Below are 144,179 nucleotides of genomic sequence, written 5' to 3'. Positions count from 1 at the left end.
TTGATGATATACTAATCTACAGCAAGTCTTGGAAGGATCATGTTGAACATGTTGACAGGGTGCTACAACTATTGGAGGAGAAACAATTATATGCAAAAAGATCCAAATGTTTCTTTGGAGTCCAGGAGGTGGAATATTTGGGTCATATTGTATCTCATGAAGGAGTTAAGGTAGACCCTAGCAAAATTAAAGCCATTAAGGAATGGAAAATCCCCACATCCATAAAGCATCTGCGAGGATTTCTTGGGTTGACAGGGTATTATCGCAAGTTTGTTAAGAATTATGGGAGAATAGCAGCACCTCTAACAACATTATTGAAGAAAGATTCATTTTCATGGACTCCGGAAGCAACAAAGGCCTTTGAACATCTTAAAGAGGCAATGTGCCAAGCACCGGTCTTAGCTACACCGGACTTCACAAAAACCTTTATTGTGGAATGTGATGCTTCAGGAAATGGAATTGGTGCTGTTCTAATGCAAGATGAAAGACCCATTGCTTTTGAAAGTCGTCCAATCAAGGGAAAGTTTTTAAGCAAAGCTATTTATGAGAAGGAAATGTTGGCAATACTCCATGCACTTAAGAAATGGCGACCCTACCTAATGGGAAGACACTTCAAGGTAAAAACGGATCATGATAGCCTTAAATACTTTTTAGAACAAAGATTATCCTCTGAAGAGCAACAAAAGTGGGTCACAAAGATGTTGGGTTATGACTTTGAAATCATCTACAAAAAAGGGAAGCAAAATGTGGTGGCAGATGCACTCTCAAGAAAGGATGAGGATGTGGAAGCATTGTTGTGTGCCATTTCTATTATCCAACCAGATTGGATAAACGAAGCAAGGGAGGAATGGAAGAATGACGAAGAAGTGTGGGCACTTATTCGAAAGCTACAACAAGATTCCAGTACTTCTGATACATTTAGCTGGCAAAATGATTCGTTATGGTACAAAGATCGCTTATACCTCTGTAAGAATTCCCAGCTAAAACAAAAGATTCTTATGGAATTGCACACTTCTCCCTTAGGAGGGCACTCAGGATTTTTAAAAACTTACCACAGGGTTAAGAAGGAATTTTTTTGGGATGGCCTTAAATCAGATATTCAAAAGTTTGTGGCGGAATGTTTGGTTTGCCAGCAAAATAAAGTTGAAACAATTAAGACACCGGGTCTATTACAACCTTTATCCATTCCAAGCCAACGTTGGGAGGAGGTTTCAATGGATTTTATCACAGGTTTACCCAAGTCTGAGGGAAAGAGTGTCATCATGGTGGTAGTTGACAGACTTACCAAGTATGCACACTTTTGTGCATTATCACATCCATTTAAAGCCAGTACAGTTTCTACTGCATTTATGGAAACAGTTCAAAAGCTACATGGAAACCCAAAGATTATTGTAAGTGACAGAGATCCCATTTTCACTGGAAATTTTTGGACAGAATTATTTTCTTGTCTTGGTACTCAGTTAGCTCATAGCTCATCTTATCATCCTCAATCTGATGGGCAAACTGAGATAGTAAACAAATGTTTGGAAGGATATCTTCGTTGCTTTGTATCTGATAAACAGACACAATGGGTCAAATGGTTGCCTCTGGCTGAATGGTGGTATAACACTTCCTTCCATACAGCAACAAAAATGACCCCATTTATGGCACTTTATGGGTATCAACCACCATCCATCACATCATATTTAAGAGAAAATTCTAAGGTTCAGGCAGTGGAACATCACATCGAACATCAACAACAAGTCCTCCAACTCTTAAAGGATAACCTCGTGTTGGCACAAAATAGAATGAAACAACAGGCAGATCAACATCGCAGTGAAAGAAGTTTTGATGTAGGTGATTGGGTATTCCTACAGCTACAACCATATAAGCAAATGTCCCTAAAGCAAGCTAAGAAGGATAATAAATTATCACCAAAGTATTATGGTCCGTACAAGGTGTTGCAAAAGATTGGTACTATGGCATACAAATTGGAGCTTCCTGCAGCTTCTCGATTGCACCCAGTTTTCCATGTTTCATGTTTAAAGAAGGTTATAGGTGACAAGCTCCCAATTCAAACAATATTGCCAGAACTTGACGAGGAAGGAAAAATTATATTGGAACCGGAAGCAGTCACAGAAACAAGAACTCGACAGCTACGAAATCGATCAATTTCAGAGTATCTTATCAAGTGGAAGAACTTATCCGCTGAAGATTCCACATGGGAGGATGAGAATTTTATGCAGAAGTATCCAGAACTACTCAAGCGTTGAGGACAACACTTTTTTGAAGGAGAGGGGCATGTTGGGTCCCTATAATACTAGTGATTACCCCATTACTATTGTAGTTATACCCCTTATTTATATTGTTGTGCCCCTATTACCCCCATATTGTTATTTATGTGCCCCATAGAATCCCTCTATTGTTATTTTTGTGGCTTTATATTATTATTGTTAGGTCGGCTGGATTATATTGTGACTCCTTAGACTCCTATATATAGAAAGGAGGTTTTGTCATTTGTATCATCCAAGAATTTTTCATTTATGTAATGTAAAGGAGGTTGCCCCCTCGAAGAGGCTGAATTCTAAGGCATTGATCTATCTTTTCTATCTTTTCTTGAGCTGGTTTCATAACAACATCCCAAAAATCATTGCAATGGAACGTATCAACATTTAAATAAATTTCCAAACCATGCAATGCCATATAATGTACAATGGGCAATCAATCAAACTCACAAAATTTTTAACACCATCATATATATAAATACAACCCTTAATAAATCAATATTGTTACAAGACAAAAAGCCAATTAAAATTCACAAAACCAACTGAAATGCAACATGATCAATATGAATATATTTACACAAACCAAAATTTAGACTTTCATAATCGAGATTGGCTGGTTATTAAAATGTGTAACCACATATGATAATATAAGAACATAGGTTACATTGTTGCTACAAAATCAAGATAAATAACCAAAATCAACATTTGAAAAAGAAGCATCGAATTTTGGTTAAGGTAATGTGCCAATCACAAATAAAAGGTCTTATTAAAGTCTAGATTAGGATCCATGCTTCAAACATTAATTATAAAAATTGAAAGAAAAATGCAAATAAAAAGAGAGGGGCCCATATCATTTTGAAAATGAGAGGGGAGTCGGTTGGGTTGCCAAGACTCCTATGCTCTGATTTGGCCTTGTATGACCTCTCTATCTTCTTCAAGGTTAGTTTTCCTAACCTCTTCTTCTAGGGTTTTAATTTAATGTAGCTCTTTCTTCCATGGTGGTTATATTCCAAGCATGGCAATGGATTTCTCCCTTTCCTCAACATCTCCTCTAGTTTGACCAATTCTTACTTGGAAGCTTGTCTCCGTGACTTTGGGAAGTCTAGGAGAGAAAATTTGCACATATCTTGTTCTTCAATTACCAATATGGCCAAATATTGTAGATATGGTGAGGCTTCCTCCTAATGGTGATATGGGTAAATCTTTTTCCAATGATATTTTGAAGAATGTTCTTCATTCTCCTTGTCTCCTCATTCAACAAGCCCCCACAATCACTATTTTGATAGTGGAAGATGTTTTTTTCCAAGAGGCCTTCTATTGCTCAATTGGGTTTGTTTTATGTTTCAATTACCTTTGGCCTGGTTTAGTTGATGCGCCTAAATGGATTTCAATCTCTTGGAAACCTCAGTTAAAAGAAGATCCCTTTATTTACCCCTGTGCAAGGTTACTTCATTGTTGAGTTTGATCTTGTTGAGGACAAGGATTTGGTTTTAAACTCCAGTCCTTGTTTTTTGGGGAAATCTAGTTTATATACGAAACTTTGGACTCCTTCGTTCCACCCTCTAATTGATTCTATCTCCTCACCTCCCATGTGGGTTATACTTCCAAATCTACTTATGCATTTTGAGGGTTTTGCCTCTCTTCGAGCCATTGACAAAGATCTTGGGAGATATTACAACAGAAGTACCAAATAAAATAGATGGCACAACACTACATATGCTCACATATGTGTTGATATGGACTTCAACAAAGGGTTTCTACTAGAAATATTTTTTCTTGGTGAGAACTACTCTTGGATCTAAAAAATGGATAATTATGAACATGTCTCTTTTTGTTATAGATCATGCTTTGAAATAGGGGACCTAGCAGCAAAGTTCCCAAAAGGGACAAGGAAAACTAAAAATCAACAATGAATGCCAACTTGATGGGTTGGAGTCAAGGAAGAGAATCAATTAATTTCCAAGGAAGATCCCCCCTAAACTAGGCCTCCTATAGAAGAAACAAAACCAGATTCAAATGAAATTAGGGATATCTCAGTGGAGATCGAGAAATTAAGGAATATTCCCTCAAATGAAGACCCTTCATCTCAACAAGAATCAATACAACAAGGCTTAATGAAGTCTCAGAATGCAGAACCTCTTAAGGCAATTTGGGTAGACTAGTCTGAAGAAGTTGAGATACAAGCAGATGGGAAAGCTAGTGTTGATGAGGCCATTTTTGTCGGCCTAGTTTAGGGGATCTTCCTTGGAAATCAGTTGATGCTCTTCCTTGACTCCAACCGATCAAGTTGACATTCATTGTTGATTCTTATTTTTCCTTGTCCCTTTTGGGAAATTTGCTACTAGGTTCCCTATTTGAAAGCATGATCTATAACAAAACGAAACATGTCCATAATTATCCATTTTTTGGATCCAAGAGTAGTTCTCACCAAGAAAAAATATTTCTATTGGAAACCCTTTGTTGAAGTCCATATCAACACATATGTGAGCATATTATCAAAGACATCATCAAAAGGAAAATAAATTTGGACAACAATGGTAAAGAAAAAAAATACCATTTCAATGGTAAAACCAATGGTGACAAAAAGTCAAGCCCATAATCCAACTTAGTTGTGCAATTATTTTTGTTATTTATTATGTCAACAATATAATTTTTCGAATTTACTCTTGTAAGAAATATAGGGATGAAGTTTTTTTGCTCATAAGTATTTTAAGGTTTTGGCAAATGAGGAATTAAGATTTTTTCTTGAAACTCAAGGCAAGTGATTTTTGTAATGTCACTTGTTGCATGCTCTTGCCACATATTTTTTATTAATACAACTATGTGTTAGTTACTAGTTGAAAATAAGAAGATGATATTCAAGGTAAAATGGTCAGTTATAATTTTTTCAACTTAACTTAGCGAGGACATCAATATCCACAAAGAAAACCACTAGCTTGGAGATTTGACTTAGTAACCTCCTATAGACTTTCCCATTAACATCTTATTTATAATTTAGAATAAATTTGTTGAGCACAATCTACATAGTAATTATATTAATATTATAAAAGTTCCAAATTATGACCATATCTAATAAATCATGTGTCTACTAATAAAAGTCATCAAAGACTTAGCCAAAATCCAAGATCCATGCACATGGGATATGTGGTCATCAAGGCTAAAATTTGGCGTTGCAATGTTTTTTGGTTTTTTAAATGTATTTGACGGTGAAGAAAAAATTTGAAACGTCATCACTGACAGTTAAAAAAAATCAAAATGTAAATTTGATGTCCAAGTATTTAAATTACTCCATATAAATTATAATGAGTGGTTTATAGATAGATGTTGAATTAGATAATTTATCTTTTGCTTAGTTGCAACACCCATTTCTTGTCACCATTTCTTTGTTGATCCATTTGAAATGGGATTCGTACAGATGTAAACGGTAACATAAAGAAATATTGCTGTAGTGCCATTCTCTAATTGCACATTGCTAGCATATCTTTCATAAACCATTTACTTTGTCTTCAATGGCTATAAAATCTTGAAAGTGTTCCCTATTCCTCCTTGTCAAAAGTAGGAGTTTATTGCTTATGTGTATGTTTAGTAACAATGGTTGACACCCTTCCATCCAGCTCCCTCATAAGAGCCTTAACCATTCATAAGTGAAACTTTCACTCATGAAATTAATTATTGTCACACTTTTTGGCTTGCAATCTAACTTGGATACTTTGCTTAATCGTTGTATAGCATACAAGGTGCAATGTTGGGAATGTCAACTTATCCTTTATGTTTATATATTATCTTAAGGCATTTCAACTCTATTAGATTTATGGGAGTTACCAGTCTACGGTTAAAATGAACCGAGATAAGATCTTACCATTATAAATTAGATAGGGGGTTCTGTGTTTCCCCATAAAGCATTATTGCATTCAGAAGGGATTTGTATGTTTCCTCATTAAATATGATTGTATGGAAAATATTATTTCATTCTTTCCCAATCAACACAATCATAGAACACTACCTAGGAGGTTATTTACATAACACATAAACAACTTAAACATATATTGTCAAACTCCATCATTAGGTAAAAAAAATGTGTTTGTATTGTTTTCTACTTTGTTAATTAAATGAATGAGTTTTTTTAACATAATTTCATTTCTTTGTATATGATTGAAAGAGGCATGACTGAATTTGAGGTTTAGAAAGGGTGGTTCTCATATATGTGTAGGTGAAATAAACAATTATAAATAACCAAGCATACCGTAGATCACATGCAAGGATAAAAAGAAGAAAGCTCAGTACTTACATATTTTTTAAGATGTTTTTTTAATGAAATAGGTACTTGAAATTTGTATGAAAAATATGGATTACAAGGCTAGAACATTTACACAATCCAATCTTCCTTGTGGGTTTGATATTGAGGAGGAAGGCTCAATCCAAACCCTCAAATGAGTTCCCCATGACACAAAAACTTCAGTCCCTTTCCAACTAAATATTTTCCAAAAAACCCCCAAAATACAGACACATTTACATTCAATTTTTCATTGTAATTTTATTTTGAACTAGTTTGACTTCTTGTTTTTATTGGACAAAAACTTTTTCCTTTCTTCCCAAATTGAATCCAACCCACATTTTCTGCAACTTCCAGTGGATCGTTCTTCGGTGAATGCACAATATTAATCTTGAGATCTTCCTCATTCACTTGATCTACCCAATAAGATTGCTTTTCATTGAGATTCCTTATGGTTTCCTGAGGGAATTCATTTTCCACAAGGGTTTGCTGCTTTTCCACTAATGTTGCATTTGGGGAATCTGCGCTAGCAATTAGAGGATCCACATTAGGAAATGATTTTTCCTTTAGATTCTATTGCCGCAACTATAGTTTCTTCGACTGAATTTGCATCCTTCTTGTCTTCTCGTTCTTTCTTATCCAGAAGCTCTTATTCTTTGAATACTAGGGTTTTTTCCAATCTTTGCTATTTTGAGAACACTTGGGGCAATTTTTAATTACATGCATTGTTTCATAACATGCTCTACACTAAAATGAGATATTCTCGTAGTTGATCTTTTGGACCCAAATATAGTTTGGAGTCATCAAATTAATCTTCGTGGCAAAACCATTATTGAATTCCATCTCCACACATATGTGGGCATAAGTAGTCTTAGAATTTTTTATTTTTATTTTTTTTCATTCATTTATTTTATTTTTTATTTATTTTATTATATATATATATATATATATATATATATATATATCTATTTTTAGGACAACTACGATGGAATTTTCCTAGCGCATTCCAAATAGAGGAAAGTGAATGATATTATTCCAAAAATGCAAGGGAAGGTTTGGAAGCCTTACCCAAACTAGGGCTATAGAAATTGATGCCCTTACTACACCAAAAATGGGAGTCGAGGGCTGCATGAAGAGGGAACACTCCCTAAAACCACGACCCAACTTCGTAGACAACCTTCTTATCCTCAATCTTATAAAAAACCACAATGGAGAAACCCCATTCCATAGGGTAAATATTCAACTCGTCCGTAAAAAGGGGCTTCGATATCTCAGAGATCCATTTATGTAGATTGGTCAGATGTAGCCAATACCCATTAAAATTGCAAACCAAACCTTTCTCTGAAAATTATTTTTCATAACAAAAAGCTTCTTCATCCACAAGAACATTAAGGGAAGAAATTTCTTGAACAACTAAAATACCAAAACAAAAGTTCAACATAGAGTTGTACGAAACCGAAGAACTAGCTTGACCGATAGCCATACCTGCAAACGAAACAAATTTATTTTCCAAATCACTAGGAAACACCATTGAACGATCTGCAAAAAAGATTTATAGAAAATCCATGGAAACAGAGCAAATATTGAGCAGCTAGGGTTTACGCAAGTGTTTCCAGAGCTCCTTCCATCTCTCTAGTTTTTATTTTTTAAGATATTGATGCTTGATAGTTTAGCGTTTTTATAATTTGTTGGAAATACTGAGGGGGGGGGTTGAATCAGTATTTCTTTTCAATTGTTCTTTTTATCACCAAAAAAACATTTATATATGGAACACAGAAATAGATAGCTGGAATAAATGCTTTTATTAATATAATATGTGCAATGAAATAGATACAATATATAAATGGTTGCAATCAGTTGCCAAGCACCAACTTGGACTTTTGTGAGGCTCCAACCTCCAGAGCACCAACTTTGTTTTGCCAAGGCAACAGTCCTAGACTTAGGAGCACCAACTCCCAAGGACTCCAATCCTTTCAGTTCTGAGGCTCCAACCCCGCGGGCTCCAACCCTTTATTATAAACTGTTATAATCTGTGTTGTTGTAGTTCTCTGCTCCCAAGCCTGCTGAGCTTATGCTTCACTCCTGTTCTCCTGCTTCTCCTGCCTCTGCCTAAACTTCGACTTCCTCTAACTCTGATTATTCACACACACACTACTTTCCTTGTTTTTCCTATTTTATGTATTCCTGATGCCTCTGACTATTGGTTTCCACTTTCCGCTGGCTCTTTGGTTTCCTCAACGCTCGCTTCAGCTTCCTCTGCGCTTGCTTGCCTCTTCGGCTTCCCGATTCTTCATGTCGCTTTGGCTTCCTCTGTGCTGGCTTGTCCTTCGGCTTCCCGATTCTTCATGTCACTTTGGCTTCCTCTGTGCTAGCTTGTCCTTCGGCTTCCCGGCTTTTCAGCTTCCTCTGTCTCTTCGAGTTCACCAACACTCCAGGGACATGTTAATTCAACAGCGAGGACCGAAATACACAAAGAAAACTGTTGCATATTAAAAACTGTAACAGAGGCCCTTTTTCAATAATAATATGCATACACAGGACTTTATTGTTTACGGAGAGATTTCATTGGAGAGACAGTACCAACAAGGAGGCCCCACCTGCCACGTCACCATCGCAATCGCAATTGGCATCGTTCAGGCCTACTGAACTATCAGAACCATTATTATAAGCTTTTGGCCTAAAAAACCCCGGGCAATACAAATATTGAAATACACAGGAATATATGAAAAAAACCGACCGAAACGCTTAAGGGCGGACTTCAAAATCATTACACCTGCATCTATAACTGCATCGCGTTTTCTGTAAAAATTTTGAATAATTTGACACTTATTCACAGAGATTATCCCGATTATACACTATTGCGGAATACATGCACAATACATAACCTCCTCTATGTTGATCATCAATTTAGCAACATTAAAAACAATGAAACATAAATCGCATGCACACATTAACACAGTATGTAACCCGGGGAAAGCATACAGCTGAAAACCCCACACTATCTATATATTATAATGATAGAGAACATGTAACAATACATAGTAAAATACTCCTCACAAGTACTCAGTACTATCTCCACCTGTTACACACAAACTAGCTCAGATCTGATGCCTCAAATCTTCTCCACTGTTTGCTTGCCTCCACTGCGCAATCCTGCAAGAGAATCAATCACTTTTTGAAATCAAATTCCTTTGGTTATACTACGCAAGCCTCATGGGCAATCTCCATCCATGGATGTGCAAATCTCATGCACAACTATAGTCACAACTGATAGCAATCTCAACCTCTAACACCTGTCTCCACTGAACTGTACATGCACTGAGTTAACTGATGTATTCTTTAGTTTCTTTATGAGTTAATAATTAGTGAATTAGTTTAACAATTAATTCACATCACTCATCACTAGTCTATTTGCAGTTAGACTAAATACAACTAGTTCAACCAAGTCAAACTGAACACAACTCCATCAACTCCATAATCAACTCCACCGAAACTCAACCACATGAGTTCTAACTGAAGTCCTGCATGCAATAGCTCAACTGACCCACAAAGAAAGCGTATTTCCTTCTGACAGCTGCATGTGCCACATCTGTAGCTCAAACTGAAGTGCTCCAAGAGGATAAGATAATGTTTATAGTCCAAATATTATTATGAGACAATAATATTCGATTGTTCTATTTTTAGCCTGGTAGTCTAAAAATAGAAATCGCCCATATGTCTAAAAATAGAAGTCCATCTATTTTTACCAACATGACCAATCATCCACAAATAGCATCCTGCAACTCATAGACCATGATCCATATGTCTAAAAATAGACATAGTCTAAAAATAGACTTTGCGCCAAAAATAGCCTGTGGGCCCACTTAGTGAAGGCGACTTCTTTCCACTAAGCTCCATTATCTTGTTGCATTCTTAACACTCCCTCTCAACAGGATATGGATTATCAGCAACCCCTATCCTGCCTCAGTGGTATTCGAATTTTCTCCTAGTGAGCGGCTTCGTCAAGATATCAGCATCTTGATCCTCTGTTGGAATGTATGAAAGTAACATGATTCTCCGCTGCACACAATCTCTGATATGATGGTACTTGATGTCAATGTGCTTAGATCTATCATGAAATACAGGATTAGCCGAGAGTTTAATGCAACTCTGGTTATCACAATAAATCACAGTAGGCTCCAAGTAAGAACCGAACAACCCGACCAGAATCTTCCTCATCCATATAGCCTTGCATGCAGCCAAACTTGCTGCCATATACTCAGCCTCTGCTGAACTGAGTGCCAAGGATCTCTACTTCCTACTGTACCAAGAAACTGTTGTCGAATCGATACTGAAGACCCCTCCTGATGTGCTCTTTCTGTCCGTTGGGCTCCCTACCCAATCTGCATCCGTGAAGCCACATAGCTTCACCTCATCCTCCTTTCTGTACCACAATCCATATCCTGATGTGCCTTTAAGATAACACAATACATGCTTGCATGCCTTCCAGAAGAGTTTGGTTGGCTTAACCATAGCTTGTGAAAGCTCGTTAACATCATAGCATATATCGGGTCGTGTATTGACCAGATACATAAGCGACCCCACCAACTATCGATAAACAGTGGCATCCACTTCTTCTGCTGAAGTGGCATCCTCCTTCCTCCAACCTCCAGGAAGAGGAGTATCAACAGGCTTGCAGCCATGCATGTTGAACTTCTCCAGTATCTCCTGAGCATACTTACCCTGAGAAACAAATAGTCCATCACTGTGCTGCCAAATTTCCAATCCCGGGAAATAATGAAGGAGGCCCAAGTCCTTCATCTCAAACTCCTTAGCAAGATCATCCTTGCATGAAAGTATCAACAGCTCATCACCCGTTAGAATCAATCATCTACATAAAGTAAAATGATAAGCAACTTACCCTCCACCACAATCTGGTATAGGTTAGGATCCGCCTTGCTCTTGGAGAATCCAAGTCCGGTGAAATAACTGTCTATCCGTGTGTACCAAGCACGTGGTGCTTGTTTCAACCCATACAACGCTCTCTTGAGCCTGCACACATGCGACTCGCTGCTGAAGATCTCAAAACCTTCGGGCTGTTCTATGTACACCTCCTCCTCAATGACTCCGTTGAGGAACGCAGTCTTCACATCCATCTGATGAATGTGCCACCCCATTTGTGCTGAGAGAGAAAGAATCATCCATATGGAAGAATACCTTGCGACAGGTGCAAAGGTCTCCTCATAATCGATCCCCTCTATCTGTGAAAAGCCTCGGGCAACAAATCTTGCCTTGTACTTCTCCACACTCCTGTCAGCTGCCTGCTTAACTTTGTAGATCCATCTTGAACCCACCACTGATTTCCCTTCCGGTCTAGGAACAATCTCCCATGCACTGTTTCTGACAATCGAATCATACTCTTCCACCATGGCGTCTTCCCATGTGGGATTCTCCACAGCTTCCTCGAAAGAGGATGGCTCAGTCACAACACATTTTCTCACAAGAGCCATGTATCTAGTGTACCGATCAGGTGACTGTCTCTGCCTGCGTTGGGCTGTAGGTGGTCCTACAACTTTCTCTGCATCTTGAGCCAGTCGCTCAGCTTCTGTCAAGCACTTTTGCCCTCTGATGGTTGGCGCTGCATGAGTGGTCTCTTCCACTCCATGAACTTCATCCTGTGGATGATCCACATCCTCAAGCTCATCCTTAGGAACTAATAGCTCCTCATCTGCATGCAAGTGTGGCTCCCTCTCAAGCGAACACTTCATGGCTTTCTCCTCCTGAAATTTTATATCCCGTCGCACAATAGTGTTGCCACTGTCTGGAAAATACACACGATAGTTGTGGGGCGTATCAGTGTACCCCACAAATATCCCAACCTCTGCAGTCGGCTCCAACTTCTTCCTGGCATCCTTCGTCACATGCATGTAAACATTGGCACCAAAAATCCTCAAATGAGAAATATCAGGCTTCTTACCAGAATAAGCCTCCTCGGGTGTACTCATGCCAAGTATCCTGTGAGGACAACGGTTCTGCACATATACTGCTGTATTTCATGCTTCTGCCCACAAGTGAAGGGGTAGGCCCTGATCATGCAACATCGCCTGTGAAGCACCCATGATCGTTCTATTCTTCCGCTCAACAACCCCGTTCTGCTGTGGGTTATGGGGAGCTATGAGCTCTCTTCGAATCCCTTCTGCACTGCAAAAGTCCTTGAACTCGCCAGAGATGTATTCACCACCATTATCAATCCTAAGAGCCTTCACCTTCTTCCCCGACTCCTTCTCGACGAGTGCTTTGAACTCACAGAGCTTTGAGTATGTCTCACTCTTCTTCTACATGAAGAAGATCTAGCACTTTTGAGAGAAATCATCAACAAAGATCACATAATACCTATGTTTTGTTGTCGAAGCTATTGAGAAAGGTCCACACACGTCTGTGTGAATTCTCTCAAGGATCGTCGTGGCGCGACTATCCTTCAGGTGAAAGGTGGCTTTCACAAACTTTCCCAAAGTACACCCCTTGCACTGATCTGACTGCGCAAGAGTGCCTTTAGGAAGCCCGGTAGTGATCTGCTGCAGTATCTTCAAGGCTCCATGGTGAAGGTGACCCAATCTCCTATGCCACAACTCGCCATCATCCCGGCTCACCAATCCTTCTGCCTTGCATGCCATTGCTGTGCAACCATCTACATGCAACTGATAAAGATTCCTCACTCGAACCCCTATCTTCCGGGTTTCTCCAGTTGTCTTACTGCGCAGGAAAGCCTTTCCCTCGCTGAAAACAACATCATATCCCTTGTCTTCTAACAACGCCACAGGGATAAGATTATTCTTCAATCCTGGAACATGCATCACTTCCTTCAATATGAAGGGTTTAACAGACTCCCTCTCAAAGGAAATGGTACCGATACCAGTTGCACTGTATCTACCATCATCGCCCATCTCGATGTGCACTCCAAGATCTTTCTCCTCCAAATCAGAAAACAAATCTCGATCTCCTGTCATGTGAAAAGACACACCACTGTCCAAGAACCCTACCGATCCCATCACACTTGATACCAAGCATGCGATCAACGAAAAATCAAGCTCAAACTGCGAGGCTAGAGCCTCTCCTGCTGCAGATCCAGCAGCTTGCTTGTTCTTCTTCTTTTGCGGACAATTAGCGGCATAGTGTCCGTTCTGGTGATAGTGAAAGCACTTCACCTTGGACATATCCTTCTTCTTGCCTTTCGCACTAGACTGAGAAGCTTTCTTGTTCTTCCCCTTCTTTGCTTTGGCAGCCAAAGCGCAATTTTCTTCATCAGTTCCCTTTGATGAAGATCCGTCCTTGGTATTCTGCCTGATCTCCTCTTGCACAAGATCTGACCAAAGTCTCTCCCATCCTGGCAATTTCTCCCGACCATTGACAGAGTCCTGATAGGAATGCCAACTCTTCGGAAGACCAAGGAGAGCCAAGCTCACCAAGTCCTCATCATCGACAGTCACCCCCACACTTCCCAGCTCATCCCTGCACTGAGTGAATTTCGTGAGATACTTGGGCATACTGTCTCCCTTCTCGCATTTAATGTTTCTGAGTTTATCTTTGAGCGCCAACTTCCTCTGATCGCTCTTGCTTTGGAATAGATCTGTCAACGCTTTCCACATCAAGTATAGAGAAGCCTTTCCATGCAGGTTGGATACAATGTGATCCTTCACGCCCTCCAACAGAATCCTTTGACACTTTGCTGTCTTCTTTTGCCAAGTATCAACCTGCACAGTATCAGTAGGCTTTGGCACCTCAGCCTCTATGAACTCCTTCAGCCCATTATCATCCAACACTGCCTCCATCCTGTCTTTCCATGAAATATAGTTCGAGCTGCCCTCAAGAGCATACTCCAATCGCAATCCGTTGAAAGACATTGCCACGTTGACACCAAGAAACCACTGCTGCAAATTCGAATTCCACCAGCTCCAAACTCAACCGCCTCTGATCTAGAATTTGTGAGAACAAAGTATTTCTCGTACAGAGATTGACTGTATGGGCTTTTATCGGATATCTCACCTTCCAAAGGAAGGATGAATCTAGAGCCTACCTAGCCCGATTACAGACTCCGCCTAAAGAAATAAGATGTAAACACTTTCTGAATAATAGATCTGATGATCAACAGCTCTGATACCATGTAGAAATTTTGAATAATTTGACACTTATTCACAGAGATTATCCCGATTATACACTATTGCGGAATACATGCATAATGCATAACCTCCTCTACGTTGATCATCAATTTAGCAGCATTAAAAACAATGAAACATCAATCGCATGCACACATTAACACAGTATGTAACCCGGGGAAAGCATACAGCTGAAAACCCCACACTATCTATATATTATAATGATAGAGAACATGTAACAATACATAATAAAATATTCCTCACAAGTACTCAGTACTTTCTCCACCTGTTACACAAAAACTAGCTCAGATCTGATGCCTCAAATATTCTCCACTGTTTGCCTGCCTCCACTGCGCAATCCTGCAAGAGAATCAATCACTCTATGAAATCAAATTCCTTTGGTTATACTACACAAGCCTCATGGGCAATCTCCATCCATGGATGTGCAAATCTCATGCACAAATATAGTCACAACTGATAGCAATCTCAACCTCTAACACCTGTCTCCACTGAACTGTACATGCACTGAGTTAACTGATGTATTCTTTAGTTGCTTTATGAGTTAATAATTAGTGAATTAGTTTAACAATTAATTCACATCACTCATCACTAGTCTATTTGCAGTTAGACTAAATACAACTAGTTCAACCAAGTCAAACTGAACACAACTCCATCAACTCCACAATCAACTCCACTGAAACTCAACCACATGAGTTTTAACTGAGGTCCTGCATGCAATAGCTCAACTGACCCACAAAGAAAGCGTATTTCCTTCTGACAGCTGCATGTGCCACATCTGTAGCTCAAACTGAAGTGCTCCAAGAGGATAAGATAATGTTTATAGTCCAAATATTATTATGAGACAATAATATTCGATTGTTCTATTTTTAGCCTGGTAGTCTAAAAATAGAAACCGCCCATATGTCTAAAAATAGAAGTCCATCTATTTTTACCAACATGACCAATCATCCACAAATAGCATCCTGCAACTCATAGACCATGATCCATATGTCTAAAAATAGACATAGTCTAAAAATAGACTTTGCGCCAAAAATAGCCTGCGGGCCCACTTAGTGAAGGCGACTTCTTTCCACTAAGCTCCATCATCTTGTTGCGTTCTCAACATTTGCTATGTAATTGAAATCGGCAGTCGCAGCTTCTGGAAGTCCTGTATAAGTCGAGCTCATGACATCGTCAATGGCCGATGGCCGATTCTCCTGCGGATGCGATATAGCATTAAGTCAAACTGTAATGTTGCATCGGGTCTGCAACATATATCGCAATCAGTGCTTTCAGGAGTGACAACCCTTTGTATATTGCGATATGTGAGTACCGATAGGCGGATGTGATATAACAATAGACCATTGCATAATGTTGCAGTGGGTCCGCAACATATCGCAGTTATATATCTATATATATATATATATATATATATATATATATATATATATATATATCGCAATTCGCATGTTTTAACGTGGCAAGGCTTAAAGCTCGAATATATGAAATACACTTAAAAGCATGCTTCAGAACACTTACATGTATATATATCGCACATGTATATCACAGTCGGGGGTTTCGGGTAGTGGCTCATAGTAGAACCCGCCGATTATAGTATCACCGATATATATATATACTCCGCCTCTATACTCCGATATATATATATTTTCTGCCTCCGATAGTGTATTCCGATATATACACTATTTTCCGCCTCCGATAGTGTATATTGCATATATATATTATATGTTGCTCCGCCTCTGCCTTTAGCCTTTATGTCTTCCGCTCTTCCTCTATGCTCCTCTGATCGGTCTTCCGATAGTTCTTCTGTGGCATATATTGCTCCTGATATGGCTCCTCCTGAGCTCCGATAGCTCTGTTTTGCTCCTCCGATATGTTCTTCTTTGGCATATATATATATATATATATATATATATATATATATATATATAGATATATATATCTATATACATACATATATATATCTATATACATACATATACATATATATATATATACATATATATATATATATATATATACATATATATATATACATATATATATATATATACATATATATATATATATCTATACATATATATACATACATATAGATATATATGTATGTATATATATGTATATATATACATATATATACATACATATAGATATATATGTATGTATATATATGTATATATATATACATATACATATACATATACATATACATATACATATACATATACATATACATATACATATACATATACATATACATATACATATATATATCTGGCTCCTCTTGTAGCTCCGATAGCTCTATTTTGCCATCTCTGGGTCCTAGAATATTGCCATATTGACATCAATGACAATCTATGTCAACAATAATTGACAAATTTTTAATAATGTATCTAGGTTAACATATATATCATATTATTTATAGCCTTTGAATGCAAATGGAGCCTTGAAATAAAATAAAATATCACTCTTTATAATTATGTGTTGTCCTTTCATCAAATTAGAGAACACTTTGATTTGACCCTCACTTCTAAGGAGTTGTGCTTTGCAAGATCACTTTTGCCCCAATACACTTTTGTGGTACCATAGAGCTAGACTTGTAAGCTATTGTGCTATTTTCTTTTAAGGATGACTATTTTTAGGCCTACCTCTCAGTTTGTAGGTTTTAACCCCATTTTCTAAATTACCTGCATACAAATTGTCAAAACAGAAAATAAACAATGGTGAGAGCATAACACATAAAACAAATATACACAAAGATTTTCCCCTGGATCCCAAAACCGAGACTACCAGATTGATTTTTCATTATTTTCCTTTCAATGTTACAATACATATATATACATGCCGAAGCATCCATAAACCCCAATCCATTAACCCTGGATTAGAACATAACCATAGTTCCCTTGACTGGATCTACAAAATACCATGGACCGAAAACTATCGCGCCCAAAACCATGTGCGAAATCCATGCACAAAACCATAGGTAGGTCTGCCCACCTAATATAGGGTCCAAAAAAATTCCCCTGGAGCACTTCCCTACATTGCTTAGAGGGGGGCTATTGCCCCCCTAAAACCCCCCAATAGGGGGGCTACCACCCCCCCATTATGCATTGGAGCAATGAAGGGGGGCTCCCCCACACACACCCCCACCCAGCCCCCCAATTTGACTACTGGGGCTAGTCGTGGAAATAATATAACACAACCCAACACAGTTGTTATAAAAAAATTTGCATATAACAACACAAAAATTTCATAATCAAGAATTTACATAAAAGTAAAGTGTCAGGCATGAAAAACAAATGATTGTCATCAAATTTGTACTTGAGAAGAAAGATAAAGTTGAAATTCAAGGCATGTTAGTCATTATATCTACTTATTATCAATCAAAATTTGGTAAGAAATTTTATATTTAATGTAAAATTATAAGTTTAATATTTATAAATTATGATATTAAATTATTTTGAGTTTTTAAATTTATTTAGTATTTAAAATGCAATTTCATCAATGTAAACAAGCATTTCAACATTTCTTCATCCATTGGATTTTGATGAATATGAGGCTATTTTGTCCCATATCAAACACCACACCATGTAAGATAGGAGCTAATCATAATTTGTACTAAAATAGAGAATTAAAAAGTAAATTACTCAATATTTCAAAGATAAAAATACTTAATAAAAATTCACGGCAATAATTGACACTATTTCTTTCTTCTTCTTCTTCTTTTTTATTATGTGGTTCATTGGCTCCAGAGATCGGTAACTGTTATGCCCACAAAATATTTGTGCTAGGTAGATCCATTGAAGGGATGACTTCTTGTTGGCTCAACCACAAAGCCTAACCCCAAGAGTGTCGAGAGAATTGAACCTATGACGTCTCAATATCAAAGGTGATTTTAACGACGGGGACTCGACCAATTTAGCTAAACCTTGGGGCTCAAATGGCACTATAACTTACAACAAAATCTCTCTCTTTCTAAAATTTATTTTAACAATTTGTGTATAAGCACAATGAAAGTAAATCCATAACTTCTTGTAACAAAATGTAGCAAATTTTGTCAAAACTAGATTGTTTTATGTATGTTGATTATGTCTTTGTCTTACTACTATGCTTCAATAATATCTACATGGATACAATTTGAAGAGAAGGAATAAAATATAACAACCATTAGCTGGCATTAAACCAAAATTTAATCTGAGTTATGCTCCTAGTAATCTAATATGATTAAATTTTCAATTGAGGCTACCAGGTATAGATCAAGTAGTCCACCTGAAGTTATTTTTGCTAAATTCACCAAAGACAACTAATTCCCTTAGTTTTAGACTTCTCACCATTATCTAATTTGGGTGTTTTTCACCTAAGGCTAGAGACACTAGAGTTTTGTGTTAAATTCTTTGATTTATTGGAAATGAGTGGATAATATGTTGGTTAGTTTGTCCACTTGCACTGATAACCTATCAACCTCCCTATTCAGCAATACAACTCCTTCTTACATACTCCTATGCCATCTCTGCTTCCTTTCATATGCTTCGTTTCTTCCCTTTTTTTTCCTCCATTCTTGATGGATAATTTGCTTATCTTGTAGTCTGCCAACCCTTGGGGCTAGATTGTCTCTCGCACCTCTACTTCTAGCTGCACCAATTGCCTTGATTCTCTTGCTTATCCCAAAGCGTTCTCTACTCCTAGTCCAAAAAGATACTACAATTAAGTCCCATGCATGGTCTATCACTTGTAACACCTTGAAATCCCAATTGCTTGGTAGGTGAAAACATGGAATGATTGCTAAAATAACTACCTTGACCCTCCTCATCATCAGCGTCCATAGTCTCGCCCTTAACCATGAATCTCCCACTACCTCCTCACATAAGGGTAATGTGGTGATGAGCTAACTTGACTTGGTCACCATGCTGATTCCATTTCATTTATATGAATAATTGCCCGATACATTGCATTTTCACTATAACTTGAAATAAACATTATTGTGTCTACTTGATTCCACTTGATAACTCAACTTAACCTTTTCTTTGCACTTCCATTGTGATATGCATTTGCCACATTTCGGGCATGTAGGGCATATTACCACCTTAACATTTAATTGTGAATGCATAGTTATGATTTGTGGGATCATCACCTCCCTTGAAGTTCCTTTCATTTGCATGGTTCTAGGTACTAATAAGAAAGCTTGATTGGCCAAGTGATGAACTATATTCTTAAGTTCCCTAAGTACATGTCTAACTTGAATGTTTGGAGTTGAGGATAGATTTTTCACGATTATTTTGTGTAAATGGTTTCCAAGATTCTTTTGTGTAGATGGATTAATTTGGAGCATGAAAGAAAGATTCCCAAAGCAAGATGTCAAATCGTGTTACTAGAGTCTCTTATTATAATGGATTTGCTCGGAAGGATGCTACTAGATTGATGCCTTGAAGCAGAGCATACATCTCAGCCTGATTATTGGAGACTTCGCCCAAGTTCCAATAGTAACCTAATAAAGTGTCCTTCGAAACTATAAAAAAGTCCCACACCTACCACAATTTTTTTTTTTTTTTTTTTAACTTACTCGATAATCCAAATAAGCATTTATCACTAAACAAAATTTATTTTAATTTTATATATTTTTCAAATACAATTAATTAACCCAAATCTCTTATAATAAATTTACTTGTCCATAAAAAACCATAAAAAACAATAATTATAACTTAATTAGTAATCATAATGTAATAAAATATTGTATAAACCATAAAATTCAAAATTCAAATTCTCATAAATTAAACCACCACAAAAGTAAAATAACATTAGCATAACGCACTATTATGCACGCAAGTGCTTGATATGAGGGTCGGGTGGGTCAGTTTGCACGCCCCCGGCCGGTTTCGAGTCCTGCGGAGGCTGCTGCTGCAGCGCATGTTGAGCCATGGTGATGGTGATTATAGTCTCGATGTGACGGCTGTCATTCTGACACACATTTGTACTATATATGTAAAAAAGAGAACCCATAATGCTTCTAAAGAAAACTATCCCCTCCTATTTAAAAAAAACGTACTATTATCAAAACGGTACTACAGTCCGTTGAAGTAACGAAACCCTGTTTTGAAATTTGACTTTCACACCAGTTTTTTGCAATATTTTAAAAGTAATGAAACCGTGTGGGTTTACACTTGTTACCACTTTTAATTCAATTTGTTACGACACTCACTTTCCGTTTTTTAATGTAACAAACACACTTGAGAAATTTGTTCCGTGTTTCGATTCGACACAATCACGTTTTAAATTGAAACAAACACCGTTAAAAATTCATTATTTTACGAGTTTTTTTTGTTTTTAATGGAAATGAACACGGTTAAAAAATAAGAGTTATATAATAGTTAGGCCGGTTATTTAGTTTAAATATAGTTTAATTAAATTAAAAAAATAATAAAGATAAAAAATTAATCACAAAATAAAATAATTAAAATATTATATTGTTGAATATTATTATTACAAATTAAAAAATTTAATTAACTAATATGGTTTATATTCACGTATATACATTTTAATATATATGTTTATTTTTTATATATATTTATGTACTTAATTTTGTATATATAGATCAAATTACCTAAATTGAAAAGATGAGAAAAACTATAATTTATGAAAAATGGATATAATAGGAAAATCAAAAAGTTAAATAATAAGAAATAAATCTAAAAACAAAATTTTGGTAACTAATATAATTGGAAGTTACTAAAGACCTTAACTAATCGCTTTTTTCATAATGAAGAAAAAAAAGAAGACTTTAACCCATCACTTTACAAATAAATAAATTTAAATAATAATAAAAGATAACAAAAATTGAATTCTTAATGTTAAACTATAGATGAGCAATAAAATTTTTTGGTGAAAGACAAATTAATATGCAAATAAAAATAAAAATAAATGTATAATACTTAATAAATACAATAAATATAATAATGATGTTTCAATTCAATACTATCAAAATTTGAATATATATATATATATATAATTTCAAAAAACTCTTAATTATGAAATTTGCTCTTCAAGGCAAATAGTCTACATTATTAAAATTTTGTTTAAATGAAGGAAAAAAAAGGAAAAGAATTTTAGTTTACCAAAGACAAATAGCACAATAAAAGGGTGAAGATTTTGGAATAGTTTTTAAAATATTAAAATCTTATGTGTTTGGTATATTATTTACATTGATTATGATGCCATGATTTTTTTTTAATTGAAATTAATATGCATGGTTTCAAATAAATCTAGATTTATTTTGGGGTAATATATAAATTCCTAACCTATTATGGTTTTTTTAATTGTTAAAATTGTGTGATATTAAGACGAATGAATGATAATGCGGAAGCGAGTTGTTTTTAATGTGGTATTTTGAAAAAAAGTTTGATTTACATTTTTTATTTAATTTGTTTAAAATTTGGTAGGAATTTATTGAAATTATAAGTTTGATGGGTAAATTCTGCATAATGTTCCCTAGGGATTTTCAGGGTACTGAATCTATATATGTAATAAAAAAATCAGTTTAAATAACAAAAATCAAGATTTTACCTCAAATTTTTCCCAGATTCCCCACAAAATTTACCAAAAACTCTAAAAAAATCGCATTATAAACAACTCTACATGAAAATCTTACTTAAAAAATAATTATTTTATAAACCTAGTTATAATAGCTAAATACATATTTTAGTTTTAGTTTTTAACTTATAACTTCTAAAAAAATAAAACACATATTTTTAACTATTAATCTCCCACAAAATATATAATAAAATAAATTTTTATATCAATAAACATTAACATAATAATAACTTAAAAAAATAGACCTTTCCTCTAATCCTATCCAGATAGGGAATTATATTCTATACATGATGTTATTGTTTTGGTTAATAATATTATGAATATAAGTGCGACTTAAGGCTAACCGATTTGGTATTTCAGGGAAGATTGTATATGGGATTATTTGACTACTTTTATTTTTAGGTTTTCTACTAGTTGTATGGGGAAGTGTTTTGAAATAGTTTTTTTTGGATCGATGTGGATAACTTTGACATTGCGGTTACGTGGAAAAGATAATCTCTTTTTACGTATCGATGTTGAAATTTGAAATTTCTTACATGAGATTATTTTACTACCTTTTATTTTATTTTTATTAGTTGTTGTGGGTAAGTGATTTTGACTTAGCATTTTGATAAGATAACTATGACATTGTGGTTATGTGGAAAATGTATATTATTTTTATGTATCAATATTCAAATTTGAAATTTTTTTATTTAATTCTGGAAAAGGTATTTATAAAATATTTTATTATTATTATTATTATGAATAAAATTATGATTTTTTGTTTTTTACTTAAAGTTTTTATAGAATAAAATAAAGCCCTCTACATTGATGCTTTGGAATAATAAGCGAATAAATTTGCAAGCCTAGAATTTCACACCACTTAAGAGGATGAGCACTCCTTGCCCCTATTGAAGTGGACTCCTCTATCAGATAATTATGATTTTAGTTTTCTTATTTTTATTTTTAGACTATACGCTTAATAGACCTGCACATAATTGCTAAAGGTTTTAATTTTTGGTATTATAATTAATTTCAAACTCAATTACTTAGTTAAATATGACTTGCTTTTTGGACATGACTTGTTTTTGGACATTTCTTTAATACTTGCATGCTAATAGCATTCTAGTTTGGTTTCCCGATGACAAACTGATGCAGGGTTACCCACGGTATGCATATAAAATGCATAAGTACATTAGTCCCAGGAATTTAACTCACAAAGGAGTCAAATCTTCATCCATCAATGATTAAGGCCCCATTAATCCATTCCTATGTGGAATGATTTATAAAAACCCAACATAGGCTAACCCCTAGCCCATATACAATTATCGGGACTATTATCGACCCTCGAGCCTTCATATAAGACTTTATTAAAGCCTTTCGTTAAATCCTTCCTATCAGGACTTTAAAACCCTCCATAACCTTCAATAACCTTTATACCACACATATGCAATATTTTCCCTCTCTTAAAGTTGGTTAAATATGTTTTAACGTATAAACGTTCTCATCAGTGCTATTTCCCTTTATAACCCTTTACAAAGGAAATAACCACAACACATTCATAAACTTACCTTTTTCCACCTTGGTACGGCCTCCGCACATTTTTCGAGGTTTCACCTTTATCGCAATCGCTCATCGCAGTCCTTATGGTCACACCACATATATGCCTCATCACCACATATATGCCTCATCACCCCTTCCGACTCCGATATTCGACTATCGGAACGTTTAAATCACACCTTTGCATTAAAACCCTTGCACACCACTTTATAGAAATACAAAGGAAATACATTACAACTCCGCTCCGAACCATATAAGGCTGGAGTTCAAATGTTTTACACCTGCGTTCATAAATGTTGTCGTGTCCGTTAATACCAAGTCCTCCCGCACTATTGCTCTGATCTCCGAAACGCCGGATCTCCGATCAGCGACTATTGTTATTGGCTATCGGCTATTACACCGCCCTTCAACTCCTAACCCTGCGATATGCGATTACATCTCAACCGTCGATCAGGCTCGCGATCCGACAGTTGACGTTACATCTGATCAACGAAACCAATCGTTGATCCTCTGTTGTCGATTATCTTGCGACAGATTTGACGGTCCACAAAGTTTTCGGTCGGACAACTTATGCGAGGATAAATCGCCCGATAAGTGGTGTCCTCTCTCCTCCTCGCTGCCACATGTCGAACGCTTAATGGAATCGTATGCGCGGTGCTCAATATCTCTTATAGTTTTGAGACCGCTTGGAATCCGCTTTTAATGTTTAAAACCCACCGATGTGATATTCCTTTGTCTCCTCTGCGATTGGATCATGGCCGTTGATCTTCAAGATCCAACGGTTGCTGTTCATCGTTTCTTCACTTCATTTTTCTTCCTTTCCCCTGCGTTTTTACGTTATTTTTTCAATTCTTCTATGGTTTTGGTTTTCTTCAAAGGTTTCGGCTTTCCGTTCTTCCGCTTCCTCTGAACTTAACTCCACGAATTCTCCCTTCGCTACTTCTCCAGAGCTTACTCTGATCCTTCAGTTGGGTTCAAAGATTCCTTATGATTCCTCTGAATCATTCTCTCTCTCTCTCTGCATAGTTCTTCAGAACTCTGTTTGCAACCCCTGTTACAGAACCTGCAAATTCTCAACTTACATGTAATTCATTCATTAAATACTCTTCACACACTTGCACAACTAGGAATAAACCTCTGTATATATATAAGTATAAACAAACGATTACATTCGAGACTCTGTGTCTCACACATGCCTGATCTTCAACTATCAGTGGCCTCCCTCCTTTCACTCTGCCTGTGGGCTTACATTTATACCAGAAAAGTTCTTTGAACTAATTCTGGTTCAAATCCTAGATTTACTAAACTGACTCCTAAATGTCCTCTATCCTCTATGTCCACTTCTAATCTCCATTTAATTCCTAAGAGCTCTCTCTCGTTCCTCGAATCATGGAACTATTTTAAGAGTCCTAATTGACTTTTAACTCTTGTCTTTATTAACCACTCATGTTCTCCTTTATTCGAGAGCATTTACAAGATATCTCACATTATCTAATTTATTCCTATTCTATGCACTCAAAAGCCTAAATATTACATTAATTCATCACTTAGGAATCCAAATTTCTTAAAATACATGACCCCATATGTCTACTAAAGTACAATGATTTTCCCTTGGGTTGAATGCTCCTGCATCAGACTCACAAAGTAGAAAATATTCATGATCTCTTGATCATGTGTCTTCTGATCTTTGTCTTCCAGGATCCCATACTTTATTTTGTAATTGCCCAAATGCCTTATACCCTTGCTGCTGTTGTATGTCTGCTATCTTCTGCTTCATCTTCTTCTCTTTGTTAATCAGGTTCATGCTCTGATTGATCATTCTTCCTACTGTCATCAACTTTCTCCCTATGGCCTGTTTCATCATCAGCTGCCACAAATCTTCAATTTCTTTTTCCAGCACATCTTTGGGCTGGTCCATACTCTGCCACTTACTTTTTTCTCTTTCTCTTTGTTTCAGGTTGTTGCTGTTGTCTTCCAACTCTTCAAACTGCTGTTGGTTACTTTTACTTACTGCCTCCCTTTCATCCTTGCCCTCTTTCATGATTATTTCTGTCTGCACTAAATCATGATTTTTCAGCATTCTCTCCAGCAATTGAGCATCTTTGTTCCATGGATTAAATTCTTCCACAGAATCTTCTTCTTCCATTTTTATTTGGCTGCTCATCTGTGCCAAATTTCCTCCAGCATCTGCAACTAAACCTGCATTCACAAAACACTTGTTAAAAAAAAACACAAGGTTTTTGTGCCTTATCTTCCTTTGGCAACAATTCAGTTTGTTGCTCTGTTTCTTTTTCCTCTGTCAGCACATCAATATGCTATTTTGAATTCTCAAAAGAATTCATGAGACTGTCAACTAGTCTCTCTTCCACATCATCTGCTCTAATGATGTCTTCTTGCTCTTGTCCACCATAGTGAACTCCTTCTTTTGCAGTGTCAATTTGCTGAACTTTCATTACCATCTCCTTTTTCTTATGATTGTCATTCATGACAATTTTTTTGTCTTCCTTTTTCAGCAATTTATCTTGAACATCTATCCTCTGTTTTTCCAACTCCCTTCTTTGAAAGTCTAATTTTCTATATAACTCAATAATTTCAATTGGAGTAGAATTTGGAAATTTCACACAATTTTCCATACCTTCCTTTGTTATTGATAAATCCTCAGATGTCCTTTCTCCCAAGGTTAAATCCTTTGCATAGGTTTCTTCCTTCTTAACATCTTTCAGTAGATGTCCTTCCTTTTTACTGACTGTCTCAACAGTTTCCATGGCTATTTCCACTGTGCCTATCATCATGGTGAATTGATGATCCTTTACTATGTTTTCAGCTAACATAGTCTCTTTTTCTTCAGTACATTTTTCCTTGCTGTCCCTATGTAACTCTTCTCCTAGAGTTATCCTTGTCTCACCATCTACATCAATATTCTCCTGTATTTGGTTTTCATCAATAACATTAATCAAACTCATTTGATTACCTTTTTGAGACAATATTCCTTCATTCTTCATCAGACTCATCCATAGACTTTTTCTTCTGTATGCAGTCAAATTCTTCTTCTTCTGAGAAGTTTTCTTTGTCACCTTTTACTTCTAAATCTTCATCTACTCTGAAGATATCTTCAAAAGTTTGCTTTTCTCCTATAATATATGTCATCATACAAAAACTATCAGTTTTAAAAACATAAGACCTTGTGGTCTCACTGGATGCTTCAACCATCATATCTCCATGTTGTTCCAAGTTCTCTTTATGACTCAGAAATTCTTCGGTGGTCTCCTCTTCAATCTCTTCAAGCCCTTCACTTGGTTTCTTGATATCTTCACCAACTGTATATGAGACTTATCTATCTCATCTTCTTCCAGAATAGAATTTAGATTCTGCTTGTCTTCTTCCTCCTTTATGACAATATCAACAAATTGTCCTTCTTTACATGTTTCACCTACAAGCATACACAAATTGTCAGATTTAAAACCAGGTGACCCTTTGGCCTCACTTGAAGTTTCAGTCTTCAAGTCTTCATCTTCACTTTCTCCCAGAATTTCTCCCTGTTCTGGTTCACAAATGGACTCTTCCATTTCCAACTCAACTTCCTTGAGTTTTTCCCTCAGCCACTTTACTTGCTTTTTCTATAGCCTTCTCTGCATCTCATGCCATTCCACTGGCTTCTTCCTTAATACCCAACCTTTTCTCTGGTTTTCTTCTAACCGCATTGTTAATACATCAAGTTCTTTTCTCATCTCATCCAACTCCTTGTCAATCTCCTCTTGACTCAGTCTCTTGCCATCTGCTTTGGCATTCTTCTTCTCATATCCTTTGCTGTGGCTTCTCTCTGAACCTCTACGATGACTATCAATAGCCATCTTCTTCTCCTCTTCCTTTATGAGCTCCTCACTCATCTGCAACAAGCCTCTGCAACAGCTAGTCCTCCTCGTTGCAATCTTACCTCACTAAGCTCTCCTCACTCAGTCTTTTGGTAAGCACGGGTCCTTTGTCTGGAACCTCCTCTTGAGCAACACCTTTGATCCTTCTAGGCTTCTACAATCTCTCACTCTCTCTTGAGAACACTTCAGTTGTCCTCTCTGTCCAACCTCTTGTTGGATTCTTCAGGTTCACTGCCACTTTTTTTCTTCAGATTGTTTTCCTTACTCCGTCTTCAAGAACACATCTGGTTCTCCTCACACAGCTTCTCTTGCTGTCCTTTGCTGAGATGTTTCATCTGCAACCACAATCTTCAATTTCAATTTGAAATAAAACACACTATCTTACCTCCAAGATCTATGTATGATATTATTCTCCCATTCTTTTGTACTTTGAATGGATTTTCCTCTGTTTGGTCTCCAAGTCCTTTTTCCTTTAGAACTTGTACTAAGTAATCTTGCTCTCACTTTTCTTCAAGGAATCCTCTGTTCCTGTCTACTCCAAGCCTCTACTGGAATTACTACAATCTCCCAGGAACTCCAAAAGTTCCCCTACAATCTTCTGTTGTAGCTTCTATCATTCATCAATTAACTTATGCACATTACCTTCTTATGTGTGCAAACTCCTTTTCATAGGAAATCTTTCCCCGCTTTGATTACAATTCTGCTATGATACCAAAATGATGCAGGGTTACCCCCGCTTATACGCAAGGTATGCATATAAAATGCATAAGTACATTAGTCCCAGGAATTTAACTCACAAAGGAGTCAAATCTTCATCCATCAATGGTTAAGGCCCCATTAATCCATTCCTATGTGGAATGATTTATAAAAACCCAACATAGGCTAACCCCTAGCCCATATATACTTATCGGGACTATTATCAACCCTCGAGCCTTCATATAAGACTTTATTAAAGCCTTTCGTTAAATCCTTCCTATCGGGACTTTAAAACCCTCCATAACCTTCATTAACCCTTATACCACACATATGCAACCTTTTCCCTCTCTTAACATTGGTTAAATATGTTTTAACGTATAAACCTTCTCATCGGTGCTATTTCCCTTTATAACCCTTTACAAAGGAAATAACCACAACACATTCATACTCTTACCTTTTTTCGCCTTGGTACGGCCTCCACACATTTCTCAAGGTTTCACCTTTATCGTAATCGCTCATCGCAGTCCTCGCGGTCACACCACATATATGCCTCATCACCCCTTCCGACTCTGATATTCGACTATTAGAACGTTTAAATCACACCTTTGCATTAAAACCCTTGCACAACACTTTATAGAAATACAAAGGAAATACATTACAACTCCGCTCTGAACCATATAAGGCCAGACTTCAAATGTTTTACACCCACGTTCATAAATGTCATTGGGTCCGTTAATACCAAGTCCTCTCGCACTATTGCTCCGATATCCAAAACGCTCGACCTCCGATCAACGACTATTGCTATCGGCTATCGGCTACCGCACCGCCCTTCAGCTCCTAACCTTGTGATATGTGATTACATCTCAACCGTCGATCACGCTCGCAATCTCACAGTTGACGTTACATCCGATCAATGAAACCAATCGTTGATCCTCCGCCGTTGATTATCTTGTGACAGATCTGACGGTCCACAAAGTTTTCGGCCAGACAACTTACGCGAGGATTAACCGCCCAATAAGTGGTTTCCTCTCTCCTCTTTGCTGCCATGTCTCAAACACTTAATGGAATCGGGTACGCCGCGCTCAATACCACTTACGGTTTTGAGACCGCCCGGAATCTGCTTTCACTGTTTAAAACCCGCCGATGTGATATTCCTCCGTCTCCTCTGCGATTGGATCCTGGCCGTTGATCTTCAAAATCCAACAGTTGCTGTTCATCGTTTCTTCACTTCACTGTTCTTCGTTTCACTTGCGTTTTTACGCTATTTCTTCAATTCTTCTATGGTTTTGGTTTTCTTCAAAGGTTTCGGATTTCCATTCTTCTGCTTCCTCTGAACTTAACTCTACGAATTCTCCCTTTGCTACTTCTCCAGAACTTACTCTGATCCTTCCGCTGGGTACAAATATTCCTTATGATTCCTCTGAATCATTCTCTCTCTCTCTCTGTGTAGTTCTTCAGAACTCTGTCTGCAACTCCTGTTACAGAACCTGCGAATTCTCAACTTACATGTAATTCATTCATTAAATACTCTTCACACACTTGCACAACTAGGAATAAACCTCTGTATATATATAAGTATAAACAAATGATTACATTCGAGACTTTGTGTCTCGCACAGGCTTGATCTTCATGTTAGAAAATTATATATTATAGAGCAATGGAACACATAAAATATTGCAGAAATATAAACATAGAAAACACATAAAACAAGAGAGACACAGATATACGTGGTTCAGCCAGTTTGGGCTACGTCCATGGAGAAACAACTAGTCCTTCTTTTGATATTATCCAGCAAACTGAAAAGATACAACCTACAGCAGATCTACTGTAATTCCCTCTTCGCTCTCAATCCCCTCTCTCTTTCTCACTCAGAATACAGATCTCCTAGACACAATACAATTCCCTCATATATAGTGAGGGGTTTCCTTCTAGGGCAAAAAAACCTAAATTAAACATAAATTCTACCTTCAGATCTCCGCCTAATGAATGACCCAGATTGATTACAAAATTACAACATTTTACAAGGCAATTTTACATCTATTCTTAGCTTTAGGGGGCTCCCTTAGGTCGTAGCTACCCCTCCCTGGACCCCCCTGCAATGAATATTTTTATGGGCGGCGTTGCCGCCCCATTACAAACTAGGGTCCAATGCGGTGATACCTTTGAATATACAAGATAATCAGGCTCCACACCCAACAATCTCCCACTTGGAGACTGATTATAGAAACTCCACCCGCTGCTTCATTTGTTGGACAATGACTCCACTTTGGACTTGACTGTTTCTCATCTTCTTCATCATACTTGAAGACCAGTTGAAACTGAGCAAATTCTCAGTTTCTCCCTGGTTACAACTTTTGTTAACATATCTGCAGGATTCTGGCTAGTGTGTATCTTTTCTAGCTTTAACTGTCCATCACCATATGAAATGGTACTTGAGCTGTATATGTTTAGTCTTGGAATGAAATGCACAGTTCTTTGGAAGATGTATGGCACTCTGGCTGTCACTGTATAACTTGCCCAACTCCTGCTTCTTACCCAATTCATCCAGAAACCTTTGTAACCAAATCATTTCTTTACTAGCCTCTGTAGCAGCAACATACTCTGCTTCTATTGTTGAGAGTGCAACAACACTTTGCAGTTTTGAGACCCAACTGACAGCTGTTCCACCTACAGTAAACACATACCTTGTTGTGCTCCTCCTGTTATCTCTATCAGCCGCCATATCTGCATCAACATATCCTTGTAGAGCAATGTCTGAAGCACCAAAGCATAATGCTTGATTTGTGGTACCTCTCAAGTACCTGAGAATCCACTTCACCGCCATCCAATGTTCTTTTCCTGGATTGTTCATGTACCTGCTTACAACTCCCACTGCATGTGCAATATCAGGCCTTGTGCAGACCATTGCATACATTAAGCTTCCAACTGCTGATGCATATGGAACTTTAGACATATGAGCCATTTCTTCCTGAGTCTTGGGACACTCCTCCTTACTTAATTTGAAATGGCTAGCCAAAGGTATACTAACTGGTTTTGCATTTTGCATATTAAACCTTTTCAACACCTTTTCATTGTACTCACTTTGAGACAATATTAATTTGTGATTCTTCCTGTTTCTAGTTATTCTCATACCAAGGATTTGTTTTGCAGCACCCAAATCCTTCATTGCAAATGAGTTTGCCAATTTTCTTTTGAGCACATTTATTTCCTGCATGTTAGAACCTGGAACAAGCATGTCATCTACATAAAATAACAATATAATATAGCTGCCATCATTTTTCCTTTTGAGAAAAACATAATGATCAGAGTGACATCTAGTATAACCTTGTTCAGACATAAACCTGTCAAATTTAAGATACCACTGCCTTGGAGCCTGTTTTAAGCCATACAGGCTCTTCTTCAACCTGCACACTAGTTTCTCCTTCCCTTTTACCTCATATCCTTGTGGCTGCTGCATATATATCTCTTCCTCCAAATCCCCATAGAGAAAGGCTGTCTTTACATCTAACTGCTCAAGATGCAAATCTTCAGCTGCTACTAGACTTAAAATAGTTCTGATTGAAGTCATTTTAACAACAGGAGAAAGTATCTCATCAAAGTCTATACCATTTTTCTGTGCAAACCATTTCACCATAAGTCTAGCTTTATACCTTTTTCTACCTCCATCTTCTTCCTTCAACTTGTAAACCCATTTTTTCTGCAATGTTGTTTTACCTGCAGGCAACCTGACTAAGTCCCAAGTCTGGTTATGTGCTAAGGAGTCCATCTCTTCTTTCATGGCTTGCTCCCACTTCTTCCTAGTTTCTACCTGCACTGCTTCTTCATAACATTCTGGTTCACTAGAATCAGTCAACAATACATAATATAATGAAGGAGAGTATCGTTCAGGGTGTCTACTTATCCTGGTAAATCTTCTAACACCACTTTCAGGTGTTTGAGGTGCTTGTTGCTATTATTCGGGAGATCCTTTCCCGGAACCCATATGTGTTTCTGCAGGTCTCATTGTAATAGGTTTGTCGGGAAATATACGTACCCATATTTTTCCCACCTCGGTACCTCAACCCCTCGGCCCCACCCCACCTAAGCGGTGGGGGGTATCATTTTTATTTTATTTTTTATTTTTAATTTTTTATTTAATTTTATTTTTTTCACGTCGACATGGCGTATTGACTTTTTTGTGGTTGTTGTTCTGGTTGTTGATCATTATGATTTTCAGGCACCATCACTTTTCCTGTGATCTCGTCAAGCACTGTGTATTCTCTGTTTTCTTTTTCCTGTTTCTTTTCCTGCAACTGATCCTTATACAAAACCTTTTCATTGAATATGACATCTCTGCTCCTAATGATTTTGTGTTTTTCATAATCATAAAAGCGATAACCAAAATCATTAACACCATATCCAATAAAGGTACATTTCTTTGATTTTTCCTCAAGCTTTGTTCTATTTTCTTTATTAATGTGGACAAAGGCTTCACAACCAAAAGTATTTAAAAATGAGTAGTTTACCTTTTTACTTGTCCATGCCTCCTCTGGAATACCACCATCCAAGGAACTTGAAGGCCCTCTATTTATTAGATAAACAACAGTATCTACAACATCTGCCCAAAATTGTAAAGGCAATCCTGCATGCAATCTCATGCACCTTGCATGCTCCATGATTGTCTTGTTCATCCTTTCTGACACACCATTTTCTTGTGGTGTTCCTGGAACTGTCTTCTCTCTACAAATTCCATTCTCTGAACAATACCTATCAAACTCTTTGCTGCAATATTCACCTCCATTTTCTGATCTGAGACACTTCAACCTTTTTCTTGTCTCATTTTCAACCAAAGCTTTCCATTTCTTGAAAGTATCAAATACATCAGATTTATTTCGAATATAATAAATCCAGGTTTTTCTGGTTGCATCATCAATAAAAGTAACATAATAACGAGAGCCACCAAGAGATGATACCCGAGCAGGTCCCCATACATCTGTATGCACAAGCTCTTATTTTTTGCTCTTCTTTTCTTTCCCAACTCTAAGGAACCTGACTCTCTTCTGTTTTCCATAAACACAATTCTCATTGAATTTTAAATCAACATGCTTCAAACCTGGCAACAAATTTCTTGAGTGAAGAATCTGCATCCCCTTCTCACTCATGTGCCTGAGCCTATGATGCCACAATGTCGTATCTTCTCCTGTAGAGGTTAAAGCATTAACAGAATTAGAAATACCATTGCATAAATACAATGTACCAACGTTTCCTCCTTTCACTATTACTAGGGATCCTTTAGTGACCTTCTGGGTTTTATCTGTGAAAGTAGTTATGCAACCTTCACCTCCCAACTTCTCTGTTGAAATCAGATTTTTCTTTAGATCTGGAACATACCTTACCTCCTTCAATAGCCACTGATTTCGATTTTGCTGTTTTATGAAAACTGTACCCATTCCAATGATTTTACAGGGTTTATCATCACCCAAGCGAACCTGTCCAAAATATCCTTGGACATAATCATAAAAATGTTTCCTATCAGGTGTGGCATGGAATGAGGCCCCTGAATCTACCACCCAGGCATCAATAATATTTTCTAATGAAAGAATCAAATCATCTTGCAACACATCACCTGTTACATTCGCTTCATGATTATTTTCTTGTTGCACATCTCCTTCTTTTCCCTTTCGAGACTTGCAGTCTTTCTTAAGGTGTCCTTTCTTCCCACATTTCCAGCACACTATCCCCGATCTGGACTTGGATCTGCCTTTTCTTGACTTACTGCGATATCCAGCGCTCTTTCCTTTTTCCATTTTTCTTCCCCTAGTCTCTACAATCAAAGCATTACTTGATGTCTCACCGGAGCTTTTCTGTTGCATTTCCTCGCTAACGATTGCACCGACAACATCATCAAACTTTAAAGTACTAGATCCAGAGATAGAGTTACTAATGGCCATAACTAAACCATTCCAACTTTCTGGCAATGAGCACAAAAATAACAGAGCCCTAACTTCATCATCAAAAGTTACCCCTACAAAACTTAACTGACTGGTAACTGTATTAAACTCATTTAAATGATCAGCAACAGATCCACCTTCTGATATCTTCATATTAAATAAACGCTTCATAAGAAATACCTTATTTGAGGCTAAGGGTTTTTCATATAGTTTGGCCAATGTCGACATTAAACCCTCTGTTGTCGTTTCCTTTGAAATATTAAACGCTACCGACGCCGCTAGGCACAACCGTATTGTTCCAAGTGCTTTTCTGTCGAGAATATCCCATTCTGTGTCTGTCATACTCGTCGGCTTCTTTGTCTTTCTGCTCAATGGTTGGTACAGATCTCTCTAGTACAAATAATCTTCCATCTGCATCTTCCACAGCTGGTAGTTTTGGCCGTTAAATTTTTCAACCCTAAACTTACCATCTTTCGCCATTATTCCCACTCGAACCAGGAACCCTTCTCTCCTGCGAGTTTATCAACCAAAAAAGACCTTCAGCTTTGATACCAGTTGTTAGAAAATTATATATTATAGAGCAATGGAACACATTGCAAAAATATAAACACAGAAAACACATAAAACAAGAGAGACATAGATATACGTGGTTTAGCGAGTTTGGGCTACATCCACGGAGAAACGGCCAATCCTTTTTATATTATCTAGACAAATGAAGAGATACAACCTACAACAGATCCGCTGTAATTACCTATTCGCTCTCAATCTCCTCTCTCTTCCTCACTCAGAATACAGATCTCCTAGACAAAATACAATTCCCTCATATATAGTGAGGGGTTGCCTTCTAGGGAAAAAAACCCTAAATTAAACATAACTTTACCGTCAAATCTCCGCCTAATGAACGACTCAGATTGTCTACGAAATTACAACACTTTACAAGGCAATTTTACATCTATTCTTAGCTTCGAGGGGCTCCCAAAGGTCGCAGCCACTCCCCCTGGACCCCCCCACGGCGAATATTTTACGGGCGGTGTTGCCGCCCCATTACAAACTGGGGTCCAATGCGGTGATACCTTTGAATACAGAAGATAATTAGGCTCCACACCCAACACTTCAACTATCAGTGGCCTCCCTCCTTTCACTCTACCCATGGGCTTATTTATACCAGAAAGGTTCTTTGAACTAATTCTGGTTCATATCCTAGATTTACTGAACTGACTCCTAAATGTCCTCTATCCTCTATGTCCACTTCTAATCTCCATTTAATTCCTAAGAGCTCTCTCTCGTTCCTCGAATCATGGAACTGTTTTAAGAGTCCTAATTGACTTTTAACTCTTTTGTCTTTATTAACCACTCATGTTCTCCTTTATTCGAGAGCATTTACAACATATTTCACATTATCTAATTAATTCCTATTCTCTGCACTCAAAAGCCTAAATATTACATTAATTCATCACAGGAATCCAAATTCCTTAAAATTCATGACCCCCTATGTCTACTAAAGTACAATGGTTTTCCCTTGGGTTGAATGCTCCTGCATCACAAACCATAAATAACCATAAATAAGGATTATGCAATTCTTTTATTATCAATAGTACAAATACACCTAATTTACAAAAACCTCTAAAAATCAATCATAAAAAATACATCTATATAAAAAATACATCTACATTATAATATAGATGTGATGTGATATTTATAAATCACAAATAAAAAATAAATTTTATAATGTTTTTTTAAATTAAAAAAAAAACGTATTATTTATATTAAAAAACTAGATTCATTAAAAAAAACTGCATTTATGGCCAGAACCATTTACACAATTCAGTAATTTACACAAACACAATTCAGTAATTTACACACAATTCAGTAATTTAAGAGGCTTTGATATTTCAATATAGCTGCAAAGTAATTTTCTTGCCTATGCCAGTTTTCGAAACTACAATTTTACATTAAAATCTTTTATATATTTTATATGGAAATTTTTGCCCGAAAAAGTTCATATATTTTACAAAATTTTCCCTGAAAAAGTTTTTCCATATATTTTATATAGAATTTTCCCCGAAAAAGTTCATATATTTTATAAAATTTTCCTTGAAAAAGTTCATACTTAATTTTCTTTCCTATGTGAGTTTTCGAAACTACAATTTTACATTGAAATCTTCCATATATTTTATATAGAAATTTTCCCGAAAAAGTTCATATATTTTACAAAATTTTCCCTGAAAAAGTTCATACTTACAGTACATAGAAACATAGAAAATAAAATAGAAAATTTAAAAACCCTTGAAGGGCCCAAAAATTTAAAAAACCTTGAAGGGCCCAACTTCTTCTGTAGATACTAATTTCTTTTTAGAGTTTTGGGATGTGCCTTTGCCATGCACATTTCCTTCTTTGACCTCTATCACCATCTCGTTGTCACCATGCTCTACTTTTCCAAGCTTAATTCCAGAGTTACAGACGGACGAGGTGACACAAGTGAAATGAAGCTTCAGAATTAATAGTTTTTCCTCCAAACTTTCTTATCCATTTTAACTTGAAACCACTCACAATGCTTCTCCAACAGTTCGAATCTGGCCTCCTTTTGTTTTCCCATGAGCTCCAATCTTCTGTTGGAAATTTCAATCATGCCCATTAGCACTTTAAACAAGTTTTCCATTGATTGGTTCCATTGCTCCAAATCTTTCTCTACAACAAACTCTTGAGGGATAGACCAGTCTTGTCGTTCCAAATTCATCGTGCTTAACTAGAGAAATCCAAAGGATATCCAGGGAAGATGAAGCAATTCTAGATATCTCTCGCATATATTACAACGCCTAATGAGACTTGAGGAGGTGACGCCCAAGGAAGGAAATTAATTCACGAAAGAGGGCAGAATAGCCTTTGGGCCTGATTAAATTCCAATATTCCTTGCCCTCACGATTGACAAGTTTATCCACCTCCTCATTTAAATTCCTATAGATGTGGGAGACGACAATCTCTTCGAATTTTTGCAATTGCAATGTAATCATGTTCACCATTATAGAGTTAGGAGAACATTTCTTAGACTTTGATTTAAAATTTGTTTTATGACGATTATTGTATCCCCTAAAACCATCATTTTCCTTGTGCCTTTATTAATGGAAAGCTCCAATCCTTTACAAAGGGCTAGGAATTTAGCTTGATTATTTGTTGAAGTACCTAGTCCTCACTCATATCTAGTCTCAGATTGTTCGTCGAGGCATAAGATCACCCCTCTTGTTCTACCCACCCTTAATAAAATCTATAGATTTAAAAAAAAAATATTCCAACATTAATATAAATATATGTACACGTGATTTGTAGTGAAGACTTGAAGGTGATGAACAAATTGCAAGTGAAAATTTTATGTATTTTGGGTAATGGATCAAGTTACAAAACACATAAAGTAATGATTTTTAAACTTAGTTAACAACCAAAACAGAGACAAAATACCATATCAGAAACACATAACAACAAACATGATAAAGGAGTTCACCCCTCTTCGGCTACATCTCCTGGTCCAGCTTCCAATGCAGGGCCTCTTTCATTAAGTTCTCAAATTTGTGTTTACATGGCTTTACAATGCTTAAAATGAAAAACTAATGTCTCTAATGGATCCAGAACTATAAAAAACCCCCATCTGGGCTCTTTTTGCACCTCATTTGGCCAAAAAATGAGAAAGTTATGCTTCTTCCAAGTTTTTCCCAATTTCCACAGCTAACCATCCTACAATTCACCCCAAACTTGGCTTGAGCACCCCAAACCCGAAACTGGCGTGCAAATATGACCTACAATCATGCCCAATGGGTGAAATTGTCAGACACTTTAAATGTCCAATAACCCCCATTTTCTGAAAATTATAGTCATATGGGGGCACGTGCCTAGGGGTTAGGTCTAATTGCCCGCCCCCGTCGGCCAGGTCACATTAACACCCATAAAACTGGGCTTGAGTGCTAAATATCCACGCGCCAAATTTAAGGACTAGGCTATGGTCACTTGAGGCCCATGTGGCCTAGGGCTGGCCCCCGCTTCATGCCCTAGGTGCTGGCCCCTCCAAATCTCCCACACTGTGGTTATAAGCGTGGTAATGTGACCCTAACTCCATGCTAGGGGATGAAAATGCAAGTGCCAATTTCCAGAGGACTCGATCATGTTGCGGCCCATGTGGCCCGGGGTTGGCCCCCTCTCCACGCCATAGGGGTTGGCTCCTCCTCCAAGCTCCGACAGCGGTCATATGCAATGAGGTATGTGTGGGATGTGACCTGGGGGTTGGGGCTAAACTCTGGCCCATGGCTTTTCCCCTTGGTTGTGCGGGCACGACGACCAGGGTTGGGGCTTAGCCCCGACCCTAACTCCAAATGTGTTGTGCGCTCCATGATAAATATAATGCAGGGAATTATGTGGTTAAGAAACAAAGTGTGGTATGGAGGTAGAGAGTATTGTTGCTTGGAGGTAGGCCATTTGTTCAACCTCGATGCGGTCCTTCGGCCCTTAACCAATTTTCACATGCCACGAGGAGGCCACATGGCAGCGATCCATTGGCCCATGTGGCCTCCAACCATTGGAGCCTAAAAGTATAGTCAAGCGAAAAATATAATTAAAAACTTTTGAGCCAATGAAATTACATTATTTTTTTTGACCAATTTGGAGAGGCCAGTGGCAGCATGCCATTGGCCCAAAAATGCACAGTTACGCTGTCACTTGCAATTTTTTCCCCATATTTGGAAATTCGATCATAACACGATATCAAGAGCATACAATATTAGTTTTGAACGATTCAAGTTTCGTTAGATTCATATCACCGAGATCTACAAACTGGTATAGGCTTCAAGAACTTTTGAACACTTTTAATTTTGAGCACTAAACTAATCCCCTGGATCACTCCTCCCAATTGGAAGCTTTTGGACCTCCAAAACACTATTTTCAGTGAAAAAACAGATGAGGGTAGAGTTCCCTCACCCTCCCCTTTTCAATCCATTTGGTTTTGCCTGGTTTTGTACCTTTGAACCTCATATGAAGATGCTTCATGTTCCTTCTTCTTGAAATTCCTATTTTTCTATCAAGGATAGGACCTTACTGCAATTCTTCAAGATGTTTAGAAGACAAAACTTATGTTAAATAAATCTGAACATTCTCTCCTATATATTCAATCAAATGAGGCTTACCCATTTTCAATTTCTTTTCACCTTGAATTTTTTCTTTGCTGATGCAAAGCCGTACTTCATCTCCAACTTGAAAACTGTGGCCAACATGATGTTGATCATGTTCAGCCTTGTTTTTGGCTCGACTCTTCACCAAATGTGAATGCCATTTCCATGCACTATCATTCTTGAAATCCAAAACACTAGGATACCCACAAGAAGTTGTATTGGAACTAATTTTCCCTTTATCAAATAGCTCTTGCATCTGCTTCTTATTTCTTGCTTTCTCTAACATTGGCATCTTGTTCAAACCAATGTTCAAAAGTGAATCATCCTACTGCAAATGAACCTCATGTTTTTTTCTCTTTTAAGAGGTAACACATTAGATTCCTGAAACATATTATCATATGTATTATAAACTCCAAAAAAATTAGATTTTAACCTTGCATCACATCCTTGGAAGGCTTCAGATTCATCAGCATCTTTATGTTTAATCATCAACAATGTAAAATTCTGACTAGCATTTACAAACCTCTTCATTTGTCCAACATTCAAAACAGATAAATTCAACTTCTTTCTATCAGTTCTCTAACAATGTACTCAATACCATCTTTAAACAAGCGGTACTTGTTCTCATGGTGATGAAATATGGATTTCCTGTCATATAAGTATAGACTTCCCAAAACAATCCCACAAATGTCAAGTGGCACCACATCAAGTTCTACCTCATCAATAAAATTTGCAGAGATGGCAAATCTAAGTATGCATTTTCTTGTCACTTACAAATTGGCATTGTCACATACCCAACCCAAAGGATAAGGTTTAGGATGAGGGATGGTTTTGAAATTTAGTTTCTTGACGATGTCTTCTGAAATGAGGTTTGCTTGTGAACCACTACCAAACAAAGTATCTACTTGTTATGTTTTGTGATGATTATAATATGGAATAGCTCTATTCTTTCTCTTTCATTTTGAGTTTCATTGGGTTTGCTAGAGGAACTAGTAATTTCAATTGAATACTTACCTTTCAATCCCATGGCATGATTTTTGTTTCATCTCCAGAATCGGATCCTAGAGCTTGTTTTGTAGTTGCAACAATATTTTCTTTCTCCTTGTTATTACTTTTTGGGTCTCATCTCAAGATGAAGTTTCCAATAGTGGTCTTCATCATGGCCTTCTTTAGAACAATATTTACAAGTGAGGTTTTCTCCTTATTTATTGATTGAAGCATTCTTTTTATCCTTGCCTTTGAACTTCCTTTTTCCTTTTTCTCCAAACTTGAATGACTTCTCACTAGTTTCTTCAGAAACATTTTTCCCTCTTGCTTCTAAATGAGTTGCTTGTACACAAACTTCATCTAGTTTTGTAGGGTTAAACATGAGAATGGTGTGTCTCAAGTAACTATGTAGACCTCCAATATATTTCAGTAGAGTCTCTTAGGAGGACAAATCTATACCCAAAATAAAAGCCAGTTTCCTAAATTCTTGAGTATAGATTTTCACATCTTGACCCTTAGTTTGCCTAAAGTTTTTCCAATCCATAATATATTTTTGCATGTATGCTAATGGATAAAATTTACTTCTTATTGCAACAAAAAAATCATTCCAAGAGGATAAAATCTTACCATGTTTCTTCATGTCCTCTTGAGTTTTGGATTCTCACCAAATAATTGCTACACCTTCCAATCTAAGAGAAGCAAGCTGAATTTTGGTCTCATAATCCTTGATTCTTTGTATCTTGCAATACACTTCAATCTGACAAACCTAATTATCCAATTTCTCAGCATTTACCTCTCCATCATACATAGACAATTCAAACATAATGTCAAGCTTTAACAAAGGAGTTTTACCATGCCCCTTTGGAGAATTTCGGGGTGTTTATGAAAGGGTTGAAGAAGTAGATGAAAATGATGAGGAAGATGAGGCTTAGGATGATGGAGGTGAAGGTGGTGGCTTGTCCCCATTCCCTCCATTCCCTTTTGGAGGTTTGTCTCCTTTTTCTCCATCTCATTTTGGAGGTTTTGAGCTCTCTCCATAGAACCTTGAATTCCACTTTTCATAAAGAACCTTTACCATTTCAAACATCTCAAAAAAAGCTTTTCTGAAATTTCTTTCATCTTCAAACATCCCTTCAAGACCTTCTTCACATGCCATGACTATTGAAGCTTGAGGTGTGTTTTTTCTCCTTGAAACAATTTGAGACCTTGGTTCCACAAGTTCTCCTTCTCCTGTTTTAATCTTAAACCTTGTAAGCATAAGAAAAACACTTGAAAATAAAATCAAATTTTCGCAATAATCTGATGCTCTGATACCAAATGATTTGTAATGAAAACTTGAAGGTGATGAACAAATTGAAAGTGAAGTTTTTATGTATTTTGGGTAATGGATCAAGTTACAAAACACATAAAGTAATGATTTTTAAACTTAGTTAACAACTAAAACAAAGACAAAATATCATATCAGAAACACATAACAACAAACATGATAAAGGAGTTTTCCCCTCTCCTAGGCTACATCTCCTGGTCCAACTTCCATTGTAGGGCCTCTTTAATTAAGTGGTCAAATTTGTGTTTATATGGATTTACAATGCTCAAACTGAAAAATTGATGTCTCCAATGGATCCAACGCTGTCAAAAACCCCCATCTTGGCTCTTTTTGCACATCATTTGGCCAAAAACTGAGAAATATATGCTTCTTCCAATTTTTTCCCCAATTTCCACAACTAAACATCCTACAATTCGCCCTAAACCTGGATTGAGCGCCCCAAACCCTAAACTGGCATGCAAATCTGGCCTACAATCACGCCCGACGGGCGAAATTGTTAGACACTTTAAATGTCCAATAACCCTCATTTTCTAAAAATTGTGGTCATATGGGGGCACGTGACTAGGGGCTGGGGCTAACTGCTTGCCCCCGTTAGCTGGCCCCCAACGAAATGCCACTTGGTTTCATTGGCACCCATAAAACTGGGCCTGCGCGCTAAATGTTCATGCACCGAATTTAAGGACTAGGATGTGGTCACTTGAGGCCCATGTGGCCTGAGGTTGGCCCCCGCTCCACGCCCTAGGGGCTTTCCCCTCCAAAGCTCCCGTACCATGGTTATATGGGTGGTAATCTGACCCTAACTCTGTGCTAGGGGTAGAAACTGCGAGCACCAATTTCTAGAGGGCTCGGTCATGTTGCGGCCTATGTGGCCCGAGACTGGCCCCTCCTTCAACCTCCGATTATGGTCATATGTGATGAGGTATGTGTGGGATTTTTTTGTGAAGAAAAATCCCATCTGTGGATAAAGGTGATCTCTCTAGCCTAATCAATGGGTCTAGCAACAAACTGAACAAACTAATGCAATCTTTCTTAGATTATGTTTAAAAATATAGAGAGAAGGAGAAACCTACCTCGCTTTGATGATAATCGCTCAATCCTTTGGTGATGGCTTTATCTCCTAGCTCCCAGGCTCACTCCTTGCTTGTTCTTTAAGTCCGAGTACTTGTAAGAGAGATCAAAAGACAATACAAAATGCAAGAGCATACATAGTACATATCAAACATAAACTACTTGATAGATCAAGGAGTATCAAGCTAAATGCATAAATATTTAGACATTTATGGAAAGTGAACATCAGATGTATATATTAATGAATAAAAAAGGGAAGCATACAACCATTGCCTTGATGTTGGAGACGTCATTTTGGTGGATGTTCAAGTCCAAGCCAAAACTCTTCAAGCACTCCTTCTCTAAGTTAAATGGGTAGCATTTAGGCATAATCTCAGCATAGGAATGCAAGAAATTAATGATCAACCATTTGGGGATGGAAGGGATTTGATTTATAGAAAGGGAGAGGGAGTTGGGGATCCACTAAAGAGGGAGGAAGGTTCACATATCAAGGGGAAGGCCCTTAAAGGTAGGATAAAGAGCTCCAAATGGGAGAGCTCGACCATATCTCTACCAAACAACATCTAGCTCACTCTTTCTCGAAGTTTCCAGCATACAAAGCTTCTCCTTCATTTTGAGAAAACCTGCCAGAAGAGGTTCAATGCAAATTTTCATATCAAAACCCACGCTAGTAGCTCTAGGTCAAAGAACTATAGCTTGCCATCAGCACGGGCAAACAATGGAGCAAAGAGCACTGGCCCTGAAATTTAGGGTTTCATTCAACCTTCTCCAGAATTGACTAAGGGTAGTTTTTCTTCCATTCTTCAGGGATGTTTCAGTATGTGTTCAACGATGAATAAACTTCACAGTTGTCAACATTTTGGCACTTCGGGATGTGGAACAGGAAGTGTGATCCAAATGGAAAATGGCATCAACCCATGGTATTCAACCACCCATGTTATTCATCCACCCATGGAATTTACCCATGGTATTGTAAGTGGCAACCACCCATGGTATTTATCCACCCATGGTATTGTAAGTGACATCCACTCATGGTATTCATTCACCCATGGAATTGACCCGTGGTATTGTGGTATTGTGACATCCACCCATGGTATTCATACACCCATGGAATTGACCCGTGGTATTGTAACTAAAAAATACTACAAGTAACAAGTCACATTTTGTAAAATGACAGTTTTGTCTGCCACAGTGTAGCTTTTACAGTTATTCTCCGTTTTAATAAAAATTTCTTTGTGGTTTTTTTCATTGGGTATTCTTTTCTTTTTCTTCTAGCATTTCAATTTTTCAGATCTTGGGGGCCTCTCTCCCAAAATCCATTTCAATCTTTTAGATTCTGGGGGCCTCCCCCAAGATCCAGATTAGCGGTATCAGAGCCAGGTTATAATTCCATGGGAATGAGGGTTTAATGCATAATTTAGTTTCAAATTTTTGTAGCAATATTCAACAAAATTCAGGTACGTGCTGTGACCTCCATAGAGCACTTTCTTGGGACAAGCAGGAAGAAATTTTCTTTTTTCATTTTTTTGCAAGATTTTATTTTTGGGCGGCGAGTTTGCAGATCAGATCTGAAATATTTGGTGAAAAATTTACAAACAAAAATACCAAATCTGGATTCCTTGCAAAAAAATACCAAAATTCAAAAAACAAATTGGCCGAATCAGAGTCCGGATGAGGGAGATATCACTACTTCAAAATCAGCTATGTTATAGATTTTTTTTTTTTGATGACAACTGGTGGACGACGACTATCCTATAATGTTTTACAATATTTGTGCAAAATTTCAGAACAATGATTGCAGATCTGAGCTCCTCTCAAAAAATCACCCAATTTAAAAATAAATGGGTCGAATCGGAGTTCGGATGTGGGAGATATCGCTGATTTAAAAATCAACTATTTTTCAGAACTTTTGTGACGACGGAACAGTTGCAGCACAAATCTAAAATTTCAGAGTGTCCAGATAAGGATTTCCAGCACATGGGAAAATGAAAAATGATCCTTATGTTTCCAAAAACAGGTTATAATAAATATTCTAAGTTATATTGATCGATTTATGTCCATTTTAATTCTGGAGCAGCATTCGAAGCGGGTTGCCTTTGGCGACGTGCCCTCCCACCCCGCTTTAGTAGGCACCTACTTCACATTCATCAGTTTCACATAGCAACATTTTCATCATAACAACATTTGACTTGGGTTATTTGGAGACGTTCCCTCCCACCTCAGGCTATGTAGGCACCTGCAACTTCATCAACAACCAACATCATGGTTATGGGTCAAACACACAAAATCCTTGTCATCAAAGTCCATTTTCTAGGCTGCACACTATTAGCATCACAGTTGGTCACAAGCATTATAGGGTATCTTTATCCTCGGATATTCATTTTTTATGGTTATGGGTCATCCACAAACCCACACTTCAACGATGTCCATTTGCTAGGCCGCACACTGTCGGTATCACAGTTGGTCACAAGCATTACAAGGTATCTCTATTCTCTGATCTTCATACATCATGGTTATGGGTCATCCATAAACCCACACTTCATCGAAGTCCATTTTCTAGGCCACACACTGTCAGTATCACAGTTGGTCACAAGAATTACAGGGTATCTCTATCCTAGGATCTTTGTTCATCATGGTTACGGGTTAACCACATAAAACTATTCTCTTCAGCTGCTCTTCATATTCAATAAAGGCTTCGTAGGAGGGAACTTCACGCAATGGGGACCATTGCTTCTTAAGGAGGGAGGAATGATCCGAATGGAAAATGGCATCAACCCATGGTATTCATCCACCCATGGAATTTACCCATGGTATTGTAAGTGGCATCCAACCATGGTATTTATCCATCGATGGTATTGTAAGTGACATCTACCCATGGTATTGTGACATCCATCCATGGTATTCATTCACCCATGGAATTGACTTGTGGTATTGTGGTATTGTGACATCCACCCATGGTATTCATTCACTCATGGAATTGGCCTGTGGTATTGTAACTAAAAAATACTATAAGTAACAAGTCTCATTTTGTAAAAGGATAGTTTTGTTCGCCAGTGTAGCTTTTACAGTTGTTCTCCGTTTAAATAAAAATTTTCTTTGTGGTTTTATTCATTGGGCATTCTCCTATTTTTCTTCTGGCATTTCAAATTTTCAGATTTTGGGGGCCTCTCTCCCAAAATCCATTTTAATCTTTTAGATTTTGGGGGCCTCCCCCCAATATCCGGATCAAGTTGTGACAAAATATTGTGTAGCAAATGCCCCTAAATCATGAAGGAAGAACATGGAGTGATGGGTGAAATTCTTTACAAGTCAAGGCAAGGACCGGAAAAACATCGTTAGAGACTTGCAGATCAAGCATATACATGTACATTTTTGACATCTATGATATAAACATGCCTAATGATACATGAATAGGCATCTAATAATACATGAATCCACCACATGGCGCAAACATCCGAATAGAAGGCCATCATGTGCATGGAATCACTGTATGGACGTGTTGTAGCGGCTACAACCACCCTTCAAAATTTTGGCCTGCACCAAATTTCAGAGCCTCCCTTGAAGAGTTGCACTTGATGACTGCACACACTCAGGTTCACTCCATGGGCTCGCGTGAGTCTTTACATTTGCCTTTCTTGTTTATTGCATTCAAGTCTCTGCACGTTGATGTCTAAGTCATGCTTGTGACTATGTTCCAGTTATTCTCAAAGTCTTTGCTTCGTATGTATTTGTTGTGTTCGCCATGAAAGCATTTGTCTCACTCACACATGGAGTCACATCCACTATTGTGAAAGCACCGTCTCGATCATGAATGATTAATCATGAGTGTCGCGCTTGTCACTTGCACTGTCAGTCAGTCATGTTGAACACGTGTCCAGATGGTATGGTCGTTTTGTCATGAAGTCATGCGAGTGTTTGTCCGTATGATGACCTATGCATCTTTCGATTGTTCACACACTTAGTCATTTTTGCTGAAGTTCTAATGACCAGACTCCTCATTGACAACCAGACCTCCCGGCCTTAATGAATTTTTCCCATCCAGCAGCTCCCAGCAACAGATTGCCTATTCCCTCCAGAAATTGTGCAATTTCTGTTGCCAGTGACTGAGCAGCCAACTGGCAGTTCCCTCTGGGAATTGCGCAGATCTAGCTGTCAATGATCCCAGCAGCCAACTGGAAGTTCCCTTTGAAAATTGTGCAGATTTGACTACCAGTGACCCCAGCAGCCATCCAGGCAGTTCCCTCTGGGAATTGCATAGATCTGGCTACCAGTCTCCTAGGCAGTTCCCCAAAAAAACTGCACAATCCCTGCCTGCTAACCCTTCCTACAGCCTGGCCCATTCCTCTTGAAAATTGCACAAATCTAGCTGTCTAGCCCCTGTTGACTGTTCATTCCATAAAATGCACAGAGCATTCATGCCTTTCCTTCTAGCAACCCAGACTGTTCCTCCCAAAATTTGCGCAATTTTGCCTCCCAGCCGAGCAAGACCTTGCAGACAGACACTGTCAACTCAGATTGCTTATCTCCATCTCTCAGTGACTCTTGCGCAGTTTTCATCAGTAGTTTCCCGAAGCCATCATCTTGCATCATAGCCCCACTTCTTCTCCTGGTCACATGTATTCGAATGATCATGTGTCATGGTAGACTAGGAGGTTTTGGATTTGATGTCGTCTCGTCATGAGTGACTACAGGTACATGTACACCAGCAAACATGTCAAGACAATGAATGGGATGAACAAAGGGAGCACATGCAGATGGACATGTTGACCAACGGATGAACGAGCGAAGCAAACGAACATGATGAACATGCACCTTCGCGAACAAGTGAGTCTGTCAAGTCTTCTAGCATGAAAGCAAGGAACAATGTGCTAAAGATTCATCAAGCGAACCAAGGACCATCGAAGACTCCACATACTTCGCCATTCGGAGGTGAAGCTATGGTACACCATGAAGACATGCATCACTTAGCAGCACTCTAGCTCGACATGCACTCCAGTAGCAGCATGAATGTACCAACATTGTCATGCCAAGTCATGTCGAGTCAAATCATGAGTCATGTTGCCCACATATCCACTATGGGCTTGATGTCAAACAATGTGATGTAACATGGAAGTCCAAGAGACCCACTTGTTGAACATAGAGTCATGTAAGTTGGAAAGTCATGGAATTCGAACGGTCATGCGGGTAGTCGAACAACGACAAGGGTTAGTTTCACCCTTGGCTATAAATACCCCCCTCATTTGTAGATGAAAGGACTTTTCACCTCAGCTCCTCCCACATAGCCAAGAGAGTCTGTAATCTTTTCTTGGACGAGTAAGTAGTGGCTCCAACACCCCGCTGACGGGGTTAGTGATGTATGGTGTAACGATGTGTCTTGGAACTTTCGCTTAATTCAGAAGCCTGTCAACAGGCCAGCAAGTTTTCACACATGTATTATATTTTTTGTAAGACTGATCTTCAACACTTGTAATGCATGTTGCTTTAACCATGTGTTCTACATCTGAACTGATTCATTTGTTGTAATGCATAGTCTATTAATGGAAATGTGTTGTATATGCTGTTAATTCTATCCCATCCGTGTCGACTGCTCTGCCGGACATTAGACAGACCTTTCACATGAACCTTGCTGTAACAACTGTTGCACTCATCTCAAACTAATCCATGAGTGTTGTACGTGTTATCTTACCTTGTATGTTGTGACTACCACATCCGAGTGGACTGCTCCATTAGAAGCTGTGTATGTCCTTTGTATTGTGTGTTCTTAGCTGAGTTGGGATTGGTCCCTTTCAACCTGGAACTCACCTTCACCTTTTTCCCCTCACAGTGAAAGAACCATTGACACAAGTACACTTACACTCACCAGGCACGCGAACCTCACTTCTCGAAGACAAAGCGAACCACTCTCCTATGCTGACAAGCAAGAGTTGAGGCAAATCCTTAAGACAATGGCAATCGGGCCATCATACTGGATGGGACTCCCACACCAAACGGTGTGAGGTCTAGTTGGGACTTCATACCGGGGTGATCCCTTGAATGTTGGCGGGTCCAACACCGTCAACATTTCTGGTGCTAGAAGGAGGGAAACCAGTTGTACATGGCTAAAATTCCCCTCACACTCACTCATCAACCATCTGGTCAAGGCAGTAACTCACACTCCCTCTCTCACGACTCAGCAGTTGGTTACTCCTCACCTCCCAGAATTGAACACGAGATTTCATATCAACACCTTCGCTTCGTCCGTCCCATCACTTGTCAATCCAGGTGTATAGTATCTTCCACATGCATCAAAGAAGCTAAAAGCCACTCCCACAGGGGTTGTTGTGTTATGCTCTTAATCCTGCAAATCAATACCCAAGCGAAGAAAAGATACCGAGAACACAAAATATGCGAAGAAAATATACCCAGAACACAGAATAGCAATGATTTTATTATTCAGAGAGAAATGTTCACAGGCCTCTTCGAGGGGGCAACCTCCAATAGAGCAGAGCTCGATTACAAAACAAGACACAATGCTCCTCGCAGGGAGTCTCTATCCTTTATATATGACTCATACATGCAATACCACGAGCCAATATCGTGGGTTTTATTAATACCATCTATCTAATACTACCGCCTATTTACCATCTATCTAATACTTCCGCCCATTTGCAACTAACTGTGGTCCCATCATTAATTGCGGGTTAACCACTTACAAATATTAATATGGGCTTTATTGACTCTTGACTATGACGTGATCCCAAGACATAAATAAGGGGGTTAGGGTGGGACCCTAACATGCCCTCCCCCTTAAGACTAGCCTTGTCCTCAAGGCTGAAGCTGCGGAAACTGCTGAAGAATAGTGGCTGGTTCCCAAGTTGCATCTTCTGGAGAGGTGTCTTTCCATTTGACGAGGACCTCCTTAATCATGCGGCCACGCAGGTGCTTGGCTCGTGTGTCTAGAACCTGTTCAGGTTGAAGCCAGATTGACCCTTCTTCGTCCAATTCAAGTAGACTGGTTTGAACTCGGCAATTGTTCCCAATCACTTTCTTGAGGCACGATACATGGAAAACTGGGTGGATTTTTGCTGTAGGTGGCAAAGCCAACTTGTAAGCCACTTCTCCAATGTGCTGAAGTACTTGGTATGGTCCATAGAATTTTGGGGAGAGCTTTTGACAACCCTTGTCTTTGAGTGATGTTTGCTTATATGGTTGCAGCCTCAAAAAGACCTGATCCCCTTCTTGAAATTGGCGCTCTGAGCGATGTTGGTCAGCCTGTTGCTTCATACGGTTCTGAGCTTGATGAAGATTCTCGTGCAGATAGGCAAGCATGGTTGCGCGGTGTTGTAGGAGTTGATCCATGGCTTGTACTTTGGAGCACCCTGTGAGATAAGAAGTAGGGGAAGGCAGAAGTTGTCCATAGACTGCTTCATAGGGAGTCATTTTGGTGGTGGCATGATAGTTGGTGTTATACCACCACTCCGCCAGAGGTAACCACTGTACCCAAAGGTGTTGCTTTTCTGAAGTGAAACACCTAAGGTAGGTTTCTAGACATTTGTTGACGGCTTCGGTTTGACCATCTGTTTGCGGATGATATGAAGTACTGAGTTTGAGTTGAGTGCCTTGTATTCTGAAGAGCTCCTGCCAAAAATTACTGGTGAAGATTGGGTCACGGTCGGATACAATAGAAGTGGGCATGCCATGCAATTTGAAGATCTGATCCATGAAAGTTTGAGCAACCAAGGTTGGTGTAAATGGGTGGGGTAGGGCACAGAAATGAGCATACTTCGATAGTCGGTCCACAACCACCATGATGACTGACTTGTTCCCAGACTTTGGAAGACCTGTAACGAAATCCATGGAAACCTCTGTCCAAATTGACGCCGGAATGGGCAATGGTTGTAATGTGCCTGGTGTGTTGACGGTTTCCCCTTTGTGGCGTTGACAGACGTCACATTCTGCTACGAAAGTAAGGATGTCCTGTTTCATGCCGGTCCAAAAAAATGATCTTCTGGTGTGAGCATACATCTTCTGAAAGCCCGAATGTCCTGCAATGGGAGATGAGTGCAATTCTGCCAAAATGCGACTTTTGAGGGTGGATGTTGGTGATATTACGACTCTGTCCTTGTAGCGAAGAATATCATTCTGCCACGAGTAGCCCTTGCTGGAATTAGGATCTACCTGCAATTGAGAAATGAGTTGGGAGAGCCCTGGATGTGAAAACCATTCCCTGCGAGCCTCTTCAATCCAGTCTGGAATGGGGAGGGAAATTGCGAGTAGAGTACTTTCCTCCTCAAATTGGCGCGACAATGCATCTGCTACCCTGTTGTCTTTCCCTTTCTTGTAAATGATCTCATAATCATATCCTAGCATTTTGGCTAACCATTTATTTTGTTGAGGGGAAGATAGGCGTTGCTCCAAAAAATATTTAAGACTGTGATGATCTGTGCGGATTTGGAAACGTCGTCCCAACAAGTAAGGTCGCCAGGTCTCGACTGCATGTAAGATGGCCATCATTTCCTTCTCGTAGGTAGATTGGCCCAGATTCTTCCCACTTAGTTGTTGGCTGGTGAAGGCCAATGGTCGCCCTTCCTGCATTAAGACCGCTCCAATACTTGTTCCCGAAGCATCACATTCAATGACAAATGATTTGGTGAAGTCCGGTAGTGCTAAGACAGGAGTGGAACACATGGCGGTTTTTAGAGCGGTAAATGCCTGTTGTGCTTCCTCATTCCAGAAGAAGGAATTTTTCTTTAGGAGTTACGTTAGGGGCTTTGCTATGCGGCCATAGTTGCGGACAAATTTACGATAATAGCCTGTGAGACCCAAAAATCCTCTCAAGCTTTTCAAGGTCTTAGGTTGAGGCCATTCTTGCATGGCCTGGATCTTTTTGGGGTCCACCTTGACACCTTCGCGCCCCACAATGTGGCCCAAATACTCAACTTCTTCCATGCCAAACGAACACTTAGACATCTTGACAAATAATTTATGTGTTCGGAGCAGTTGCAAGAGTAGATCTACATGCTGAAGATGTGCCGCCCAAGTGCCACTATAGATGAGGATGTCATCGAAGAAGACAAGGACAAATTTTCTGAGATATGGTTTGAGGAGGTGATTCATAAGGCTCTCAAAAGTAGAGGGGGCATTACAGAGACCAAATGGCATGACGAGGAACTCATAATGGCCTTCATGAGTTCTGAAAGCTGTCTTGGGAATGTCGACTTCCTTCATGCGAATTTGGTGATAGCCTGAGCGAAGATCCAACTTAGTGAAGAATTGAGCCCCATTGAGTTCGTCCAGCAAATCGTCAACCACTGGGATGGGAAATTTATCTTTGACTGTTAACTTATTGAGGGCCCTGAAGTCGGGACACATCCGCCACTCCCCATCTTTCTTGAGGACCATGACCACTGGGGATGAATAAGGACTAATGCTGGGACGAATGACACCTGCTTCCAACAATTCCTTGATGATTTTTTCTATTTCATTCTTTTGGGTGAACGGATATCTGTATGGCCGCACATTTGGGGGTTGGGCCCCTGGAACCAAGGTGATGCTATGATCATGTTCCCCTCGCGAGGGTGGAAGCTCATGAGGCTTGTCAAAGACCGTCCGATGTTTATTTAAAATCTGTTGCATCTCAGGATGAACTGGCGGAGACATGGTGTCTACTACCTGGATGGCATTAAATTGAGCTACCACTCCATGATGGCCCTTTTTTAACAATTTTTCCATCCTATGTGAGCTGATGATAGAGGTGGCTCCCGCCTGTAGTCCACAGAGGGTATGTGTGGAGTTGTTCTGCTTAAAACTCATATATAACTCCTGGAAATCCATTGTGATTGGCCCAAGAGTGCGGAGCCATTCCGCGCCGAGGACAATGTCGCAACCCCCCATGTGTATTGCAAACATGTGGGTTTTCAATTGATAATCCCCCATTTGAATTTTGACATTTTCACAGCGACCTTCACATTTCATTGTGCCCCCATCTGCAATCTGGACTTGGAAGTTAGAAACTGCCCGGACGAAACAATGTGCTGCTTCAGCGATCTTTTGGTGGATGAAATTATGGGTACTTCCACTATCAATCAAGACTATTATTGGGCGATGTTTAAGAAAACCCCTGATTTTGAGAGTTTGAGGGGAAGAAATTCCTGCCAATGCATTCAGCGAAATAATTGGTTCATCAGATACAATCTCCTGTTGGTTATCTTCTTCGATCGCCTCCGGTTCCTCAAGTGGTGGATCTTCTTCTGTGGAGCTGTAGTCAATGGCATCTATTTGAAAAAACTTGTGCTCTTTGCATTTATGACCCAGGGAATATTTTTCATCACAGTAGTAACATAGTCCTTGCTTCCTTCTTTCGGCCATTTCCGCAGGTGACACCTTTTGAATCTTAAGTGTCTGGGTCATATTGGGAGCCTGTGAGGGACGACCTTTAGTGGGGAAGTTGGGGCGACTGGATTGGGCTGTTAATGCACGTTCCACCTTACGGGCTACCTGGCAAGCCTCTGTCCATGTGGAAGGGTGGTGGAGTAGAACCTGAGCTTTGATGGCTTCTTTAAGACCGCTGATAAAGCATTCCATGTAGAACTCATCTGTGAGACCCTTAGTGCGGAAGGCTAAGGCTTCAAAAGCAGTAATATATTCCTCCACTGTACCCGTCTGTCGGAGCTTAGTGAGACGCCCCAAAAAAGAGTCTTCCTGTTCAAAGCGGCTGCGAAGAGTTTTGGCAAATTGGGCCCAATTCTGAAAATGTCCATTGCAACGCTGATGCCATTCCTTCCATTGCCATCGTTCATTGTCTAAGTACATGGTGCCAACCATAAGCTTAGTCCCCTCATCTGTGATATGATTCAATTGGAAATACTGCTCCATTTGTGCTAGCCATGCGGACGTGTGAGAACCGTCAAATTTCTGCATATCCAACTTGGGAGGTCGCTGACTGGGTGGTGGGTGGGAGTGCCAAACGTGAGGAGAGTGGCTAGACTCACCCTCATGGTATTCATGGCCATTATACGCCTCCTCGTGGGCTGGCTTCTTGCCCTTTGAGAATGCCTCCTGTAACTGGTTACTCATTCCTTTAAGCTCAAGTTCTATGTGGTTACTCATTCCTTGAAGGTCAAGTGTGATCTTGTTCACCGCAGTTTGGAGGGAGTTGACATAGTTTTCAATTTGGTCGATCCTTTCATTGGCCATCGCTTGAGCGCGAGTTTCTACCATACACCAACCTGATGAAAAATTGGGACCGCCTAAAAATTTTTGCTAAGAAATTGAATGGTACCACCTTGCTCAGCTCGTCGTCCTGATACTGATGGGCTAGGTCACCAATAAGCGCCCCGGAAGATCTCAGACTTTTTTTTTTTTTTTTTTGGAAAACTCCTAACGGAGTTTTACTCCTTCCTGATCAATACTGCAGTCGCCAAATCCTCAAACTGTCAATGCCGCCAAAAGTCCTGCGAAAATCATATCCAGGTACAGGAACCCTTCGCAACTACTCCGATCTGGTGGATCTGAGATATCTGAATGGTGGAACAACTGCTGCTGCTGATCTGGAATATCCGATCTGGTGGATCTGAGAGATCTGAATGGTGGAACAACTGCTACTGCTGATCTGGAATATCCGATCTGGTGGATCTGAGAGATCTGAATGGTGGAACAACTGCTGCTGCTGATCTGGAATAGATGATGTGTGATCCCCCGATAGAAAGGGAACTATGGTCTTGGGGAGTGTCAGGTGCTACAGATCGCAATATACATAAGGGTCTGACAGTAGTACTCGGCCCAATGTTTCAGGGCTCTAACTAAGGAGGATCGACCGTACCCTTAGCCGTACCACCCGACTACCCTATCGTATGGGCGAGTAATCTCTCCGAGTGCTGTTCTCGATGTACTGTAGCAACAAGACGGCCGAAGGTTTATCTATGCCGAGGTTTCAAGGGAGCTAGGGGGCTTCCTATATACCCAGAGGGTACGTGGAAGACAGTCCGTGCGCGGTTCTGTCTAATGCGCTACTACTCGAAGGGGTACCCACAGGGGTTACAAGGGAGTCCAATAGACGTGACCACCTCTTGTATTTCCTGCGTGCATGCCTCCCCAAATCCGAAGGTTTATGCGCTTAACGACAGATCCCGTGGTTTAAAGACGCCGGAACACGTCTCTAGCCAAAAAAATTTTGCTAAAATTTGGAGATCCCACCGAGCCCTGGAAAGTGCTCTGATACCACTTGTTATGCTCTTAATCCTGCAAATCAATACCCAAGCGAAGAAAAGATACCGAGAACACAAAATATGCGAAGAGAATATACCCAGAACACAGAATAGCAATGATTTTATTATTCAGAGAGAAATGTTCACAGGCCTCTTCGAGGGGGCAACCTCCAATAGAGCAGAGCTCGATTACAAAACAAGTTACAATGCTCCTCGCAGGGAGTCTCTATCCTTTATATATGACTCATACATGCAATACCACGAGCCAATATCGTGGGTTTTATTAATACCATCTATCTAATACTACCGCCTATTTACCATCTATCTAATACTTCCGCCCATTTGCAACTAACTGTGGTCCCGTCATTAATTGCGGGTTAACCACTTACAAATATTAATATGGGCTTTATTGACTCTTGACTATGACGTGATCCCAAGACATAAATAAGGGGGTTAGGGTGGGACCCTAACATGTTGCATCATCGGTGGAAGAAGTAGTCCTTGTTACTCTTGAAGGTTTGGAAGAAGCTATTGAAGACGAAGAGGAACCTCCAATCTTCTTTGAAGACGAACAAGGCACTCTTGTGGTCTTCGGATCAAACTCCGGTATAGGAGGTGAAGGGGAAGGAAATGGAGGAAATGGAGGAAATGGAGGTGGAGACAAACTGATAGACTCATATCTAGAAACATTAGATTCTGAAGGAGAGAAAGAAGACGAAGAGGTTGAATAAGACGAAGAGATGGCGGACCCAAATATTGAATGGATGATTCAGGGACAATTGGCTCTCCCGGCTGTTCTGCACAAGATGCCGAAGCAAGCGGAGAGAATGAACGTCAAGTTTAACCCTGACAACACGGTGAAGGCAGAAGACCACTTAGACAACTTCTACCTACAGTTGTAGACCCTTGAGGTACGTTATGATGACATAGCATGTAGATTGTTTCCATGTACCTTGGATGGCTGGGCAAGTGCTTGGTATCACAGCCTTCCACCCAACTCTATACAGAACTGGGGTTCTTTCAAATGTATGTTCCTTGAAAAGTTTGCTGATGACAAGACTCCAACCATGCTACTCAAGGAATTAGGAAGCCTTAAGATGGAGGTAAAAGAGAAAGTGAAAGACTTCAATCAGAGGTTTACGCGTATCTTGAACAAGTTTGTAGTAGACACCAAACCTCATGACTCCATCACTGTCGATTATTACACATCTACACTTCCAACCACCATTGCATAGTTCGTCAAGCAAGTTGCGAAGCCAACACTGTTAGAAAGCTGCGAAGAGGCTATTGATGTTAAGAAAGACTTGCATGCCATTGGAGTCATCAAGGATGACACATTGACGAATCAACGAAAGACTCCAAGGATGCGAGCAGAAATCCCCATGAAACGGCTAGCAAAGGCAAATACAAGGAAGCAACTGACATTGAGACCCTCACTTGCCTTATCAAGAACTTGACCAAAGAAATGTCTGAACTCAAGCAACGTAAGACGGACAGATTCACGAACAATCATCCTCCTAGACAGAGACAGGCAAGCAGTTCATCAACCGTCTCATCAAGCAACAGCCGTTTCGGTTCCAAACTTGTGCAGAAGCCTATGTTACAACTCGATCAATGCGCTGATCCTAAGTACTGTTCCTTCCATGAAGAATTTCATCCCAAGAACTCTTGTTCAGATTGGAAGTGAGTTGTTACCTCTATCTATACTCATACACTCGATGCAGATGGCGACATACAGGAGAAACCGGAAGACACTGATGATAACGAAGAGGTTGCACCTAATGAAGCACCAAGTTCTAGGCATGTGGTGAACGCATATCAGTGCTCGCAAGTAGTCTCGAAGATGAACACCGAGAAGCAGCCCCAAAAGAAAAATGATCGTTACAATCTTAGGAGTAAAGGGGCTCCCCCTACACTTGAGGAGATGCAAGAGAAAGTGAGACGGCTGATAAAGAAGGCTGATCCACCAGTTGCCTCAAAGCAACAAACACAAAGCAAGTCTGGGAAGACAACGACGGATAAGAACACATCCGTGAGTAGCAAGTTGCAGAACAATCCGCTAGACAACATGAGCATCCGTTCCACCCCAGACACCTCGATGAGTCTACCACCTCTGGATTACAACATAGTCGATGACATGAAGAAAACTTGAGCGAACATCAGTTTGTTCGAGTTAGCCAAAGTCTAGAGCCAACGAGATATCCTGTTGCGCGCATTGGGACAAATAGAAACAGACAGTGCGGCCTGTACTAGTAAGGTAGCACGCACACCTCCTGAATCACTATCCACTATGCTCAATACACTTTGGATGGAAGACGCAAACTCAGGTTTCCCCCCATTCCTTCTTTCATTCAAAGTTTTCAACTACAATGTCCACAACTATTTGGTTGATTTTGGCATGGCAGCCAATGTCATGCCACTCTCCATTGCTAAGAAGATCAATGCACGATGGAGCGAAACATCCGTGAGAATCATCCAACTTGATAGAACATCAGTACCAACCATTGGTGAACTACGAGACGTGATCATCCGACTATCCCATGGAAGTCAAGTCCACCAATGCATCGACATAGTTGTTGTGGATATACCAGAAGCATCTGGTCTGCTACTCAGTAGAGACTGGTCCACTAAGCTAGATGGATACTTTGCTATAGACTGGTCTCACCTGTGGCTTCCGTACAAGGGCAGATGCAACAAAATCTGGGTGTTATCCGAGAGGCATATGAAACACAATGTCACTCCCCTTGACATCGAGAACAAACCATTGGCCTTTGTAGAACTCATGTTTGGAAACTGCCTCCTAGAAAAGACATTGGAGTGTTATCCTGCACGACCTACTTCAACATCGTTAGACAAGCAGTTGGGACTCCTTCCTCGCCCAACTGATGATAATGAAACTTGTACAGTTTGTTTTTCTGTTAGTAGCAGTAGTAGCAACAATAGTAGTAGTAGCAGTACCAGCACGCCAAACGGTCCATGTACAGACAAGTTGTGGACCATGAGTCTTGATAAATCAGGAACACATGATGACTCAAGGAATGAGTGCATCTCAGTCATCCAAAACAATGAACAATGCATGATTTCAAGCTATTTGAAGTTTGGAGTCACAAATAATGATGCTGAAGCACTCATGCTGAATACATGGAGGACCAACATTATGAACGAACAGAGCAATTTGGGAATCCACCATGATTCGAAGATGGCTAATCTCGGTACAAGTTTCACACTGCAACAGCGACCAATTGTTGACCACTTGATCGAACATTATTGAGATGGGTCTGCAAGAGTAGATGATGACCTAAGTACCCATTGCACCCGAGAAATCAAACATGAGATTCTAGGTAAAGGAGAAGACAAGACATTGCAGCTAGGAACAAGTAACACATACATGTTGTTTGTCCTCCTTTTACCAGAAATATTGACTAACATTTCAAGTGTTTGGATTAATTGCAAAGTTCATCATCATACTTGGTTTTCTAATTCAAATCCTGCACGTAAGAAATCTGGGAAGATCGTGTATGCATTGACTTCAAAAACTTGAATCCTTCCCAGAATAAAAACAACTACCCGGTGCCATCATCTGAGCCCATGTTGCACACAGTACCTGAGACAGTGGTGTTGTCTTCACTTGAAGGTCTTATGGAATGCCACCAAGTTCCGGTAGCAGAGCCTAGTGGACTGGCACTGGTCCACGAGAGACTTGGCTCACACATCTATCATTCGCAATTACTTGACGGGAGGATTGATAATCTTCCAGTCAACGGCCAAGTCCTCAAACACTAGTTTCAGTAGGTCGGGTTGCACCCATGCCATGTACATAGTCTACTTGCTATTTGTTGTTTTGTTTGGTTTGTTTTTCTTATTAACTTTGCTTTCTCTTTGTTTGATTATGCTTACTATTTTTGTTCACGTTCATTTTGTTTGTTTGATATATTACTATTTTTGTTTATGGAAATAAGTGTTGCCAATTACTATGTTCTAGCTTTTGAATGGAGTATGTGGTTGAAATTTGAAGAGACTTGTGACACTACAACACTTGGCCAGGCTTGTGTCCATTTTCTCTATGCTTGGTTACAACCTTCGGCTGATGAAGTCCTGACGAAAAATACAAACCATCTGCAAGGGAAGCTTTGGTCCAATGTGAACCTATGTCCACACTGGGAAACCCCATCCCTGTACTCAACCTTCTGCTCTGTGTGTTGAAGCTAATCCAATTAGTAGAAACTGAGAAGGGGAAAAATCTAAACGAGCAAACCTATGTCAGAGGTATTACATGCTTCTCTGAAGGAACAACTTATTCTACTCTCAATAAATCGGGATCCCTCTTTCACCCCAAAAAATAAATAAGTGCCTATGCACCGTTCTCTTTAAAAATACAAAGGCAAAAGAAGAGAAAGGCTTCCTGCGTAGAGAGGTGAAGCATGCAACTCCACCGGGGTATTGACCAGGTTCCCTGGCAGTGGAGAAATGTGTGTGTTCCTGTGTGACTTCGTTAGGGTACTGTCCAGGCCTGCTGGCAGCGAAGCAACACCTGAGATGAAAACTTATACTCTGAAAATCTTCAACTCACGAGTTGAACTACCCTTCCCGGACTCGAAACACTGAGATCTAATCTAAGCATTTGATTGTGTTTGACTGAGTTGGCAAAGGGTGAACCATGTATGTCCATGGGGTAAGTGGGGAAATTGAAGTAACCTTCACAGTGATTCAATACTCCCCGAAATACCAAGGCCCTGTGCTAGCAATGAATCGAAACAAAGAAGATGGAGTTCTACCTGTGTGTCGCCAAGTGTTGTAGTGGCTACAACCACCCTCCAAAATTTTGGCCTACACCAATTTCGGAGCCTCCCTTGAAGAGTTGCACTTGATGACTACACACACTCGAGTTCACTCCGTGGGTTCGCGCGAGTCTTGACATTCTCCTTGCTTGTTTATTGCATTCAAGTCTCTGCATGTTGATGTCTAAGTCATGCTTTCGACCATGTTCCGGTTATGCTAAAAGTCTTTGCTTCGTATGTGTTTTTTGTGTTCACCATGAAAGCATCTGTTGCACTCACACATGGAGTCACATCCACTGTCGTGGAAGCACTGTCTCAATCATGAATGATCAATCACGAGTGTCACACTTGTCACTTGCACTGTCAGTCAGTCATGTTGAACATGTGTGTCCGGATGGTTTTGTCATTTCGTCATGAAGTCATGTAAGTGTGTGTCCGTATGATCACCTATGCATCTTTCGACTATTCACACACTTAGCCATTTTTGGTGAAGTTCTGATGACTAGACTCCTCACTAACAACCAGATCATCACCCTGCTTTCGACTCGATCGAATGTCAATCAGAACAACGCAGAAGCACCAAGCTATTTCTTTCAAGGTATGCTAACCGCAAGAAATTCAATCAGCACTCATGCTAGCCACCTAGACAGTCGACTGACTGTTCATCTCAGAAATTGCGCAGTGCTCATGAGTAGGCCTCTTGTTGCCCACGAGTCAGATCAACTCATAAATTGTGCAGAGATGATCATTAGGTTGGCCTCCTAGCCTTAATGAAATTTTCCTTGCCAGCAGCTCCCAGCAGCAGACTGCCTATTCCCTCTAGGAATTTTGCAGTTTCTGCTGCTAGTCACTGAGCAACCAACTGGCAGTTCCCTCTTGGAATTGCACAAATCTTGTTGCTGGTGACCCCAGCAGCCAACTAGTAGTTTCTTCTCGGAATTGCACAAATCTGGCTGCCAGTGACCCTAGCAGCCAACTGGCAGTTCCCTCTGGGAATTACGCAGATCTGGCTACCAGTGACCCTAGCATCCAACTGGGCAGTTCCCTCTAGGAATTTCCCAGATCTGGATGCCAGTCTCCGAGGCAGTTCCCTAGAAAAAATGCGCAATCCCTGCCTACTGACCCTTCCTGCAGCCCGAATCGTTCCTCTAGAAAATTGTGAAAATCTGGCTGTCTAGCCCTTGCTAACTGTTCGTTCTAGAAAATGCGCAGAGCATGCCTGCCTTGCCTTTCAGCAGCCCGGACTGTTCCTCCTAGAATTTGTGCAATTTTGCCTCCCAGCCGAGCTAGACCTTGTAGACAGTCGCTGTCGACTCAGATCACCTGTCTCCATCTCTCAGTGACAGTCGCTGTCGACTCAGATCACCTGTCTCCATCTCTCAGTGACTCTTATGTAGTTTTCATCAGCAGTTGCCCGAAGCCATCATCCCACATCACAACTTTCTGCCTCTCCCGGTCACTTGCATTCGAATGATCATGTGTCATGGTAGAATAGGAGGTTTTGGATTTGATGTCATCTTTTCATGAGTGACTGTAGGTACAGGTACACTAATAAACATATCAAGACGACAAAAAAGATGAATGAAGGGAGCACATACAGATAGACATGTTCACCAATGGACAAACGAGTGAAGCATGTGAAGGGGACGAATGCGGCAAACATGCACCTTCGTGAACAAGTGAGGCTATCAAGCCTTCCAACATGAAAGCAAGGAGCAACATGCTAAAGCTTCATTAAGAGAACCAAGGGCCATCGAAAACTCCACGCACTTCGCCATGCGGAGGTGAAGCTATGTGTTATAGAAATTTTTGTGCCTTACAGCATTGAGCATGAAATGTCCATAATCTAAGGGATCCAAAGTCCCTAAACATGTTGTTCCTACCCCTAGAGGAACAAGGCTAACAAACCACAGCAATTCACAGAAGTTCTCCACCAGAAACTGCTCAAAAACAAGTCAATTCAGGATCATTTCAGTGGCTACACTAGCTGTTTGCGCTGAATGTCAAAGCCAACACTGGCTACCTGCGTTGAATGTCAAAGGGAACACTGGCTACCTGCGTTGAACGAGAATGGACATGTGGCAGGCTCATTTCTCAAGGTGTCAAAACCCAAGAAGCTTCCAAAATGACACTTGCCTCAGGGAATTCGACTGGTGATGAGTAAGAGGTTCCAAATCTCCAAGTGGAAGCAAGAACCTCCAAGTGGACTCAAGAACTGACAGAGGGAGAGGACACTAGTCAGATCTCAAGCTGACTCATCCTCTCTCCAAACATCTATATATGGATCTCTCCTCCATGAGATCTAGAGGCTGGAATTTTGTTATTGCAAAGAATTGCTGTTAGTTTGAGATTGGAATCATTGGGTGGTTAATGCTTTGAAAGGGGTGAAGATAGGAATTCCATTTGCTGGGAAGGAGATGTTGGATTGGAGCCCTCTGGGTTGTATCTCTTCCTGAACCTTGTTATTCATAAATAAAGCTATCTTGGTTTCTCCTATATGCTGATGTATTTTTGATGTATGAATGCATTAGTATGTTTAGTTTATTTCTAATCCTGAACTAGTTATGAATATGAATCCATGTCTTGTGTAGTGTTCTCTTCTGTGATCTTGCAGAAACCTCTTGAAGCTGGGCGAGCGAGAAGGCAAGTAGCTGGGAACTCTCCAAGAAAAGAGAAGCTGGATCAAGGGACAAACGGAAGACACCGGTTAGTCCACCCATCTCTCTCTTTATTCTTAATTCATAAAGGAAGAATACTAGAATAGCTGTCTCTGTTTGTTGCTAAGGCACTGCCACACCTTAGGTGGATAGGATCATCCTGCATAGGCATTTTTCCCCACAACACTCTGGTACACCATGAAGACATCCATCACTCAACAACACTCTAGCTCAACATGCACTCCAACAATAACACGAATGTACCAACATTATCATGTCAAGTCATGTCGAGTCAAGTCATGAGTCATGTTGCCCACATCTCCACTATGGGCTTGATGTCAAACAATGTGATGTAACGTGGAAGTCCAAGAGACCCACTTGTTGAACATAGAGTCATGTAAGTTGGAAAGTCATGGAAGTCAAATGGTCATGAGGGTAGTCGAACAGCCACAAGGGTCAGTTTCACCCTTGGCTATAAATACCCCCCTCATTTGTATATGAAAGGACTTTTCACATCAGATCCTCCCACATAGCCAAGAGAGTCTGTAATCTTTTCTTTGAGGAGTAAGTAGTGGCTCCAATGCCCCATTGACGGGGTTAGTGATGTATGGTGTAATGATGTGTCTTGGAACTTTTGCTTAATTCAGAAACCTGTCAACAGGCCAACACATTTCCACACATGTATTGTATTTGTTGTAGGACTAATCTTTAACACTTGTAATGCATGTTGATTTAACCATGTGTTCTACATCTGAACTGATTCATTTGTTGTAATGCATATTCTATTAATGGAAATGTGTTGTATATGCTGCCCCGTCCGAGTCGACTACTCTGCCGGACATCAGATAGACCTTTCACATGAACCTTGCTGTAACAACTGTTGCACTCATCTTAGACTGATCCATGAGTGTTGTACATGTTATCTTACCTTGTATGTTGTGACTTTCACATCCAAGTGGATTGCTCCGCCGAAAGCTGTATATGTCCTTTGTTTTGTGTGTTCCTAGCCTAGTTGGGAGTGATCCCTTTCAACCTGGAACTCACCTTCATCTTTCTCCCCTCATAGTGAAAGAACCATTGACACAAGTACACTTACACTCACTAGGCACATGAACCTCACTTCTCTAAGACAAAGCTAACCACTCTCCTATGCTGACAAGCAAGAGTTGAGGCAAATCCTTAAGACAATGGCAACTGGGCCATCATACCGGATGGGACTCCCACACCAAACGATGTGAGGTCTAGTTGGGACTTCATACCGGGGTGATCCCCTAAATGTTGGCGGGTCGAACACCATCAACATGATGCAACCATATGAATAGAAAGGATCATATATATGGTCCCACAGTATGGTCACAACCATCTGTATAATCATGCATACAATCATAAATAAGTCACGACTCCACGCAACCTGGATTTTATCAGATTGAATCTAGGGTCTTGAGTTCTGTCCCGATCCAATCAATGTATGAATTATACCATGCGAATAGATGTGTCAAAGTCGAACATGATAGAAAACCACCTAATTACCGGTCAATGATATAAACCATTAACATGCACGAGAGAAACCACCAATAATGACAATGGCTCTCAAGGTACAATCAACACAATCCATGAGTGTGAATAATGAAGCTGAAGTCAAACACTTGAAGAATCATTCGATCAAAGGCCAGTGATGTATACCTATCTTCGAATGCGAACAAATTTCCATTGAGGCATGCAAGATCTAAGGTACTGGAAGGGAGTTTCTATATGATCTTCCTGGATATTGAGCTAAAGTCGACACCAAGCGATCCATCGAAGGAGGACCATAATGTATCCCACATCATTTACATGAAACAAAGGATATAGTAGAGTAGGTAATTTTGATTGAGGAATATGGAAAAAAGATCATATAGTGTATAAGTGGTAAAAAATACAAATAGGACTTCTCTTGAACATATTGGTGACACGACTCTGGAGTTTGGCAACATTTGACTCAACACGGGATCAGAGGTCATGATGACAAAGAAGTATAATCAGATGAGAGGAAAAATGGATTTCCCAAACCTAGGAAGGCAAGTGATGATGTGAGGATATCCCAAACCTGACACAAATAACATATAAGTTTCATGTTCAAGAGCGACATGATGCCTTTACACAAAGTACAAGAGATGTTCGCTTTCATTTTCCCCCCACTATTTCTTGTAAGTACCTCTTTATTTTTAATGACAAGCTTGAAGTGGATACCATATGCTTTTCATATAAGTTCATCCTTCGGATGAATCCATCCTAGTAAGTTTAACGAGCCCTAGGAAGGAGTAACTCGGTCTCGTCATGGTGACAAGTCTTGCATCGTTTAAGTTTTACGAGTCCAATGGAGGGGTAACTCGACATCTTTTTCATGTTTAGAGAGTTTGAAAAAGAGGTGGAAAAGAAAACTCCAAAGGTCTCTTTTTGTAGATAGTTTCTCGAATCTGAAAAGGTAGAAAACAATATTCAAGAGAACCTCTTAGTCATGTTTAACTAAGGTATTATGTTTTCGTAGCTAGTCCATCTCAGTCCGAAAAAGGGTTAAACTTATACTGATTAGATATCTTTTAATTTAATTTTACGAGTTCGAAAAGACAAGTGCTCAGTAATCTTTTCATATTTTTGGAGTCTAAAAAGTGTTGAAAGATGACTCTACCTGGAGGAACGAGTGGTATTAAAGGATAGCAACTGGTTCCGGTCGTGATGGAACTACTTAAAACATGTAAAGGTCAAGAGGTTGGCTAATAAGACCACTCATTGCAGATGTTCCCCAATCAAGGGTAAAACAACCAAGTGAAAGCGTATGATCGGCCAAAGAGATGGTGACGATGGAAAGGAAAAAACCAAGGCTCATCTAGCAAAAATAGGTTGATAAAACGACAATCACGAGAGGTAAAAAGGGAAATGGTTTCATTTTTACACAAGCTTGAAACATGGGAACTATGCTTGAGGATACTTGAATATGGTTTCATTTTTTCACAATCTTGAAACATGAGAAAAAATTGTGCTTGGATTTTGGTTTCATTTTTACACAAGTGTGAAACAGAAACAAACTATGCTTGGGTTTGGTTTCATTTTTAAACAAGCTTGAAATAAAGATAAACTATGCTTGAGATGAATTTGCATTCCCCCAACATAATGACTTAATTCGAAAAGGCATGCCCCCCAAGCTTCATTTCATTCACCGAAGTAGACTACTAGTTACTAATAGGTGGATGGAATGAAGGTTCACTTACGAGATCAAGTGAAAGACTCGACTGGGATTTTATGAGATCTAATCAAAGAATCGAATTGGAAGGGGATTTGTTTCATTTTTTAACGAGCTTGACACAGGAAAAGAACCATGCTCATGACACCTTATTTCATTTTTTACCGAGCTTGACACAAGTAAAGGAACTCTGCTCATAGGGACCTATTTCATTTTTTAACGAGGTTGACATAGTAAAAGAACTATCCTCATGGGAACCTATTTCATTTTTTAACGAGGTTGACATGGTAAAAGAACTATCCTCATGACCTTGATCATGGACTATAAGAGACCATGGCTTCCAAGAGGTTCTCATCAGATGGGAGAACAACGCTCTAGAAGGGATACATGTCAAGGGATCTAATGGAAAGATGAGACTCTAATTACCATAGTACATGACACACTATATCACTGACTAGATGATTAGTAGATGTGGTCATGGAACAGGTGGCCACGTAATTAACCTGTGGTGAGGGTGATACTGCTTGCACACAAGGACCATTTAGGGAAGATGGTTGATTGGGAGCCATATTAGGACCAATGAATGTAAGCTGATCAATGATCAGAATGTTTCCTTTATGTGGGAAACACATCACTCGAAAGACGGAAGAGACAAGAGCCCCCATGACATAAACATAGTCACTGCCTGTTGAAAATAACAACAAGAAATGCTAAAAATAGAAATGCTATAAATAGAATTTCAGGTACCAGTGTTGAAAATAGCAACAAGGAATTGATAAAATAAAAATGCTATAAATAGCATTTCAGGATATATTCCAATTTTAATTATTCCCTGAATTAAAATTGAGAATTAAAATTCGAATGTAGTCTCACTAGTTGTTTGAAAAATAATTAATTAATTCATCTTGAGTTAATTAGTTGGATAAAATCAAACATGAAGTCTTTGTGAAGACATGCAATAGTTACCCCTTTGATTGAGTAAGTTATCCCTTAATCAAGGAGATAAGGATGAGTTGTAATTAGTTAGCTCAGTTAACTGAGTTAAGTCCAGTTAAATTAGTTTCAAACAGCTGGAGGAACTAATTGTGAGTTTAGTCAGTTAATGCATGCATGCATGCAACTAGTGTTCTCCAGATAACTGAATATTCTCTCATAAATAACTCATGCATGTTAGTTCAGAGAAAGACCCAATTGAGATTAAAGGAAGGGAAAATGTACTATCACTTGGAGGAATTTTCGTATAAAGGAAACTCGTCCATGCAAAAGGAATTATCTCCTTCAGGATTGCGCAATTATTTCAAAGGTCAGTGTTGTGTGTGAGGTGAGAACCACACAGGTTGCACCTGGAGGACCCAAGAGAAACCGTGCAAGGAAATAGGAGGCTTGGAGGACTAAAGGAAGGCATATGTGTTGTCTATTCTGTGTATGAGCAGTAGTGAGGGATTGTATTGAGAGCTTGATAGCTTGTGAGCTAAAGCTTTGTGTACTCCAATCATATTTCCACTTGTATGATAATATAGATAACGGGGTTTTTAGTTGAGGCTTTCCCCAGAGTATTCTTCTGTGTTCATGTGTGATTTATTTCTCATTCTCTGTTATATGTGTTCTATTTGATCTGGCTCAAAATCGATTAAGCTTCCACAAGTTTTTTTGTATAAGTAGATCAAGTATTTTGCTTTAGTATATTGCATTATCAGGTGATCTATAGTGAGAAATTCTACATTGCCAAGGAGTAGATTAAAAGCCAATGGGCCTTGAGAAACCATCACATCTATATAGATAGTCTTTCCTCCCAAAGTAATATGTAACTTAGGAAGGATCCCTAATGTTGACTAGTTCCTTTGTTAAAATCTAGTAGACTCTGGTTGACAGGGACAAGCTGAGGAGAACCTAAAGCTTGCCAAGAAGTTGAGGAAAAAATGCTAACAGATGCACCCTCATCTATGATTGTGCTAGGTACAACCATATTATAAACTTGTACTGTGATATGGAAAGGCACATAAGAAAAAAGACAATATCCTGCCAGTCGAATCCAATCAAAAGAAGTGACTAAAATACTTAGAAGGGGTGTCGTAGGATTGTGAGAGATGCCCTCTTTCTCAATGGGAATAGGAAAAATACTCTCATGCACCTTGGGAACAGGAGGATTCCCCTTTAGTTCATTTGAAAATGAAGAAACCAGAAGAACCTGAAGGGTATGAAGTTCACTCTCTACTGGAAAGGTACGTTTCTCAACCAATGGTTGGTTGAGAACAGGCTCATGAGACTCACTTTCAGAGAGGGCGGATTTGACCAAAGATGAATTTTGACCAATCACTGGATCAACCAGTGAAGGATCAGAGGAAAGCTTTTGATAACCAGCTGGAAGATGAGGATGGGAAGTTGTAAGGTTTTCCAACTCTTTGGAAGCTTCATCCATAAGAGGAAAAATGTGAATGGGATGATTACCTTCACAAAAATTACAAGGAAATCTAACATTTCCCTTTTTCCCATGGGTCTTACTATCACTATTTTAAGGTTTATCACCAGCATGATCTCTAGAGGCTGATGACAAAGGTCAATGTGAACCTGTGGACCACACTTCTAAGACCTTGTGAATACCAGGACAATTCCGAAGAAGGTGTTCACGCTTACACAACATGCAAGGGAATTTAACTTTTTAGGTTGGTTGGAAGATTTTTCTACATTAGTTTCATTCGTAACAATGTCTTCTTTGTTTCCCCCTTGCTTATTTTGCTTCATCTTCTTCTTAGCTTCCTGGTTACTAGAATCTAGACTTTCACCAAGCAAAGAAGAAGAAGAAGGTGAAGAAATAGGTGAAGAAGGTGAGGGGTCAACTTTAGAATAAATTTTAGATTGATGTTGTTCAGGTGGAGGAGAACTTGGTTGAAAAGAATTTTGGACACTCAGAATCACTGAGGTTGAAAATACCCAAACTGGCAGACCAATGGTCAATCGAGGAAGGGACAATGTTTTCTTATAAGGAGCACCAATATTTCCAAAATAAGGAAAAGGACTAGGACTCCCATCAGAGGGGTTTCCTTGATTGGTAGACTCAAGAAATATTGCCATTAATATCAACCTAAGATCTACTAAGGACTATTTCCATAGGAAGGATGTTGTTCCAAGATCAATTAATGGATTTTAGAAATTAAAAAAACAAAATAAAAGAGGCATAAGCTAGAAAAGAGGGTTTACCAAGTATCTGTGAACCACAATATACACCTTAGCCAAAACCAAGGACTTAACATATGGTGGCCAATCTCCCCGAATGTTGTGTTCTGTGTATCACGTTTACAAGGAGGCTAACTCAATTACTTGTGGCTAAATGATAGCAACCTAGTGGGGTCTCCCAATATATACACGACGATACCGGGAGCACAAGTCCATATTAGTGTTGTCTAATGCATAACCGTTCGATGAGAGTGTTCCCATATAGTTGCCATACATGGAGCGCCTCTGATATACCCAAGATTACCCGAGAACGATCCTATATACTTCTGTACATGGAACGAGATTTCACCCCAGTATACAAGGCTGGAAAATAACAACAATTGCTAGGTTTATAGATGTTAGAACATGTCTATAGCCTAGACCTCTAAATGTTTTCATTAGGTTCCAAATTCTCCTTAGGTTAATTAAGTAAATTTTAACGTTTATGTTGAATTATGTTTCAATTTTGGGCTCAAAACGATGTCCCATGAATCCATAAGATCCAACTATATGAGAAAAAGAAAACTTTCCACTTCGATGAAGAAATTTCATAAGATGAATACATCAAACAAAATGCATCAAACAACATTCCTTCCACTAACTTTCACTTCCTCTTTCCAAATGCAATGATCAAAAGAAAAAAATCATCTTCACTTTTCACAATCCTAACTGCAACTTTTCGAAAGAAAAATGATCTTTACGTTTACAAAGATGCACTCATATAAATGACATTTTTCTTTGATTTTTTAATGTTCTAATGCAACTAAAGAATCAAGTAAAGAAAAATTAAAATTTGATTCAAATGCCTCTAATGCAACTAATTCGAAAGCAACACCAATTCGAATTTGAAAGCACTTAAACGAAAATAACTTTCACTTTTTCCCTTTTGAACAAAGAAATAATGCACACTTTTTAGCTTGTAAATCAAACAATGTAATCTATGCTTGACCTAATGTAATAAAAAAGACACTTTGTAAAAGACAAGCTAAAACCAATGAAAATTGATGTTTTGAATGATTTCTTAAAAAAAAGATCTACTCAAATAGCGAATCAAGATCTCAATGCACTCACAAGCAGCAAGTGACAAACAAATGACCTAAAAACCCTAGAACCAATCCAATTTCACTCCAAGCACTTAAAAATCCAAAGAGACAAAAAATTTCTAATTAAGGAAGATGACCAGACAAGACACTAATAAATTCAATCACAAAAGATAGGAAAAAGACCTCAGGGGCCAAGACATGCTGGATTTTGACAGAGAAACCCTAAGTTCTTCCAAATCTCTGAGATCAGCACGGTTGTGATAGCCAAATCCGTGATGAAATGGAAATAAGCGCAGCTATTTCAAGTAAAAATGCACTGGCAACACAACTATTCAGATAAAAAATGCACTGGGCGAGGGACATGGGAAAAAATAAGTAATATTTCAAAAAGCAATCTAGACTCAACACTCTAAGGCAGTAATCAATGAATGTGCAGATCTACACAGGATCAAACTAGATGAGAACCCTGTTAGGCCAGGGTAACTCCAAAATGAGGGGAAGAAAAACTGATTGCATTAATTCATTAGCTAACTATCATTTATATACAGAAATAGGACGGATCAGTTCATCTTCTTGATGACTGATCACGTTCCAGTTCACCCATCCGTTGAGGATTAGGTGTCAACATTCCCCCCCTTAATCTGAAGGGATGTTGGTGAGTCCAAGCATCGTTCTGAATCTTTCAAGCTTTTCTCTTCCAAGCGCTTTGGTGAAGATGTCTGCAATTTGCTCGTTTGTGGAACAATGACGGAGATGGATTGTTTTGGCCTCAACATGATGTCGGATCAGATGATATTTAGTATTGATGTGCTTAGTACGATCATGGAACTTTGGGTTCTTGGCCAACTTTATTGCAGAGGTGTTATCAATCATGAGTGGAGTTGATTGTATTTGTTTTACTTGCAAATCTTCAAGAATTTTCCTGAGCCACACAATTTCTTTCGTTGCTTCAGCTGCTGCCACGTATTCTGCTTCTGTTGTGGAATCTGCTGGTACTGATTGTTTGCGTGATCTCCAGGAGACAGCTCCTGATCCTAGGCTCATAGCATATCCTGAAGTAGATACCCCAGTTTCTTTGTCTCCATCGAAGTCTGAATCAGAGTATCCAATCAAGTTGAAGTCGTCCACCTGTGTATACTTGATTCCAAGGTCTTGAGTTCCCTTCAAGTACCTTAGAACTCTTTTTGCAGCAGACCAATGTCCCTCACAAGGCTTTTGCATAAACCTGGAGAGGATTCCAATAGCAAATGAAATGTCTGGTCTGGTAGTAGTGAGGTAGATGAGACTTCCTACAAGCTGTCTATACTTTGTTGCATCCTCAAATTCCTTTCCTTCAATAGATGTGAGCTTCAAGTTTTGTTCCATTGGAGTAGAAAGAGGATTGCACTCTGTCATGCCAAATCTGTTTAACAAATCTCCAATGTATTTCTTTTGAGAAAGAAATATGGATTTTGGATGTTGGGTTACTTCAATGCCAAGATAGTAATGAACATAGCCCAAATCAGTCATTTCAAAACTTTTTCCTAATTCTTTCTTTATGGATGCAATATAGCTTTCATTGTTCCCTGTCATTAAAAGATCATCTACATATACCACAAGATATACAACTGTTTTGCCAACTTTCTTGACAAATAAAGTTGCATCATCAAGATCAAAATGTTTGAAGTTGAGTTTCAGAAGATGCTCAGTTAGTTTTTCATACCAGGCTCGTGGTGCTTGTTTGAGGCCATACAAGGACTTCACAAGTTTGCATACTTTGTGTTCATGTCCTTTCACAGCAAATCCTTCAGGCTGGGACATAAAAACATTCTCTTTTAGATCTCCATTCAAGAATGCAGTTTTTACATCCATTTGATGGACTTTCCAACCGTTCTGAGCAGCTAGTGCAAAGAGTGTCCGGATGGTGGCCCATTTTGCTGTGGGGGCAAAAGTTTCCTCATAATCGACCCCTTCTTTCTGTGCAAAACCTTTTGCCACAAGCCTAGATTTGTGCTTGTCAAGTGAGCCATCAGCTTTGTACTTGTTCTTGTAGACCCACTTGCAGCCAATTGGTTTGGTTCCAAATGGAGGATCAACCAGCTTCCAAGTGCCATTCTTTATGAGGGCATCATACTCCTTCTGCATCGCTTCTTTCCATTCATCATGAGAAGCAGCTTCTTTGAAGGAAGTTAGTTCAAAATCTGTAGACAAGTTCAATTCACAATCATAAGTAACATCCATATCAACAGGTGAATTAGAGTTATCTACATCACCTCCATCTTGTCGGTTTGTATTTCTGGTTCCTGTTTTTCCAATTTCATCAGGATGAACACTTTCAAGTGTCTTTGTCAGCCACTTTGGGGGACCTTTCTGAGATGGTCCAGGCTGCTCTGTTGATTGAGTTGGGACTGAATCAAGATTAAGTCTCCCAATTCTATCAATTACATCACTTAAAGCATCATCCGTTGTTGGAGTGTCATGCAGGGGAGATTGTTCTTCAGAAGAAGATTCCACATGTTGATCTAGTATAGGAATCCCCCCTTCAAGATGTGGAATTTGATTATCAAACTCTTGAAATGATTTCGGTTTTGTGAATCTATCCAAGCGATCAAGTTGCCGCTCAACAACACTGTCAGATTTGGATGATTCAAGAAAAATGACATCTCTAGATATAACAAACTTTTTATTTACTTCATCATAGAGACGATATGCTTTAGAGGTGTTTGAATACCCCAGGAAGATACACTTACGACTTCTAGCACCAAGTTTGTTTCTATGTACCTTTGGTATTAAAGCATAACAGGTGGAACCAAAAATCCTGAGATGTTTTACCGAAGGAACATGTCCATACCACAATTCATAAGGAGTCTTGTTTCTTATAGCACTAGATGGACATCTATTCTTTATATATGCAGCACATAGAACAGCATCAGCCCAAAACAATGTCTTTACATTTTTGAAGAAAAGCATGGATCGTACCATATTCAAGATTGTTCTATTCATTCTTTCTGCTACACCATTCTGTTGGGGATTATAAGGTACAGTTGTTTGATGTTTGATCCCATGTTGGCGAAGATAGTTTTCAAATTCATTTGATGTATATTCTTTTCCATTATCAGTGTGAATAGACCCAATATGAGATTGTGCATCATTTTCAATACACTTATGAAAATTCTTGAATGTTTGAAAAGCATCAGATTTTTTCTTCAATAAATAAACCCAACACATTCTGGTGTAATCATCAATAAATGTCATGATATATTTATTTCCATTTGCAGAAGGAACAGGCATTGGACCACATAAATCTGAATGAATGAGTTCAAGCTTTCTATGTGCTCTTGAATGTGAATCATGAAAAGACTGTTTGCTATGCTTTCCTAGAATGCAAGCATCACATTGCTTATGTTTTCTAGGAATTGTAGGCAAACCAGCAACACCATTTTTCTTCAACAAGCGGAGACTATCATAGTTTAAATGTCCAAATCTAGCATGCCATAATAAACTTGACGGAAGTGTACCTTCTTCATGATGAGAAATATATGAGAAATGTTGTGCATGAGCAGAGGTTCCTTGCAGTTTAAGAAGTCTTTCTTCTTCTATACCCCTCATGACAAGTGAGTGGTCAGATGCCTTTCTTACCTCAAGCTTTCCATCAAACATGTGAATGGAGTGACCTTGCTGGCGGATGTGGACCAGGGACAACAAGTTTTTCTTGAGCTGTGGGAGATATAGAACATGATCCAGAAGAAAGTCTGGAAGACCAGGCAGTTTAAGCCCGATTGTGCCAAGCCCTGATGGCTTGATTTTTGACTGATCTGCAAAGTATACTGCTCCATCAACATTGTCAGTGAAATCTTCAAAAAAATCTTTCCTATGAGTCATATGACAGGTTGCTCCTGAATCAAGCAACCATTCATTTTTCGAAGAAGCAAGTGAAGCATTAAACAAATCTTCATTTACTCCAATGTTACATTGTGCCTCAATATAGTGAGCGGATTCAGGTGCTTTACCTTTGTCTGTGTCATCAGTTTTACCTTTCTGCTGGTTTCTTCTCTGCTCAATTTTGTCCCATGGTAGCTTGCATGTAGAAGCATCATGTGATCCATTTCGTTTGCAGTGAATGCAATGCAGATCTACCTTTTCTGCTTGAGAATGTCTGCCCCCCCTACCTTTGAAGTATCTTCCTCTTCCTCTTCGTCCACCTCTTCCTCTTGTAGAATCTTGAGAAGGATGCTTTTCTTTATGAGCAAGGCAAATAGTCTCTTCAGAAGATTCAGGGACTGTTTTCTTTTCAAAGGCTTTCTCTCTTTCAACAAACTTTTTCACAAGAGACTCAAAGGTTATGTCTTTAAGATTTCCATTTGCTTGTAAAGACTCAAGATAATTGGAGTAGGTAGGGTAGAGTGCTTTGAGAAAGGCAATAAGGGAGATATCCAGCTCAACCTTAGTAGATTTAATATCATGCATTATAGACTTTATTTCAAATGCAAGAGCAAGAGGATCATTATTTTTCAGTTCAAGAGTGAAGAGTTTAATCATGAGCTGAACAACTTCAAGTGCAGAATGTGAATCATAGAGTTCTTTCAGCTTTTGTAAAGCTTCAAAGGCAGTGGAATAGGATGAAATATGACGAATTACTTCTTCATTTACAGATGTTGCGATCAATGCATAGGCTTTGCTGTTCTTGTTTTCCCAAATGACAAGTTCTTTATCTGATGTAGGCTGCACAGGGTCTTTGTCTTCTTCTCCGACACACACTCCTTTCCACAACTCATTGTAGATGAGGGTGTGTTTTACCATCCGAGACCATTCAGGATAGTTCTCCTTGCCAGTGAGAACTATTCCTACCATAGAAATGATTGAATGCATTCTATAAAAAAAAACTTCTGCTGATTGAAAAATACTTTTTTCTGTTAATGTGGAGATGATATCACTTGTGAAATGTACCAAACAATACAATGTTTAAACAATACATATGTCTGCTTTAAAAAAATACATATGGCTGCCTTCAACAAAATACATGTGACTACGTTAAAAAATACATATGGTTGCCTTCAAAACCATATAATAGCAGCACATCTCCACGCAGATCATATGAAAATCTTCAGGTAAAAAATATGGTTCTCAGAAAAAACATGTAAGCCAAGAACACAACAACTGAAGTCATAAAAGAAGCGGTGAACGCCAAGAAGGAATGAAGTCTATGAAACAGTCTCACTGTAGTTGTTCCGTGGAGATCGCACCATTAACTGATCAATAATTTAAACACTGCGCTGGTAACCAAACCAACTATATCAACAGAGAGTATGTCAAGCAGCATTGAAAACTTATTTGAAAGAGCAGGAGCTTTTATAATCATAATGCGTTCTTCAGCAGCATTACTATACCATCAAAACAATCCTTGTACTCACCGGATTTTAGAATACTCTGAAAACCACTTTAAAGTTGCATGCGTCGACTGAAACACTGTGCCCTTCTTCCTCCAACACCATAACCTCTGCCACTTTTCCAAGATTCAGAGAATGGAATAAATTTCGATTTCGATTCGCTTGAAGAGCATTCCAATTTTCGAGTAAGACTGGTCAACAACCTTAGGTCTCAGTTCTATACCCGTAATATCTGCCACTTTTCTGAGATTCATGGGATGAAATTAATTCCCGATTTCGATTCTCTTAAACACCAATTACGATTTATGAGTAAGACCAGTTGATAAATGCATCCACGCTCTGATATCATAACCTCCACGCTCTTACCGAGCACTCACAATAATCAAGGCCGCGGTCTCTCAACAATAATCAGTATATTCTCGGCTTTGCCATCGGCTTCAAAGGGTGGTGATGCTCGACTATTCAGCAGATGCGTTATAGAGAGCGTTATGGAGAGATTGCAGTGGCGTTTCATGAACCAAAAAACGATGCCAGAGCACTAGAGCATTGGCAGAGAGGACAGAGAGAGATAATGTAGCAGAAAATCATGTCACATAGAACGTTAGGGTACAGAGAGCGTTTAACATAGCAGAGAACTTTGGGACTGCAAAAACGTTTGAGCCAGAACAAGAAATCCGACAAGCTGAGCGGATGGCAGATGCGTTATGAATAGAGGCAGCGCTGGAAAGGAATATGGCAGAGGGGATATGGCAGACAGAGGAGTTACATCTATTTTTAGAACCTGGGAGCTCTGATACCATGTCAGGCCAGGGTAACTCCAGAATGAGCGGAAGAAAAATTGATTGCATTAATTCATTAGCTAACTATCATTTATATACAGAAATAGTACGGATCAGTTCATCTTCTTGATGACTGATCGCGTTCCAGTTCACCCATCCGTTGAGGATTAGGTGTCAACAAACCCAATGGTCGGTCAAAGTGATCAAAATACCAAATCAAGAAAAGAGATTGAAGAGGCTATATATTCCATAGTGGAGTCATCATTTTGTTGTGAAGATAAATCCCCTCTACAGACAGAGGTGATCTCTCTAGCCCAATGAGTGGGTCTAGCAATAAAATGAAAAAACTAATGCTAACTTTCCTAGCTTATGTTTAAAAATACAGAGAGAAGGAGAAACCTGCCTTGCTCTGATGCTAAGCGCTCAATCCCTTGGGGATGGATTTCATCTCCTAGCTCCCTGGCTCACTCCTTTCTTGTTATTTTCGTCCAAGCACCTGCAAGAGATAAAAAAAAATACAAAATACAAGAGCATACATAGTACATATCAAACATAAACTACTTGATAGATCAAGGAGTATCAAGCTAAATGAATAAATATTTAGACATTTATGGAAAGTGAACATCAAATGTATATATTAATGAATAAAAAAGGGAAGCATACAACCATTGCCTTGATGTTGGAGACCTCCTTTTGGTTGATGTCCAAGTCCAAGCCAAGAATCTTCAAGCACTAATTCTCCAAGTAAAATGGGCAGCATTTATGCATAATCTCAGCATAGGAATGCAGGAAATAAATGACCAACCATTGGGGATGGAAGGGATTTGATTTATAGGAAGGGAAAGGGAGTTAGGGATCCACTAAAGAGGGAGGAAGGTACACATATCAAGGGGAAGGCCCTTAAATATTGGGGGGGTGACTACCCCCCTGCACGGGGTCTAGGGCAGTGCCCTAAGAAAGTTTTTTGGACCCTATATTGTGTGGGCGGACCTAACTATGGTTTTATGCATGGATTTCGCACATGGTTTTGGGAACAATGGTTTTCTGTCCATGGTATTTTGTAGATCTAGCTAAGGGAACTATGGTTATGTTCTAATCCAAGGTTAATGGATTAGGGTTTATGGATGCTTCAGCATGTATATATATGTATTGTAACATTGAAAGGAACATAATGAAAAATCAATTTGGTAGTCCCGGTTTTGGGATCCAGGGGAAACTATCTATGTATATATGTTTTTTATTTTATGCTCTCGCCATTGTTTACTTTCTATTTTTAGAATTTGTATGCAGGAAATTTTTGTACGGGGTTAAAACCTACATTTGGTATCAGAGTTGATTTGGCTTCCAGGGGATGCCTTTTCTGCTGAGGGGCTTTGCTCGGGTCTGTGGTAGACCCTGTTCAGGGGGAGATCTGTGGGATCGATTCTTGTGGAGAAAGAATATGGTGAGCTGTGGAAAGATAGAGATCGAGAAATTTAATGGTCAGGATTTTGAGTTGTGGAAACTCAAGATGGAGGATTAGTTGGTGGATCACAATAGATCCGTGTACTAAACCAACAACAATGTTAGCTGAAGACTGGGTGAAGTTGGATTGGAGGGCAAAAAGCACAATACAATTGTGTGTCTCAGATTTAGTATTCTTGAATGTATCAGGGGAAAGTTCAACAAAGGCTTTGTGGGACAAGTTAGGGACTTTGTACCAATCTAAGTCTCTGGTGAATAAATTGTTCCTACGAAAAAAGTTGTATAACGTGAGGATGAAAGATGGAGACTCAGTGATAGAGCATCAGACTGAATTTAATACTGTGGTAAGCCTACTATTGTATGTTGATATTAAAATTTCATATGAACATAAGTGCATCAATTTTTTGTGTTCTCTACCAGATTCGTGGGATAGTCTGGTTGTTGTAATAGGTTACAATGCAACTCCCTTGCAGTTTCATGAAATAGTCTCATCCTTGTTGTCAAAGGAGATGAGACAGAAAAATATGGAGGGCCAGAATGGTGATGCCTTGTCTATATGAGGACGGTCCTAGAACAAAAACAAAAATAAGTCCTCGAGTATCTAAATCTAAAGGGAGATCTAAATCTCCAGGAAAACCTATAAAGGTGTGCTAGAAATGCGGAAAGGAAGGGCACTACAAAAGGGATTGTAAATCTAAAGCTTCTAAGAAAGGAAAGGGATCTGATAATTCTCCTTCTGCAGAGGCAAAAATAATCTTAGATGAAGGTGGGGATGTGTACTTGGATCCTTCTTCAAGTACACATGTAGATAATGAGGCATGGTTGATTGACTCAAGTGCATCCTTTCATTTCACTCCCCATAGAGAGTGGTTTTGTGAGTATGAGAAATATGATGGTGGTGATGTCTTCTTAGGGGATGATAGGAAGGCTAGAATAATTGGTCGCAGAAAAGTCAAGTTGAATTTGAAAGGTGGAAGGATTAGAACACTTCTGGGTGTTCTGCATATTCCTGCATTGGCCAGAAATCTGATTTCTATAAGCAAGCTGGATGATGCAGGTGTAAAAATAGTGTTCGAGAAATATACCTGCAAGATGGTTCGGGGAGAACCAGTATTGATGCGGGGAGTTCAAATTGGAAATCTATACAAGCTTAAAGGCAACACTATTATTGATCAGTGCAACAGTTCTTTGGTTCCTGAAAGTGGAGCAGAAAATCTAGTGATCTATGGAGAAAAGACCATGCTATGGCATCAAAGGCTTGGACATATTGGAGAAAAGGGCCTTCGAATACTTCATCATAATGGTATGGTAGAGGGTATGTCTAATTTCTCTCTGGATTTTGATTTCTATGAAAATTGTGTATATGGGAAGCATAATCGGGTGAGTTTCCGCTCTCGTGGTAAGAGGGTGAAACATATATTAGAGATTTTGCACAATGACGTGTTTGGACCTGTGTTGGTTCCATCACTAGGAAAGTCTGTGTACTATGTATCATTTATAGATGACTTCTCAAGGAATACATGGATATATTTCCTCAAGAATAAATCTGAAGTCTTTGACAGGTTTAAATAATTTAAGGCTCTGGTGGAAAACTAGATAGAGAAGAAGATAAAGGTGTTGAGGATAGATAACGGTGGATAATTTTGCAAGAAGGAATTTGAAGAGTTTTATAAGAAGTGTGGTATAGCAAGACATAAGACTACTCCATATACACCTGAGAAAAATGGAGTTGCAGAAAGAATGAACAAAATGTCGATGGAAAGGGAAAGAAGCATGCTCAGTGGTGTCGGGTTAGGACAAGAATTATGGGTAGAGGCAATGGACACTGCATGTTACTTGGTCAACATATTGTTGGAAATAGCAACATGAAATGCTAAAAATAGAAATGCTGAAAATAACATTTCAGGTACCAATGTTGGACATAGCAACAAGGAATGAAAAATGGAAGTGCTAAAAATAGCACTACTATAAATAGCATTTCGGGATAGATTCCAATTTTAGTTAGTCCCTGAAATAAAATTGAGAAGTAAAATTCAAATTTGATCTTAATAGTTGTTTGTAAGATAATTAATTAATTCATCTTGAGTTAATTAGTTGTAGAAAATCAAACGTGAAGTCTATGTGAAGACATGCAACAGTTTTCCCTTTGATTGAGGAAGTTATCCTTTGATTAAGGAGATCAAGATTAGTTGTACTTTTGAGTTGTAATTAGTTAGCTCAGTTAACCGAGTTAAGTCTAGTTAGATTAGTTCCAACAGTTTGTGGAACTGATTGTGATTTCGGTTAGTTAATGCATGCATGCAATTGCTGCACTTCAGATAACTGAATATTCTCTCATAAATAACTCATGCATGTCAGTTCAGTTAGAGACCTAGTTGAGATCAAAGGAAGGGACTATTAGTTGGAGGATTTTTCCTATATAGGAAACTCATCCATGCAGAAGGAATTATCTCCTTCAGGATTGTGCAGTTATTTCAGAGGTTAGTGTTGTGTGTGAGGTGAAAATCACACAGGTTGCAGCTGGAGGACCCAGGAGAAACTGCGTAAGGAAATAGGAGGCTTGGAGGGCAGAGGAGAAGGTTTGTGAGAATCCTTTGACTATCTATGAGCAGCAGAGGGATTATACGGAGAGCAGGATAGCTTGTGAGCTGATGCTTTGTGTAATCTGAACATGTTTCCACTTGTATGATAATACAAAGATCGAGGGTTTTAGCTGAGGCTTTCCCCAGAGTATTCTTCTATGTTCATGTGTGATTTCTTTCTCATTCTCAGTTATATGTGTTCTATTTGATCTTGCTCAAATTCGATTAAGCTTCCACAAGTTTGTTGTAGAAGTAGATATTGTATTTTGCTTTAGTTAATTGCATAATATGTTGGTCTACAGTGAGAAATTCTACATGGTATCGGAGCAAAGGTGATCAAAGCGAGGAACAATATACAAAGAAGGGAGAAGTTCGAAGTTTCAAGTTCCTGATTATAGAATTCAAATTATTATCACATCTCAAATTTCACCAATGGTGTTCAGCGGTTTAAGACTCGAGTATGCCCTTGATGGCAGCTCAAATTATATAGCCTGGAAGGATCGCATGGAAGCTATATTAGAGGACAATGGTCTAAAGGACTTCATTGATCAAGAAGTCCCCAAGCTAATAGCGGCTAATGCTACAGAATTGGTGGAATGGAAGAAATGTGTGGCTAGAGTGAGGAGAATCCTCCTGGAGGGAGTTCGAGACCACATTGTCTCGAGCCTCCATGGGAAGGAGACACCATTTTCAATGTGGAAAACATTGAAAGATCTATATCAAAACAACAGCGATCAGAGGAAGCTGGCACTGAAAGACAAGCTTTGGAAAATCAAGTGTGAAAAGGGTGATATGATCTCTACATATCTGAACAAGCTCACCACCTACAGGGATGAGCTTGGAAGTGTAGGGATCATGACAACCAATGATGACATGGTGAGTCTTTCTCTCCTCGGTCTTCTTAAGAGCTGGCATAGTTACCAAGACTCGGTTAATGGAAGAGAGAAACTGCTAGATTGGGAATGACTTTGGTCGGATCTAATGCAAGAGGAGATAAGGAGAAGCACCAGAGATGGATCTTCATCAAAGCAAGATGATGAAGAAAATCTAGCCTTAGAGAGTAAGGCGAGGAAAGGGAAAGGGAAGGCGTCCCATTCCAAATCCAGTTCTTCCAATGGTGGGAAGAAGTTTGACAAATCAAAATTGCGATGCTTTCATTGTCATGAGGTGGGCCATTTTGCTATAAATTGTCCGCTGACGAAATCCAAGAAGGGATCCAAGGAAGGATCAGAAGGTGAGGCACTGGCCTCACAGTTTGAGTTGGATTTCACCCTCATCGTATGCATGGTTTCATCCATGGTGGGATGTGGTTGGTTTCTTGACAGTGGAGCTTCATTCCACATGACCAACGATAAGAGTTTGTTTAGTACCTTGGAGGAGAAAGATCTCTAGATACTCATAGAGATGGGTAATGATGAAAAGTACAGTGTCTTAGGAGTAGGCACAGTTGTTTTTCAGAGGGAGCATGGAGCTCGCATTACCTTGACTGATGTGAAGTATGTGCTAGGACTGAAGGAAAACTTGGTATCGATCGCAATGCTGGAAGACAAAGGCTATGATTTAGTCTTCAGTAAGGAAAAGGTTTTCCTTAGACACTTCACCATGAGACAGGTGAAGTATATCGGTTCACGAGTCAAGAACCTGTATGCTCTTGAGGTTCGAGATGCAAGTAGAGCCTTGAGGAGCAAGGAAACTATTGGAGACTTGGTGGTTGAGAGGGAAAGTACATTACCTCTCAACATGTAGCACCAGAAGAAGTCTCAGACAATTGTGGAGGAGCCACAATTGGTGAAGCAACTTCAGGAGGTTGTGGAGCAGCCACAAATGGAGAAGCCGAGAGGAGATCGAGTGGAGGCATCCACTAATGCAGAGACCTCTAGTAGGGGGAAATTTTGATCCAAGTGGGTAGAGGGAGCACATGCATCCATACCTCCAGGTAGGAGGTGGGGTGATGTGGAGTGACAGTCCTAAGAAGGTTGGAATAGGGGCAGAATCATTGAGGTACCCAACCTCTTTGATTAGACCTTGCTATAGGAGCCCCGATGAGGAGTAGCAGGACTGACTCAGTGGGTAGAGGCAGATGCAGATGGAGCGGCAGAGAGAGCTACAGTGCATGAATCCCAAGACAATGTAGAGCTAGCAGACTACAACAATGAGAGAGGCACAAGAGTGTTGCACTAGTGCAGGATGACATAGAGAGGTGTGCAACGATGTGAGATGCATGGAGTGTTGCAGCAGCTTAGAGGTCACAGAGGGAGCACTTGTATGTGACAGAGGAAGCTTCAGCATCAGAGGGTGTTTCTAGCCCAATAGGGAGGTCAATTGGGAGATTTTTTTTGTTTCTAGAGTTTCTGGAGCAACAACACTTGGGAGAATTGTTGCATGTAGAACATTCCAAAGGTTCAGGATCAGGGTTGAGTTGAATGCCTTTCTTGTTGAGAGGGAGCATTGGAAATAGCAACAAGAAATGCTAAAAATAGAAATGTTAAAAATAACATTGCTATAAATAGCATTTCAAGTACCAGTGTTGGACATAGCAACAAGGAATGAAAAATGGAAGTGCTAAAAATAGCATTGCTATAAATAGCATTTCAGGATAGATTTCAATTTTAGTTAGTCCCTGAACTAAAATTGAGAAGTAAAATTCGAATTTGATCTTAGCAGCTGTTTGTAAAATAATTAATTAATTCATCTTGAATTAATTAGTTTTAGAAAATCAAACATGAAGTCTATGTGAAGACATGAAACAATTTTCCCTTGGATTGAGGAAGTTATCCCTTGATTAAGGAGATTAGGATGAGTTGTACTTTGAGTTGTAATTAGTTAGTGTTGGTCGATAAAGGGTGCCTTTTAAAACTCATAATTATCCTCACATTAATTATCAATCCAGGCAATTCTTCTTATTTCAAGAGTGTATACAGTATGTGGCTGCTATTTAACTCGAAGAGTAATGTTTCCTAAATTGCAGTATAGATCTGTTAAATACAAGAGTAAACAGATGCATCTAGTAAATTCCAATTGCAATTAAAGAAAACTCAATCCTTTAACGAAATCAAATCTTATATTCATCAAAGTAACATCAACATCAGTTGATAGTACAGTAGTGATAACTCATCCCGCTTTAATCTAAATCAAACCCAACCCTCAATAATTAATCTAAACAGCGAATGATATCAATTTGAGAGTTTCAACAGTGATAGTTAATACACTTTACAGTTGATTATATCAAGCGGAATATTTATCTAAGAAACTTGATCTGAAATGAAAGTAAACTGAACCAACGACAATACTGTAAATTATATAAAGTAAATAGATTCTGTCAAGAGTGGAAAATAATAAACAGCGAAGTGATAAAATCACAGAAAGAAAGAATACTATCAAACCATCACACTTGTGAGAATTGGAAATGTATGACACAAGAAAAGCAGTTGAATCCACCAAAGGCTGGGCCCTTGGCCTCCAGCGAACACTACTAAGTTACTTTAGGAAACGCAAGGGAACAACAACTTTACTTATATATTAATCATCAAACTGAATGAGCATTACAATATATTCGTGTTCTTCTCGACAACGAGAGTCTGTAATTAAAATTACAATTTCAATAATACAAAAATTCCTCCTCCCTTTCCTTCTTACAAAACATCTCCTTTTATAATAGGAAAGGATAAAAAGATAAATGATAAATGCGATCCCTGAGGATCTCTCAAGGGATTCACAACAGTTTTCCATCTTTAGACATCATTTCCTTTCTTGCGTTGATTCTACTGATTTTCTTTTGGCTTTATCTGCAATCACCACGTTCCTTCCTTAGCTTGCCAATTTTTGCTATTCCTTCATAGGGAACAACATTTGTCCCTTTTGTTGTTTTCTTGCATAAAGGAAGGTAATAATTAGCTAAGTCGTAACTGCAAATAAGTCCTTCATTTCTTACCGTAATTCCTTATTAGATTAGCGCATTGAGATATAGAAATGATAAGAATAAAGGAAAAGGATGATGAGTTTAATAGTAAATGCATACCTTTTCCATGACTCAACATACTCCCCTGCTTACCCTTTTTCATGTCCTCATGAAAAACATGTAGTTCGTATGCAGAGCAGTCAAAGAATAAGCTGGAGAAGGAATGTCGTAAAGTGGTCTGAAACCATGATTCTTGGCCAAGAGCTCAAAGATGTGCCCTGTCTGTCCTTCAGGCAGTTCATATATAGCCCGATACCCTTCAACAGGATACCAAACAATAGGGCTGTAGAACCGACAACCTAGCCAATAAGGACCTTCTCTTAAGATGAGATTGCTATAAGTGACAAAGTGTTCTGCAGCCAATTTAAAATTTTTATAATTAAATGGCTCTCTATTCTGTACATTACTATTGGACTATCCACTTAAACTTGGCTGCAACCAAGGAGCTTTCTTGAATGGAGAGGAAGTATTCTACTCCTTCTGGACAATCTCTTTCTGAACAGGCCCCAAAATTTTGATTACTCCTTCCTTTTTCATCAGACTTTTGTGATTGGCCAGCATTTGTAACGGGTGTTTTGGTTCACCTCTGACCCAAAGGTCCAATCCATTCTCCTACCTCTGGAACGTGTTATGAGCCTTGAACCATTTTAGTTGATTGACAGTGAATGAAATAAAAGCTTGGAATTGCACATCCCCCACAAAAGGATTGGGGTTCTTTTCGATTTCTTCCTCTAATACAAAATTATGTAGGTAAAATTCACACAACAATCTCTGAACTTTTACCCCATGTTGTTTGCAATAGTTTATGAAATCCTCAATTGTTTTTAATTCTATCGGTTTTCTAGCCCTGACGGCTTTGATTTTCAGCTGCAAGTATCTTTCTAGCAAAAATAAGGCATAATTATTGGCAGGGGATCTGCATGCCAAGACATCAGTGTACAATGAGCAAATAGTGTCCGTTTGACTCATGACCTTCTCTAATCTGAGCTTCATTTTCTCAATTCTTTCTTCTGCCTTTCGGTATTTATTAAAGGTCTCACTTTCTGATGTATTCATGTCCCGAAGTTGCCTCTGTAATTCTTGGTATTTTTGTTGGGAGACAGTTTCTAGCTCAAGCCATTCTATGGTAAGTCGAGCTTGTGCTAGATCTTCTTGAAGATTCACTATACTGGGGTTGTTGCTCGTCATGATATCTTTGGCTTAGGTATTTTTCTGTGTACTCCTACTATGAGAATGGATGCCTATTGTCTGTGTTTCTTTATTATGGGAGGCCCAAGCCTCTGTCTGGGTAGCTGTGCTGTAGGAGGGTACCACCTCCATCTGAATAGCTAAGTCATAAGAAGGTATAGCCTCTGTTTGGGTAGCTGCTTCTGCAAAAATTGCATGATGTTCCTTAACAAGTTGAGTGAGTGTGGGCTCAGTTTGAGTCCATGTAGCTTTTGTTTCATATAATTCAGTTTGAACGACTACGTTTATTGTTTCCGGGGTTTTGTCTGGAACCTTCCCCACTGATAATTTTCTTATCTTTCGCCTGAGCCTTTTTACTATTTTCCACAGCCTCTGTTGTTCCTTCCTAAGCTTTTTAATTTTGTCTCTCTGCTTTTTAGGAGGAGTGACTGTTCTGTTAATTGTCTCTACTCCTAACGAGCTCGGTTGCTCATCTTGGCTTTGTTCTACAAGAACTGTGTCCCCAGATTGGTAGTTTGTTTCTATTTCTCGTGTTTGGCCTATATTCTTTGTATTTAGGCCTACCTGACTGGGTTCTCCTGGAGGCATATCACCAGGTTGGTTCACCTCTTCTTGAGTGGCTTCTGCCCTTGTTTATTCTTCACAGCTTATATTTTCTGATATAATTCTATTGTGGCCATAGTTCTTTGCAGATTGGGTTGTTCAAATTGATCGGGCTTTTGGGCTGTATGAAATCATCCATATTGGCCAAAATCTAGGCCAATTCGATATCATGCAGTAAATCACCTGGGGGACTTGATGTTGAGGGGAGTTCTGATTCATTTCTTTCTTCTTCTCCAGAATGCCTTGATTCTTCCTCATGGTCCGACTCAGGGTTATCCTGGCCTTCTATCTGCAATTGTTGTTCACTTCCTGGGCTAGACAATTCTATGGGCTGGCTGATACTACCCTGGGGGTTTTCGGCCGCTCCTAAGTTTGTCCTCAGCCTAGTGGAATGTCTGCGCTTTTGGGGAATGTTTGTTGTAAGGGTAGTCCTCTTCCTTTTCAGAACAGGGTTAGGCGCAGGTAGAGCTAGGCCCCCTTCAATGGCAAATACTAATTCCTCCCAACTTGATTGTTGTTGGGCAAGGTTGTAACTCACTATCAGCCTAATCAAGCAGTGGTGGCTACGGTTTCTATATGTTGGGACATTTTCATGCTTCAAGCAGTGTCATGCAATAGGAAATTCAAATATGTAGGCAAATTCACAGAACATTTTTGTTTCAGGACTGTTAAGAGTTTAAGTTGATGCGGCCTTACCACGTCTTTTCACTCGTCACATGTGATGTAATTCTGGACGACTTTGGCTAGTTCTCCCCACGGTTCTCCAAGGGATGATGGTCGAAATCCTTTGCCTTTGATGATCAGATCCTGTCCCTCATCCTTAAAGACTGCAATAGCATCCTGCAACTTCAATATTTTATTAGCCCATATGGGTCCTTCTGCTGGTAATCTGGACACTTCAGCTATCACAGCATCTGACACTGTGATTTGCCTCCCTCTTATCATAGATTTTCCATTCTATAAATTTTGTAGGAATTCAATAGCAATTGCTTCGTTGGGTTGCTGAAATCATGTGAAATATGTTATCCACCCAGCTCAGGCTAGAATTTCTCTGGCTGCATCAGAAACAGCCAGTATTAGCGGCTCCCTGCGCACTGTTCTTCCTCCCATACTGCTTGGATTCTACAAACAATTAGTGTAGCAGAGATATCACAACAATAGACAGAGCCGAGTGACGGAACAACAAGTTGTTATAATGGTTATTTCGGATGATACTTTATAGGCATAAATACCATTATCTAGGACTTGCTATTGTACCACATACTCCGTAATCATGGAATGTCGTATTGCCCTGCACAATCGAATAAAGGATTGACACGCATACATAAATACATTGGAGGTTGCTCCTCGCCCCCCTTTGAAATGATAGGTCGCCTTCAACCGAATGAGTGAAGGAATGGCATGCTGGCGGCGAAGTACAGGGGTGATAAAAGTGGCAAGGTACGCATATTAATGATAGGATCGCAAAAGATATCGGAGTGCTGAAATCAATGCATATAATGAAAATTATGAATAAGTGTGGAGATGCCGTGAGGTGATTCGAAAAGGAAAAAGGACATCTGACGCAAGAAAGATACTTTTCCGTCATCATTCCACTTAAACTACTATGATTGATTTTTAAAAGATATCACATGCATAAAGGTTCAAAAATAGATTAGGAACATAATCTCTCTATAGTAAAGGTAAAAAATAAGAAAAGGGAGTTATAATAACTATTGATGTTGAAAATACGACTCCAATACCATCAGCAGAGCTTCTGTTGCCCGCAGGCATTTATAGCCTCGACAGAGTTGCTTTTTCACCCTTTGGAACCATGATCCTCTATGTATAATTAGGGAAGTGCATTATGATGTCAGAGTAGAGACCAATGTGCTGGCTTGGTAACCAGATGAACACATTGCCATTCACTAGGAAGGAGTGAAAGGTGGGCAGGTTGGCTCGTGATGAGACCTCTTGTTCCAAGGACTTTATTTTTTTGATGCATCCATTAGATCATAATGGGAATGCTACTTCGCTGCTTCCTTATGATCATGGTAGGCTGGCTCATGATGAGACCCCCTATCCTCCATCTGAAAAATCATAGAATTGTTAGTAAACATATGTATCTATATATATATATATATATATATATATATATATATATATATAACAACACTTCCTATTTATATATATAGAGGGTGGCTCAACACTCCTTAGGAGTAGGGATGGTGGAAGAAGTCTGAACATATCAATAGAAAATAAGTATGCCCTTAACCTTATTTGATGATAATGAATAGAGAGAATTATAGGGGTTAGGGGAGAACCAACATGGTACAAATAATCAATCAATTTGGTTTATAGTGAAAATAAGGACAATGAAGTGATACAAATGGTTGTGTCCTTCCTTTTTCGATCAATACAAGGCAATCTTATTAAAGATGATAATATTCGATTTGCTTGTTCTAGTAAACTTCAAATTTGTATCCTTACATATATATTTGTATACTTTCCCTATAGAGGATCATAAAGAGTGAGCAAAGGAAAGAAATGATATTCACAAAGTGCTTATTTCCTAAAGGAAACAACAAAAGAAAACCTCACACAAAGAGTGTTGTTCCTTATAGGGAACAACAAGAAAAAACACACAAAAAGGTGTTGTTCCTTAGAGGGAACATCAACTGTTCCTTGTAAGGAACAACAAATGAAAAATACACGCAGATGGTGCTGTTCCCTGTAGGGAACAACAAAAGGATATATACACAAAAGTGTTGTTCCTTATAGGGAACAACAACTGTTCCTTAGGGGGAACAGCAAGAAGAAAAACTGCACACCGAAACTGTTGTTCCTTAGAGGGAACAACAACTATTCCCTGTAGGGAACAAAAAAGGAAATACATGCCGAAAAAAAATCATTGTTCCTTAGAGGGAACAATGACTGTTCCTTAGAGGGAACAACAAAAAGAAAGAAAGAAAGAAAAATTGGACGCGAAATTGCTGTTCCTTAGAGGGAACAACAACTGTTCCTTAGAGGGAACAACAAGAAAATGAATTCACACGAAATTGTTGTTCCTTAGAGGGAACAACAAGAAAATGAATACACACGAAATTGTTGTTCCTTAGAGGGAACAACAACTGTTCCTTAAAGGGAACGATAGCTGTTCCTTAGATGGAACAGCGGGAAAACAAATAGATACAAAACTGCTGTTCCTTAGAGGGAACAACAGCGGTTCCTTAGAGGGAACAACAACTGTTACTTAAAGGGAACAACGGGAAAACAAATACATACGAAATTGTTGTTCCTTAGAGGGAAAAACAACTATTCCTAAAAGGTAACAACACGAAAAGAAAGATGTGAAAAATTGTTCGCAAAATTGTTGTTCCTTGGAGGGAACAACAACTATTCCTTAAAGGGACCAACAAGAAAAATATGCACACAAAATTGTTGTTCCTTAAAGGGAACATCGGTTGTTCCTTAAAGGGAACATCCACTGTTCCTTAGCAGGAACAATAACTGTTCCTTAGCAGGAACAACAACTGTTCCTTAAAGGGAACAACAAGAAGAAAATCCATATGAACATTGCTATTCTTTAGAGGGGACAATAGCTGTTCCTTAGAAGGAACAATAAAGGAAAAGTAGAAAAAGAACTTATATACAATTTATACAAGCAAATTCAATCAAATAGAAAGGAAAATTTATGTACAAATTTCAAAAACAAATAAATTCTTCACTAGGCTGATGTTGTGGATGGGTTGCCCTCCTCAGCAAGAATTTGTATGGTGGAATCTTCCCGTAATTGTTAGCAAAAGGACTCCCTAGTAAGCGGTTTGTGATAGAGTCGTACTTGATGTCCATTCACTTTAAAAGAGTAGCCAGACCCATCAATGGTGGCTAATGTGAGGGTGCCATTATCATGCATCTCTTGTATCTCATAAGGCCCTAACCATTTGGTCTGGAGTTTTCCCGGGAAATCTTGGAACCTAGAATCATACAGGAGTGCCCAATCTCCTTTGTGGAATATCTTCTTCTTGATAAGGGCATCATGCCATTTCGCTCTTTGTTGTTGGATCAGTGCAGTGTGCTGAAGAGTTGATAGCCGGATTTCATCTAATTCATTGATTTGATGTAGCTTATTAATCCGTGCTTCATTTAAGTCCAAGCCTACCTCCTGAGCTATCCTCAAAGTTTGGATTTCAAATTCAATTGGGAAGATAGGTTTTTTGCCAAACACTAGCTGATATGGGGAATATCTCGTGGTATTTCTCCATGTCGTGCGGTATGCCCACAGGGCTTCTGGCAATCGGGTAGCCCAGTCACGTCTATGTGATGCAACTGTCTTTGTGAGTATTGCCTTGATTACTTTATTGGTGCTTTCTACCTGGCCATTTGCGTGTGGGTGTTATGGAGTTGTGATTCTGTGCATGATAGGATGATTCTTTAATGTTGTAGCAATCTTATGGCCTATAAATTGTGGCCCTCCATTTGTGATTATTTCTCTAGGCAAACCATATTGCACGAATAGTTGTAAAAGAAAGTGGATTACCGAGTCCTTTGTTGCCCTTGGTAATGCTTCTGCCTCCACCCATTTAGTCACATATTTTGTTGTGACTAGTATGTATGTCTTTTGATTAGATGATGGGTTTATTGGACCAATGAAATCTAACACCCATCATTCAAAAGGTTCAATGACTAATTGTGGATGCAGGGGCATCTCATCAGACTGCCCAAGGCATCCCATTCTTTGGCAACTGTCGCATGCCTGGACAAACTTCTTGGCGTCTTTAAAAATGGTGGGCCAATAATAGCCTGTCTATAAGACTTTGTGACTAGTCCTGTGGTTTGCAAAATGGCCACCACAAGGCCCATCATGGAAAGCTTTCAGGATGTCGAAAACTTCATCTTCCTTGACACATCTTCGAATGTACATATCGGCCCCTGTATGAAATAAATATCCTCCGATCTAGGAGAACCGAGTGCTACATTGTATTATTTATTTTCTTTCATTAGGCGTCAGATGCTTGGGTAATTTTACGACTTCTAGGTAGTTTGTGACAACTACGTACCATGGTGTTTTCACGGTGACAGTGAATAAGTGTTCATCAGGGAACTGGTCTTCTACTACTGCCGAGTCGTCTGTCTTTGGCATTCGTGAAAGGAAGTCTGCTATTGGATTTTCTTTTCCTGGTCGATCTTTGATAGTTATGTCGAATTCCTGCAAAAGGATCAACCATCTTGTCACTCTTCCATTTGTAACAGGTTTATTAGCTAGATATTTAATAGCAGAGTGATCAGTATACAAAACCACAGGGTATCCTGTTATATAATGTCTGAATTTATTGATAGCATAGATTACAGCCAAAAATTCTTTTTCAGTCACAGTATAATTTAATTCAGCAGGAGATAGATTTTTGCTGATGTAGTATATTGCATATGGCTTCTTATCTTCCTCCTAGCCGAGAACTACTCCAATGGTCGTGTCTGAAGCGTCAGATGAAATCTGGAATGGAAAATCCTAGTTTGGGCCCCGTAATACTGGGGCTATTGATACAAGCTGTTTTAAATCTTCAAAAGCAATGTCACATTTGTTAGTCCAAATGAAATCGATATTTCCTATTAATGCATATAATGGTGCAGCAATTTGAGAAAAATTCTTTATAAATCTTCTATAATAGCCAGAAAATCCCAAGAAACTGCGTACCTCAGTTTGTGTGGAAGGGGTAGGTATTAAAAGAATTATCTAAATTTTTGTTGGATCTACCTGGATTCCAACTGCTGAGATATAGTGACCCAAGATGAGGCCCTCGGTCATCATCATGTGGCATTTTTCATGGCTTAAACAGAGTCTGGTAGCAATGCATCTTTGCAGAAATTTCTCTAATGTTTGTAATGTCGGCTCGAAGTCATCTCCATAAGGTGTAAAGTCATCCATGTACACCTCGAGCCCTTCATTTATCAGATCTGAAAAAATGCTGAGTATAGCCCTCTGGAATGTGGCAGGTGCATTGCACAACCCAAAAGGTAAGACCCTGTAAGCAAATATCCCCCAAGGGCAGGTAAAGGTAGTCTTATCCTGGTCTTTAGGGGCAATTTGAATTTGATTGTAACTGCTAAAGCCGTCTAGGAAAGAAAAGAATTTTTTTCCTGCCATTGTGTCCAAGACCTGGTCAATGAACGGAAGGGGAAAATGTTCTTTTTGTGTTGCTTTATTAAGCTCTCTATACTCAACACATATACGCCACTTTCTATTCCTTTTAGGCACCACTAATAATGGAGAGACCCATTTGCTGTCAGATATAGGATAGATGAAATTTACATCTAACAATTTTTGTAGTTTAGCTTTAACAATATCTTTAAGGTGAGGGTTTAACCTCCGTTGAGGTTGTCGAATGGGCCTGGCATCTTTCTCTGTATAGATGTGGTGCATGCATAATTGGGGATCAATCCCTTTCATGTCTAGGTAATCCCATGTGAAGGCCTCTTTATATTTTCTCAGAAGTTGAACAAGCTTCTGTTCTTGGTTAGCAGTCAGGTTTTTGTTAATATTTAAAGTTTTTCCTGGTTCAATTTCTATGGTTTTGCTATTATAAACAGAAGTTGTTGGTATTGAATGGTCGTTAATATATTTTAAGGGATCTTCTTCTATTTTGTTATCGAGGGCTGCTTCGATCATGTGACATTTTGGATGGGATACGACATCTAGTTGGTTAATGTAAGTGTTAATGATGTCATCTTCTGTTTGATCCTTGAATTCGAGAGCATCTTCTATAGTTAGCGGTGATCTAATGTTTTCAGTTAGATATGATACAGGTTGTTTTTTGGTTTTTATTATTGTTAAACTTGGCTGAGCTGGAGGATATAAGGCTAAATTCTTCACATTGCTTCCTCTTGCTATAGTCATGCTACTTGTTTGATAGCTTATGTAAGCATCCGTGGTTGCTAGCCAAGGTCTACCTAGAATTAGGGGGTGTCCATCGAGCTGGTTTCTAGGATTGATGATCAGAAAGTCTGTTGGGTATTCCCAAGAGTCTACAGACACCATTACATCCTGTAATGTGCCTTGTGGTTTGACTACTGATCGGTCAGCCAGCTCCAACAAGGTCATGGTTGGGTCCAAGGATGTAATGCCAAGCTTTTGACAAGTTGTTGTTGTAAGAATATTGATTGCTACTCCTAAATCAACTAATGCATTGGGGAAGGAGCATCCATTTATTTTCACCGTGACTATAGGGTTTCTTAGGTCCTCATATTTTACAGGTGTTTCTCTGTCTGATAGTAAACCAAATAAGGTACCGACTACATGGACAGTTGGGGTTGTTTTTATTTTCCTCTTTGGCTTTTCTGTACACAATTCCTTAATAGGTTTTGCATAAATTGGAATGCCCTGAATAGCCTGGAGGAGAGGTATTTTTACACACAAATTTTTCACTTCTCCCAGAAAATCAAATTTAGGATATTCGATTGAGCGGGGTATAATTAATCTCTCTGGGAATGGTGGAGAAGAGGTGATCGTTTGATCGTGAATTTTTTGTTTAACCGGATTCTCCACTTGTGGTACTTGTTCTATAGGTAATGGGTCTTCAATTTGTATATTTTTATCCCCCTCTGATTCTATTATCCGTCCAAACCTTAATTGAAGCTCATTGCACTCCGTCAACTCGGTTTCTGGCTCTGGTCCTTCAATAATTTGCACAGATTGAATCGGTCTGTTGTTGGGGTTCGGGTTGGGTTGGGCTGGGAGCTGCAGTTGTAGGTTGGTCTGAGGGTTTTGTTGCAATGTGTAGGGTGCTGGTAGTGTAGGTTGAGGTAGGGGGATTGTTCCTGTTGGCTAGTTTGTAGGTCTTTTCCAGCTTGACTGCCAGTTCTGGTTCTGTGAAGTGGAGGGTGACCATTGAGATTGATATGCATTATTCTACCAAAACGGTGGGAAGTAAGAGGAATTTGGCCAATTGTTATTTTGATTTGATTGGTTGGGCCAAGGTGGCATAGAGAATGGTTATTGTGACCAATTGGAAAAAGGTGGCTGGTTTTGCCACATAGCTCCTGGGTATTGTTGCGAATTATATTGTGAGGGTTGAAGGAAAGAAGATGGATTAGTAGGTGTACTTGTTTGTCATGGTTGCCATTAGCAACTATGATTTAGGAGGTAGACTGGTTCTGTTTCTTCCTCTGCCTACTTATAGACTGTTTTTAACCCTGGGAGTGATGGGTAGATTTTTGTGGCATGATATTTAGTACATATGGCACAGGTTTGCACCATATCCAATGGGCATTCTTTGTGACTATGATTCTTCCTACATCTAGGACAAAATATCACCAAGTTTTGTTCTGCTTCAACCTACTTTTGCTTGGCTTGCATAATGTCTAATTGTGTTGTCAGAGTTCCCAAAATATTTGTTTTGAAATCCTCTAGCAGGTTGCCAATTTTTGCACGAGTTATACCTCCACCAAAGATTTTTTTGTCCCTAGTGGTCATGTTTCGTTCTGCTGGTTTCAATCTCGTACTGCCTCTTGAGCACCTTATACACAATTTAATAATGTCAGCATACTTTTCTTGATATATATCACCTTTACCCATAATATTTAATGTCTCTATCCATTGTTCTTTCATCCCTTTAATCAGTGTAGTTTTTAGCACATTATCAGGCAAAGGCAGAGTTGCATAGGGAGACCACTGGAGGTTATATTGAAAATGTTCCACATATTCTTCTAACGTTTCATTGGGTCTTGCTACCATTTGGAATATTTCGTCTTTCAATTCCCTAGATCTGCAATAGTCCTGATATTTTTTAAGGAAAGCGGTTTTCATTTGATCCCAATCATTTATTGTGCCCCCACCTAATCCCATAAACCAACGCAAGGTTGCTCCTTTTAATGTAGAGGGAAACAAATTTAGTTTTTTGGGGTCAGTGGTATAATCATAACCCCGACATAATACATCAAATTCAAACAGAAATGCATCTGGATCCTCTGATGTTAGCCCATGAAAGATGGGAATATTTTGGAGAGGGATAGCTTTCATGGGTGCGTTGAAAGCTATGTTAACGATGGGATGCTGCAATGTAGAGGTCTGGGGTGCTTGTGGGTTGTTGGCCATTTGATAAAATATATGCCAGTACCTTTCTGGTATGTCTAGAGAGTTATTCCTAGGATGGTTAGAAGGGGTGGGAATGATCTTGACAACACTTCCTTGGTCTGGGATACTGGTTGTTCCTTGTTGAATTACTACCTGAGGGGATCTTGGCTCCTCTGTTTCCCCTGTTTCTCCTCCTCCTTCACGAATATTACAAGAATTCCCTTCTTGTGAGGAAATTGGGTGTGAATTTTCAATTTCTTGAAAACTCTGCTTAGTCCCTACTATTTTGCTGTGGACCTCATTGTAGGCTATAGATGGTGAGCTTGTGGCCCAAAGGGAGACAGTAGGTTTCAGGGAAGCAATGTTTATGGGACCTACTAATGGCTGAGATTTGGCTTTCTTTAAGATGTCATCTATGAACGTTGATCGTCCAAGGGTCACTGGTCCCTTAGATTTGTCAGGTTTGGGTAGTGCAATTGGGTTGTATTTGGGTTTTTTCTTCTTAGTCATGCATGCAAACAATTCAAATGTTTATCTCTATCCTAAGTTCCTAACAATTTTGTTGGAAAGCGGGTGGGGGAGCAGGCATTTTACGTGCTCCATACGCAGGTTCTTACCTTTCGTTTTTAATACCCATTTCTCTCTAAATAGACAAGTAGCAAATACTTACTACAGTTTTCTGTAATTGTGCTAAAAGCGGGCGGAGGAGCAAGCACTTTACTTGCTCATTACATAGGTTCTTACCTTTTGTTTTCAATACCCAATTCTTCTTCAACAACAATCATTAGATGTACATTACTCTTTAGAAATGGCTACACTCTCCCCGGTAACGGCACCAAAATGGTCAATAAAGGGTGCCTTTTAAAACTCCTAATTATCCTCACATTAATTATCAATCTGGGCAAGTCTTCTTATTTCAAGAGTGTACACAGTATGTGGCTGGTATTTAACTCATAGAGTATTGTTTCTTAAATTGTAGTATAGATCTTTTAAATACAAGAGTAAACAGATGCATCTAGTAAATTCCAATTGCAATTAAAGAAAACTCAATCCTTTAACGAAATCAAATCTTACATTCATCAAAGTAACAACAACATCAGTTGAGAGTACAATAGTGATAACTCATCCCTCTTTAACTGATTTAATCCAAATCAAACCCAAGCCTCAATAATTAATCTAAACAGTGAATGATATCAATCTGAGAGCTTCAACATAGATAGTTAATACTTTTTACAGTTGAAGATAGAGTTTGATCTAAATGAGGAAGAATCAAACTCTACAACAGAAGAGGAATCAGAATATGAAGAGCCACAAATTCTGCTTGTGAGAAGATCAATTCAAGAAAGAAGGAAAGAAAAAAGGTATAGTCCATCTGCTTTTTGTTCAAATTTTCTTTATCTATTACTGATGATGATCCCAGAACTGTGAGGGAGTAGTAGATTTAGAGGATGGAAAACTTTGGAAAGAGGCCATGGTTGATGAAATGGCATCTTTGCACAAAAATGAGGCTTGGGATCTGGTGGAGTTTCCGGCTGGAAGGAAACCCATTGGCAACAAATGGGTATTTATGAAGAATATGAATGTAGAAGGAAAGGTGGAGAAATACAAAGCTCGATCGATAGGAAAAGGTTATTCCTAGGTTCCGGAAATCGATTTTGGTGATATTTTTTCTCTTGTTGCCAAGGTAGCTTCTATTAGATTACTTTTATCTGTTGTTGCTACTTTTGATTTTGAGGTAGAACAAATGGATGTGAAGACAAAATTTCTTCACGGGGATCTGGAAGAAGAGATCTACATGAAGCAACTTTAAGGATTTGTAGTGAAGCGTAAGAAAGAACTGGTATGCAAGTTAAAAATATCTCTGTATGGGTTAAAACAGTCCCCAAGGATGTGGTATAAAAAATTTGATACATTTATATGGGGACTTGGCTTCACCAGAAGCAAAGATGATCACTGTGTGTATTTTAAATTAATTGGTGACCGTGTTATTTATATGGTCTTGTATGTGGATGATATGTTTTTAGTTGGAAATGACAAAGAAATTATCCAGGATTTGAAGACCCATTTGTCCTCCAAATTAGACATGGAAGATATTGGTGCTGCAAACTATATTTTGGGCATGGAAGTATGTCGAGATAATACTGCGGAGGTCTGATATGAAGGATAGTAAACCGGTGAATTTTCCTATTCCTGTAGGTGTAAAATTATCTATTGAACAGTGTCCCATGACACAAGAAGAGGAAGAGGAGATGTCCCGTGTTCCATATGCAAGTGCAGTCGGTAGCCTGATGTATGCAATGGTCTGTACTAGACCAGACATTGCACATGCAGTGGGAGTATTGAGCAGGTTTATGTCAAAACTCGGGAAGGAGCATTGGACAATAGTGAAGCGGGTTTTCAGGTATTTGGTGACACTAGTGATTATGGTTTGTGCTACCAAGGAAGACTAGGATTGGACAAAGTTTTGGACATCCATGGCTTTGCTGATGCAGACTGAGCCAGAGATTTAGATCAAATAAGATCTACAAGTGGGTATGTGTTTAACTTATATCGAGGTGCAGTCAGTTGGATGAGTAAGAGATAGTTTGTAGTGGCACTTTCAACTAAAGAGGGAGAATACATGGCAGCCACTCATGCAAGCAAGGAAGTAGTTTGGTTGCAGAGATTGTGTTCAAGTATGGGGTTAGTACAACGAGATATAAGGATAGAATGTGATAGCCAAAGTGCAATTTTCTTGGCAAAGACCCATTCTTATCATTCAAAGACAAAGCACATTGATGTTCAATATCACTTTGTAAGAGATGTGGTTGAGGACAAAAAGGTGTTTCTGCAAAAGTGGACAATTTGAAGAATACTACAGATGCATTGACAAAGTCTGTGAGCATTGAGAAGTTCTCTTGGTGTAGAGAAACAATGGGCATTGCTGGGGTGGATCAATGACTAAGCTCTCCTATGGAAAGAAAATAACAAGTGGGAGAATGTTGGGTTGTGTTACATTCTTTCCATGATTACCCCACTCGCAGGGGGTATGCAGGGGGTGGTAGCCCCCCTGCACAAGGTCTAGGGCAGTGCCCCAAGAAAGCTTTTTTGGACCCTATATTAGCTGGGTAGACCTACCTACGATTTTGTGCATGGATTGCAAACATGGTTTTGGGCACGATGGTTTTCTATCCATGGTATTTTGTAGATCTAGTCAAGGGAACTATGGTTATGTTCTAATCCAGGGTTAATGGATTGGGGTTTATGGATTCTTCAGCATGTATATATACGTATTTTAACATTGAAAGGAACATAATGAAAAATCAATCTGGTAGTCCCAGTTTTGGGATCCAGGGGAAAATCTCCGTGTATAAATTTTATGCTCTCACCTTTGTTTATTTTCTATTTTTATAATTCGTATGCAGCTAATTTCTGTACGGGGTTAAAACCTACATTAAAGGTAGGATCAAGAGCTCCAAATGGGAGAGCTCGACCATATATCTACCAAACAACATCCAGATTGCTTTTTCTTGAAGTTTCTATCATACAAAAATTCTCCTCCATTTTGAGAAAACCTGCCAAAGAGGTTCAATGCGGCTTTTCATATCAAAACCCATGCTGTAAGCCCTAGGTCAAAGAAATGCAGCCTGCCATCAGCACAGGTAGGCAGTGGAGCAAATAACGCTAGTCCTGAAATTTAGGGTTTCTGTTAACCTTCTCTAGAATTGACTAAGGGAAATTTTTCGTCCATTCTTCAAGGATGTTTCAATATGTATTCCATGATGAATACACTTGACAGTTGTCAAAATTTTTGCACTTATGGATGTGGAATCGGAAGTGAACAAGAGGTGTAACAAAATATTGTGTAACATTTGTGACCTAGGGACTGAGGCTAGGCCCTAGCCCATGGTACTGCCCCTTAGTTTTGAGGGCATGTGCTAGGCCCCTATAATACTAGTGTATTCCCTTATTATCATTATCATTGCAGCCCCTTATTGTAATTGTTGTGCCCTTACATTATTATTGTTATGTCGACTTTGACTATATTGTGACCCCTTAGACTCCTATATATAGAAAGGAGGCCTTGTCATTTGTATCATCGAAGAATTGTTTATTTGTGTAATGTAAAGGAGGTTTCCCCCTCGAAGAGGCTGATTTTGAAGTCTTTTCTCTATCTTTTCTTCTATTTTGTGAGCTAGTTGCATAGTATCAAAGCTTTGGATTCTAGGGTTTCACTGCTTGAAACAGGTCATTGTGGAATTTTTTCAATAACTTTGTTTCTACGAAGTTTCAGAAGCTAAAATTAAAACCCATTTGAGTTGAAATATAGATGAACATGGGATATGAATTTCAACACGTTTCTCACTACAGTTTCGGTGATATGATCCAAGGAAGTTAGGTTTTTTTTGCAGTCTCCTGAATTATATCTCAAACAGGATACCTGGGGAAAATCATCATACCTTTCTCTCTAAGGATTAGATCGAAATTGCATAAAAAGGTACAGAAAGAGGATAGATTTTAGTTGTCTGTGTATTGCGTTTAGGTTTGAAGGTAAAAATAGTGACACGTGGAACTTCGTACAAGTTCGATCTACTGAACTAATCTATAATCAAGTCATCATGGGAGATTTGGAAAAACTCTTTCTTGGAGAATCCAATCTTAATCACACTTGCGGGGTTGGAACAAGGACTCAGAGGGATACCACAGGATGAAATTGTAGACCTTGGAGATCTATAATTATAGAGATACAACCGATTCAATATCGAGCTCCTACAAAGCCAAAATAGGTGGTAGTTTTTTTGCAATTTTGCATAAGTTTGGTTTGAAAAATTAGTTTGAAGGAATTCAAAGGACACAATGAAGCAACATTATCTTTAATTGATGATGCAAAGAAAGAAAATGGAAACAACTAGTAAGAAACCTGAAAGCTCTAGCATGACTCATGAAGAAGAGAAAGAAATGCAACATGATATATCAAAATTATGAGACCAAGTGCAACAAATTTCACTCTCACAAAAAGTAACAGAAGCTAAGATGTATGGTTTAAAGAAAGGTGTGGAAGCTAAGATTAATGGTGTGGAATCTAAGATGGTGTTGGGCATGGAATCCCCCCACAACATGTTTTTGGGGTTCAAAGCGCAAGTTTTGGTCAGAAGTTTTGTAAGACTCCGCAAATTGCGGGCGCAGAGTGCAAAGGAGAGGTTGAGTTAGAGGGTTGTCCACCATAGAGTAATGTAATGTAATGTAAAGTCATGTCGGCCTACGCATGGTCCACGGACCATGGGATTGTATAAATAGTGCGAGGCTCTAAAGCTGTAAAGATAATGGAATGGGTAGCGAAGGAATGGTTCAAGCCTAGAATAGAATTCTAAGTGTCTTCGGTTGTAGTATTAGGAAGAGGCCTAGTAGAGTCCGCAGTTGAGTGCAAAGACCCCTACAGCTAAGTGCGTAGGGCGGTGTTGAGTTTTTAAGCAAGATTGAAGATTAATAAAAGAGAAGTTGATTCCTAATTCTATGTATTTGCTATGCATTATCTTCTTTATGTAGGTATTCGTTTATGGATTGCGCGCACTATTATGATTGTTGAATATGCTATAATAACCATAAATCTTACACACACAAGTTAAGTAACCAGTTAATTAGCAAGGATCTTGGGTATTATACGAGTCGCGCCCCGAGTAGGACTGCGCGGAAGCCGCACCGCAGGGCGTGAAGGGATCACAAGTGCGCTTAGCGACAGGTCAGACCGCGGACCTCCAAAAGCCCATCAAACATCCCTAGGGTGTGGAAACCTAGTTCTAACACCCTCCCATACTACTTCGGGTGAGACCTCAGTTCGCGCCCCGCAGACTGTTGCTGAAAGGGCCAGAAGTACCGGGATTTTCTTGGCTAAATCACCTCTGAACCTGGGTTAGGCCCATATAAGCCAAAAAACAGTTCTGTTGCTGAGATCGGGATCTGCATAAAGGATGTCTGATGTTGTGCTATTGGAACCCTACAAAGAAAGAAATTGACGAGTGGTTGGAAAAGAAGATCCACAAGTATGCGGCGTAGGAAAACAAAAATCCGTGAGTATCTAAGGAACAGTGGTTGGATTGCTACTTGTACACTGAAATCCACGAAATTTTCTTTGCATCATTTTCGTCGGAGCTATATGAGTGGATCGCGAAGTTAGCAGACAGCCAAGGAAGGTGTAGGCTCGACAAACCAATAGTGTGGACTCCGGAACTAGTGCGCAGACTAGAAGCCTCAAAAGATAAGATAGCGCGAGCTGTGGACCACTGGCTCGACCGAATAATAGGAGGATTTATCACTAAGTTCGCGGTAGACATGACCGTCAGCTACAACGAGGCAGAGCGACATTTTCTCAAGGGACCACGAGGTAAGTATATTAAATCTTTGAACACTTGGATTAAGATGTTGTTGTGTGAAAAGTGGGTTATGCGAATAAATTAATGTTTGGGACTATGCGAAGCGGAAAGATCTACAGAAGCAGAAGTAGTGAAGAATTAGAAAACAGTCCCCTAATTTCACCCTCACAGGAGAGTGAGGACGAGCTCGCGAAGGTTTCTCTGAGAAGCGCGGTCAGTTTGATAAGGCAGCGAATTCTGTGTCTACCACCCCCACCCACACCGCCACCCGCGTCACCCCCCCTCAGCTCCATCTCCACCCACCGCACCTTCACCAACTCCATAGTTCAGTATGGCAAACGCGATTAAACTACCAGTATTCAGAGGAGTAGGGAATGAAGATCCAGACCAATTCTGGTTCGTGTTAAGAGCAGTATGGGAAGTACAGGGTGTCATGGATGATAATATTAAAAAGGCCACGCTGGTGAGCGCACTGCAGGATCGTGCATTAACATGGTATATCAAGCATTCTAATGACCACCTGAATGTAGGAATTGCAGAGATCCAGACCGCGTTGAACAGGGAATTTAGTAGGCCAAAATCAGAGACACAATCAATCATCGGGTTTAAGGAGATCGCGATGCTCCCGGGTGAGACCCCCTAGGATCTAGACCAAAGGCTGAAGAGTACGATCCACGAAGCCAATATGATGTTAAAAGATGCACAACATCGTGCATGGTTTGTAGCATCTCTGACACTGCACTTAAGGTCGGTGCTGTCAAGGCAAAAACTTTCCACCCAGGCCGAAGTGTTGGACCCCTATACAAGACCCTGGGTTGGGAGTCCAAAAAATCCATGCGCAACTGCAGAATCTGTGTCTAGAGGTGCAGAGTTTGAAGCAAATAAGTGTTCATCAGGGAACTGGTCTTCTACTACTGCCGAGTCGTATATTTTTGGTATTTGTGAAAGGAAGTCTGCTACTGGATTTTCTTTTCTTGGTTGATCTTTGATAGTTATGTCGAAATCCTGCAAAAGGTCAACCATCTTTTCACTCTTCCGTTTGTAACGGGTTTATTAGCTAGATATTTAATAACAGAGTGATCAATATACAAAACCACAGGGTATCCTGTTATATAATGCCTGAATTTATTGATAGCATAGATTATAGCCAAAAATTCTTTTTTAGTCACAGTATAATTTAATTCAGAAAGAGATAGATTTTTGTTGATGTAGTATATTGCATATGGTTTCTTATCTTCCTCCTGGCAGAGAACTACTCCAATGGCCATGTCTGAAGCGTCAGATGAAATCTAGAATGGAAAATCCCAGTTTGGGCCCTGTAATACTGGGGCTATTGATACAAGCCATTTTAAATCTTCAAAAGCAATGTCACATTTGTTAGTCCAAATGAAATTGATATTTCCTATTAATGCATATAATGGTGCAGCAATTTGAGAAAAATTCTTTATAAATCTTCTATAATAGCCAGAAAATCCCAAGAAACTGCGTACCTCAGTTTGTGTGGAAGGGGTAGGTATTAAAAGAATTATCTGAATTTTTGTTGGATCTACTTGGATTCCAGCTGCTGAGATATAGTGACCCAAGATGAGGCCCTCGGTCATCATCATGTGGCATTTTTCATGGCTTAAACAGAGTCTGGTAGCAATGCATCTTTGCAGAAATTTCTCTAATGTTTGTAATGTCGGCTCGAAGTCATCTCCGTAAGGTGTAAATTCATCCATGTACACCTTGAGCCCTTCATTTATCAGATCTGAAAAAATGCTGAGTATAGCCCTCTGGAATGTGGCAGGTGCATTGCACAGCCCAAAAGGTAAGACCTTGTAAGCAAATGTCCCCCAAGGGCAGGTAAAGGTAGTCTTATCCTGGTCTTCAGGGGCAATTTTAATTTGATTGTAGCTGCTGAAGCCATCTAGGAAAGAAAAGATTTTTTTCCTGCCAATGTGTCCAAGACCTGGTCAATGAACGGAAGGGGAAAATGTTCTTTTTGTGTTGCTTTATTAAGCTCTCTATACTCAACACATATACGCTCCTTTCTATTCTTTTTAGGCACCATTACTAATGGAGAGACCCATTTGCTGTCAGATATAGGATAGATGAAATTTACATCTAACAATTTTTGTAGTTCAGCTTTAACAATATCTTTAAGGTGAGGGTTTAACCTCCGTTGAGGTTGTCGAATGGGCCTGACATCTTTCTCTGTATAGATGTGGTGCATACATAATTGGGGATCAATCCCTTTCATGTCTGGGTAATCCCATGCGAAGGCCTCTTTATATTTTCTCAGAAGTTAAACAAGCTTCTACTCCTGGTTAGCAGTCAGGTTTTTGTCAATATTTAAAGTTTTTCCTGGTTCAATTTCTATGGTTTTGCTGTTATAAATAGAAGTTTTTGGTTTGTCTGGTCGTTAATATATTTTAAGGGATCTTCTTCTATTTTTTTATTGAGGGCTACTTTGATCATGTGACATTTTGGATGGGATATGACATCTGGCTAGTTAGTGTAAGTGTTAATGATATCATCTTCTGTTTGATCCTTGAATTCGAGAGCATCTTCTATAGTTAGTGGTGATCTAATGTTTTCAGTTAGATATGATACAGGTTGTTTTTTGGTTTTTATTATTGTTAAACTTGGTTGAGTTGGAGGATATAAGGCTAAATTCTTCACATTGCTTCCTCTTTCTATAGTCATGCTGCCTGTTCGACAACTTATGTAAGCATTCGCGGTTGCTAGCCAAGGTCTACCTAGAATTAGGGGGTGTCCATCCAGCCGATTTCTAGGATTGATGATCAGAAAGTGTGCTGGGTATTCCCAAGAGTCCACAGACACCATTACATCTTGTAATGCGCCTTCTGGTTTGACTACCAATCAGTGAGCCAACTCCAACAAGGTCGTGGTTGGGTCCAAGGATGTAATGCCAAGCTTTTGACAAGTTGTTGCTGTAAGAATATTGATTGCTACTCCTAAATCAACTAATGCATTGGGGAAGGAGCATCCATTTATTTGCACCATGACTATAGGGTTTCCTGGGTCCTCATATTTTACAGGTGTTTCTCTGTCTGATAGTAAATCAGATAAGGTACCGACTACATGGATAGTTGGGGTTGTTTTTATTTTCCTCTTTGGCTTTTTTGTACACAATTCCTTAATAGTTTTTGCATAAATTGGAATGTCCTGAATAGCCTGGAGGAGAGGTATTTTTACACACAAATTTTTCAATTCTCCCAGAAGATCAAATTCAGGATATTCGATTGAGCAGGTATAATTAATCTCTCTAGGAATGGTGGAGAAGAGGTGATCGTTTGATCGTGAATTTTTTGTTTAATCGAATTCTCCACTTGTGGTACTTGTTCTACAGGTAATGGGTCTTCAATTTGTATATTTTTATCCCCCTCTGATTCTATTATCTGTCCAGACCTTAATTGAAGCTCATTACACTCCCTCAACTTGGTTTCTGGCTCTGGTCCTTCAATAATTTGCACAGATTGAACCGGTCTGTTGTTGGGGTTCGGGTTGGGTTGGGTTGGGAGCTGCGGTTGTAGGTTGGTCTGAGGGTTTTGTTGCAATGTGTAGGGTGTTGGTAGTGTAGGTTGAGGTAGGGGGATTGTTCCTGCTGGCTGGTTTGTAGGTCTTTTCCAGCTTGACTGCCAGTTCTAGTTCTGTGAAGTGGAGGGTGACCATTGAGATTGATATGCATTATTCTGCCAGAATGGTGGGAAGTAAGAGGAATTTGGCCAATTGTTATTTTGATTTGATTGGTTGGGCCAAGGTGGCATAGAGAATGGTTGTTGTGACCAATTGGAAAAAGGTGGCTGGTTCTGCCACATAGCTCCTGGGTATTGTTGCGAATTATATTGCGAGGGTTGAAAGAAAGAAGATGGATCAGTAGGCATACCTGTTTGTCATGGTTGCCATTGGCGACACTGATTTAGCAGGTAGACTGGTTCTGTTTCTTCCTCTGCCTCCTTATAGACTGCTTTTAACCCTAGGAGTGATGGGCAGCTTTTTGTGGCATGATCTTTAGTACATATGGCACAGGTTTGCACCATATCCAGTGGGCATTCTTTGTGACTATGCTTCTTCCTGCATCTAGGACAAAATATCACCAAGTTTTGTTCTGCTTCAGCCTGCTTTTGCTTGGCTTGCATAATGTCTAATTGCGTTGTCAGAGTTCCCAAAATATCTGTTTTGAAATCCTCTAGCAGGTTGCCAATTTCTGCACGAGTTATACCTCCGCCAAAGATTTTGTTGTCCCTAGTGGTCATGTTGCGTTCTGCTGGTTTCAATCTCATACTGCCTCTTGAGCACCTGATACACAATTTAATAATGTCAGCATACTCTTCTTGATATATATCACCTTTACCCATAATATTTAATGTCTCTATCCATTGTTCTTTCATCCCTTTAATCAGTGTAGTTTTTAGCACATTATCAGGCAAAGGTAGACTTGCATAGGGAGATCGTTGGAGGTTATATTGAAAACGTTCCACATATTCTTCTAACGTTTCACTGGGTTTTGCTACCATTTGGAATATTTCGTCTTTCAATTCCCTAGATCTGCAATAGTCCTGATATTTTTTAAGGAAAGTGTTTTTCATTTGATCCCAATAATTTATTGTGCCCCCACCTAATCCCATAAACCAACGCAAGGCTGCTCCTTTTAATGTAGAGGGAAACAACTTTAGTTTTTGGGGGTCGGTGGTATAATCATAACCCCAACATAATACATCAAATTCAAACAGAAATGCATCTGGATCCTCTGATGTTAGTCCATGAAAGGTGGGAATATTTTGGAGAGGGATAACTTTCATGGGTGCATTGACAGTTGTGTCAACGATGGGATACTGCAATGTAGAGGTTTGGGGTGCTTGTGGGTTTTTGGCCATTTGATCAAATATTTGCGAGTACCCTTTTGGTATCTCTAAAGAGTTATTCCTAGGATGGTTAGAAGGGGTGGCAATGATCTTAACAACACTTCCTCGGTCTGGGATACTGGGTGTTCCTTGTTGAATTACTACTTGAGGGGATCTTGGCTCCTCTGTTTCCCTTGTTTCTCCTCCTCCTTCACGAATATTACAAGAATTCCCTTCTTGTGAGGAAATTCGGTGTGAATTTTCAATTTCTTGAAAACTCTGCTCAGTCCCTACTATTTTGCTGTGGACCTTAGCATAGGCTACAGATGGTGAGCCTGTGGCCCGCAGGGAGACAATAGGTTACCTAGAAGCAACGTTTATGGGACCTACTGATGGCTAAGATTCGACTTTCTTTAAGATGTCATCTATGAATGTTGATCGTCCAAGGGTCACTCGTCCCTTAGATCTGTTGGGTTTGGATAGCGGAATTGGATTATTTTTGGGTTTTTTCTTCTTAGTCATTCATGCAAACAATTCAAATGTTTATCTCTATCCTAAGTTCCTAACAATTTTGGTGGAAAGCAGGCGGGGGAGCAATAATTTTACGTGCTTCGTACGCAGGTTCTTACCTTTCGTTTTTAATACCCAGTTCTCTCTCAACAGACAAGCAGTGAATAACTACTTCAGTTTTCTATAATTGTGCTAAAAAGCGGGCGAAGGAGCAAGAACTTTACTTGCTTGTTACGTAGGTTCTTACCTTCTGTTTTCAATACCCAATTATTCTTCAACAGCAATCATCAGATGTACATTACTCTTTATAAATGGCTACACTCTTCCCGGCAACGATGCCAAAATGTTGGTCGATAAAGGGTGCCTTTTAAAACTCCTAGTTATCCTCACATTAATTATCAATCCGGGCAAGTCTTCTTATTTCAAGAGTGTACACAGTATGTGGCTGCTATTTAACTCAGAGAGTAATGTTTCTTAAATTGTAGTATAGGTCTTTTAAATACAAGAGTAAATGGATGCATCTAGTAAATTCCAATTGCAATTAAAGAAAACTCAATCCTTTAATGAAATCAAATCTTACATTCATCAAAGTAATAATAACATCAATTGAGAGTACAGTAGTGATAACTCATCCCTGTTTAACTGATTTAATCCAAATCAAACCCAATCCTCACTAATTAATCTAAACAGTGAATGATATCAATCTGAGAGTTTTAACAACGATAGTTAATACTCTTTACAGTTGAAGATATAGTTTGAGCTAAATGAAGAAGAATCAAACTCTACAACATAAGAGGAATCGGAATATGAAGAGCCACAAACTCCGCTTGTGAGAAGATCAGTTCGAGAAAGAAGGAAACAAAAAAGGTATAGTCCATCTGCTTTTTTGTTCAAATTTTCTTTATCTATTACTGATGATGATCCTAGAACTGTGAGGGAGTAGTAGATTCAGAGGATGGAAAACTTTGGAAAGAGGCCATGGTTGATGAAATGGCATCTTCGCACAAAAATGAGGCTTGGGATCTAGTGGAGTTTCTGGCTGGAAGGAAACCCATTGGCAACAAATGGGTGTTTATGAAGAATATGAATGTAGAAGGAAAGGTGGAGAAATACAAAGCTTGGTTGGTAGAAAAAGGTTATTACTAAGTTCTAGAAATTGATTTTGGTGATATTTTTTCTCTTGTTGCCAATGGAGCTTCTATTAGATTAATTTTATTTGTTGTTGTTGTTGCTTTTGATTTTGAGGTTGAATAGATGGATGTGAAGACAAAATTTCTTCATGGGGATCTGGAAGAAAGATCTACATGAAGCAACTTGAAGGATTTGCAGTGAAGGGTAAGAAAGAACTGGTATGCAAGTTAAAAATGTCTCTGTATGGGTTAAAACAGTCCCCAAGGATGTGGTATAAAAAATTTGATACATTTATATGGGGACTTGGCTTCACCAGAAGCAAAGATGATCACTGTGTGTATTTTAAATTAATTGGTGACCGTGTTACTTATCTGGTCTTGTATGTGGATGATATGTTGTTAGTTGGAAATGACAAAGAAATTATCTAGGATTTGAAGACCCATTTGTCCTCCAAATTAGACATGAAAGATTTTGGTGCTGCAAACTATATTTTGGGCATGGAAGTATGTCGAGACAATATTGCGGAGGTCTAATATGAAGGAAAGTAAACCGATGAATTTTCCTATTCCTGTAGGTGTAAAATTATCTATTGAACAGTGTCCCAAGACAAAAGAAGAGGAAGAGGACATGTCTCATGTTCCATGTGCAAGTCCAGTCGGTAGCCTAGTGTATGCAATGGTTTGTACTAGACCAGACATTGCACATGCAGTGGGAGTATTGAGCAGGTTTATGTTAAAACTAGGGAAGGAGCATTGGACAATAGTGAAGCAGGTTTTCAGGTATTTGGTGACACTAATGACTATGGTTTGTGCTATCAAGGAAGACCAGGATTGGACAAAGTTTTGGACATCCATGGCTTTGTTGATGCAGACTGAGCCGGAGATCTAGATCAAATAAGATTTAAAAGTGGGTATGTGTTTAACCTATTTCGAGGTGCAGTCAGTTGGATGACTAAGAGATAGTTTGTAGTGGCACTTTCGACTAAAGAGGGAGAATACATGGCGGTCACTCATGCAAGCAAGGAAGTAGTTTGGTTACAGAGATTGTGTTCAAGTATGGGGTTAGTACAATGAGATATAAGGATAGAATGTGATAGCCAAAGTGCAATTTTCTTGGCAAAGAACCATTCTTATCATTCAAAGGCAAAGCACATTGATGTTCAATATCACTTTGTAAGAGATGTGGTTGAGGAAAAAAAGGTGTTTCTATAAAAGTGGACAATTTGAAGAATACTGTAGATGCATTGACAAAGTCTGTGAGCACTGAGAAGTTCTCTTGGTGTAGAGAAACAATGGGCATTGCTGGGGTGGATCAATGACTAAGCTCTCCTCTGGAAAGAAAATAACAAGTGGGCAAATGTTGGGTTGTGTTATATTATTTCCATGATTACCCCACTCGCAGGGGGTATGCAGGGGGGGTGGTAGCCCCCCTGCACAAGGTCTAGGGTAGTGCCCCAAGAAAGCTTTTTTGGACCCTATATTAGCTAGGTAGACCTACCTATGGTTTTGTGCATGGATTTCAAACATGGTTTTGGGCACGATGGTTTTCTATCCATGGTATTTTGTAGATCTAGTTAAGGGAACTATGGTTATGTTCAAATCCAGGGTTAATGGATTGGGGTTTATGGATTCTTCAGCATGTATACATATGTATTGTAACATTGAAAGGAACATAATGAAAAATCAATCTGGTAGTCCCAGTTTTGGGATCTAGGGGAAAATCTCTGTCTATAAGTTTTATGCTCTCGCCTTTGTTTATTTTCTATTTTTATAATTCGTATGCAGCTAATTTCTGTATGGGGTTAAAACCTAAATTAAAGGTAGGATCAAGAGCTCCAAATGGGAGAGCTTGACCATATATCTACCAAACAACATCTAGATTGTTGTTTCTCGAAGTTTCCATCATACAAAAATTCTCCTCCATTTTGAGAAAACCTACTAGAAGAGGTTCAATGCGGCTTTTCATATCAAAACCTGTGCTATAAGCACTAGGTCAAGGAAATGCAGCCCACCATTAGCACGGGAAGGCAGTGGAGCAAATAACGCTAGTCCTGAAATTTAGGGTTACTGTTAACCTTCTCTAGAATTGACTAAGGGAAAATTTTCGTCCATTCTTCAAGGATGTTTCAATATGTGTTCCATGATGAATACACTTGACAGTTGTCAAAATTTTGGCACTTCTAGATGTGGAATAGGAAGTGAACAAGAGGTGTAACAAAATATTGTGTAACATTTGTGACCTGGGCGCTGGGGCTAGTCCCTAGCCCATGGTCCTGCCCCTTAGTTCTGAGGGCATGTGCTAGGCCCCTATAATACTAGTGTATTCCCTTATTATTATTATCATTGTAGCCCCTTATTGTTATTGTTGTGCTCATGTTGTCCCCATATTGTTATTATTGTGCCCCATAGAAGCCCACTATATTTATTGTTGTTCCCTTACATTATTATTGTTATGTCGACTTTGACTATATTGTGACCCCTTAGATTCCTATATATAGAAAGGAGGCCTTGTCATTTGTATCATCAAAGAATTGTTCATTTGTGTAATGTAAAGGAGGTTTCCCCCTCGAAGAGGTTGATTTTGAAGTCTTTTCTCTATCTTTTCTTCTATTTTGTTAGCTAGTTGCATAACAATTTGTATCGGAGCTTTGGATTCTACGGTTTCACTGCTTCAAATAGGTCATTGTGGAATTTTTTCGATAACTTTGTTTCTCCGAAGTTTCAGAAGCTAAACTTAAAACCCATTTGAGTTGAAATATAGATGAACTTGGGATATGAATTTCAGCGTGTTTCTCACGACAGTTTTGGCGATATGATCCAAGGAAGTTAGGTTTTTTGCAGTCTCCTGAATTATATCTCAAATAGGATACCTGGGGAAAGTCATCATACCATTCTCTCTAAGGATCAGATTGAAATTGCATAAAAAGGTACAGAAAGAGGATATATTGTAGTTGTCTGTGTATCGGGTTTAGGTCCGAAGGTCAAAATAGTGACACGTGGAACTTCATACAAGTTCATCTACTGAACCAATCTATAATCAAGTCATCATGGGAGATTTGGAAAAACTCTTTCTTGGAGAATCCAATCTTAATCAGACTTGCAAGGTTGGAAAGAGGACTCAGAGGGATACCACAGGACGAAATTGAAGACCTTGGAGATCTGTAATTATAGAGATACAACCGATTCAATATCGAGCTCCTACAAAGCCAAAATAGGTGGTAGTTTTTTTACAATTTTGCATAAGTTTGGTTTGAAAAATTAGTTTGAAGGAATTCAAAGGACACAATGAAGCACAATTATCATTAATTGATGATGCAAAGAAAGAAAATGGAAACACCTAGTAAGAAACCTGAAAGGTCTAGCATGACTCATGAAGAAGAGGAAGAAATGCAACATGATATATCAAAATTACGAGACCAAGTGCAACAAATTTCACTCTCACAAAAAGTAACAGAATCTAAGATGTATGGTTTAAAGAAAGGTGTGGAAGCTAAGATTAATGGTGTGGAATCTAAGATGGTGTTGGGCATGGAATCCCCCCACAGCAGGTTTTTGGGGCTCAAAGCCAAAGTTTTGGTCAAAAGTTTTGTAAGGCTCTACAAATTGCGGGCGCGGAGTGCGAAGGAGAGGTTGAGTCATAGGGTTGTCTGCCATAAATTAATGTAAGGTAATGTAAAGTCATGTTGGCCTACGCATGGTCTGCGGACCATGGGATTGTATAAATAGTGCGAGGCTCTAATGTTGTAAAGATAATGGAATGGGTAGCGAAGGAATGGTTCAAGCCTAGAATATAATTCTAAGTGTCTTGGGTTGTAGTATTAGGAAGAGGCTCTACCGCTGAGTGCGCAGAGGCCTAGTAGAGTTCGCAACTGAATGCACGGACCCCTGCAGCTGAGTGCGTAGGGCGGTGTCAAGTTTGTAAGCAAGATTGAAGATTAATAAAAGAGAAGTTGATTCCTAATTCTATGTATTTTCTGTGCATTGTCTTCTTTATGTAGGTATTCGTTTATGGATTGCGCGCACTATTATGATTGTTGAATATGCTATAATAACCATAAATATTACACACACAAGTTAAGTAACTGGTTAATTATCAAGGATCTTTGGTATTATACGGGTCGTGCCCTGAGTAGGACTGTGTGGAAGCCGCATCACAGGTCGCGAAGGGATCACAAGTGCACTTAGCGACAGGTCATATCGCGGACCTCCATAAGCCCATCAGACATCCCTAGGGTGCGGAAACCTGGTTCTAACACCCTCCCATACTACTTCAGGTAAGACCTCAGTCCACGCTCCGCGGACTGTTGCCGAAAGGGCCAGAAGTATCGGTATTTGCTTGGCTAAATCACCTCTGAACCTGGGTTAGGCCCATATAAGCCAACAAATGGTTCCGTTACCGGGATCGGGATCTGCATAAAGGATGTCTGATGTTGTGCCACTAGAACCCTACAAAGAAAGAATGAAGAGTGGTTGGAAAAGAAGATCCATGAGTTCGCGGCGTAGGAAAACAAAAATCCGTGAGTATCTAAGGAACAGTGGTTGGATCACTACTTGTACACTGAAATCCACGAAATTTTCTTTGCATCTTTTTCATCAGAGCTGTATGAGTGGATCACGAAGTTAGTAGACAGCCAAGGAAGGTGTAGGCTCGACAAACCAATAGTGTGGACTTCGGAACTAGTGCGCAGACTAGAAGCCTCAAAAGATAAGATAGCGTGAGCTGTGGACCACTGGCTCGACCGAATAATAGGAGGATTTATCACTAAGTTCGTGGTAGACATGACTGTTAGCTACAGCAAGGTAGAGCGACGTTTTCTCAAGGGACCACGAGGTAAGTATATTAAATCTTTGAACACTTGGATTAAGATGTTGTTGTGTGAAAAGCGGGTTATGCGAATAAATTAATGTTTGGGACTACGTGAAGCGAAAAGATCTACAGAAGCGGAAGTAGTGAATAATTAGAAAACAGTCCCCTAATTTCACCCTCATGGGAGAGCGAGGACGTGCTCGCGAAGGTTTCTATGAGAAGCACAGTCAGTTTGATAAGGCAACGAATTTTGTGTCTTCCACCCCCACCCACACCACCACCCGTGTCACCCCCCTCACCTCCATCTCCATCGACCCCACCTCCGCCACCTCCATAGTTCAGTATGGCAAGCGCGATCAAACTGCCAGTATTCAGAGGAGTAGGGAATGAAGATCCAGACCAATTTTGGTTCATGGGAAGAGCAGTATGGGAAGTACAGGGTGTCGTGGATGATAATATTAAAAAGGCCACGCTGGTGAGAGCGCTTCAGGATCACGCATTAACATGGTATATCAATCATTCTAATGACCACCTGAATGTAGAAATTGCAGAGATCCAGACCGCGCTGAACAAGGAATTTAGTAGGCCAAAATCAGAGACACAATCAATCATCGGGTTTAAGGAGATCACGATGCTCTCGGGCGAGACTCCCTGGGATCTGGACCAAAGGCTGAAGAGTATGATTTGCAAAGCCAATATGACATTAAAAGATGCACAACATTGCACATGGTTTGTAGCATCTCTGACACTGCACTTAAGGACGGTGCTGTCACAGCAAAAACTTTCCACCCAGGACGAAGTGTTGGAGATGGCAATGAGACTACATGAGACCCCTATACAAGACCCTGGGTTGGGAGTCCAACAAATCCATGTGCAACTACAGAATTTGTGTCTAGAGATGCGGAGTTTGAAGCGGGATAGGACAACTTAGCCGGAAGTGCGCGAGGAAGTATGGTGTATAAAATGCAAAGGCCAAGGGCACGTCAAGGATCATTACCCAGTGTTCGCGAACTACTTGGCAGGGGGAGGACCGATGCCATTAAGACCGGAGGCACAGGCGGGGCTGAGAGCGGCATCTGCATTATGGTGCATGATCTACGAGATAGGAGGAAAACATACCATGGAAAATTGTCATCTGTTGCAGAAGTATACGCAGACGTCCCAACAATTTTTTTGTAATTTCTGTAGGTTGGTAGGTCATGATGAACGCACCTGCCGAAGCTATGAACTAATGATGGATCAGACTCCTGCTTATAGGATGCAGACTGAAATTCGAGCCCTCGACTCAAATGGAGGGATGACACGCACTGGGTTTCAGGGGCACGGTCAGGGTCGAGGTGGAATGGGACCAGAAAGGGGTCATAACAGATAATTTGTTACAAATTCGGAGGACCGGGGCATTGTGCTCGTGCTTGTACAAACTTGACCAGGATATCATGTTGGTACTGTAATCAATTTTCCCATGAGGTAGAAGATTGCCCTTCGTTGATAGCAAAGATGCACGAAAAGGGGGTACTCCAGCCCCCTCCGACTTAGAATATACAAATGATGAGATATGAGTCGTGCAAAGAAGACCTGAATGTAAACATGATGCTCAGAAGCGGTATGACCATGGGAGATGATAAGGGGAAGCAACCAAAAGAAATTATGTGGGTTCGCAAGGCTCCTACAAAGGAAACTAAGTTTGCTTAGAATTTGCGAAGGAGACATTCATGGAAGCTAAGAAGAGCTTCACGGAGGCCTCCACTTCTAGTAGTAAGGATCAACCAGAACCAGGGATGGATCCTTCAATGCTCACTACCTTTCTGGAGACATGCATGAAAATGCTGCGCAATAAAAAGGTAGTCAAAGGTCTACAAGAACTTATCACTAGGTGCGTGGGATCAGGAGAACCGTGCGTGGTCTGAAAAATTGGGAAGCATGCATTACGCATAGGAAGGGAGATGAGGTTGATTACACAGATTGGAAAATATGAAATGGATCAGGTACTTCTAGAACTGGGTTCGGAAGCGAATGTACTACCAAAGCAGACATGGGAATGCATGGGAAAACCCATGTTACAATGGTCCCCTATTCAGTTATGAATGGCGAACCAATAGAAAATTTTTCCCATGGGAAGATTGCAAGGGGTGACAGTTGATATTGAAGGCGCAAGCACGCAGGCAGATTTTGAAGTGATAGAGATTGTCGATGACAGTGATCCCTATCCCGTGCTACTCGGGATAGATTAGGCTACCGATATGAACGGGGTCATAAATCTGAAGAAGCGTAAAATGATCTTTGAGAAAAAGTCATTACGCGTAGTAGTACCACTGGATCCAGCCAAAGGAGCACGCTACACTGAACCAGTGTGTGATGATGATAGTGATAATGATCTTGATTGTATTTATAAGATAACTATGCAAGGAGAGGATTGGGTGAATCCAACTGTAGATGGAAGGATTTCATGGGAGCGCGGAAGCTCCCGCACTTCCGATTTAGATGAAGAGTTAGAGCGATGGCAAAATCAATTGCACGAAGTAACAACACTGAACTGCAACATGATGATCAGGTCATTGCGTTTCGTAACAACAGAGGTAAGGGAGCTGCCAACATATGATGGATTGTCAACAGTGGATGAATTTCTAAGCAAATTTGAAAGTGCAGTACTAGAACAGCAGCGGTTCGATGCGTTGAAGTGGGCATTATGCACAACACCGACACGATGGTGGGGTACACATTAAGGAACTTTTGAAGACTAGCATGGATGCAAAAGGGTGATGCGCCTACGTTTTGGAAAACCCCAACTTCGAACGAAAGCCAATCAGCTGGGGCGGAACAACTTGTGCACCCACCTTTCTCGATGGGTACAAACCTATGTTGTATAGTCCGCACAAGTGCGCACCCCCACCAGCCTAGAGAATTGGAATAAACCACAGCAGCAGGAAATGCGACGTGCATTACCAATTCTCCACGATGAGGCATTCCATAGGGTGCGTGGATTCCTGAACAAGGTTCACTGGGCAAGACGAACTGATTGGGACCTATGTGTGCCAGCGGTTCGATGGGCCTATAGGACCATGTGCAAAAACCTAAGCGTGGCGATGATTCCAAAGATACAGAATCGAGTTGCGACCATAATTTTAGAAGAAGGGAATCTACATGTAATAGCTCCAACAGTTGGGATAGTGCGCGATGACCAGGATGAAGGAATCACATGGCTACGCAAGGACAAACATATAAGGATTCAGGAAGCCATTCGGTGAGGGAACCTTAGACTTCACGAACTCGAAGAAGATCAGGTACGATTGAGGAAGAAAAGCATGTTGATGGACACTGAGATAAAAAAACTGGAAAACAAGATCGCGCAAGCATGTCTCGTCGATAAACCAAGGATGACAAGGCAAGATATGGACAGCCATACCACTGCATTAGAAGATTTTCGCTGAGAATTTATGACTCTACTACCATGGCTACGACCGCACCTTACCAACCATAGTAACCAGGGGAGCGCACCGCATAAGGTAGAACACGCGGCGCTGAATGTCGCAAGGGTAATTGAGGAGTGTCCACAGACTATACTGGAAGGCAAATTGAAGCCTCGCACAGAGGGTGCGACCACCTGACTAGCCGTAGGGAGCACAGTCTCAGCACTCCAGACAGTTGAAAGAGAGTGCGAGACTCTAAATGAGTCTGTTTGGGAACTGCGCGGTAAAGGAGGTGCACGCAGAATCAGCATGGTACAAGGTTTGTGCCCGCACATGGGGGGATGCGTTGTCGCGTAGGTAAACTGGGAAGTAATCGTTGGCATCACTGTTCATGATGAGATGTCTAATTTAAGGCAAAAGGGAGTGGGCGATGGATAATTAAGACACAAATTAAGAGCTAGATTTGGGACGATTTGCCGCCAAGAATGCATTAATAACTCAAAAATGGGGGGAACAGTCGAATTCAAATTCAAAAGACACTATAAAAATCTAAGGACTAGCCATGAGACAACACTTGGTTGTTTGAGATTTGAGCAGTTGCAGAGTATTGAGCACCGAGCAATATTACCTTCTTTGAGTACGCAAGAGAACATATCCCATGCAAACATGATGACTGCTACTAAGCTAGGTGTGAGCTTTGCCGAAGATATCATTGGCGAGGCTGCACCACCCCATATGGTCCGTGAGGAGCCCGGAGATGCGGCGGTTGCACCAGAGTTCCAAAATCACCACGGACGCCGAGGCCCAAGAAGGATAAATAGGCAACAAGACCAGTCCGCATGTCCCCGCGAAATCCACGGTTTGGTAAACTTTCCATGGAAGAAAAGGGCAAGGCTGTCAACCTTGAGACAGATGATGAGGAGGAGGACCTTTAGACTCTTGTAGATGAGATAGAGGCGGATGAAGAAATGGAAGAAGACATCTAGCTAATGTGCACTACAACAAAACTGCCCAAGTACGTTCCTCCATGAAAAGGAAAGCTAAAGTACCCAAGGATTTGGATGCTACTAAGAGCGCGCTCCAAACCCCGTTCCTCCCAGATGGAATCCTGTTTGAAGGCTCGGTCCTTGGCCGCATGCCCACGATGAAATTTGAAGACTGGGACCTCGCGAACAGTGAAAAGTTCCCACATTTGGAAACTAAGAACCTCATGAAATAGACAAGGAGGGGTCATTTACAGCACTAGAGCCGCAGAAATGGCTGCGCGGTGTGGAGAAGGCCGGGCTACTCCATCTACTATGGATTCCACACTTTCACCGCTCACTGATCACGATCTTTGTCATTAAGCAGCTGCTTTGGCTGGTGCATGATGAGTACTTATGGCTGGAGGAGCCTATTTGCATCACGACGGAGCTTATCCACAGGATTTCCCGGTTTCCCTATAAGGGACAGGACCCTGTGGAGATAGCTGGAAAAAGCGGAGATTTGGCGGTGGCAGAAGCCATGAAGAAGAAGTATAAATTGGAAAAAAAGAAGAGAGGCTACATAATTAGTAGCATTAAAGACAAAGGGTTACGCATCACCACCCAACTGCTGGCTGGGAATGTGATGAGAAAATGCCGAGGAGACGAGGTACCAGTGACAGTTGTTGCGTTGGCAAAACAATGCGCAGAGGGGGTCCAATTCAAATGGGTTGAATTCCTCTGTGAAGAATTCCTCACCAACTACAAGGAAGCTCAAGAGTAGGGCAAGACCTTCCACTATGCCTGGTTTCTCTTGTGCATTTTATTAGTGACAGGGGAGCTTCCTGAGGACAGTTAGTTCCCTCATCTTGAACAAGAATTTCCAGAGGCGACAAAATATGCGTCGCTCTGGGCTACGAAGGACGCCATGCAGATGCACGAGACTAAATTCTTCTGGGTGCTCATGGAGGTGAGCATCCAGATGTGGATTAACAAGAGGCCGTGCCTATCCCCCAGAATGTACAATAGTCGGCAAAGCTTTGAAAACTTCAAGGCGGATATGTACAATGTGTATATCAAGGCGCATAAGGATCCGGTGCAGAATTGGACCAAGCTTCCTTTCATCACAATTGGTGACACCATCTTCTTCATGCTCAAATCATGGCCTCATGAGTGGCACACCTTGGATCTAGTAGAAAGGGACAGATCAACAACACAGAAGCAGAAGGATGCAACCAAGTTGCGTGTCATGAAGTTGGCCTAGCAGAGGTGTAACAAACAAGTGGCTGTGGAGGTAAGGGCCGCCCGCGAAGTAGCCGTAGAACAGGCAAAGGCGGTTGAAAGAGCAGCAACAACACAAGCAATAGGGGCCACTGCAACAGAGGAGGAAGGGGGCCAGAACGTGTCTACAGGACAGGAACCAGATACAGCAGAAGGCGCGGACCTGAGCACGTTGACCACACAACTGAAACGACCGCATGTTGTGGAGTGGTCAAGTCCACAAAAGAAGGCCAATGCTTCCAAACTGGACATCGAGCCAATTACATTGACAGAGGGTGACCTCTATGACATTGGTAACACAGTTCGCGAGGTCACCCGGGAAGCGCTCCACGAGGCGATGATGGAGCAACATAATGTGTTGGGGGCCCTAAGGGTGCAGCTGCAAGAACTTCAGGTGTGGCCCTCATAGGAAGGAGCAATAGCTGTTTATGGAGCCACAGGTACATCAGCAGTGGAGCAACTGTTGTGCACAAAAATGGCCAACAACATAGTGCTGCCGGACGAAGCTCTCACAACGGAAAGCGAGGAGGACAGAGCCGTGATGGGCAAGATAAAGGGACTTGGCATAAACTTGGCTACCCTTCTGCGCGATACATTATATCAGCTGTAGGGTGGAGCAATAGCAGAACTCCGCGCTAGGGAAGGACGTGTAGTATAGATGCTCAGTGAACAGAAAGTCAACACTGAGCAGCTTAGTCTACAACGTGATGAAGTGCTTGCACAGAATCAACAAATGGAGCAAATGGTAGAGGAAGCATGTCGCTGCATTCCAGAGCTAGAAATTGCGATAGACTTACTAGTTGGAGTACGAATCCACAAATTAGCTAGTGGATTCCATGAGGCAAAGGAGGAAGCAACAAGGGTACAGCTGGACTTCAACCTTCAGATTGCCGAGATGCAATTAAAGGCGTAGTCCTCTATGCCCCCGGAAGTTAGGGAACACCGCACTGGCACTATTAAAAAAGGGCTGGAGGAAATAAGCCAGGCAGTACAAAACTGCACTGACTATGTTGGAAGAATCCTTCGTAGTCCTCACTTCATTACAAGAGGACCCCAACATACAACGCCTGGAAATGGAGGCGTGGGAGCTTCAAGTGTAGTATGACAGCATGTGCAGAATGACACAGATAGTTGTCCTAACCCAATGGCTTGTGAAGCTACAACAGGAAAAGGTGTTGAAGGAACAAGTGGATGCCGCATGGCAGAAAGAGTGTTGGCTTGTTGGGGCCTGACCCAAATTTGGAATTGATTTAGCTAAACAAATCCCGAAACTACCAGCCCTTTCGGTAACAGCCAGTGGTGCGCGGACTGAGGTCTCACTCGAGGTAGTATGGGAGGGCGCTGGAACTAGGTTTCCACACCCTAGGGATGTCTTGATGAAATCTAGGAAGTTCGCGAACCGAGCTTGCGCGCTTGCGCTGCTCCTCGGAGTTGCCTGTCCTTCGCAACTTGTGCACTTGCTTCCACGCAACTTTGTAAAGAGCATGAAGAGGTGTTGTTTGGATCCTCTATCCTTACTATGCTATTATTTTAAATCTTAACTTAATTGTGTGGGCCCACTATTCTCATTAATCATTCAACATTCATAACAAGTGCATGCAATCATAAAAATGTAAAGAGATGCATAAATATAACAGAAGCATAGACACACAATATTTCAGAATCAACTTATCTTTTATTAATTCTTTGTCGAATTACAATCCCAACTCCGCCCTGCGCACTCCGCTGTAGGGGTCTGCACACACAACTGCGGACTCTACCAGGCCTCTGTGCACTCAGTTGTAGAGCCTCTTCCTACTACTACAACCCAAGACTCGGACTTATAGACTTAGAGTTAATTCATCATCCAAAACTATGATTGACTTTACACATATAACCTCGCTCTATTTATACAATCCCATGGTCTGCGGACCATGGGTATGTCGACACACTTTACATTAAATTACATTATCTTAGGTCGGACAATCCTAGACTCTTGCACTCTGCGCTCGTATTTCGTGGGGTCTTTACATTACACTTGACCAAAATCCGGGCTTCAAGCCCCAAAAACCTACTATGGGGGGATCCACTGCCCAACAGGCCCCCAACACAATCATCGTGACTCGTCCCGAGTCACTCTGCTGGTGCGGCGATCTTTGCGCGAAGTCTATCAAACTGTGCATGTGCAGCATGAAGGTCCGCAACACACTATGCTGCTATCGTCTGGATCTACTCCATTTTTGCTTATGAATCATGTGTTTCTGACTTGATTCTCTACTTTGATACCGGCTTCTAATACCTGTGTTTATAGTCTCGCACCTTTTTCCTTCTTCTCAGGTCGCGAAGACTATGCTTTGGTCGGTTAGTTAGACAGTTGGCCCACCCGTGTAGGGTTTCAGGCGACTATCATTTACTCTTCCTGGGAAGGGTTCTCCATTAAGTTTGACTAGTTGGACCGCGCCTCCGTCTGTGACTTCTTTTACCACATATGGTCCTAAGCAATGCATTCTGAACTTCCCAAGAAATTTTTCGAACTTTCTGTCATACACCAACAATAAATCATTTACATTGAATGTGTGCAACTTGATATGGCAATTGTGCCAGGCTTTCTCGCGCTGTTTCTATACCTTTTGATGGAATCCTACCAAAAACTATTCTTCCTCGATTTCTTCTAATTTCGCGAGTCTCTCTTCCAAGGCTTCACGGTCTGACATGCTTGTAATTGCTGCTATCTGCAAACTGGGTACGATGTATTCCATTGGCATGACTGCTTCCGTGCCATAGACTAACTTGAAAGGTGTCTGACCCATCAATTTTTTGCACATGGTTCTGTATGCCCATAATATGGCAGGTATGCGCAGATCCTAATCGTTTCGCTGCACGTTACATACTTTGGTTAGCGGAGTCTCCAGAATTTTGTTGAATGATTCTATTGTCCCATTAGCTTGTGGATGGTATGGTGTACTTTGCTGATGATACATTTGGAATTCATTGGTGAGTGCGCTAATGGTTTCATTCAGGAAGTGTGTCCTGTGGTCACTCATTAAAATTTTCGGGCAACCAAACCATGTCAACACGTTGTCGAACAAAAATTTCACAGCTGTAGCGGTCATGTAGTCCTTAACCGGCTGTGCTTCCACCCATCGAGTCAGGTATTCTGTCGCGGTGATGATGTAGCGTGCACCCATCTTCCCCTGAGGTTTGATTGGTCCCACAAAGTCGATTGCCCATTTTTCAAATGGCTACAGTGTCATCTATGGATTGAGTGGCATCTCATCCCTTTGTGATGGTTTCCCAGTCCTTTGACATATGTCACAGGCCCAATAGTGTGCTTTCGAATCTTGATGTAGGGTTGGCCACCATAGCCCAACGCGAATAATCTTCTGTGTCATCGTGTGTCTTGCATAGTGTCCTCTTGTAGCCCCTCCATGTGCTTCCGCGAGGATCTATCCTTGTTCAAATTTAGGTACATATCTTCACAATATCTCATCGTTTCCCATTTTGTAGAGGTGCCCCGCGATGACAGAGAAGTCCGCCGCACGCACCACCAATTCCTTCTTCTACTGAACCGGATATTCCTTTTTGCACAGTTCCTGTGGTTAAAAAATGGATTATATCTTCGAAGTGGCTATCCGTGACACGCACTGCAAAGAGTTGTGCATCAGGTAGTCCTTCTTACAAATTTGTTGGCTCCTCGCCTGTCTCAGTTCGTGATAAGTGATCTAGTCCTGCACTTAGGAATCCCGGCTTTACGATGACCTCAAAGTCATATTCTTGAAACAGTAACAGCCATTTGCATATGTGCCCCCCAACACAGGCCTGTTCACCAGGCATTTCAACGCGGAATGATCGATATACATCTTGAAGTGCCCGTTAAGTAAATAGTGTCGGTATTTCTGGAGCACGTATACCATTGCCAACCCCTCGCGCTCAATAGTAGAGTAGTTCTTTTCGGCTTTGGACAACCTCCAACTCATGAACACGATCGGGTGATCCACACCTTCCGCATCTTCCTGCATAAGTACAACTCCCAACACAATACATGACGCATCAACATGTACATGAAATTCTACGTCCCATTTTGGGAAGATCACAATGGGAGCGGATGCCATTTTCTCCTTGAGAACATCCAAACTTTTCCTACAATAATCATTCCAACAATATGTAGCGTCCTTTTTCAATAGTTTTTCCATTGGCGCTGTTATTTGTGCATAGATCTTGATAAAATTTCTATAGTAACCGGTGTGCCCCAACATAGCATGTAGTTGTTTGACACTTCGCGACACTTCCAGATTGAGAATAACAACAATCTTCGCAGGATCCACCATTAGGCCTTGTTTGTAGATCACATGGCCGAGTAGGTTTCCAAAGGGGATGAGGAAGGTGTACTTTTTAAGATTAAGCGCAATCTGGTGTCATCGGCAAGTATCCAACATCAAAGTAAGCTTTCTATATGGTGTTTAACTAACCCAAATACAGTCCAATCATCCAGATAGACCTCCAAGAACTTGTGGATGTATTCCTTGAATGCGGCCAACACTACACACAAAAATATTGCCGGCGCATTCTTAAGTCCAAAGGGCATAACGATGTATTCAAAATAGCCCCATTTGGTTGCGAAGGTTGTCTTGCTCCTATCTTCTGGCGCGATCTTAATCTAATGGTACCCTGAGAAGCCATCCATGAATTAGTAAGCTTCTTGACCACCAACATTCTCCAATACTTCATCTGTAAACGGTGTCGAGAATGGATCGTGAACACAGGCGTCGTTAAGCCTCCTGAGTTCCACACATATTCTAATTTCACCCTTCCGTTTTTTCTCCCGTACTACCATGGGACTCACCCAGTTGGATTCTTCCATTGGTTCAATAATTCCGGCTGTAAGCATTTTGTCTAATTCGTCGCAGACCTTTTCTTTATACTTTGGATTCAAATGGTAAGGTTGCTGTTTAACTGGCTTCGCATCCAGTTTCAGAGTGATCTTCATCATCCCTAAGTCACCAATGATCCCCTTTAAGTCTGTGATTTTGGTCGGGAACAAATCTTGATATTCGCGGAGTAACTCGATGACCTTATCTACCATAGCATCATCCCAATAGTCCCCAAGCGTCGCGTACTTCGGCTCTACGTCTATGCCAATGTTTACCTGCTTTGTTTTTAGTGGCACAGTGATGTCATGATCCTCAATTGATGGTCCTCTAAATTCGCGACACCCTTCAGTTTCTCGAATATTAATATTTCAAGGGTCATCATTGTTGGGTAGCGGATCCCCCCATAGTATGTTTTTGGGGCTTGAAGCTTGAATTTTGGTCAAGTGCAATGTGAAGAACCCACGAAATGCGGGCACGGAGCATGAGAGTTTAGGGTTTTCCACCCTAAAATAATGTAATTTAATGTATGGTATGTCGGCCTACCCATGGTCCGCGGACCATGGGATTGTATAAATAGAGCGAGGCTCTAAGTGTAAAGTGAGTCTTAGTTTTGACAAGTAACAGATAGATGCAAAGGCATGGTTAGAAGATAGAAGTAAATCTGAAGTGTATTGGGTCATAGTGGTAGGTAGAGGCTCTGCAGCTGAGTGAAAAGAGGCCTAGTAGAGTTCGCAGCTTAGTGTGCCGACCACTGCAGCTGAGTGTGTAGGGCAGAGTTGGGGTTGTACTAGGACAAAGAATTAATGAAAGATAAGTTGATTCTGAAATATTGTGCATCTGCTTGTAGATTTGTATTTCTATGTTCTGGTTATTCTTTATGCATCTATATTATTTTCAAGTACATGCGCTAATATGAAAGTTGAACAAGTAATAAGAATATTGGGTCCGCACAAACTAAGTTAAGCACTAATATAATAGTAAGGATCAGATCGGATCAGAATAATACGAAGGTGCACGCGGGTTGCAAAGAATAGGAAGCTATGCGGAGCAGTGCAACGCGCAGATTAGGATCGCGAACCTCCAGAACCCTCATCAAGACATCCCTAGGGTGCGGAAACCTGGTTCCAGCACCCTCCCATACTACTTCGGGTGAGACCTCAGTCTGCGCTCCACGGACTGTTGCCAAAAGGGCCAGTAGTACCAGAATTTGCTTGGATAAACTCACTGCTAAACCTGGGTCAGGCCCCCCGTAGCCAACAAATGATTCCATTGCCGGGACTGGGATCTGCCTAAGGGATGTCTGATGTCGTGCCACTGGAACCAAACAAAGAAGGAAATTGAAGAGTGGCTAGACAAGAAGCTTCACGAGTTTGTGACATAGGAACACAAAACTCTACAGGTATCTGAGAAAAGGTGGCTGGATCACTACGTGTATATGGAAATCCACAAGATCTTCTTCGCATCCTTTCCTTCTGAACTATATGAGTGGATTGCGAGGTTAGCCAACAACCAGGGAAGGTGTAAGCTCGACCAACTGATAGTGTGGACTCCAGAATTAGTGCACAGACTAGAGGCATCAGAAGATAAGATCGCGCGAGCTGTGGACCATTGGCTTGACCAGATAATAGGGGGATTTATCACTTAGTTTGCGATAGACATGACCATGAGCTACAGTGAAGCAGAATGATGCTTTCTCAAGGGACCGCGAGGTAAGTACATTAAATCTTTGAATACTAGGATTAAGATGTTGTTATGTGAAAAGTGGGTTATGCGAATACATTAATGTTTGGGACAATGCGAAGTAGAAAGATCTACAAAGGTAGCGGGGAAGTAGGAAACAGTCCCTTAATTTCACCTTTGCGAGAGAGCGAGGAAGAGCTCGCTCGGGTCTCTTCAAGAAGTGTGGTCAGTTTGATAAGGCAGTGCATTCCGCAGTTACCACCTCCACCGCCACCACTGCCACCTTCACCTCCTTCACCTCCATCTCTACCCACTACACCTCCACCAACCCTACAGTTCAGCATGGTGAGCACGATCAAGCTACCCGTATTTAGAGGAGTAGGTAATGAGGATGCATACCACTTCTAGTTCATGGTAAGAGTAGTGTGGGAAGCGCAAGTGGTCACAAATGACAACATTAAGAAGGCTACATTGGTGAGCGCACTACAGGATTGCGTGTTGACATGTTATATCAAGCACTCTAATGATCACCCAAATGCAAGAATAGCAGAGATCCAAAATGCGCTTAATAGAGAATTTAGCTGGTCGAAATCAGAGACAGTCAATCATTGGGTTCAAAGAGATTGCAATGCTTCCAAGCGAGACCCCCTGGGATCTGGATCAACGGCTGAAGAGTATGATCCGCGAGGCTAACATGACGCTAATGGATGTGCAACATCGCGCCTGGTTTGTGGTATCTCTGACACCACAATTGAGGATAGAGCTGTCACAACAGAAGCTTTCAACCTAGGCTGAAGCATTGGAAATGGTGATGATGTTACATGAAACACCGATACAAGATCCAGGGCTAGGAGTTCAACAAATCCACATGCAACTACAAAATATTTGCCTGGAAATGCAGAGCTTGAAGCAGAATAGGGCATCACGGCCAGTGGCGCACGAGGAAGTATGGTGCATAAAATGCAAAGGCCAGGGCCATGACAAGGATCACTATCCAGTATTCATGAACTACTTGGCAGGAGGGGGACCAATGTCGTTGAGACCAGAGGCTCAGGTAGGGCCGAGTGTGACACCCACGTTATGGTGTGTGATCTATCAGATAGGAGGAAAGCACACGACGGATAATTGTCATTTGTTGCAAAAGTATACACAGACTCCCTAGTAGCTGTTTTGTAATTTCTACAGGTCAGTAGGCCACGACGAGCGTACTTGTCGCAGCTATGAGTTAATGATGGATCAGACCCCAGCCTATCGGATGCAGACAGAAACACGAGCCCTCGACCCAGTGGTAGGGATGGCACGCATAGGATTTCAGGGGCGAGGTCGAGGACGAGGAGGAATGGGGCTAGGAAGGGGCCGCAGACAGTTAATTTGTTACAATTACAGAGGACCAAGGCACTACGCCTACGATTGTACCAACCCAACAAGAATATCCTGTTCATACTGTGCTCAGTTTGATCATGAAATGATAGATTGTCCTACATTGATTGCACAGATGCATGAGAAAGGGGTACTCTAACCTCCTCTGACTTAGAATATCCAAATGATGAAGTCTAAACCACGCGAAGAAGACCCAAATGTGAACATGATGCTCAGAAATGGTGTAACCATAATGGAGTAGAAGGGGAAGTAGCCCGAGGAAGATACAAGGGTTCACAAGGCTCCTACAAAGGAACCTGAGTTTGACCTAGAACGTGCAAAGGAGACGTTCATGGAAGCTAAGAAGAGCTTCGCGGAGGCCTCTACTTCAGGTAGTAAGGATCAACTAGAGCCAGGGATGGATCCTTCTATGCTTACTACCTTTTTGGAGACATGCATGAAAATGTTGTGTGATAATAAGGTAGTTAAGGGACTACATGAGTTGATCACTAGGTGCACGGGATCAGGGGAACCATGCATAGTTCAGAAACTGGGGAAGAATACATTGCGCACCGGGAGGGAAATGAGATTGATGGCACAGATTGGCGAATATGAAATGGATCAAGTAATCCTAGACCTGGGTTCAGATGCAAATGTGTTACCAAAGCAGACATGGGAACGCATGGGTAGGCCCACGTTACAGTGGTCCCCTATTCAATTACGAATGGTGAACCAATAGAAGATTTTGCCCATGGGGAGGTTGCAAGGGGTAACAGTTGATATCGAAGGTGTGAGCACATAGACGGACTTTGAAGTAATAGAGATTGTTGATGACAACAATCCTTATCCCATGTTGCTAGGAATAGACTGGGCCACTGATATGAATGGAGTCATCAACCTAAAGAAGCGGAAGATGATATTCGAGAAAAAGTCCCTACACGTAGTAGTTCCATTAGATCTAGCCGAAGGAGCGCGCTACACCGAATCGGTGCGTGATGATATATTGGGTTGTATTTACCAGATAACCGCATGAGACCAGGAGCAAGTGAACCCGACTGTAGATGGGAGAATCTCATGGGAGCGCGACAGCTCTTGTACTTCGGATTCAGATGAAGAAGTAGAACGTTGGCAGAATCGGTTGCACGAAGTGACAACACTGAATTTCAATATGATGATTAGATCACTGCACTGCCTGACGATAGATGCAAGGGAACTACCAACATATGATGGAGTGACATTAGTGGATGAATTCCTAGACAAATTTGAAAGCACAGTACTAGAACAATAGTGGTACAGTGTGTTGGAATGGGCACTGTGCGCAACACCCTCACGATGGTGGAGTACACATCAGAAGACCATTGTAAACTGGCACAAATGTAGAAGGTGGATGCACTTGCGGTTTGGAAGCCCTGAGCGTCAAATGAGAGCCGGGCAACCAAGTCGAAGCAGCTTGTGCGCCCACCTGTGTCGATGGGTGCAGACATGTGCTGTACAAGCAAATCCTATACTAAGGATCAAAAATCAGTACCAGACATGGCAACAGGAAAAGCGACGCACCACAAATATTCCACATCAGAGCATTCAAAAAGCTATGCGGAATCATGAACATAGTTCACTAGGTGAGACAAACTGACTGGGACTTGCACGTACCAGCAGTTCGATGGGCCTATTGGGCCATAAGAAAAAACAGTAGCGCGGAAGCGATCCCAACACTGATGAGAGGAGACAAAACCATAAGAGCAGAGAATAATTCCCATACCACAACTCCCGTAGTTGGGACAGTCGGAGAGGACTCAGGTAAAGGAATTATGCGGTTATAGGAAGCGAGTCGACGAGGGAGTTTGAAACTTTGCGAACTCGACAAAGATTGGGTACGAATGAGAAAGAAGAGCATAACATTGGACGAAGAAATCAACAAACTTGAAACCGAAGTTGCGCAAGCATGCTACGCCGAAAAACTAAGCACGATGGGACAAGGTCTAGCCAGCCATACTACTGCATTAGAATAAGTTGTGACCTTGCTACCATGGTTGCGACCACACCTTACTAGAAAAAGTAACTAGGGGAGCGCACCATACAAAGAAGAACACGACACACTGACGGACGTAAGGGTAAGTGAGGGGTGCCCACGGCCTGGGCTAGCAAGAAAATTGAAACCTCACACTGGTGGTGTGACCACCTGACTATCCGTAGGAAGCACAGTCTCAACACTCCAAGCAGTTGAAAGAGAGCGCGGGACTATAAAAGAGTCTGTATGGGAGATGTGCGAGACGGAGGTTGCGAGTAGGATCGGGACATCATAGGGGTCGTGGCCACACATAAGGAGCTACACTGCTGCACGGGTAGGTTGGGAGGTGACCATTGGTGTCACTGTTCATGACAAGAGGTCCAATTTAAGGCAAAAGGGAGCGAGCGGCGGATAATTAAGACACGAATTCAGAACGAGATTTGGGACGATCTGCTGCTAAGAAGGAATTAACGATGCAGAAGTGGGGGAAAGGGTTGAATTCAAATTCAAAGGACACTATAAAACCCCCAGGGCCATCTCCAAGGCAACACTTGGTTGTTTGAGAATTGAGCAAGTACAAAGGGTTGAGCACTGTGTACTTTTACCATCCTCAAGTGAAGACACAATGACAGCTACTAGAACAAGAGTGCGATTCGTTGAAGTTACCGCGGAGCCTCGTATGGCCCATGAGGAGCCTAGATAGGTGTCAGATGTGCCAGAAGTTCCAAAATCACCACACACGCTGCGACCACAAAAAGATAAGAAAACAATAGGGCCAGTCTGTGTATCCCCAAGAAACCCATGGTTTGGAAAATTATCAATGGCAGAGAAGGGAAAGGTTGTCACCATTGAAACAGAGGAGGAGGAGGAAGACTTGCAGGCTCTGATTGCCCAAATTGAGGTGCAGGATGATGAGGCAGAGGATGCCTCCCAAAAGCATTCCACGACAAAGTTACCTCCTTACATTCCCCCGTGGAAGGGGAAGGCCAAGGTACCGAAGGACCTGGAGGCCATGAAGAGTGCGCTCCAGACCTCGCTCCTCCCCAATGATATAAGGTTTGAAGGTCTGTCATTGGGATGAGTACCTACTACAAAGTTCAAAAATTGGGACCTCGTAGACAGCGAGAAGTTCCCACAGTTGTCTACGGAGAAGTTGATAAAGCATAAATGGTTGTGTGGTGTGGAGAAGGTTGGGTTAGTCCACCTACAATGGATACCCCACTACCACCATGTGCCCATCACTATTTTTGTCATCAAGCAGCTGCTATGCCTGGTGCATGATAGGTATCTCTGGTTGGAGGAGCTAATTCCCATCATGGCTGATTTAGTTCACTGAATTTCTCGACTGCCAGTCAAAGGAAATGACCCTACGACCATAGCAGAAAAAAACAACGACTTGGCCCTCGCAGAAGCTATGAAGGCCAAGTATAAACTAGAAAAGAGAAAGCAGGGGTACGCAATAGCCAGTATTAAAGACCAAGGGGTACATGTAGCCACCCAGCTGCTGGCTAGCAACCTGATGAGGAAATGTCGCGCCGACAAAGTACCAGCGTTTGTGATTGCATTGGCAGAGTAATGCGCAAAGGGGGTCTAGTTCAACTGGGCGCAGTTCCTATGTGACAAATTTTTGATGAATTGTAGGGAGGCCTAGGAGTAGGGTAAGACCTTCCACTATGCATGGTTGCTCTTATCCATCCTATTAGTTGCAGGGGAGCTGTCAGCAGATCGTTGGTTTCCCACTACTGAGGGTGACCTGCCCGAAGCCGCGAGGTACACCTCGCTTTGGGCTACAAAAGACGCGAATAGGATTCATGAGATAAAGGTGTTCTGGGTGTTCGTGGAGGCGAGTATCCGAACATGGATCAACCGCAAGCCGCGCTTATCCCCTAGAGTTCATAACAGCTTGCAAATCACAACAGAATTGAAGGCAAATATGCATAACCTGTACATCCGCGCAAGGATCCAACCCGAACATGGGTGAAGCTTCCATTCATTGCAACAGATGGTGCGATCTTCACAGTTATGGAGTCATGGCCTCTAGAGTGGTGCGCCCCGTACTTGGAGGAATTGGAGAAGATCACAATGCAACAACGAAAGAAGGACACCAAGCTGCACCTCGTGTAACTGGCTGAGAGGACGCGCCAAGAACAAGAAGTAGCCACACAACAGAAGACAACCGATGCAGCAGCAGCAACACAGACGACAAAAATCACAACCATGCCCACCAGAGAGACCGAGGAAGGCCAGGAGATGTCCTCGGAATAGCAGACCAGGGAAGTGGACAGGGAGGAGAACCGCGCGGACCCTAGTACGAATCAACACAACTCAAGCGGCTGTGCAAACCAGAGGAAACAACCCCCAGGAAGAAAAGGAAAGCCATGAAGACTTCCGTCGACCTGATCACTCTCATAGAAGGTGATCTATTGGATATCAACAAAATGATTCGGGAAGTCACGGAGGACACGCTCCAGGGATTGTAAATGGAGCAGAGCACTAAGTTGGGGGTGCTCAGCACGCAGCTACAGGGTTTACAGGTACAACACCCCCAAACAGGCATACTGGCCCAACATGTCGCAGTAGGAACTGAGGAGGCTGAATAGATGTTGCGAAAATGTATGGGAAACACCTTCATCTTGCTCGAAGGTGCATTAGCAGCAGCAAGCGAGGATGACCGGGCTGCGATGAGCAGCATGAAAGGTGTCGGCTTGAACTTGGCCGCCTCGCTGTGTGAAATACTGTACCAGCTGTAGGATGGGGTCATCACCAAACTCCGTGCCTGGGAAGGCCAAGCGATCCAGGTCTTGCATGAGCAAAAAATCAACATGGACTAGCTTAGCATCGAGAGGGATGAGTTGGTTTCACAAACTAGCGGATTGGAGAAGGCCATAGAGGATGCATGCAAGAGCATTCCAGAAATGGCTGTGCTAGCAGAGCTATCCGCAGTAGAACGGGTCCATAGATTGGTGGTCGGAGTCCGCGAGGCTCGGAAGGAAATGGAAAAAGTTCAGTTGGAGCTGAACCAGCAAATCACCGAGTTACGATTAAAGGCGCAACCCTCCACACCCCCGAAATTTAGAGAGTAGCGCGCCTGCGCTATCCAAATGGGTTTGGATCAAATTGGCCAGGCGACACAGGGGTGCATTGGGATGTTGGAACAAACACTAACCATACTTATGCACCTGCAGGAAGACCCAAACCTACAATGCCTAGAGACAGAGGCGCGCGAGTTGCAGTAGGAGTATGACAGTGTCCGAGGCACCGTGCAGGCAGTTTCCCTTACTCAAAGACTCGCTAGACTACAATAGGCAAGGGCACTAAAGGACCGATTAGACGTCGTGCACCAAAATGACACCCTGCTTAAAGCACGCATCCAGCAATAGATCAATGAAGCGTTCACAGTCATAGCTACCATTGAAGGGAAGCTAGCATAGATGTAGGAACTGTATAGGGTTGGATAGGAATGTCAACTTGCTCACGAAAGTTCAGCGAAATGCGTGTAACAAGTACAACAGGCAGTGGAACAGTGTGCTGTGGACACCCAAGCTGTGCGAGGCCTGCTGCATGGACTTCGTGAAGATCACCATGCCAGCAGAGTGACTCAGGACGAGTCATGATGATTATGTTGGGGTCTGCTGGGCAGCAGATCCCCCCATAGTATGTTTTTGGGGCTTGAAGCCCAAATTTTGGTCAAGTGCAATGTAAAGACCCCGCGAAATGTGGGCGCGGAGCGTGAGAGTCTAGGGTTGTCCACCCTAAAATAATGTAATTTAATGTATGGTATGTCGGCCTACCCATGGTCCGCAGACCATGGGATTGTATAAATAGAGTGAGGCTCTAAGTGTAAAGTGAGTCTTAGTTTTGACAAGTAATAGATAGATGTGAAGGCATGGTTAGAAGGTAGAAGTAAATCTGAAGTGTATTGGGTCATAGTGGTAGGTAGAGGCTCTGCAGCTGAGTGCATAGAGGCCTAGTAGAGTCCGCAGCTGAGTGCGCAGACCCCTGCAGCTGAGTGCGCAAGGCGGAGTTGGGGTTGTACTTGGACAAAGAATTAATAAAAGAAAAGTTGATTCTGAAATATTGTGCATCTGCTTGTAGATCTGTATTTCTATGTTCTAGTTATTCTTTATGCATTTATATTATTTTCATGTACGCACGCTAATCTGAGTTAAGCACTAATATAATAGTAAGGATTGGATCGGAACGGAATAATACAAAGGTGTGCACAGGTTCCGAAGAATAGGAAGCTACGCGGAGCAGCACAGTGCACAGACTAGGATCGTGAACCTCCAGAACCCTCATCAAGACATCCCTAGGGTGCGGAAACCTGGTTCCAACACCCTCCCATACTACTTTGGGTGAGACCTCAGTCCGCGCTCTGCGGACTGTTGCCGAAAGGGCCAGTAGTACCAGGATTTTCTTGGCTAAACTCACTGCTAAACCTGGGTTAGGCCCCCCGTAGCCAATAGTCATCATCTTCCTCTACTTGCACATTATAACATTCTAGGGCACTGCTTAACTGGGTTGCCCATGCTGGTTGAACTACTTTCCGTGGTTCCTGTGGTATTTTGAAGATGGCAGCTTTTACGGCTTGCAGTGCATCATCAACAGTATCTGACCATCAGTCTTCAAATGTGAATGTTAACAGAAATACCTCATGCAAGACATCCAATTTGCCCATACCATGTCGGATTTCCATCTCAGTATACCAATTCATGGATATGACATCCAGGGTATGGTAGAATAAGTGTACCTATTCAGGCTGAGGTTCTTCCCCACAGTCCTTGGTCCATTTCGCGAGGTGCATGCGTGGGTCATCCCGTCCATCATATTTATCTTCTATCTGTAGTAACGGCTTCCCAAATCATAGGTGCATCATCCTTCTACATCCACGCCAGTTTTCAAAATTTCCTTGATGTATTCCCCACCAGTGCGCAATGCCCACTTCAACACATCGAACCGCTGTTGTTCCGGTACTGTGCTTTCAAACTTGTTCAAGAATTCATCCACCACTGTCAATCCATCATATGTTGGCAGATCTCGGGCCTGGGTTGTTACGCAACACAGTGATCTAATCATCATGTTGAAATTCAACATGATCACTTTGTTCAACTAATTGTGCTAGCGTTCATCTTCTTCGTCTGAATCTGAGGTGTAGGAACTTGCACGCTCCCATGAGATCCTTCCATCTGCAGTCAGATTCACCCAATCCTGATCTCGTGCAGTTATCTTGTAGATACAATCCAGCTCATCGTCGCTTCCATCGTCGCGCACAGGTTCGGTGTAGCGCGCTCCTTCGGCTGGATCTAGTGGAACTACTACGCATAGGGAATTTTTCTCGAATATCATCTTCCACTTCTTCAGGTTGATGACTCCATTCATATCGGTGGCCTAGTCTATTCCTAGCAATGCGGGATAGGGATTTCTATCATCAACAATCTCTATTACTTCAAAGTCTGTCTATGTGCTCGCGCCTTTGATATCAACTGTTACCCCTAGCAACCTCCCCATGGGAAAAATATTCTGTTGGTTCGCCATTCATAATTGAATAGGGGACCACTGTAACATGGGCCTGCCCATACGTTCCCATGTCTGCTTCGGTAATACATTCGCATCTAATCCCAGGTCTAGGATTACCTGATCCATTTCATATTCGCCAATCTACACCGTCAATATCATTTCCCTCCCAGTGCACAATGTATGCTTCCCTAACTTCCGGACTATGTGCAGTTCCCCTGATCCCGTGCACCTGGTGATCAACTCCTTTACTCCCTTAACTGCCTTATTGTCACACAACAGTTTCATTCATGTCTCCAAAAAGGTAGTAAGCATAGAAGGATCCATCCCTGGCTCTGGTTGATCGTTACTACCTGAAGTAGAGGCCTTCGCGAAACTCTTCTTAGCTTCCATGAACGTCTCCTTTGTGTGTTATAAGTCAAACTCAAATTCCTTTGTAGGAACCTTGTGAACCCATGTATCTTCCTTGGGCTGCTTCCCCTTATCCTCCCCTGTGGTCGCATCACTTCTGAGCATCATGTTGACATTTGGGTATTCTTCTCATGGTTCAGACCTCATGATTTAGATGTTCTGAGTAGGAGGAGGTTGAAGTACCCCTTTGTCGCGCATCTGTGCGATCAACGTAGGACAATGTATCATTTCATGATCAAACTGAGTACAATATGAATAGGATATTCTCGTCGGGTTGGTACAATCATGGGCATAGTTCCCTGGTCCTCCGCAATTGTAACAAATTAATTGTCCGCAGCCTCTTCCTGGTCCCATCCCTCCTCATCCTCGACCTCGCCCCTGAAATCCAGTGCATGCCATCCTCGCAGCTGGGTCGAGGGCTCGCATTTCTGTCTACATCTGATAGGCTGGGGTCCGATCCATCATTAACTCGTAGCTGCGATAAGTATGCTCGTCGTGGCCTACTGACCTGCAGAAATTACAAAACAGCTTCTGTGGAGTCTGTGTATACTTCTGCAGCAAATGACAATTATCCGTCATGTGTTTTCCTCCTATCTGACAGATCACGCACCATAACGTGGGTGTCGCACTTAGCCCTGCCTGTGCCTCCGGTCTCAATGACATTGGCCCCCCTCCCGCCAAGTAGTTCGCGAATACTGGACAATGGTCTTTGTCATGGCCATGGCCTTTTCATTTTACGCAACATACTTCCTCGCGCGCCTCTTGCCACAGTGCCCTATCCTGCTTCAAGCTCTACATCTCCAGGTAGAGATTGTCTAGTTGCACGTGGATTTATTGAACTCCTAGCCCAAGATCTTGTATCGGTGTCTCGTGCAACCTCATCACCATTTCCAACACTTCGGCAGGGGTAAAAAGTTTCTGTTGTGTTAGCGTCGTCCTCAGGTGCGGTGTCAAAGATGACACAAATCATGCACGGTGTTGTGCATCTGTTAGCGTCATATTAGCCTCATGGATCGTACCCTTCAACCGTTGATCCAAATCCTAGGGGGTCTTTCCTGGAAGCATCGCGATCTCTATAAATCTGATGATTGACTATGTCTCTAATTTCGGCCGACTAAATTCTCTATTCAACGCATTCTGGATCTCTGCTATCCTTGCATTTGGGTGGTCATTAGAGTACTTGATATACCATGTGAACGCGTGATCCTGCTGCACGATCACCAATCTAGCCTTCTTAATGTTGTCGTCCGTGACCCCTTGTGCTTCCCACACTGCTCTTACCACGAACCAGAACTGGTCTAGATCCTCATTCCCTACTCCTCTGAATACGGGTAGCTTGATCATGCTTGCCATGCTGAACTGTAGGGTTGGTGGAGGTGGAGTGGGTGGAGATGGAGGTGAAGGAGGTGAAGCGGGTGGTGGCATGGGTGGAGGTGGTAACTGCGGAATGCGCTGCCTTATCAAACTAACCGCACTTCTCGGAGAGACCTGAGCGAGCTCTTCCTCGCTCTCTCACGAAGGTGAAATTAAGGGACTGTTTCCTACTTCCCCGCTACCTTTGTAGATATTTTTGCTCTGCGTCGTTCCAAACATTAATGTATTTGCATAACCCACTTTTCACATAACATCATCTTAATCCAGGTATTCAAAGATTTAATGTACTTACCTTGCGGTCCTTTGAGAAAACGTCGTTCTGCTTCACTGTAGCTCACGGTCGTGTCTATCACAAACTCAGTGATAAATCCCCCTATTATCTAGTCGAGCCAATGGTCCACAACTCGCGCGATCTTATCGTCTGATGCCTCTAGTCTGCACACTAATTCCAGAGTCCACACTATCAGTTGGTCGAGCTTGTACCTCCCTTGGCTGTCGGCTAACCTCGCGATCCACTCATACAGTTCAGAAGGAAAGGACATGAAGAAGATCTCGTGGATTTCCGTATACACGTAGAGATCCAGTGACCTTTTCTCAGATACCTGCAGAGTTCTATTTTCCTATGTCACAAACTCATGAATCTTCTTGTCCAACCACTCTTCAATTTCCTTCTTTGTTTGGTTCTAGTGGCACAACATCAGACATCCCTTAGGTAGATCCCGGTCCTAACAATGGAACCATTTGTTGGCTTGTTGGGGCCTTAACTAGGTTCAGAAGTGATTTAGCCAAACAAATCTCGAAACTACTGGCCCTTTCGGTAATAATCCGTGGTGCGCGGAATGAGGTCTCACCTGAGATAGTATGGGAGGGTGCTGGAACCAGGTTTCTGCACCCTAGGGATGTCTTGATGAAATCTTGGAAGTTCGCAAACTGAGCTTGTGCGCTTGCGCTGCTCTGCACAACCACCTGTCCTTCGAAACTTGTGCACTTGCTTCCACGCAGCTTTGTAAAGAGCGCGAAGAGGTGTTGTTTGGATCCTTTATCCTTACTTTGCTATTATTATAGATCTTAACTTAATTGTGTGGGCCCAATATTCTCATTAATCATTCAACATTCATAACAAGTGCACGCAATCATAAAACTGTAAAGAGATGCATAAATATAACATAAGCATAGACACACAATATTTTAGAATCAACTTATCTTTTATTAATTCTCTGTCCAAGTATAATCCCAACTTTGCACTGTGCACTCAGCTGTAGGGGTCCGTGCACATAGCTGCAGACTCTACCAGGCCTTTGTGCACTCAGCTGCAGAGCCTCTTCCTACTACTACAACCCAAGACTCGGACTTACAGACTCAAAGTTAATTCATCATCCAAAACTAAGACTGACTTTACACTTAGAGCCTCGCTCTATTTATACAATCGCATGGTTCGCAAACCATGGGTAGGCTGACACACTTTACATTAAATTACATTATCTTAGGGCGGAAAACCCTAGACTCTTGCGCTCCGCGCCCGCATTTCGTGGGGTGTTTACATTACACTTGACCAAAATTCGGGCATCAAGCCCAAAAAACCTGCTAGGGGGGGGATCTGCTGCCCAATAAAGAGGCAGTTCTTAAAGCGTGCATCCAGCCTTGGATTGATGAGGCCTTCCTCATCACTACAGACATCTAAGGAAAACTTGCACAGATGAAGGCGATGCATGCCTTAAGACAAGGATGTGACCCTGACAGCGAGACTTCGCCTGAAAGAGTGGATTAGATCCACCAGACTGCAAAACAGTGCACTGCGGACCTCCGCGCATCACAAGATCAGTTGGAAGGGCTTCGTGCTAAGATCGCCGCACCAACATAGTGACTCGGGACAAGTCACGATGATTGTGTTGGGGACTTGTTGGGCATGTAATTTCCCCACATTAGGTTTTTGGGGCTCAAATCCCAAGTTTTGGTCAAAAGTTTTGTAAGACTCCGTGAATTGTGGGCACGGAGCGCAAAGGATAGGTTGAGTCATAGGGTTTTCCACCCTAAAGTAATGTAATGTAATGTAAAGTCATGTCGGCCTACCCATGGTCTGTGGACCATGGGATTGTAGAAATAGAGTGAGGCTCTAAAGTTGTAACAATAATGGAATGGATAGTGAAGGAATGGTTCAAGCCTAGAATAGAATTTTAAGTGTCTTGGGTTGTAGTAGTAGGAAGAGGCTCTGCCACTGAGTGCGCAGAGGCCTAGTAGAGTCTACAGCTGAGTGCGCGGACCCTTGCAGCTGAGTGCGTAGGTCGGTGTTGAGTTTGTCAGCAAGATTGAAGATTAATAAAAGAGAAGTTGATTCCTAATTTTGTGTATTTGTTGTGCATTTCCTTCTTTATGTTAGTATTTGTTTATGGATTGCACGCACTATTATGATTGTTGAATATGCTGTAATAACCATAACACACACAAGTTAAGTAACTGGTTAATTAGCAAGGATCTTTGGTATTATACGGGTTGCACCCCAAGTAGGGTTGCGTGGAAGCTGTACCACAAGTCATGAAGGGATCACAAGTGCGCGTAGCGATAGGTCAGACTACGGACCTCCAGAAGCCCATCAGACATCCCTGGGGTGCGAAAACCTAGTTTTGCTTGGCTAAATCACCTCTGAACCTAGGTCAGGCCTATACAAGACAATAGATGGATTATGTGGAAGCTAAGATGGATGGCATGGAAGCTAAGATGGATGGTATAAAAGCAAAAATTAAAGGCAACATGGAATATTTAAAGATAGATTTGACAAAGTTGCTACAAGAAATGCTTACTAATGGCGAAAGGGTAGTAAAAGAAACTCATGATGAGAACAAAAGCAATGCCAATCATGATTTCATAGACTCTAACGTTGGATTGAAAACCCACCATGTTCCAAATATGAATATGAGGAAGTTTGATGGCAAGGATCTCGTAACATGGATGCTACAGATGGAGCAACATTTCAATATCCATAATGTGCAAAACACACAAAAGGTATGGATTACAACTTTATATTTGGAACCCAATCAGTTTGTATAGTATCGATGGCTTTGCTCTTATAAGAAAATTGTCACTTGGGAAATTTTTACGGAAGAAATGATAGCACATTATGAGGATACAAAAAGCAACACTTTTTTAAGCCAATTCATAAATCTCAAACAAAAAGGTTCAATGGTGGAGCACATTTAGGACTTCCAAAAATTGAATATAAGGGTAAAGATATTCCAGAGGAGCATAGGATTGATGTGTTCATATGGACATTAAAGGATAACATCCAACATGAGGTTCACATTTTGGAACTTGATTCATTAGAGAAGGCATTCAGGTTGGCAAGAAAAATTGAAAGAAAAATTATGGCAACAAGGAAACATACCAATCACAACTGTAAATATGGAAGTGTTGTTGCCGCTATCCTTCCACAACATATAAGGTTGACACCATAACAATTGGAAGAAAAAAGAGAAAAATGGCTTTGTTATAGTTGTGATAGAAAATACACTAAAGGTCATAAGTGTGCCGAGAAGAAATTATTTTACATAGATTGTGAAGACGAAGAAGAAAAGGAACCAGAAACATGAAAAGAAGATGATACACACCAAGAACATAGCCTAAAGAAAGAAGAAATGAATCTGACCATATCTTGTAATGCGTTAGCTGGAATAACCACTCCTCAAACTATCAAGATAGAAAGACATATCAAGAAGAAAAAGGTAATAGTGTTGATTGATTATGGCAGTACCCATAATTTTATTCATTGTAAGATAGCGAAGGAATTGAATTGCTTCCTATATCTAGCGCCAGAGTGTTAAGTGATGGTTGCAAATGAAAGAACCATAAATTTCTCTGGAAAGTGCCATAATATCAAGCTATCCATGGGAGAATATGTGTTGAATAGTCCAATGATTTCCATTCAATGGGTGGTGCTGATGTTGTACTAGGAGTCCAATGGCTACAATTTTTGGGTATGATAGCTTTTAATTTTCAAGAACTTTTCTTGAATTTTTTTTTAGAAGGAAAGGAAGTTGAATTAAGGGTTATCGCAGGGAAACCGGGAAAGATGATTAGCTCTAATTACATGACAAGTATTCTAAAGAAATAAAAATGTGGCATAATTTCATAATTATGTTTGCTAGGGGTTCCCATGTCGAAATCATCTATTTCTCCAGATCTCCAAAAATACTTGGACAATCATTCCAAGGTATTTGAGACTCCCAAAGGCCTCCCACCTATTCATGATAATGATCATGCTATTCATTTGATTTGAGGAAGTGTTCCTCCAAACATCGGGCCTTACAAGTATCCCTATGCTCAAAAGAGTGAAATTGATCATATGGTTGTAGAAATGCTAGAGGCTAGTATAATTCAACCTAGTCAAAGTTCTTCTATGCTCCAATAGTATTGGTGCACAAGAAGGATGGATCATGGCACATGTGTATGGATTATAGGGAGTTCAACAAGCTCACTATTAAAGATAAATTTCCCATTCCTGTCATTGATTAATTATTGGATGAATTTCATGGAGAAATTTACTTCACCAAGTTGGACCTTTGTTCAAGATATCATCAAATTAGAATGAAGACTGAAGACATTCTAAAAATAGCATTTAGAACTCATTAGGGTCATTATGAATTTTTCGTCATGCCTTTTGGCCTTACCAATGAACCTTCTACCTTTCAAGGTTTGATGAATTCCATTTTCATACCCTTCCTTAGAAAATTTGTGTTAGTATTTTTTGATGATATACTAATCTACAACAAGTCTTGGGAGGATCATGTTCAACTTGTTGATAGAGTGCTCAAACTATTGGAGGAGAAGCAATTATATGCAAAAACCTCCAAATGTTTCTTTGGAGTACAAGAGGTGGAATATTTGGGTCATATTGTATCTCATGAAGGTGTTAAGATAGACCCTAGCAGAATTAAAGCCATTAAGGAATGGAAAATCCCCACAACCATAAAGCATTTGTGAGGATTTCTTGGGTTGAAAGGGTATTATAGCAAGTTTGTTAAGAATTATGGGAGAATAGCAACACCTCTAACAACATTACTGAAGAAAGATGCATTTTCTTGGACTCCATAAGCAACGAATGCCTTTGAACATCTTAAAGAGGCAATGTGCCAAGCACCAGTCTTAGCTACGCTAAACTTTACAAAAACCTTTCTTGTGGAATGTGATGCCTCAAGAAATGGAATTGGTGCTATTTTAATGCAAGAAGAAAGACCCATTGCTTTCAAAAGTCGTCCAATCAAACCAAAGTATTTACGCAAATATATTTATGAGAAGGAAATGTTGGCAATACTACATGCACTTAAGAAATGGTGACCTTACCTAATGGGAAGACACTTCAAGGTAAAAACAGATCATGATAGTCTTAAATAATTTTTAGAACAAATATTATCTTCAAAAGAGTAGCAAAAATAGGTCACAATGATGTTTGGTTATGAATTTTAAATCATTTACAAAAAAGGGAAGAAAAATGTTGTTGCAGATGCACTCTCAAGAAAGCATGAGGATGTGGAGGCATTGCTTTGCACCATTTCTATTATCCAACCAGATTGGATAAACAAAGCAAGGGATGAATGGAAGAATGACTAAAAAGCATGGGAACTCATTCAAAAGTTACAACAAGACCCCAGTACATCTGATACATTTAGCTAGAAAAAGGATTCGTTATGGTACAAAGATCACTTATATCTCTGTAAGAATTTCTAACTCAAACAAAGATTCTTATGGAATTGCACACCTCTCCGTTAGGAGGGCACTCAGGATTTTTAAAAACTTACCACAAGGTTAAGAAGGAATTTTTTTGGGATGGCCTTAAATATGATATTCAAAAGTTTGTGGTGGAATGTTTGGTTTTCCAACAAAATAAAGTTGAACAATTAAGACCCTAGGTCTATTACAACCTTTATCCATTCCAAGTCAACATTGGGAGGAGGTTTTAATGGATTTTATCATATGTTTACCCAAGTCTGAAGGAAAGAGTCTCATCATGGTGGTAGTTGATAGACTTACCAAGTATGCACACTTTTGTGCATTATCTAAACCCTTTAAAGCTAGTATAGTTGCTACTGCATTTATAAAAACAATTCAAAAGCTACATGGAAACCCAAAGATTATTGTAAGTGACAAAGATCCCATTTTCATTGGAAAGTTTTGGACATAATTATTTTCTTGTCTGGGTACTCAACTAGCTCATAGCTCATTGTATCATCCTCAATCTGATGGGCAAACTGAGATAGTGAACAAATGTTTTGAAGGATATCATCGTTGCTTTGTATCTGATAAATAGAAACAATGGGTCAAATCGTTGCCTATGCCTGAATGGTGGTATAACACTTCCTTGCATACTGCAACAAAAATGATCCCATTTATGGCACTTTATGGATACCATCCACTTTCCATCACATCATATTTAAGAGAGAATTCTAAGGTTCAAGAAGTGGAAGATCACATCGAGCATCAACAACAAGTTCTCCAACTCTTAAATGATAACCTCACTTTGGCAAAGAATAGAATGTAACAACATGCAGATCAACATTGCAGTGAAAGAAGTTTTGATGTAGGTGACTGGGTATTTCTACGACTACAGCCATACAAAAAAATGTCCCTCAAGCAAGCTAAGAAGGATAATAGATTATCACCAAAGTATTAGGGTCTATACAAGGTGTTGCAAAAGATTGGTACTATGGCATACAAATTTGAGCTTGCTACAGCTTCTCGAGTGCACCCAGTTTTCCATGTTTCATGATTAAAGAAGGTTATAGGTGACAAGCTCCCAGTTCAAACAATGCCATAACTTGATGAGGAAGGAAAAAATCATATTGGAACCTAAAGTAGTCAAAGAAATAAGAACTCGACAACTATGAAATTGATCAATTTCAAAGTATCTCATTAAGTGGAAGAACTTACCTGCTGAAGATTTCACATGGGAGGATGAGAATTTTATACAGAAGCATCCAGAACTACTCAAGCATTGAGGACAACACTTTTCTGAAGGAGAGGGGCATGTTAGGCCCCTATAATACTAGTGTATTCCCTTATTATTATTGTCATTGTAGCCCCTTATTGTTATTGTTGTGCCCATGTTGTCCCCATATTGTTATTATTGTGCCCCATAGAAGCCCACTATTGTTATTGTTGTGCCCTTACATTATTATTGTTATGTGGAATTTGACTATATTGTGACCCCTTAGACTCCTATATATAGAAAGGAGGTCTTGTCATTTGTATCATCATAGAATTGTTCATTTGTGTAATGTAAAGGAGGTTTCCCCCTCGAAGATGTTGATTGTGAAGTCGTTGCTATATATTTGCTTCTATTTTGTGAGTTGGTTGCATAACAGTGCGAGAACCAGGGCTAAGTCTTAGCCCCAACCCTAACTCCAAATGTGTTTTGCACTCCATGATAAATATAACACGAGGACTTATGTGGTTGTGGTATGGAGGTAGAGAGTCTTGTTTCTCGGAGATAGGTTGTGTGTTTGACCTTGGTGTGGTCCTTCGGCCTTTAATCAATTTGAACATGCCACGAGGAGGCCATGTGGCAGCCATTCATTGACCCAAGTGGCCTCCAACCATTGGAGCCTAAAAACATAGTCAACCCAAAAATATAATAAAAAATTTCTGAGCCAATGAAATTCCAATATTTTTTTGACCAATTTGGAGAGGCCAAGTGGTAGCATGCCATTGGCCCAAAAATGCACGATCAATCTGTCCCTTGCAAATTTTTTTACATGTTTGGGAATTCGATCAGAACGTGATATTGTGAGCATAAGATATCAATTTTGAACAATTCAAGTTGCATTAGATTGAGATTATCGATATCTATGCACTGGTATAGGTTTCGAGTACTTTTGAACACTGTGAATTTTGAGCACTAAGCTAATCCCTTGGATCAACACAGGAACATCAATATAAATTCATTTTAACTATTAAAAAATAATATTTCAATTCTTCATTTTATTTCAATATTTAATAAATATGTAATTAAAAATGATAATAAATTACATTAATAATTTGTTTATAAAGAAATAGATATTTTATATTGAGCCAATATGGTTTGAAGGGCATAATCTTTTACATTTGTAACATATTCTTCTTCTTTGGTTCTCCAAAATGATAAAAAAGAACCACTGCTTCTAGATTGACATTTATAGACTACATTTCTTATCTATCTGATCTTATAGATCCTCCAAAAGATTCCTGAAATTTCTACATACTTGCAAAGCTTAAGAGAGAAATATAAAAAACAGACTATCCAACAACACTTATCTCGAGATAGGAGTGCCTTCACTTCCCAGGTTACTAGGTCTAGAGTGAGGAGGAACAACCTCCGAGGTCTCCCCAGTGGCTCTCGAATCTACCTGCACTTGCTGGGTTGATGACACATCCTGAATGTCATGATTTTCTACAAAGACCTCTTTCAAAACCCCAAATGCATTTTCTTTAGATGAAATTTCCAATTCATCCACCTTAGCAAGCAAAAGGTTATGGGTTGACTGTAGTCACCCTAACTTTGTCTGCAACAGACTTAAATTCTGGTTCAATAGAACAAAGTGTGCTCTTGATTTAGATAGAATCATGTCTCCTTCCTTGGAAATAAGAGCGGTAAGAAACCCAATATTGGTGGTTAGTTGGGTAAGATTATAAAAAATCTCCTCTTTATCTATGCATGGATGTTGTTCCATTGTAGAACCTCACTCGTAGAAAATTCTTTCTTACATGAAGAGATAAACTCAAAATTGCAATATAA

The sequence above is a fragment of the Pinus tabuliformis genome, chromosome 3_2 (assembly GCF_031772625.1).
Source record: "Pinus tabuliformis cultivar Carrire ecotype Pingquan chromosome 3_2, CPIR1, whole genome shotgun sequence".
Taxonomy (NCBI): Eukaryota; Viridiplantae; Streptophyta; class Pinopsida; order Pinales; family Pinaceae; genus Pinus; species Pinus tabuliformis.
This window is presented reverse-complemented; position numbering follows the sequence as displayed.